At 53.0% G+C, this 144,179-nt stretch overlaps 2 protein-coding genes across 2 annotated transcripts in view; both read right to left on the reverse strand.

Moving 5' to 3' along the window:
• Positions 1 to 17,294: 17,294 nt before the first annotated feature.
• Positions 17,295 to 88,338, reverse strand: LOC139274677 (neuronal acetylcholine receptor subunit alpha-10-like). The gene is made up of 5 exons (XM_070891355.1): positions 88,251 to 88,338; positions 87,519 to 87,664; positions 29,459 to 29,613; positions 20,123 to 20,652; positions 17,295 to 18,489 (listed from the first exon to the last, which is right to left on the reverse strand). Exons 1-5 carry the CDS (start codon positions 88,336 to 88,338, stop codon positions 17,981 to 17,983), a joined length of 1,428 nt encoding a protein of 475 aa, XP_070747456.1. The 3' UTR covers positions 17,295 to 17,980.
• A 13,191-nt stretch (positions 88,339 to 101,529) lies between these two features.
• The window catches only part of nup98 (nucleoporin 98 and 96 precursor), a 131,632-nt gene continuing 88,982 nt past the window's right edge, over positions 101,530 to 144,179 (reverse strand). Inside the window, 14 exon segments of the mRNA XM_070892613.1 lie at positions 101,530 to 103,451; positions 106,468 to 106,579; positions 110,307 to 110,461; positions 115,202 to 115,443; positions 119,805 to 120,026; positions 120,661 to 120,812; positions 123,682 to 123,822; positions 125,525 to 125,682; positions 128,517 to 128,786; positions 130,244 to 130,473; positions 137,362 to 137,794; positions 139,626 to 139,773; positions 140,826 to 141,002; positions 141,929 to 142,078. Coding sequence (XP_070748714.1) covers positions 103,237 to 103,451; positions 106,468 to 106,579; positions 110,307 to 110,461; positions 115,202 to 115,443; positions 119,805 to 120,026; positions 120,661 to 120,812; positions 123,682 to 123,822; positions 125,525 to 125,682; positions 128,517 to 128,786; positions 130,244 to 130,473; positions 137,362 to 137,794; positions 139,626 to 139,773; positions 140,826 to 141,002; positions 141,929 to 142,078 — 2,805 coding nt within the window. The 3' untranslated portion in view covers positions 101,530 to 103,236.

Here is a 144,179-nt window from a genome sequence, read left to right on the forward strand (position 1 = left end):
TAAGATCATGCCCTCTAGTTCTAGTCTCCCCCATCAGTGGAAACATCCTCTCTGCATCCACCTTGTCAAGCTCCCTCATAATCTTATACGTTTCGATAAGATCACCTCTCATTCTTCTGTATTTCAATGAGTTGAGGCCCAACCTCCTCAACCTTTCCTTATAAGTTAAGCCCCTCATCTCCGGAATCAACCGAGTGAACCTTGTCTGAACCATTTAGAACGTGCCCTGTTCTATAGAGGGAGGTCCATATGTGAAGGGGGAGTTATACCTGATCCTTCCACATTGTAGTGTGCTCGTTTTCCACTCTGGATTCATAGACCTCTGGAATTACAGGAAGGACCGCACATGACGCAACATTTAGGCTTAAACTCAACTGTTGTTTTTTGTGTAATAAACGAACTAAAAATTACAGAACAAGACTTCTTCGAGATTGATGGAAGACATACAATTGCCCATCCAGGCAGTTGCTGCTGTTGTGGATTGTCGGCTCGGGGAGCGAGGGAAGGTGTTGGGTCCCCGCTGCTTGCTTCGTGGTCGTTAGTCCTTTGACCTGCTGTACTGAGGTGTTTCTTTGACCGGTCCCCCTTGTTATATATGCAGACTATAGATATACTCTCTGTGTAGTCACTGTATAGTTGCATATAGATGGAGACTTGTTACCTGATGTACTATCAGTAAGGTTTACACTGTGTATATACCACTAGAGGGTGCAACTGGTGGAGACCGGGGTTTCCTGTCCCTGTGGCAGGGGCTGTCCACCAGAGGGCACTGTGGTGGGAGACCTGAGAGTCACCTGCATAGGTGTGCAGGGCCCAGTATAAAAGGCTGCTTACCATGCTTGTGCCTCACTCTGGAGTTACGAATAAAGGACCGAGATCACTACAGTTTGAGTACAACACATTGTCGCGTGGAGTTATTTATAAGTGCATTACAGACGTAATATCTCTGAGCGGCTGTTCCTCTCTCTGATCTCTTGTTCTCTGCTCTTACAGATATCTCCATTTGAATACAAACATCTCCTGCCCGGTTGCTTTCCAACCATGTTGACTCTGCCTAATCTAAGTGCCCTTGTTACCACTTCCTTATTAATGTTCCAGCATTTTCCCTACAATTGATGCCAGGCTAACTGGCCTGTAGTTCCCTGTTTTCTCTCTCTCTCCCTCCCTTCTTGAACAGCAGGGTTACGTTTGCTACCTTCTTCGCTACAGGACCTTTCAGCTCCTCCCGAGAGCGCAGATCTGACAAATGCTTATCACAAATTCAGGTCAGTGTTATTGACCCAGATGCCAGGTCACTGATGTTCCCTATAATTTTGGGGGGGGCTGTGCAGCCCATTCAACAGTCCACGCTTGGTGTCTCGCCGGCTGGGCGGGACCCCAGGGAGCAGTTGGAGGTCGCCTGACATCGCGGGAGTTTGATAGCGGGCTGATATACCACCCCCCTCTCCTGTCTAGCCCCCGGGGGAGACACTGAGGGGCCTCGGGGAGATGTAGTTATTGGAAACGGATGGTCTCCCTGGGTACTAGCTCACGGCGGTGGTGGTTATGGGCTGGTTGCCGTGTGCTCTGCATTGGTCCTTCCAGTTCCCCATGCGCCTGTTCTGTCACGTTTAATAATAAATGTTTGACGGTGAGGACTGTTCCTGTCAAAGCTCGATAACGACACTCACCGTACTGTGGAATCCTCGGTGTGAAATCACAACAAGGGTGAAATCCTTTGACACCTCACTTACTACGAAGCAGAACCAGTTCAGTGTCTGTGAGGCTGCCCCCCAATCTCACACCACCCGAGCCCAGCCCCCTCCAAATCTTGCAGGACCCACAACTCCCCAGCTCTTCCAAAAGTGCCGCAATCATCATCATCATAGGCAGTCCCTCGGAATCGAGGAAGACTTGCTTCCACTCTAAAAGTGAGTTCTCAGGTGACTGAACAGTCCAATACGGGAATTACAGTCTCTGTCACAGGTGGGACAGACAGTGGTTGAAGGAAAGGGAGGGTGGGACTGGTTTGCCACACGCTCCTTTCGCTGCCTGCGCTTGATTTCTGCATGCTCTCGGCGACGAGACTCGAGGTGCTCAGCGCCCTCCCGGATGCACATCCTCCACTTAGGGCATTCTTTGGCCAGGGACTCCCAGGTGTCGGTGGGGATGTTGCATTTTATCATTGAGGCTTTGAGGGTGTCCGACAGTGCGGCACTCCCCCAGTACTGTCCCTCCGACAGTGCAGCGCTCCCTCATACTACCCCTCCGACAGTGCGGCACTCCCTCAGGACTGCCCCTCTGACAGTGTGGCACTCCCTCAGTACTGCCCGTCCGACAGTGCGGCGCTCCCTCAGTATCACCCCTCCGACAGTGCGGCGCTCCCTCAGTACTGCCTCTCCAACAGTGCAGCGCTCCCTCAGTACTGCCCCTCCGACAGTGCAGCGCTCCCTCAGTACTCCCCCTCCGACAGTGCGGCACTCCCTTAGTACTACCCCTCCGACAGTGCAGCACTCCCTCAGCACTGCCCCTCCTACAGTGCGGCACTCCCTTAGTACTACCCCTCCGACAGTGCAGCACTCCCTCAGCACTGCCCCTCCAACAGTGCGGCACTCCCTTAGTACTGCCCCTCTGACAGTGCAGCACTCCCTCAGTACTGCCCCTCCGACAACGCGGCACTCCCTCAGTACTGCCTCTCCGACAACGCGGCACTCCCTCAGTACTACACTGGGAGTGTCGGCTTGTGTTCCAGTCCCTGGAGTGGGACTGAAGACCCTCGACCTTCTGACCCAGAGGCGAGAGTGCTGCCCACTGAGCCAAAGCCAACACAATCTAATCTAATCACGTTCACAACTAGGATTGGTCCCGCTCCAGGCTGCCCTGTGTTGTTGATAATGTAATTGGGTCATTAAAATTAATGAGGATAATCGATCGCCGTGGACACAAGTCGCTGTGGCAGTCCCAGAACTTTAATTCAGATGTAACACAGGTTGGTACATGTAAGTAGGATTATCCATCGCCTCAAGGCCCAGTGAAGAGGAAATCTATCCTTCCTTGTAGGCTATCGGTTACTGCTCGAGTTTCTTACATTCATTCTCGGGATGTGGGAGTCGCTGGCAAGACCGGTATTTATTGCCCATCCCTAATTGCCCCTTGAGAAGGTGGTGGTGAGCCGCCTTCTTGAACCGCTGCAGTCCGTGTGGTGAAGGTGCTCCCACAGTGCTGTTAGGGAGGGAGTTCCAGGATTGTGACCCAGCGACGATGAAGGAACGGCCGATATATTTCCAAGATCTTATTGAAACGTATAAGATTATGAGGGAGCTTGACAAGGTGGATGCAGAGAGGATGTTCCCACTGATGGGGGAGACTAGAACTAGGGGGCATGATCTTAGAATAAGGAGCCGCCCATTTAAAACAGAGATGAGGAGAAATTTCTTCTCTCAGAGGGTTGTAAATCTGTGGAATTCGCTGCCTCAGAGAGCTGTGGAAGCCGGGACATTGAATAAATTTAAGACAGAGATAGACAGTTTCTTAACCGATAAGGGAATAAGGGGTTATGGGGAGCGGGCAGCGAAGTGGACCCGAGTCCATGATTGAGTCAGCCATGATTGTATTAAATGGTGGAGCAGGCTCGAGGGGCCGTATGGCCTTCTCCTGCTCCTATTTCCCAGTCAGGCTGGTATGTAACTCGGAGGGGAACGTGGAGGTGGAGGTGTTCCCATGCGCCTGCTGCCCTTGTCCTTCTAGGTGGTAGAGGTCGTGGGTTTGGGAGGTGCTGCCGAAGAAGCCTTGGCGAGTTGCTGCAGTGCATCTTGTAGATGGTGCACACTGCAGCCAGGGGGCGCCGGTGGTGGAGGGAGTGAGTGTTGAAGGTGGTGGATGGGGTGACCATCAAGTGGCTGCTTTGTCCTGGATGGTGTCGAGCTTCTCTCCCTCAAATCTGCCGTCATCACCCCTCTCCTCAAAAAAACAACCCTCAACCCCTCCGTCCTTGCAAACTACCACTCCATCTCCAACCTCCCTTTCCCCTCAAGTCCTTGAACGTATTGTCGCCTCCCAAATCCGTGCCCATTTTTCCCACAATTCCATGTTTGAATCTCCCCAATCAGGTTTCCGTCCCCGAAATGGCTCTCATCAAAGTCACAAATGACATCCTTTGTGAGTGTGACAAAGGTAAACTATCCCTCCTCGTCCTTCTCGACCTGTCTGCAGCCTTTGACACGTTGACCACTCTATCCTCCTCCAACACCTCTCCACCATTGTCCAGCTGGGTGGGACTGCACTCGCCTGGTTCCATTCTTATCCATCTCATCGTAGTCAGAGAATCTCCTGCAACAGCTTCTCTTCCCGCCCCCACATCGTTACCTCTGGATTCCCCAAGGATCTATCCTTGGCCCCCTCCTATTCCTCATCTACATGTTGCCCCTCGGCGACATCATCCGGAAACACAGCGTCAGTTTCCACATGTACGCTGAGACACCCAGCTCTACCTCACCCCCACTTCTCTCCACCCCTCCTCGGTCTCTCAATTGCCAGACTGCCTGTCCCACATCCAGTTCTGGATCAGCAGAAATGTTCTCCAATTAAATATTGGGAAGACTGAAGCCATTGTTTTCGGTCCCCACCACAAACTCCGTTCCCTGGCCACTGACTCCATCCCTCTCCCCAACTCCTGTCTGAGGCTGAACCAGACTGTTCCCAACCTTGGGGTCATATTTGACCCTGAAATGAGCTTCTGGCCACATATCCGCAGCATAACTAAGGCCGCCTATTTCCCCCTCCGTAACATCGTCCGTCTCCGCCCCTGCCTCAGCTCATCCGCTGCTGAAACCCTCATCCGTGCTTTTGTTACCTCCAGACTTGACTATTCCAACGCACTCCTGGCTGGCCTCCCACATTCTACCCGATGTAAACTAGCGGTGATCCAAAACTTGGCTGTCCCGTGTCCTAACTCGCACCGAGTCCCACTCACCCATCACCCCCTGTGCTCGCTGCCCCATGTCCTAACTCGCACCAAGTCCCGCTCACCCATCACCCCCTGTGCTCGCTGCCCCGTGTCCTAACTCGCACCGAGTCCCACTCACCCATCACCCTCTGTGCCCCGTGTCCTAACTCGCACTGAGTCCCACTCACCCATCACCCCCTGTGCTCACTGCCCCCGTGTCCTAACTCGCACCAAGTCCCACTCACCCATCACCCCCTGTGCTCGCTGCCCCCGTGTCCTAACTCACACCGAGTCCCGCTCACCCATCACCCTCTGTGCTCGCTGCCCCGTGTCCTAACTCACACCGAGTCCCACTCACCCATCACCCCCTGTGCTCGCTGCCCCGTGTCCTAACTCGCACCGAGTCCTGCTCACCCATCAGCCCCTGTGCTCACTGCCCCGTGTCCTAACTCGCACCGAGTCTCGCTCACCCATCACCCCCTGTGCTCACTGCCCCGTGTCCTAACTCGCACCGAGTCCCGCTCACCCATCACCCCCTGTGCTCGCTGACTTACATTGGCTCCCAGTTAAGCAATGCCTCGATTTCAAAATTCCCATCCTTGTTTACAAATCCCTCCATGGCCCTCGCCCCTCCCTATCTCTGTAATCTCCTCCAGCCCCACAACCCCCCGAGATGTCTGCGCTTCTCTAATTCTGCCCTCCTGAGCATCCCTGATAATCGCTCCACCATCGGTGGCCGTGCCTTCTGTTGCCTGGGCCCCAAGCTCTGGAACTCCCTCCCTAAACCTCTCCACCTCTCTCTCCTCCTTCAAGACGCTCCTTAAAACCGACCGCTTTAACCAAGCTTTTGGTCACCTGCCCTAATTTCTTGCAGCTTGGTGTCAAATCTTTTGTCTCATCACACTCCTGTGGAGCGCCCTGGGATGTTTCACTACGTTAAAGGTGCTATATAAATATAAGTTGTTGTTATTGTTGAAGCTGCACTCATCCAGACAAGTGGAGAGTATTCCATCACAGTCCCCACTTGTAGATGGTGGGAGGCTTTGGGGAGCAGATAGAATACACAGCCTGGGCAAGGTTTGTAATAAACATCTGTCTATAAGATCAGCTGTCAGATCCTTCCCAGGCTGATAACCCCAAGTGCCTCCAGACCTTCCCCATAACTCAGACCCTCGGGTCCGACACACGCTCCTCTCCACACTGCGTCCAGTGCTCAAATATCTCCTTCTGAACTCTGTCCCTTCCCCTCCTTTCCCGCTCTCTCTCTCTCTCTCCTCTCCCACCTACCCTGTCTCTCCCCCACCTGCCCTCTCTTTCCCTCCTTCTCTCCCTCCCCGCTCTCTGCCTCCTCTCTCTCCTCTACCCCTTTCTCTCCCTCTCTCTCACCTCTGCCTCCCTTGCTGCTCGGTTGCTGGTTCCCGGTGAGAGTTCTGTGGCAGGGAACGATTCTATCTCCCGCCCCCGGTGCTGGGGATTGGGGAATCTCCGGGTCCTGCCCGGGGAGATGTAGGTTTTCTCACGGAAGCAGAGCTGGGACACACGCCACAGGACCACGAGCTGCTCCCTGGAAAGAGATATTTGGCCTTGAATTATGTATCGGTGAAGCGACTCCTCTCGGGCCAGGAGCCATCAATGTTTCAAAGCTTCTTCCAACAGCCTTGATCCGATGCCTTGCTTCACATTAATCGGAGTACGGTGTGTGTAAGACACACTTTCCTTGTTAATTATAGAGACTCTGAATGACAGGATACCAATCACCCGTCTCGCAATCATTAATTAACGGCGGAAACCACAATGAAAAAATAATTCACTTGTTTCTCCTCCTCAGCCATGGCTCAGTGGGCAGCACTCTCACCTGAGTCAGAAGATTGTGGGTTCAAGTCCCACTCCAGGGACTCAAGCACATAAATCTAGGCTGACACTCCCAGTGCAGTACTGAGGGAGCGCCGCACTGTCGGAGGGGCAGTACTGAGGGAGCGCCGCACTGTCGGAGGGGCAGTGCTGAGGGAGCGCCGCACTGTCGGAGGGGCAGTACTGAGGGAGCGCCGCACTGTCGGAGGGGCAGTACTGAGGGAGCGCCGCACTGTCGGAGGGGCAGTACTGAGGAAGTTCTGCACTGTCGGAGGGGCAGTTCTGAGGGAGCACCGCACTGTCGGAAGGGCAGTACTGAGGAAGTTCTGCACTGTCGGAGGGGCAGTACTGAGGGAGCGCTGCACTGTCGGAGGGGCAGTACTGAGGAAGTTCTGCACTGTCGGAGGGGCAGTTCTGAGGGAGCGCCGCACTGTCGAAGGGGCAGTACTGAGGAAGTTCTGCACACACACAGTTACAGTACTCACACTCACACGTGTGTGTTGGAGCCCTGATCACACTATCTCTCCCCGACAGTGAGCAGCAATCACTCAGACACTGTGTATCAGAGTCTGTATTGGATGTTCGATACGATACAGGATGAACACTGGCAGATTAATGCAGTGGGGCCCAGCACTGAATTATATCAAAGGCTCAGTCCGTGTCCCTGAACATCGAGGCTTCACCTCCGGGGGCTCAGTGATCCACCTCTTCACCACATATCTTGGTGATACTTCCTCTCTCGGTGCTCTGCCTCGTTCCACGACTCTTGTGGGGTGGGGGGTGAGGTGGGAGTGTGAAGGAATGGAGGGGTGTGGATAGCGCCCAACGTTCCAATGGTCCTCTCCTACTGCCCCATCCAGCACTCGGGCACGAGGCACCACACTTTGCCGCCAGCCCGTGTTTGCGTACAAGATTGGTCAGAAGATTCCACACAGGAGACTATTTGCAAAAAGAGAAGCACGGGGAATTTGAGGTGGGGCTTGTGAGGTGGCTCGGTGATTGGCTGGGAGGTAGGAGGCGGAGACTAGGGAGAAAGGGACCCCTCTCCGAATGGCGGGATGGATGATTGGTGAGGTGTTCTGGGGCCTCAGCTTTTCACCATATTTATCAGGGACTTGGAGGAAGGAATCGCGCGTTGTCTGTCCAGGTTTGCCAGCGACCCCAGTTAGGAAGCAGTGTGAGCTGTGGGGCTGGAAAGAGGAAGTTACAAGGGGACAGAGAGGGGCTCTGTGAGACATAAGAACATAAGGAATAGGAGCAGGAGTCGGCCATACGGCCCCTCGAGCCTGCTCCGCCATTTAATACGATCATGGCTGATCTGATCATGGACTCAGCTCCACTTCCCCGCCCGCTCCCCATAACCCCTTATTCCCTTATCGGTTAAGAAACTGTCTAATTCTGTCTTAAATTTATTCAATGTCCCAGCTTCCACAGCTCTCTGAGGCAGCGAATTCCACAGATTTACAACCCTCTGAGAGAAGAAATTCCTCCTCATCTCAGTTTTAAATGGGCGGCCCCTTATTCTAAGATCATGCCCCCTAGTTCTAGTCTCCATCAGTGGAAACATCCTCTCTGCATCCACCTTGTCAAAGCCCCCTCATAATCTTATACGTTGCTGTACCTGCATACTATCCTTTTGTGTTTCATGAACAAGTACCCCCAGGTCCCACTGTCCTGCAGCACTTTGCAATTTTTCTCTATTTGAATAATAACTTTCTCTCATTTTTTCTGTCAAAGTGCATGACCTCACACTTTCCAACATTATACTCCATCTGCCAAATTTTTGCCCACTCACTTAGCCTGAGAGGACGTAACTGTGACAGACAGGGGAAGTGTGACATCACCCACTGTGGACCTACAGAAGATTGTTCAGAGAATTGTGTAAATATTGAGAGACCAGGAGCTGTGCACAGATCACTAAACGTCAGTGCACAGGTAAAAAGATAATTAACCAGGCTAATGGAACGTTGGCCTTTACCTTGGGGGGAACACAACGGGGAGGGAGTGATATTGCAGCTGTACAGAGCTCGGGTCAGACCCCGTCTGCAGTCACTGCGTCCAATCCCGGGCCCCGCCCCTCGGGGAGGGTATATTGCCCTCGGAGGGGGAGCAGCGCAGGTTCCCCAGAATGATATCGGGGCTGAAAGGGTTAAATTATGAGGACGGGTTCTGTAATGTCTGTACTGTACCTATGAATGACTCCACGAGGCAATGTGTTGTACTCAAACTGTAGTGACCTTGGTCCTTTATTCGTAACTCCAGACTGAGGCAGCCGCATGGTGGGCAGCCTTTTATACAGCCCCTGCCACCAGGGCAGGAAACCCCGGTCTCCACCAGTTGCACCCTCTAGTGATGCCAGCATAGTATATACACAGTGTCAACCTTAGTGACAGTACATCAGGTAAACAAGTCTCCATCTTATGCAACTATACAGTGACTACACGGAGAGTATATCTATAGTCTGCATATAGAACAGGCTGCACAGACTGGGCCTGTGTTCCCTCGAGTGTAGAAGATTGAGGGGCGATCTGATCGAGGGGTTTACGATGATTACAGGATTCGATCGGGTGGATCGAGAGAAACTGTTCCCTCTGGTGGGGGGATGTCCAGAACAAGGGGCAGGACCTTAAAATTAGAGCCCGGCCGTTCAGGGTGATGTCAGGGAGCACTTCTTCACACAAAGGGTGCTGGGAATCTGGAACTCTCTCCCCCCAAAAAGCTGCAGAGGCCGGGGGGCAATTGGAGCTTTCAAAACTGGGATTGATGGATGTTTGCTGGGTAAGGGGTACCGAGGGATATGGGGCCAAGGCGGGGAGATGGAGTTGAGGAACAGATCAGTCGTGATCTTATTCACATCAACGGCAAACAAAATTGTAAACCGGGCGATCGATTCTGTACTGCCTCTTTTACGATGCTGCCCCAGACCCATTTGACCCGCTGGTCATACCAAAATATCTGTCTCTCATTAACTTTAACATCTTCCGGAACCTTTATGTGACCGTTAACGGTGACTGACGCCAAAATAAGGTGAGCCCTTTCAACAGGTGCATCACCCAGATCGCTCGATTGAGCAGTAAGGGGAATTGAAGGCGGACAAGAGGGAGTTTATCCCAAAGCTGGGCAGATTCTCCTCGGCACCACGAGAATGAATTTTCTCTTTGTTAGTCGGAATATTCGCTTCATCTTCTCTTCTCCTAAGTAAGCTTGACCCCAGCAGATTCAGGTGGGAACCTTCACGTGTACAACGTTTACTCAGGCCAGAGTTAGCAGTTACGGACAAGCAGTTAGGTCAACAAGAGCAGACATTGATGACGGGGTTCAACACCGCCTCCAGTGCGCCAGTGCAGCCTTCGGCCACCTGAGGAAAAGAGTGTTTGAAGACCAGGCCCTCAAATCTGCCACCAAGCTCATGGTCTACAGGGCTGTAGTGATACCCGCCCTCCTGTATGGCTCAGAGACATGGACCATGTACAGTAGACACCTCAAGTCGCTGGAGAAATACCACCAACGATGTCTCCGCAAGATCCTACAAATCCCCTGGGAGGACAGACGGACCAACATTAGCATCCTCGACCAGACCAACATCCCCAGCATCGAAGCACTGACCACACTCGACCAGCTCCGCTGGGCGGGCCACATTGTCCGCATGCCCGACACGAGACTCCCAAAGCAAGCGCTCTACTCGGAACTCCTTCACGGCAAACGAGCCAAAGGTGGGCAGAGGAAACATTACAGGGACACCCTCAAAGCCTCCCTGATAAAGTGCAACATCCCCACCGACACCTGGGAGTCCCTGGCCAAAGACCGCCCTAAGTGGAGGAAGAGCATCCGGGAGGGCGCTGAGCACCTCGAGTCTCGTCGCCGAGAGCATGCAGAAACCAAGTGCAGGCAGCGGAAGGAGCGAGCGGCAAACCAGTCCCACCCTCCCTTTCCTTCAACCACTGTCTGTCCCACCTGTGACAGAGACTGTAATTCCCGTATTGGACTGTTCAGTCACCTGAGAACTCACTTTTAGAGTGGGAGCAAGTCTTCCTCGATTCCCAGGGACTGCCTGTGATGATGACGTCAAATTGTGCAGCTTCACCAGACAGGTGGAGAAAGGTTCCCTGTAACGGAGCCCGAGGGTGGTGAGAGTGAATGCATCGTGCTCAGGTACCATCACTCGCCGGTACAGAGGGTCACCAACTCCACATCCCAGCAGCGAATGCCGCCCAGCCAGGGGTGGGAGGTGAACCTGTTCGCACCGCGCGCCAGGACATGGCCGTGTAAGCTCTGGAAACATTGCTAACCACCTGCACAGAGAGACTTACAGCACAGGAGGGGGCTATTGGGCCCACCGTACCCGTGCCAGCTCTGTCCCACATCCCCCCTTGTCTCTAACCCTGTCAGTTCCCCAGCCTCCAATTCCCTTTTATAATTATTGACGGAATCCGCTCCCACCACCTTTTCAGGGAGTGTGTTCCAGACCCCCACAACTCTCTCCCAACCTCTCCTCCAGATCTGTTCCCAGTGATTTTGAATTTGTGACCTCTGGTTATATGGAATGGCGGAGCAGGCTCGAGGGGCTGAATGGCCGACTCCTGTTCCTAGTTATCGCCATTGGGAATAGCTTTCCTCTATCTATTCGATGAAAACCTCTCCTATTGAAAAGCCCTCTTCACCATCGCTGTTCCAAGGGGAACAGTAACTGAACCATCCCCAGTGACTCCACTCTGATCTGTTCAATGGCCGAGCTTGCCAGTGCTGAGTGTGCCAGTCCTGAGCTAATCTCCGCGGTTCAGTAATCCCAGACCCGGTCACTCGGTACCCAGCAATCCCCTTAATGGTAAACTCGAGTCAGTGAGCTGCCTTTCGCTGGCACTCTCACCGGAAAGTAACTCGATTCATTATTTGTTATTCCAGTTGTGAGATAACCTGTCTACAACCAGGTAACAGCGAAATACTGCGGGTGCTGGAAATCGGAGATAAAAACAGAAAATGCTGGAACTACTCAGCGGGTCGGGCAGCATCAGTGGAGAGAGAAACCGAGTTAACGTTTCAGGTCGCTGACCCTTCGTCAGAACTGGGAAAGATTAGAGATAGAAACATAGAGATTTACAGGGCAGGAGGAGGCCATTCCGGCCCATCGTGTCCACGCCGGCCGACAAAGAGCCGCACGGCCCTCGGTCAGCAGCCCTGAAGGTTACATATAAACCTGCGAACAATGACGGAAAGATAAAGAGCACCCAGCCCAACCAGTCCGCCCCACACAACTGCGACACCCCTTATACTGAAACATTCTACACTCTACCCCAACCAGAGCCATGTGATGTAACACAAGACAAGGGCTCATGGGATTGGGGGTAATATTAGCATGGATTGAGGATTGGTTAATGGACAGAAAACAGAGAGTCGGGATAAACAGGTCATTTTCAGGTTGGCAGGTTGTAACTAGTGGGGTGCTGCAGGGATCAGTGCTGGGGCCTCAGTTATTTAGAATCTATATTAACGACCTAGATGAAGAGACCGAGTGCAATATATCTACATTTGCTGACGATACAAAGCTCAGTGGTACAGTAAGCTGTGAGGGGAACACAAAGTGTCTGCAAAGGGATATAGATAGACTGAGTGAGTGGGCAGTGAGGTGGCAGATGGGGTATAATGTGGGGAAATGTGAGGTTCTTCACTTTGGTAGGAAGAATAGAAAAACAATATTTTTTAAATGCTGAGAAACTTTTAAATGTTGGCATTGCGAGATTTGGGGGTCATTGTGTAAGAAACACACAAAGCGAGCATGCAGGTACAGCAAGCAGTAAGGAAGGCAAAGGGTGTATTGGCCTTTATTGCCAGGGGGTTGGAGTATAAGAGTAAGGAAATCTTGCTACAATTGTACAGGGTCTTGGTGAGACCACACCTGGAGTACTGTGCACAGTTTGGGTCTCCTTATCTGAGGAAGGATATACTTACCTTGGAAGGAAGTGCAACAAAGGTTCACCAGACTGATCCCTGGGGTGAGAGGGTTGTCCTATGAGGAGAGATTGAGTAGAATGGGCCGATACTCTGGAGTTTCGAACAATGAGAGGTGATCTCATTGAAACATACATTGAGGGGGCTTGACAGGGTAGTTGCTGAGAGGATGTTTGCCCCGGGCTGGGGAGTCTAGAACCAGGGGTCACAGTCTCAGGATAAGGGGTCGGCCATTTAGGACTGAGATGAGGAGGAATTTCTTCACTCAGAGGAAGGTGACTCTTTGGAATTCTCTGCCCCAGAGGGCTGTGGGGGCTCAGTCGCTGAGTATATTCAAGGCTGAGATCGATAAATTTTTGGACTCTCGGGGAATCGGGGGATATGGGGATCGGGCGGGAAAGTGGAGTTGAGGTCAAAGATCAGCCATGAGCTTATTGAATGGCTGACTCCTGCTCCTAATTCTTATGTTCTCATGTGAACAGGTTTCTAAGCAAGTACAGGGGAAGGGAAAGGGAAAGGGGAAGGGAAAGGGAAAGGGGAAGGGGAAGGGGAAAGGGAAAGGGAAAGGGAAAGGGAGGAGGGGAGGAATGAACAAAAGGGACGGTCTGTGATTGGGGGTTGGTGGGGGGCAGGAGAGATTAACAGACAAAAGGGATGATTGTGTGAGGCAAAGGAGATGGTAATGGGATGAGTAGAGGAATAAACGATGGGTCTGGAGGGGGTGCAAGTGGGAATAGCTGAATAATCAACAACTGCCGTCCGAAAAATGGGCCGGAGATTGTGGCCTGAAATTGTTGAACTCAATGTTGAGTCCCGAAGATTGTAAACGGTTTTATCGAACGATGAGGTGTTGCTCCTTGAACTTGCATTAAGCTTCATTGGAACAGTGCAGGAGGCCAAGGACGGAGAGGTCAGAGTGGGAGCATCGTGGGGAATTATCTGTTTAGTGTTTAATTCCCCCCCAGGATGGCTCACCTTGAAAAAGTTCTGCTCTTCTCTCCAACGGGTTTCCGTTTGTCTCGTTTACCTTCTTCATCTTCATCGCTTCCGGTCTCCCTCCGCGCGCGCGTTGATCCAAGAGTTGGACAGATTCAACGGCGAAATCCGCAACGGTCCGGAGTCCGGGACGATCGGTGGCAGGGTGGTCCACAATCCTAAAATGGTCCAGAATCCAGACCCATCACAGCTGGCGACCTTGGACCTCATCTCACCTGCCCCCACCCTGCGACCTTCTCACCAGCCCCCCAAACACCCCTCACCGGGGCCTGCCCCCCCCAAACACCCCTTCCACGGGGCCCTCCCGCCCCCCAAACACCCCCTCCCTGGGGCGCTCCCGCCCCCCCCAAACACTCCCTCCCCGGGGCCCTCCCGCCCCCCCAAACACCCCCTCCCCGGGGCCCTCCCGCCCCCCAAACACCCCCTCCCTGGGGCTCGCCCCACTGAACACCCCCTCTCTGGGGCCCCCAGCCCCCCCTCCCCCAACACCCCCTCACCGGACCCCCCCCCCCCGCACACCACTCCCCGGGGCCCCCCCCCTGAACACCCCCTCCCCGGGGCCCCCCCCCTCCCGAGGCTCACCCCACCGAACACAGAACTCCCCGGGGCTCGCTCAACCGAACACAGAACTCCCCAGGGCTCGCCCCACCGAACACACCCTCCCCAGAGCCCTCCCGCCCCCCAAACACACCCTCCCCGGAGCCCCCCTTAAATACCCCCTCTCCGGGGCCCCCCCTGAACACCCCCTCCCCGAGGCCCCCCCCCCAAACATCCCCTCCCCGAGGCCCCCCCCAAACACCCCCTCCCCGAGGCCCCCCCCAAACACCCCCTCCCCGGGGTCCGCCCCCCGAACACCCCCTCCCCGAGGCCCCCCCCAAACACCCTCTCCCCGGGGTCTGCCCCCCGAACATCCCCTCCCCGAGGCCCCCCCAAACACCCCCTCCCCGAGGCCCGCCCCCCCCGAACACCCCCTCCCCGAGGCCCCCCCCCCAAACACCCCCTCCCCGAGGCCCCCCCCCCAAACACCCCCTCCCCGAGGCCCCCCCAAACACCCCCTCCCCGAGGCCCGCCCCCCCCGAACACCCCCTCCCCGGGGTCCGCCCCCCCGAACACCTCCTCAGTGGGAGACCCCCCCCCCCAGCTTTCTGATATTCCGAAATCCGGAAATTCCCAAACCTGGGCTCGGGCGTTTCTGGATTTGTGACGTCAGAAGCACGTTCCAAAGTCCGGAAAAGCCCAGAATGCGGAACGGCCTCGGTCCCAGATTTTAGGTGCTGCACCTGGACCTCTAACTTTTTCCAGTTCTGACCAAGGCCCATCGACCTGAAACGTTAACTCGGTTTCCCTCTCCACAGACGCTGCCCGACCCACTGAGAGTTCCAGCATTCTCGGCTTTTATTTTATATATTATTAATTTACGCAGTGATAATTGTGATTCTGTATCTCAATAAACAATTGTTAGCGCAAGAGTAATCTGACTTTATTGATGATGAAACAACAAAGGGTTCATTCATTCACTCGGCCCCTTGATGTTTCCCCCGGGCTGGGGAGTCTAGAACCAGGAGTCACAGTCTCAGGATAAGGGGTCAGCTATTTAGGACTGAGATGAGGAGGAATTTCTTCACTCAGAGGGTGGTGAATCTTTGGAATTCTCTGCCCCAGAGGGCTGTGGATGCTGGGTCATTGAGTATATTCAAGGCTGAGATCGATAGATTTTTGGACACTCGGGAAAAGCAAGGAAGTTATGATGAACCTGTATAAAACACAGGTTAGGTCCCAGTTGGAGTATTGTGGCCAATTCTGGGCACCACACTGTAGGAAGGATGTGAAGGCCTTAGAGAGGGAGCAGAAAAGATTTACGAGAATAGTTCCAGGGATGAGGGACTTCAGTGATGTGGATAGACTGGAGAGGTCTATCAGGGATAGACAGGGAGGTCCTGCTGCAACTGTATAGGGTATTGGTGAGGCCGCACCTGGAGTACTGCGTGCAGTTTTGGTCACCTTACTTAAGGAAGGATATACTAGCTTTGGAGGGGGTACAGAGACGATTCACTAGGCTGATTCCAGAGATGAGGGGGTTACCTTATGATGATAGATTGAGTAGACTGGGTCTTTACTCGTTGGAGTTCAGAAGGAGGAGAGGTGATCTTATAAAAATATTTAAAATAATGAAAGAGATAGACAAGATAGAGACAGAGAGGTTGTTTCCACTGGTCGGGGAGACTAGAACTAGGGGGCACAGCCTCAAAATACGGGGGAGCCAATTTAAAACCGAGTTGAGAAGGAATTTCTTCTCCCAGAGGGCTGTGAATCTGTGGAATTCTCTGCCCAGAGAAGCAGTTGAGGCTAGCTCATTGAATGTATTCAAGTCACAGAGAGATAGATTTTTAACCAATAAGGGAATTAAGGGTTACGGGGAGCGGGCGGGTAAGTGGCGCTGAGTCCACGGCCAGATCAGCCATGATCTTGTTGAATGGCGGAGCAGGCTCGAGGGGCTAGATGGCCTACTCCTGTTCCTAATTCTTATGTTCTTATGTAAGCTGGGTTGTTCTCCTTGGAGCAGAGAAGGTTGAGAGGAGATTTGATCGAGGTGTTCAAAATCATGAGGGGTCTGGACAGAGTAGATCGAGAGAGAAACTGTTCCCATTGGTGGAAGGGTCGGGAACCAGAGGGCACAGATTTAAGGCGATTGGCAGAAGAACCAAAGGCGACATGAGGACAAACATTATTTCTCAGCGAGTGGTTAGGATCTGGAATGCGCTGCCTGAGAGGGTGGGGGAGGTAGACTCAATCGTGGCTTTCAAAAGGGAGTTGGATAAGTACCTGAAGGGAAAACATTGCAGGGCTCCGGGGAAAGGGCGGGGGAGTGGCACTGGCTGAGAGCCGGCACGGGCTCGATCGGCCGAATGCCTCCTTCTGTGCCGTAACCGTTCTCTGATTTTATGATATGGGGATCGGGCGGGAAAGTGGAGTTGAGGTCGAAGATCAGCCGTGATCTCATTGAATGGCGGAGCAGGCTCGAGGGGCCGAATGGCCGACCACTGCTCCTAATCCTTATGTTAACGGGAAATTGGTAAAATAAACTGATATTTGATCTGAAGTGGGTAATGTAAAGCAGTTGAGTGAACCAAACATTAGCATCATTCACTCCTGGACATCAGATGGGGGATAAACCCCAGACAGCTCCTGAGTGAGAAGTTAAAGTGAGGGGGTTAAGGATTTGTCGTGATACGGGCAGAGAGAGAGAGAGAGAGAGAGAGAGAGAGAAAAACTAGAGAGAGACAGAGACAGAGAGAGAAATAGGGAGACATGGAGACACCCAAGCAGTGCGTGACACAGAGAGAGAGAGAGAGAGAGAGATTTTTACTTTTCTACACCGAATACATAGAGTGACATCGAATGTACATCACAGGAACAGGCCACTGGGCCTCACCGCTCCGTGCCGGGGTTTATGCTCCACACCAGCCCCCTCCCACCCCTCTCCATCTCACCCCATCCCCATATCCTTCTATTCCCTTCTCTCCCATGTGTTTAATCCAGCTTCCCCTTAAATGCATTGATACTATTCACCTCACTTTACAAGGACCATACCAGAAATGCGAGGGTATACATATCAGGAACGGATGAACAGGCTGGGTCTCTTTTCTCTTGAGGGGTGACCTAACAGGGGTCTTAAAAATGATGAAAGGTTTTGATCGAGTGGATAGAGAGAGAATGTTTCCACTTGTGGGGGAGACCAGAACTAGGGACCATCAATATCAGACAGTCACTAATAAACCCACTGGGGAATTCAGGAGAAACCTCTTTACCCAGAGAGCGGTGAGAATGTGGGACTCGCTGCCACAGGGAGGGGTTGAGGCGAATAGTATCGATGTATTTAAGGGGAAGCTGGATAAACACATGGGGGAGAAGGGAATAGAGGGATATGGTGATAGAGTTAGATGAGGAAAGACGGGAGGAGGCTCGAGTGGAGCATAAACACCGGCATGGACTGGTTGGGCCCAGTAGCCTGTTTCTGTGCCGTATATCCTGTGTAATCCTGTGGCAGCGAGTTCCACATTCTCAGCACTCTCTGGGTAAAGAAGTTTCTCCTGAATTCCCTGGTCAGGGGATGACCTGGGGCGGTGGTCTGGCAGAGCAGGTGACCAGTGGAATGTGAGTCAGGCGGGTTGTACACTGGACGGGGGGACCAGCTCGACCCGATTACCACCCCGGCGGGGAGAGTGAGATCGACCGCCAGAGAGAGGGCACGGGTGGGCCGGCCTACAGAGCTTTGGCCGCGAGGAGGGCGCTCGTGAAGACAACCATGACCACAAAGAGCCACATGAAGAGGCGGTCCATCACCTTGGCCACTTTCCGCCACTCAGCCGTACGGATCACAACCGCCCTGTGGTGTCGAAAGCAGCGAGTGATGAACAGGATGTTCTCGCTCAGCCGCCCCCGGTGATGGGGGCAGCCCCGCCCACTCCCCGGGCCCAACCGGACCTCCTGCTCCCGTCCCTCGCCACTGCTTTCCTCTTCACTCGCCTCCTCCTCCCCCTTTGGCCGATGACCGGTGGCGGCTGGACTGCCCGCGCCCAACGTCCGCCCCTTTGCGCAGTTTCCGCCCGCCTCGGAGGCGAAGAGAGCTCTGGCCAGGTGCTGGAGAATGGCCACCTTGGCCCACCGAGGGACGGGCTTGACCTCTGGCCCACAGTGATGAATGTTCATGATCAGGATCGACAAGGCCGTGGAGGCCGAAATCATCGTCATTGTAGCGATGTAGTATTTCCCTGTAACAACAACAATGTTATACAGCGCCCTTAATGTAGTAAAACGTCCCAAGGTTCATCACAGGAACGATTATCAGACACAAATTTGACACCGAGCCGCATGGGGAGATATTCGGACAGGTGACCAAAAGAACATAAGAAATAGGAGCAGGAGTCGGCCATTCGGCCCCTCGAGCCTGCTCCGCCATTCAATAAGATCGCGGCTGATCTGATCTTGGCCTCAGCTCCACTTCCCCGCCCGCTCCCCATAACCCTTTATTCCCTTATCGCTCAAAACTCTGTCTTATCTTCACCTTAAATATATTCAATGTCCCAGCCTCCACAGCTCTCTGGGGCAGCGAATTCCACAGATTTACAACCCTCAGAGAAGAAATTCCTCCTCATCTCAGTTTTAAATGGGCGGCTCCTTATTCTAAGATCATGCCCCCTAGTTCTAGTCTCCCCCATCAGTGGAAACATCCTCTCTGCATCCACCTTGTCAAGCCCCCTCATAATCTTATACGTTTCGATAAGATCACCTCTCATTCTTCTGAATTCCAATGAGTAGAGGCCCAACGTACCCAACCTTTCCTCATAAGTCAATCCCCTCATCCCCGGAATCAACCGAGTGAACCCTCTCTGAACTGCCTCCAAAGCAAGTATATCCTTTCTTGGTAGGTTTTAAGGAGCGTCTTAAAGGAGGAGAGAGAGGCGGAGAGGTTTAGGGAGGGAGTTCCAGAGCTTGGGGCCCAGGCAGCTGAAGGCACGGCCACCGATGGTGGAGCGTTTATAATCAGGGATGGTCAAAAGGCCAGAATTGGAGGAATTTTTTCCCCACAGCCCAAATTTGTCAAGTATTTATCGAATTCCCTTTTGAAAGTTACTATTGAAACTGCTCCCACCGCCCTTTCAGGCAGCGCGTTCCCGATCACAACAACTCGCTGCCTTCTGGAGCAGAGCCGAGGGCCCAGGGGCCCAGGGCCCAGCCCACACTGCGATATGTGAGCGCACTAGGTCCGTGCAGCAGAGCTGGTCTCCAGTCGTCCTGGTTAACCCTTGCCACTGGACCAAGACCTCGCTCTGTCAAGCCCGTGTGGTGGCTGGTGTGCAACAGTCACCCCACGGTGGGGCGGTACCGAGGGAGTGCCGTGCTGCCGGAGGGGCGGTACCGAGGGAGCGCCGCGCTGCCGGAGGAGCGGTACTTTTGGATGAGACGTTAAACCGAGGCCCCATCTCTGTTGGGTGGATGTAAAAGATCCCATGGCGCTATCTTGAAGAAGAGCAGGGGAGTTCTCCGCGGTGTCCTGGGGCCAATATTTATCACTCAATCAACATCACAAACAGATTATCCAGGTCATTATCACACTGCTGTGTGTGGGAGCTTGCTGTGCACAAATTGGCTGCTGCATTTCCCACATTACAACAGTGACCACCCTCCAAAATTTCATTCATTGGCTGTGACGTGCTTTGGGACGTCCGGTGATCGTGAAAAGTGCGAGGTTTTCTTGTGACCGTGTTGGGAGTCTCAGCTTGGAGTTTGTGCTCAAGTTGCTGGAGTGGGTCTTGAACCCGCAACCTTCTGACTCGGGGGGGTGGGGGGGGCGAGGGGTTCCCAGAGCCGAGGGCGAGACACTCGCAGACAGACGGGACTCACCGATGAGCGGCAGGTTCTCCGATGGCGGCATGATCTCGGCCACCAGCAGCTGGAAGACGGTAAAGGCGAGCAGCAGGGTGAGGCCCAGAGAAACCTTCTCCCCAGAGCCGGCGGGCAGGTGGAAGCTGAGCGGGGCCAGGGCGGACACCATGAGGCAGGGCAGGAGCAGGTTGTAGACGTAGAAGGAGGATCGGCGCTGCAAGAGGAGGGTGAAGGTCACGTCGGGGTAAGGGTCCGCGCAGCACCCGTACACCACCAGGTTCCTGCGGGCCGGCATGCCCAGCACCTCCCACTCCACGTGCCGCGGGAAGTTGCTGAGATCCCCCGCGGCCCGGCCACTCCGCAGCTCCAGCTCGCTCCCGCCGTGGGTCCTCGAGCCGAAGGTCAAGGGGCACCGCTGCCCGTCGAATGGGAAGGACGAGACGTCGATGCGGCAGGAGGTGCGGGCGATGGCCGGAGAGTCCCACGTGATCTGCCCGTCGTGTCTCAGCACCACGTTAGTTCCCTCGGAGTCGGAGAACTGGTCGACGCTGGTGGGGGCGGGGGTGGTGGGGGGGAGGGGAGAGAGGAGGGGAGTGGGAGAGTCGGGGAAGGGGGGGGGGGAGAAGAGGAGAGGGGAGAGGGGGAGGGAAGAGGGAGGGGGAGAGGGAGGGGGGGTGGGGATGGGAGTGCGTAGTGGGGGGTGGAGGGGGCAGGGAGAGGAGGGGGCAGGGAGAGGGGAGGGAGGAGACGGGAGGAGGAGGGAGAGGAGACAGGGGGGGGGGAGTGGGAAGTGAGGGAGGGGAAGGGGAGGGGGAGAAGGAAGTGGAGAGAATGAAAAGGACATGTGTTACGACCTAATCAACTCGAGGTCCACGGAATGAACTTGACCAATGGGATTGCTCCAGAACCTGTCCTGGCCCAACATCTGTCCCTTAGCTAACGTCTGCTCATTATCACATTGCTGTTTGTGGGAGCTTGCTGTGCACAAATTGGATACCGCGTTTCCCTGCACTGGAATATGACCACAGAGACATTAAACTGAGGCCCCATCTGCTCTCTCAGGTGGATGTAAAAGATCCCACGGCCACTATTTCGAAGAAAAGCAGGGGAGTCCTGGGACCAATATTTATCCCTCAACCAACATCACTGAAACAGATGATGTGGGCCATTATCACACTGCTGTGTGTGGGAGCTTGCTGTGCGCAAATTGGTCACTGCGTTTCCCACAATGCAGCAGTGACCGCACTCTGTAAGGCACTTTGGGACATCCCGGGGGGGGAAACGGGTGCGTAAACACTACGTGTTCTTCATTCCCCCATCCGTTGCTTTTGCCGATAGACCCAACATTGCGGGAGTACAACCCTGTGGGATTGACTGGGGTCTCCGGCAACGGAAGTTTAACCATCGAGCACGGGATGGGAGGAGGTGAACGAGAAGGACCGGGGTCTATTCTCCTCCCACATGGGAGACAACCGGAGCAGATTTGTAACGTCGCATGGTGAAGATATTGAGGAGTTTCTCCGGGGCATTGACTGGAGACATCATCATCATCACCATAGGCAGTTCCTCAAAATCGAGGAAGACTTGCTCCCACTCTAAAAGTGAGTTCTCAGGTGACTGAACAGTCCAATACGGGAATTACAGTCTCTGTCACAGGGAGGGTGGGGAGTCTGGTTTACCGCACGCTCCTTCCGCTGCCTGCACTTGCTTTCTGCATGCTCTCGGCGACGAGACTCAAGGTGCTCAGCGCCCTCCCGGATGCTCTTCCTCCACTTAGGGCGTGCGATATATTCACAGAGCACAGCACACACAGCTCCTAACATGGAGGCAGCTCTCTCGGAAGTCTCTGGAAATCTGCCTGTTTATTATTAACCCTGCACTTGCAGTACACAATACGTCCACATCCACAGTGTGGAGCTACAAACATTACAAGCTTACAGACATTACACTTCTCCCTCCTTAATGAAGAAGTTATTATAATAACCATCATACATAACCTTCATGTTTATACATAACACAGGATATAAACTTTTTTTTTCCCATATTTACAAATTTAACTTCACCACTTGTTTTCTGTTTCGAAGAGGATACCTTCGCTCTCGAACAGAACCTTCCAAACATTGTGTCGAATCTAAACTCATTCGAGGCTCATCCTGAGGAACGTTTTCCTCCACGGAATTTCCTTGATTTTCATTTGAACTCACTCTAACTTCAGGCTCTTTGTTTTCCTGACTTTCATTCTGATTCTCTCCTGGATTTGTTTCCAGAACATTGGATGTAGGATTTGCTACTGGTGTATCAAAACTATCTGATGAGTCAGAAATAATTGAATCATTCCCACCTTCAACTCCTTCCATGTCTGTAGGTAAAATATGATCAATATGAACAAACCTAACCTGTCCATTATCAAACATCTTGACCAAATATGTGCGAGGACCACATATCTTCACCACTCTTCCTGGTAACCACTTTAACCATTTATGGTGATGGTTCTTCACTCTCACCTTCTGGTTTAATTTCACACTTCTCCCTTTTACTCTACCTCTATCATGATTCTCTTTCTGTCTTAATTGTTTCTCTTCTACGGACTGTGCCAAATTTGGCTTTAACAACGAGAATCTGGTTCGTGGCTGTCGTTTGAGAAACAACTCTACTGGTGTTCTACCAGTAGTTATGTGAGGAGCATTTCGATATGTAATCAAAAAATTCGCCAATTTGTGATCCAATGACAACTGTCCTTGGATTTGGATCTAACATTTGTTTTATGAGAGCCGTTTGACAATTTGTACAGTGCGCTCTGCTGCACCATTCGAAGCAGGATGGTATGGTGGAACCTCGGTATGTTTCACACCATTTTTGCTTGTGAATTGTGCAAATTCTTCTGAACAAAATTGTGGTCCATTATCCAAAACAATTTCTTCAGGGAGGCCAAATGAAGAAAATAATTTTTGTAAAATGTCCAAATTTTTACTTGTTATTTTCCACATTGGAAACACCTCAACCCACTTCGAATGGCTATCAATCACAATGAACAATTGTCCTTCTAACTCAGCAAAATCAATATGTAGCTTTGCCACACCCTGGGAGGCCATTTCCATGGCTGTAATGGTACTGGTGGTGGTTGCTTGCTTATCGATTGACATGTCGTACACTGACTCACGATGTACTCTATATATTTATCAAGACCTGGCCACCATAAATAACTGCGTGCAAAACTCTTGGTCAAGCACATTCCCAGGTGCTGGTCATGGAGGTCTCCTAATAATTTGGACCTGAATTTATTTGGTATAACCACTCTTGCACCCACATGATACAATCTTTATCGACTGATAATTCATTCCTACGAATGAAGAATGGATGTGTATCTTTGTCTGTTACCTGGATTTGGCCATCCATTTGCAATATACTCATACACCTTTGACATCACTGGGTCACGTTTGGTTGCTCTACCAATCTCTTCAGCTGTGACTGGCAGTTCATCAATGTATGAAAAATAAAACACTTCTTCCCTATCGGGTGTAACTTGAGATGGGGAAGACAATCTAGACATTGCATCAGCATTACTGTGATCAGCTGATTGTCTGTATTCAATATCATATGTATATGCTGACAAAATCAAAGCCCATCTCTGCATTCGGGCTGCAGCTAATGTTGGAACTGGGGACTTTGGATGGAGGATTGCTGTTAGGGACTTATGGTTCGTAACGATGGTAAACTTACGACCATATAAGTATTTGTGAAACTTCTTGACCCCAAAAATTAATGCCAAAGCTTCCCTTTCAATTTGCGCATAATTACTCTCACTGACACTGAGAGCGCGTGAAGCAAAAGCAATTGGTCTCTCCTCCCCACTACTTGATACATGAGATTATTGCCCCAACTCCATACGGAGAGGCATCACATGCTAGCTTAATCTCCTTAGATATGTCATAGTGGACTAACATGGTGCTCTCTACCAATTTGCTTTTACACTCCTTGAATGCTGTATCGCATTCTTTTGACCACTTCCAATGGACCTGTTTTTTCAAAAGTTCATTCAGTGGATGTAATATTGTAGCCAAATTTGGTAGGAACTTCCCATAATAGTTCAAAAGACCCAAGAATGAACGAAGTTCAGTGACATTCCTGGGAGTGGGTGCATTTCTAATTGCATCCAGCTTTCCCATGGTTGGATGTAAACCATCTTTGTCTACTCTGTACCCTAAGTACTCCACTGAGTTTTTAAATAACTCACACTTACGAGCAGACACTTGTACTCTGTGCTTCTCTAGCCGTTTGAGGTCTTCATTCAATGTGTTATTATGAATTTGCCTATTTGGTGCTGAAATTAGTATGTCATCCAAATAACATACTACCCCTTCAATACCTTGCAAAATCTGGTTCATCACCCCTTGGAATATGGCAGGGGGGGAAGACAGTCCAAACGGTAGCCTATTAAATTGATATAGGCCTAGATGAGTATTTATAGTCAAACATGACTTGGACTCCTCATCTAGTTCAAGCTATAAGTAGGCATTCGTAAGATCCAGTTTTGAGAAAATCTGACCACCTGTCAGTGTTGTGAACAAATCTTCTATATTCGGCAATGTATTGGGGACATTACCCTCTAGAACCTGGTTTACGGTTACTTTATAATCACCACACAATCTTACCTTACCATCAGACATAGGTACAACAACAATGGGTGTAGCCCAATTACATCGATCTATCTTACAAATAATGTTCTCAGTCTCTAGTCTTTTGAGTTCTTGCTCAACTTTCTCCTTGAGTGCACATGGTACGGAACGTGGCTTGTAGTGAACCGATCTAGCGTACTTCTGTACCCTGACACTCGCCTTGAAGCCTTGGATCGGACTGCCCGTTTCACAGAACACCTTCAGATACTGCTTGATAACCTCATCCGTTGATGAAAATCTCACTTCCACACAGAAAATCTTACTCCAATCCAGCTTCAGTGAGCTCAACCAATTTCTTCCTAGTAAGGCAGGCTTGTCTCCTTTCACTACTATTAGAGGCAAGTTCTGAAATTGATCTTTATATTTCACCGGTACGGTGATATGACCTACCACAGGAATTTTCTCTCCCGAGTATCCTCACAGCTCTATCTTGGATTTCTCCAGTTGAAAATCACGCAATTTGTCGCGGTATAGTGACTCCGGTACTACACTCATGGATACACCCGTGTCAATTTCCATTGGTATCTTGAATCCCGCAACATCTATGTGGATTTTGATGCTTTCCGAATCGCTGTCCATTAACCTCGTGCTCCTGATGTCGTGTAACTTTAACATCTCTTCGTCCTGTTGTTGTTCTTCCATGCTATTTAGTCTCTTGGGATTTCTACTCATAGCTTTGAACACTGGACTCATAGCTTTAAAAGCTGGTTTACCCTTCAGTTCGCATGTCTTCGCAAGATGCCCAGTCTTTCTGCAGAAGAAACACTCTGCCTTCACGTATGGACAACTTTGAGCAATGTGTTGTCCCAGGCACCTATCGCACGACTTCGACGCTCTGGTAGAATTTCCAGTTTCTGAGACTTTAGGCCATGTCCGTCTTTTACTTTGAACCTGCAGGTGATTTACCTCGGTTAACTGATGACCGTAATTATTATTTAATTCTCGGGAATATTGTTCGGCCATGCCCATTGACCTCGCTGTCTGCCGAATCCCGAAACGATAGCTTTCAGCAATTTCTAACGGTTTGGGATTATAGTGCTGCTCCAGCTTCATTAAAATCTCTTTAAGCGTTGTGTCCTTTGGCTCGTCAGGCACAAGCAGATTTACAAGGGTTTCGTACAATGCCGGACCTGCCTCCGATAAGAAGATCGCTTTCTTACGTTCCAACGCAGCCCGGTTCTGGACTGCATTGTCTGGAACTTCGATTATGTTATTTGCAGTGAAATACATTTCTAGCTGATCGACATACGCTTTAAAATATTCCCGGTTTTGTCTATATTCACCCAAATGTCCCATTACACCTGCCATTTTAATCTCTCGCTGCTCACACCGTGTGCTGTATTTTACCTCGGATTTTGTAGCTTTTTTCCAAAGACAGAAACTTCCAAAGTCTCTCTGTCAGCTGGCTGAATCCTTCACCAACAAAATTTATGTTTTAAATCATCCGAAAAATCCCATCTTCCGTCGCCAAATGTGATATATTCACAGAGCACGGCACACACAGCTCCTAACAGAGCAGGCAGCTCTCTCGGAAGTCACCGGAACCTGCCTGGTTCTGTTTAATGATTAACTATGCACTTGCAGTACACAATACGTCCACATCCACAGTGTGGAGCTACAAACATTACAAGCTTACAGACATTACAGGGCAGTCTTTGGCCAGGGACCCCCAGGTGTCAGTGGGAATGTTGCACTTTATCAGGGAGGTGTTGAGGGTGTGCTTGAAACGTTTCCTCTGACCACCTGGGGCTCGCTTGCTGTGTAGGAGTTATATAGAAACATAGAAAATAGGTGCAGGAGTAGGCCATTCGGCCCTTCGAGCCTGCACCGCCATTCAATATGATCATGGCTGATCATGCAACTTCAGTAACCCATTCCTGCTTTCTCTCCATACTCCTTGATCCCTTTAGCCGTAAGGGACAAATCTAACTCTCTTTTGAATATATCTAACGAACTGGCCTCAACAAGTTTCTGTGGTAGAGAATTCCACAGGTTCACAATTCTCTGAGTGAAGAAGTTTCTCCTCATCTCGGTCCTAAATGGCTTACCCCTTATCCTTAGACTGTGACCCCTGGTTCTGGACTTCCCCAACATTGGGAACATTCTTCCTGCATCTAACCTGTCCAGTTCCGTCAGAATTTTATATGTTTCTATAAGATCCCCTCTCATGATTCTAAATTCCAGTGAATATAAGCCTAGTCAATCCAGTCTTTCTTCATATGTCAGTCCTGCCATCCCGGGAATCAGTCTGGTGAACCTTCGTTGCACTCCCTCAATAGCAAGAATGTCCTTCCTCAGATTAGGAGACCAAAACTGCACACAATATTCCAGGTGAGGCCTCACCAAGACCCTGTAACAACTGTAGTAAGACCTCCCTGCTCCTATACTCAAATCCCCTCGCTACGAAGGCCAACATGCCATTTGCCTTCTTCACCACCTGCTGTACCTGCATGCCAACTTTCAATGACTGATGTACCATGACACCCAGGTCTTGTTGCACCTCCCCTTTTCCTAATCTGCCACCATTCAGATAATATTCTGCCTTCCTGTTTTCGCCACCAAAGTGGATAACCTCACATTTATCTACATTAGTTCCCCTAGGAGGTCCGAGTAGAGCGCTTGCTTTGGGAGTCTCGTGTCGGGCATGTGAACAATGTGACCTGCCCAACGGAGCTGGTCGAGTGTGGTCAGTGCTTCAATACTGGGGATGTTGGCCTGATTGAGGACGCTAACGTTGGTTCGTCTGTCCTCCCAAGGGATTTGTAGGCTATGTCCAACTGACAGTGTGAAGTCCAGGCTGTGCCTCAAACCTAAACCCACTAACCAATGAATAAGGCGAGCCTTACAGAACAAAGCTCCCCGCTGAGTATCGAGTGACCAGGAACAGACATGGGGACCCCTTTCACCATCTTTACATTTCTCGAGAATTTTTACCTCCTCCTCTATCTCTCCTAATCATACTCCTACCCATTTTCTCATACCATCAATCCCTAATGGGCAGGGGGAAGGGGCATCAGTGGGAGAGCATTTAGGTGCAAGTGATCATAATTCAGTCAGATTTAGGGTAGTTATGGAAAAGGACAAAGACAGACCAGTTCTCAATTAGGGTAAAGCTAATTTTGCAAAGCTGAGATGTGATTTGGCCACAGTGGACTGGAAACAGCTACTTGAAGGTAAATCAGTGTCAGAGAAGTGGGAGGCATTCAAGGAGGAGATAGTGAGGGTCCCCTTAAAGAAAAAGGGTAGGGCTAACAAATCTAGAGCCCCCTGATGTCTAGGGACATACAGGGTAGAATAAAGAAAAAAAAGGGGTACTGAGGGAATGATCAGCCATGATCTTATTGAATGGTGGTGCAGGCTCGAAGGGCCGAATGGTCTACTCCTGCACCTATTTTCTATGTTTCTGTGTTATGTCAGATGTGTCAGGGCTCAATATTGCAGAAACCCTGGAGGTATATAGAACGTGCAGGGTGAAATTAAAAAGAAAATTAGGAAAGCAAAGAGAGAGCATGAAAAAATATTGGCAAGTAAAGTCAAGGAAAACCCAAAGATGTTTTATAAATACATTAAGAGCAAGAGGATAACTAGAGAAAGAGTGGGGCCTATTAGAGACCATAAAGGTAATCTGTGTATTGAGTTTGAAGACGTGGGTGTGGTTCTTAAATGAATACTTTGCCCCTGTTTTCACAAAAGGGAGGGGCGATGCAGACATTGCAATCAGGGAGGAGGAGTGTGAAATATTAAATGAAATAAACAATGAGAGAGAGGAAGTATTAAGGGGTTTAGCAGGTTTGAAAGTGGATAAATCCCCAGGCCCAGATGAAATGTATCCCAGGCTGTTAAGAGAAGCAAGGGAGGAAATAGCAGAGGCTCTGACCATCATTTTCTAATCCTCTCTGGCTACAGGTGTGGTGCTGGAGGACGTTGGCTAACGTTGTACCATTGTTTAAGAAGGGAGAAAGGGATAGGCCGAGTAATTACAGGTCAGTCAGTGGTGGGAAAATTATTGGAAACAATTCTGAGGGACAGGATAAATCTTAATTTGGAAAGACATGGATTAGCAAGGATGGTCAGCATGAATTTGTTAAGAGAAGGTCGTGTCTGACTGACTTTGTTGAATTTTTCGAGGAGGTAACCAGGAGGGTCGATGAGGGCAGTGTGTACGATGTAGTGTATATGGATTTTAGCAAAGCTTTTGATAAGGTCCCACATGGCAGACTGGTCTCGAAAGTAAAAGCCTATGGGATCCAGGGTAAAGTGACGTTGGATCCAAAATTGGCTCAGAGGCAGGAAGCAAAGGGTAATGGTTGATGGGTGTTTTTGTGACTGGAAGGCTGTTTCCAGTGGAGTTCCACAGGGCTCAGTACTGGGTCCCTTGCTTTTTGTGGTATATATCAATGACTTGGACTGAATGTTGGGGGTGTGATTAAGAAATTAGCAGATGATGCTAAAATAGACTGTGTGGTTGATAAAGAAGAAGAAAGCTGCGGACTGCAGGAAGATATCTGGAGAATTTTAGCCGTGAGGAAAGATTGGATTGGCTGGAGGGGTTATGGCACTTCAAGTACTTTTTAAATGCTATGACAGTTTTTGCCTCTTCGGCCCTTACAGGCAGTGAGATCTGGCTAGATTCCAGTGCATAAAAGGTGGCATTGAGCGTACCACTGGGAAGACCTACCTGTTGTACAGGACGATATCGGGCCTCCAGACAAATCGACTGGGTATGCGTATGGCATCAAGCCCACCATAGTCATCCTTATTCCAGCATCGGAATGCATCTGTCCACACTTGTCTGATCCACAGGTACGTCGTCAGGACCTGGTTCCTTTCATCCTGAAATATAATAAGACACGCAATTCTGTGGAGTGGTTGAGGTGAATAGTATCGATGCATTCAAGGGGATGTTGGATAAACACATGGGGGAGAAAGGATTAGAAGGATATGGTGATGGGGTGAGATGGATAGGGTGGGAGGGGGCTGGTGTGGAGCATAAACCCCGGCAGAGTGGTGGGCCCAATGGTGGCTCAACCGTGGCTAACAAGGGAAATTAAGGATAGTGTTAAATCCAAGGAAGAGGCATATAAATTGGCCAGAAAAAGCAGCAAACCTGAGGACTGGGAGAAATTTAGAATTTAGCAGGGGAGGACAAAGTGTTTAATTAAGAGGGGGAAATTAGAGTACGAGAAGAAGCTTGCCGGGAACATAAAAACTGACTGCAAAAGCTTCTATAGATATGTGAAGAGAAAAAGTTTAGTGAAGACAAATGTAGGTCCCTTGCAGTCCGATTCAGGTGAGTTTATAATAGGGAACAAAGAAATGGCGGACCAATTGAACAAATACTTTGATTCTGTCTTCACGAAGGAAGACACAAATAACCTTCCGGAAATACTAGGGGACCGAGGGTCTAGTGAGGAGGAGGAACTGAAGGATATCCTTATTAGGCGGGAAATTGATGGGATTAAAGGCCGATAAATCCCCGGGGCCTGATAGTCTGCATCTCAGAGTACTTAAGGAAGTGGCCCTAGAAATAATGGATGCATTGGTGATCATTTTCCAACAGTCTATCAACTCTGCATCAGTTCCTATGGGCTGGAGGGTAGCTAATGTAACATCACTTTTTAAAAAGGGAGGGAGAGAGAAAACGGGTAATTATAGACAGGAGTGGGGAAAATGTTGGAATCAATTATTAAGGATGAAATAGCAACGCATTTGGAAAGCAGTGACAGGATCGGTCCAAGTCAGCATGGATTTATGAAAGGGAAATCATGCTTGACAAATCTTCAAGAATTTTTTGAGGATGTAACGAGTAGAGTGGACAAGGGAGAACCACTAGATGTATGCATTTGGACTTTCAAAAGGTTTTTGACAAGGTCCCACACAAGAGATTGGTGTGCAAAATCAAAGCACATGGTATTGGGGGTAATGTACTGACGTGGATAGAGAACTGGTTGGCAGACAGGAAGCAGAGAGTTGGGATAAATGGCAGGGTGTGATTAGTGGGGTGCCGCAGGGCTCAGTGTTGGGACCCCAGCTCTTTACAATATACATTAATGATTTAGATGAAGGAATTGAGTGTAATATCTCCAAGTTTGCAGATGACACTAAACTGGGTGATGGTGTGAGCTGTGAGGAGGATGCTAAGAGGCTGCAGGATGACTTGGACAGGTTAGGTGAGTGGGCAAATACATGGCAGATGCAGTATAATGTGGATAAATGTGAGGTTATCCACAAGGTGGCAAAAACACGAAAGCAGAATATTATCTGAATGGTGACAGATTAGGAAAAGGAGAGGTGCAACGAGACCTGGGTGTCATGGTACATCAGTCATTGAAAGTTAGCATGCAGGTACAGCAGGCGGTGAAGAAGGCAAATGGTATGTTGGCCTTCATAGCTGGGGGATTTGAGTATAGGAGCAGGAAGGTCTTACTGCAGTTGTACAGGGGCCTTGGTGAGGCCTCACCTGGAATATTGTGTTCAGTTTTGGTCTCCTAATCTGAGGAAGGACATTCTTGCTATTGAGGGAGTGCAGCGAAGGTTCACCAGACTGATTCCCGGGATGGCTGGACTGACACGAGGAGAGACTGGATCAACTTGGCCTTTATACATTGGAGTTTAGAAGGATGAGAGGGGTCTCATAGAAACATACAAGATTCTGATGGGACGGGACAGGTTAGATGCAGGAAGAATATTCCCGATGTTGGGGCAGTCCAGAACCAGGGGACACAGTCTTAGGATAAAGGGTAGGCCATTTAGGACTGAGATGAGGAGAAACTTCTTCACTCAGAGAGTTGTTAACCTGTGGAATTCCCTGCCGCAGAGAGTTGTTGAGGCCAATTCATTGGATATATTCAAGAGGGAGTTAGATATGGCCCTTACGACTAAAGGGATCAAGGGGTATGGAGAGAAAGCAGGAAAGGGGTACTGAGGTGAATGATCAGCCATGATCTTATTCAATGGCGGTGCAGGCTCGAAGGGCTGAATGGCCTACTCCTGCACCTATTTTCTATGTTTCTATGACACTCGATGTAATGCAATATGTAACATTGGGTAAGAGTTAGACCTTATGGCCCAATTGGAGAACCTGGGCTCCTACCCTTGCTGAGGTGTGGTATCCTGTATAGTATGTTATTCCAGTGTCCTGGCCAATATTTATTCCTTATCGAACATTGTGAAAACTGTTTTATCTGAATCATCACCACATTGCTATTTGTGGAAGCTTGCTGTGCGCAAATTGGCTGCCACGTTTCGTACATTGCAACAGTGACTACACTTCAAGAAGTACTTCATTGGCTGTAAAGCGTTTGGGACACCCTGAGGTTGCTGGAGGCTCCAAAGGAAGAAGTTCCACCGTGCGAAGATTGCAGCCAAGCCTGCCCCTGTCCCGGGTCTCTGAGACCCGAGCCAGGGATGGATTGGATGGGTTGTGGAAGGGTCGGCAGGTCAGAGAGGTCACGGTGTGACGTGACACAGCGTGAGGTGACACAGCATTGGGAGCCCGTGCAGAGAGTCAGGGCTGAGGCGGGTCACGTGTGGGGGCAGAAGGTGGTCGTTTTAGCGATGGAGTCCATTGGGGGGTGGGGGCGGAGTGGGCCTCAGGCTCAAGCGAGATGCTGAGGAAATGCTCTTCCTCGTCGGGCTGAAGGTGGCAGCTGGGGAGTCGGCCGGAAGCGAGGCCGGAGGACAGAAGTCCCGGGGGTGCTGGCGTTCGACGGGCGGATGTTTACGCTCCTCCAGTTCCTGATGTCAGGCGGGCTGCTGTGGCCAGGACCATCGGGTCAATGGCACTGAGGGCCATCCCCCATACACAGCAAGACGTTGGCCGAGGAGCAGGAGAAGGCCATTCAGCCACTCAAGCATGTTCCACTGTTCAATTAGATCATGGCTGATCTGTTCCTCAACTCCATGTACCCAACCTGGTTCCCTAACCCTTGATACCCTGACCCAACAAAAATCCATCAATCACAGTTTTGAAAGCTTCAATTGACCCCCTGACCTCAACAGCTTTTTGGGGAGAGAGTTCCAGATTCCCAGCACCCTTTGTGTGAAGAAGTGCTCCCTGACATCACCCTGAACGACCGGGCTCTAATTTTAAGGTCCTGCCCCTTGTTCTGGACTCCCCCCACCAGAGGGAACAGTTTCTCTCGATCCACCCGATCGAATCCTGTAATCATCGTAAACCCCTCGATCAGATCATCCCTCAGTCTTCTACACTCGAGGGATACAGGCCCAGTCTGTGCAGCCTGCCCTCGGGATTTAACCCTTTCAGCCCCGGTATCATCCTGGGGAACCTGCTCTGCTACCCCTCCGAGGGCAATATACCCTCCTCGAGGGGTGGGGCCCGGGACTGAACAGAATACTCTAAAAAGGGTCTTAACCAGAGTTTATATAACGGCAGCATTACTTCCTATCATTATATTGCAGCCTTCTTGAGGCGAACAGGGGGATATAGAGGGGACACACTGGGGACCAGGGATATAGAGGGGACACACTGGGGACCAAGGATATAGAGGGAACACACTGGGGACCAGGGGGATATAGAGGGCACACTGGGGAACAGGGATATAGAGGGAACACACTGGGGACCAGGGTGATATAGAGGGGGCACACTGGGGAACAGGGATATAGAGGGGACACACTGGGAAACAGTGATATAGAGGGGACACACTGGGAAACAGTGATATAGAGGGGGCACACTGGGAAACAGGGATATAGAGGGGGCACACTGGGAAACAAGGATATAGAGGGGGCACACTGGGAAACAAGGATATAGAGGGGGCACACTGGGAAACAGGGATATAGAGGGGGCACACTGGGAAACAGGGATACAGAGGGGGCACACTGGGAAACAGGGATATAGAGGGGGCATACTGAGGAACAGGGATATAGAGGGGACACACTGGGGAACAGGGAGAAAGAGGGGACACACTGGGAAACAGGGATATAGAGGGGACACACTGGGAAACAGGGATATTGATGGGACACACTGGGAAACAGGGATATAGAGTGGACACACTGGGAAACAGGGATATAGAGAGGAAACACTGGGGAACAGGGATATAGAGGGGGCACACTGGGAAACAGGTTACAGAGGGGACACGCTGAGGAATAGGGTTATAGAGGGGGACACACTGGGGAACAGGGATATAGAGGGGACACACTGAGGAATAGTGATATAGAGGGGACACACTGGGGAACAGGGATAGAGAGGGGACACACTGGGGACCAAGGATATAGAGGGGACACACTGGGGACCAAGGATATAGAGGGAACACACTGGGGACCAAGGATATAGAGGGAACACACTGGGGACCAGAGGGATATAGAGGGGACACACTGGGGAACAGGGATATAGAGGACACACTGGGGAACATGGATATAGAGGGGACACACTGGGGAACAGGGATATAGAGGGGACACACTGGGGAACAGGGATATAGAGGGGACACACTGGGGACCAGGGGGATATAGAGGGGACACACTGGGGAACAGGGATATAGAGGGGGCACACAGGGAAACAGGGATATAGAGGGGGCACACTGGGAAACAGGGATATAGAGGGGGCACACTGAGGAACACGGATATAGAGGGGGCACACTGGGGAACAGGGCGCTATAGAGGGGGCACACTGGGGAACAGGGATATAGAGGGGGCACACTGGGGAATAGGGTTATAGAGGGGGCTCACTGGGAAACAGGGATATAGAGGGGGCACACTGGGAAACAGGGATATAGAGGGGGCACACTGGGAAACAGGGATATAGAGGGGGCACACTGGGAAACAGGGATATAGAGGGGGCACACTGGGGAACAGGGCGCTATACAGGGGGCACACTGGGGAACAGGGATATAGAGGGGGCACACTGGGGAATAGGGTTATAGAGGGGGCACACTGGGGAATAGGGTTATAGAGGGGGCACACTGGGGAACAGGGATATAGAGGGGGCACACTGGGGAACAGAGGGATATAGAGGGGACACACTGGGGAACAGGGATACAGAAGGGACACACTGGAGAACTGGGGGATATAGAGGGGGCACACTGGCGAACTGGGGGAAATAGAGGGGGCACACTGGGGAACAGTGATATATATAGAGGGGACGCACTGGGGAACAGGGGGATATAGAAGGGGCACACTGGGGAAGAGGGGGATACAGAGGGGGCACACTGGGGAACTGGGATATAGAGGGGACACACTGGAGAACAGAGGGATATATAGGGGACACATTGGGGAACAGGGATATAGAGGGGACACACTGGGGAAGAGAGAGATATAGAGGGGGACACACTGGGGAACAGGGGGATAGAGAGGGGGCACACTGGGGAACAGGGGGATATATAGGGGACACGCTGGGGAACAGGGGGATATATAGGGGGCACGCTGAGGAATAGGGTTATAGAGGGGGCACACTGGGAAACAGGGATATAGAAGGGACACACTGGGGAACAGGGATATAGAGGGGGCACACTGGGAAACAGGGATATAGAGGAGGCACACTGGGAAACAGGGATATAGAGGGGACACACTGAGGAATAGTGATATAGAGGGGACACACTGGGGAACAGGGATATAGAGGGGACACACTGAGGAATAGTGATATAGAGGGGACACACTGGGAAACAGGGATATAGAGGGGGCACACTGGGAAACAGGGATATAGAGGGGGCACACTGGGAAACAGGGATATAGAGGGGGCACACTGAGGAATAGTGATATAGAGGGGACACACTGGGGAACAGGGATATAGAGGGGACACACTGGGTAACAGGGATATAGAGGGGACTCACTGGGGAACAGGGATAGAGAGGGGACACACTGGGGACCAAGGATATAGAGGGGACACACTGGGGACCAAGGATATAGAGGGAACACACTGGGGACCAAGGATATAGAGGGAACACACTGGGGACCAGGGGGATATAGAGGGGACACACTGGGGAACAGGGAAAGAGAGGACACACTGAGGAACATGGATATAGAGGGGACACACTGGGGAACAGGGATATAGAGGGGACACACTGGGGAACAGGGATATAGAGGGGACACACTGGGGACCAGGGGGATATAGAGGGGACACACTGGGGAACAGGGATATAGAGGGGGCACACAGGGAAACAGGGATATAGAGGGGGCACACTGGGAAACAGGGATATAGAGGGGGCACACTGGGGAACAGGGCGCTATAGAAGGGGCACACTGGGGAACAGGGATATAGAGGGGGCACACTGGGGAATAGGGTTATAGAGGGGACACACTGGGGAATAGGGTTATAGAGGGGACACACTGGGGAATAGGGTTATAGAGGGGGCTCACTGGGAAACAGGGATAGAGAGGGGGCACACTGGGAAACAGGGATATAGAGGGGGCACACTGGGAAACAGGGATATAGAGGGGGCACACTGAGGAACAGGGATATAGAGGTAGCACACTGGGGAACAGGGCGCTATAGAGGGGGCACACTGGGGAACAGGGATATAGAGGGGGCACACTGGGGAATAGGGTTATAGAGGGGGCACACTGGGGAACAGGGATATAGAGGGGGCACACTGGGGAACAGAGGGATATAGTGGGGACACACTGGGGAACAGAGGGATATAGAGGGGACACACTGGGGAACAGGGATATAGAGGGGACACACTGGGGAACAGGGATATAGAGGGGACACACTGGGGACCAGAGGGATATAGAGGGGGACACACTGGGGAACAGGGATATAGAGGGGACACACTGGGGAACAGAGGGATATAGAGGGGACACACTGGGGAACAGGGATATCGAAGGGGACACACTGGGGAACAGGGATATAGAGGGGATACACTGGGGAATAGGGATATAGAGGGGACACACTGGAGAACAGGGATATAGAGGGGACTCACTGGGGAACAGGGATATAGAGGGGATACACTGGGGAATACGGATATAGAGGGGACACACTTGGGAACAGGGATATAGAGGGGACACACTGGAGAACAGGGATATCGAGGGGACTCACTGGGGAACAGGGATACAGAGTGGACACACTTGGGAACAGGGATACCGAGGGGATACACTGGGGAACATGGATATAGAGGGGACACACTGGGGAACAGGGATACAGAGGGGGCACACTGGGGAACTGGGGGAAATAGAGTGGGCACATTGGGGAACAGTGATATAGAGGGGACGCACTGGGGAACAGGGGGATATAGAAGGGGCACACTGGGGAAGAGGGGGATAGAGAGGGGGCACACTGGGGAACAGGGATATAGAGGGGACACACTGGGGAACAGAGGGATATAGAGGGGACACACTGGAGAACAGAGGGATATATAGGGGACACACTGGGGAAGAGAGAGATATAGAGGGGGACACACTGGGGAACAGGGGGATAGAGAGGGGGCACACTGGGGAATAGGGTTATAGAGGGGGCACACTGGGGAACAGGGATATAGAGGGGGCACACTGGGGAACAGAGGGATATAGAGGGGACACACTGGGGAACAGGGATATAGAGGGGACACACTGGGGAACAGGGATATAGAGGGGACACACTGGGGACCAGAGGGATATAGAGGGGGACACACTGGGGAACAGGGATATAGAGGGGACACACTGGGGAACAGAGGGATATAGAGGGGACACTCTGGGGAACAGGGATATAGAGGGGACACACTGGGGAACAGGGATATCGAGGGGGACACACTGGGGAACAGGGATATCGAGGGGATACACTGGGGAATAGGGATATAGAGGGGACACACTGGAGAACAGGGATATAGAGGGGACTCACTGGGGAACAGGGATATAGAGGGGATACACTGGGGAATAGGGATATAGAGGGGGCACACTGGGGAACAGGGATATAGAGGGGACTCACTGGGGAACAGGGATACAGAGGGGACACACTTGGGAACAGGGATACCGAGGGGATACACTGGGGAACATGGATATAGAGGGGACACACTGGGGAACAGGGATATAGAGGGGACGCACTGGCGAACTGGGGGATATAGAAGGGGCACACTGGGGAACTGGGATATAGAGGGGACACACTGGGAAACAGGGATATAGAGGGGGCACACTGAGGAACACGGATATAGAGGGGGCACACTGGGGAACAGGGCGCTATAGAGGGGGCACACTGGGGAACAGGTATATAGAGGGGGCACACTGGGGAACAGGGATATAGAGGGGGCACACTGGGGAATAGGGTTATAGAGGGGACACACTGGGGAATAGGGTTATTGAGGGGACACACTGGGGAATAGGGTTATAGAGGGGACACACTGGGAAACAGGGATATAGAGGGGGCACACTGGGAAATAGGGATATAGAGGGGGCACACTGGGAAACAGGGATATAGAGGGGGCACACTGAGGAACAGGGATATAGAGTGGGCACACTGGGGAACAGGGCGCTATCGAGGGGGCACACTTGTGAACAGGGATATAGAGGGGGCACACTGGGGAATAGGGTTATAGAGGGGACACACTGGGGAATAGAGTTATAGAGGGGACACACTGGGGAATAGGGTTATAGAGGGGGCACACTGGGGAACAGGGATATAGAGGGGGCACACTGGGGAACAGGGATATAGAGGGGACACACTGGGGACCAGAGGGATATAGAGGGGGACACACTGGGGAACAGGGATATAGAGGGGACACATTGGGGAACAGAGGGATATAGAGGGGACACACTGGGGAACAGGGATATAGAGGGGACACACTGGGGAACAGGGATATCGAGGGGGACACACTGGGGAACAGGGATATAGAGGGGATACACTGGGGAACAGGGATATTGAGGGGGCACACTGGGAAACAGGGATATAGAGAAGGCACACTGGGAAACAGGGATATAGAGGGGGCACACTGGGAATCAGCGATACAGAGGGGGCACACTTAGGAATAGTGATATAGAGGGGACACACTGGGGAACAGGGTTATAGAGGGGACACACTGGGGACCAAGGATATAGAGGGGACACACTGGGGAACAGGGATAGAGAGGGGACACACTGGGGACCAAGGATATAGAGGGATATAGAGAGGACACACTGGGGAACAGGGATATAGAGGGGACACACTGGGGAACAAGGATATAGAGGGGACACACTGGGGAACAGGGATACAGAGGGGACACACTGGGGAACAGGGATATAGAGGGGACACACTGGGGACCAGGGGATATAGAGGGGACACACTGGGGAACAGGGATATAGAGGGGGCACACTGGGAAACAGGGATATAGAGGGGGCACACTGGGAAACAGGGATATAGAGGGGGCACACTGGGAAACAGGGATATAGAGGGGGCACACTGAGGAACACGGATATAGAGGGGGCACACTGGGGAACAGGGCGCTATAGAGGGGGCACACTGGGGAACAGGGATATAGAGGGGGCACACTGGGGAACAGGGATATAGAGGGGGCACACTGGAGAATAGGGTTATAGAGGGGGCACACTGGGAAACAGGGATATCGAGGGGGCACACTGGGAAACAGGGATATAGAGGGGGCACACTGGGAAACAGGGATATAGAGGGGGCACACTGGGAAACGGGGATATAGAGGGGGCACACTGAGGAACAGGGATATAGAGGGGGCACACTGGGGAACAGGGAAAAAGAGGGGGCACACTGGGGAATAGGGTTATAGAGGGGACACACTGGGGAATAGGGTTATATAGGGGACACACTGGGGAACAGGGATATAGAGGGGGCACACTGGGGAACATGGATATAGAGGGGACACTCTGGGGAACAGGGATATAGAGGGGACACACTGGGGAATAGGGATATAGAGGGGACACACTGGGGACCAGGGGGATATAGAGGGGGCACACTGGGGAACAGGGATATAGAAGGGACACACTGGGGACCAGGGGGATATAGAGGGGGCACATTGGGAAACAGGGATATAGAGGGGGCACACTGGGAAACAGGGATATAGAGGGGACACACTGGGAAACAGGGATATAGAAGGGGCACACTGGGAAACAGGGATATAGAGGGGACACACTGGGGAACAGGGATATAGAGGGGACACACTCGGGAACAGGGATATAGAGGGGGCACACTGGGAAACAAGGATATAGAGGGGGCACACTGGGAAACAGGGATATAGAGGGGGCACACTGGGAAACAGGGATACAGAGGGGGCACACTGGGAAAAGGGATATAGAGGGGACACACTGGGAAATAGGGATATAGAGGGGACACACTGGGGAACAGGGATATAAAGGGGACACACTGGGGAACAGGGATATAGAGGGGACACACTGGGAAACAGGGATATAGAGTGGACACACTGGGAAACAGGGATATAGAGAGGACACACTGGGGTACAGGGATATAGAGGGGAAACAGGTTACAGAGGGGACACACTGGGAAACAGGGATATAGAGGGGACACACTGGGGACCAGGGGGATATAGAGGGGACACACTGGGGAACAGGGATATAGAGGGGGCACACTGGGAAACAGGGATATAGAGGGGGCACACTGGGGAACACGGATATAGAGGGGGCACACTGGGGAACAGGGCGCTATAGAGGGGGCACACTGGGGAACAGGGATATAGAGGGGGCACACTGGGGAACAGGGATATAGAGGGGGCACACTGGGGAATAGGGTTATAGAGGGGACACACTGGGGAATAGGGTTATAGAGGGGGCTCACTGGGAAACAGGGATATAGAAGGGGCACACTGGGAAACAGGGATATAGAGGGGGCACACTGGGAAACAGGGATATAGAGGGGGCACACTGAGGAACAGGGATATAGAGGGGGCACACTGGGAAACAGGGCGCTATAGAGGGGGCACACTGGGGAACAGGGATATAGAGGGGGCACACTGGGGAATAGGGTTATAGAGGGGACACACTGGGGAATAGGGTTATAGAGGGGGCACACTGGGGAACAGGGATATAGAGTGGGCACACTGGGGAACAGGGGGATATAGTGGGGACACTCTGGGGAACAGATGGATATAGAGGGGACACACTGGGGAATAGGGATATAGAGGGGGCACACTGGGGAACAGGGATATAGAGGGGACACAGTGGAGAACAGGGATATAGAGGGGACACACTGCGGAACAGCGATACAGAGGGGACACACTTGGGAACAGGGATACAGAGGGGATATACTGGGAAACATGGATATAGAGGGGACACACTGGGAAACCGGGATATAGAGGGTACACACTGGGGAACAGAGGGATATAGAGGGGACACACTGGGGAACAGGGATATAGAGGGGACACACTGGGGAACAGGGATATCGAGGGGGACACACTGGGGAACAGGGATATAGAGGGGATACACTGGGGAATAGGGATATAGAGGGGGCACACTGGGGAACAGGGATATAGAGGGGACACACTGGAGAACAGGGATATAGAGGGGACACACTGCGGAACAGGGATACAGAGGGGACACACTTGGGAACAGAGATAGAGAGGGGATATACTGGGAAACATGGATATATAGGGGACACACTGGGGAACAGGGATATAGAGGGGACACTCTGGGGAACAGGGATATAGAGGGGGCACACTGGGAAACAGGGATATAGAGGACGCACACTGGGAAACAGGGATATAGAGGGGGCACACTGGGAAACAGGGATATAGAGGGGGCACACTGAGGAATAGTGATATAGAGGGGACACACTGGGGAACAGGGATATAGAGGGGACACACTGGGGACCAAGGAGAAAGAGGGGACACACTGGGGACCAGGGATAGAGAGGGGACACACTGGGGACCAAGGATATAGAGGGGACACACTGGGGACCAACGATATAGAGGGAACACACTGGGGACCAGGGGGATATAGAGGGGACACACTGGGGAACAGGGATATAGAGAGGACACACTGGGGAACAGGGATATAGAGGGGACACACTGGGGAACAGGGATATAGAGGGGACACACTGGGGAATAGGGTTATAGAGGGGGCTCACTGGGAAACAGGGATATCGAGGGGGCACACTGGGAAACAGGGATATAGAGGGGGCACACTGGGAAACAGGGATATAGAGGGTGCACACTGGGGAACAGGGATATAGAGGGGGCACACTGGGAAACAGGGATATAGAGGGGGCACACTGGGAAACAGGGATATAGAGGGGGCACACTGAGGAACAGGGATATAGAGGGGGCACACTGGGGAACAGGGCGCTATAGAGGGGGCACACTGGGGAACAGGGATATAGAGGGGGCACACTGGGGAATAGGGTTATAGAGGGGACACACTGGGGAATAGGGTTATAGAGGGGGCACACTGGGGAACAGGGATATAGAGGGGGCACACTGGGGAACAGAGGGATATAGTGGGGACACTCTGGGGAACAGGGGGATATAGAGGGGGCACACTGGGGAACAGGGATATAGAGGGGGCACACTGGGAAACAGGGATATAGAGGGGGCACACTGGGAAACAGGGATATAGAGGGGGCACACTGGGAAACAGGGATATAGAGGGGGCACACTGAGGAACACGGATATAGAGGGGGCACACTGGGGAACAGGGCGCTATAGAGGGGGCACACTGGGGAACAGGGATATAGAGGGGGCACACTGGGGAACAGGGATATAGAGGGGGCACACTGGAGAATAGGGTTATAGAGGGGGCTCACTGGGAAACAGGGATATCGAGGGGGCACACTGGGAAACAGGGATATAGAGGGGGCACACTGGGAAACAGGGATATAGAGGGGGCACACTGGGAAACGGGGATATAGAGGGGGCACACTGAGGAACAGGGATATAGAGGGGGCACACTGGGGAACAGGGAAAAAGAGGGGGCACACTGGGGAATAGGGTTATAGAGGGGACACACTGGGGAATAGGGTTATATAGGGGACACACTGGGGAACAGGGATATAGAGGGGGCACACTGGGGAACATGGATATAGAGGGGACACTCTGGGGAACAGGGATATAGAGGGGACACACTGGGGAATAGGGATATAGAGGGGACACACTGGGGACCAGGGGGATATAGAGGGGGCACACTGGGGAACAGGGATATAGAAGGGACACACTGGGGACCAGGGGGATATAGAGGGGGCACATTGGGAAACAGGGATATAGAGGGGGCACACTGGGAAACAGGGATATAGAGGGGACACACTGGGAAACAGGGATATAGAGGGGACACACTGGGGACCAGGGGGATATAGAAGGGGCACACTGGGAAACAGGGATATAGAGGGGACACACTGGGGAACAGGGATATAGAGGGGACACACTCGGGAACAGGGATATAGAGGGGGCACACTGGGAAACAAGGATATAGAGGGGGCACACTGGGAAACAGGGATATAGAGGGGGCACACTGGGAAACAGGGATACAGAGGGGGCACACTGGGAAAAGGGATATAGAGGGGGCAAACTGAGGAACAGGGATATAGAGGGGACACACTGGGGAACAGGGATATAAAGGGGACACACTGGGGAATAGGGATATAGAGGGGACACACTGGGAAATAGGGATATAGAGGGGACACACTGGGGAACAGGGATATAAAGGGGACACACTGGGGAACAGGGATATAGAGGGGACACACTGGGAAACAGGGATATAGAGTGGACACACTGGGAAACAGGGATATAGAGAGGACACACTGGGGTACAGGGATATAGAGGGGAAACAGGTTACAGAGGGGACACACTGGGAAACAGGGATATAGAGGGGACACACTGGGGACCAGGGGGATATAGAGGGGACACACTGGGGAACAGGGATATAGAGGGGGCACACTGGGAAACAGGGATATAGAGGGGGCACACTGGGGAACACGGATATAGAGGGGGCACACTGGGGAACAGGGCGCTATAGAGGGGGCACACTGGGGAACAGGGATATAGAGGGGGCACACTGGGGAACAGGGATATAGAGGGGGCACACTGGGGAATAGGGTTATAGAGGGGACACACTGGGGAATAGGGTTATAGAGGGGGCTCACTGGGAAACAGGGATATAGAAGGGGCACACTGGGAAACAGGGATATAGAGGGGGCACACTGGGAAACAGGGATATAGAGGGGGCACACTGAGGAACAGGGATATAGAGGGGGCACACTGGGAAACAGGGCGCTATAGAGGGGGCACACTGGGGAACAGGGATATAGAGGGGGCACACTGGGGAATAGGGTTATAGAGGGGACACACTGGGGAATAGGGTTATAGAGGGGGCACACTGGGGAACAGGGATATAGAGTGGGCACACTGGGGAACAGGGGGATATAGTGGGGACACTCTGGGGAACAGATGGATATAGAGGGGACACACTGGGGAATAGGGATATAGAGGGGGCACACTGGGGAACAGGGATATAGAGGGGACACAGTGGAGAACAGGGATATAGAGGGGACACACTGCGGAACAGCGATACAGAGGGGACACACTTGGGAACAGGGATACAGAGGGGATATACTGGGAAACATGGATATAGAGGGGACACACTGGGAAACCGGGATATAGAGGGTACACACTGGGGAACAGAGGGATATAGAGGGGACACACTGGGGAACAGGGATATAGAGGGGACACACTGGGGAACAGGGATATCGAGGGGGACACACTGGGGAACAGGGATATAGAGGGGATACACTGGGGAATAGGGATATAGAGGGGGCACACTGGGAAACAGGGATATAGAGGGGACACACTGGAGAACAGGAATATAGAGGGGACACTCTGGGGAACAGGGATATAGAGGGGGCACACTGGGAAACAGGGATATAGAGGACGCACACTGGGAAACAGGGATATAGAGGGGGCACACTGGGAAACAGGGATATAGAGGGGGCACACTGAGGAATAGTGATATAGAGGGGACACACTGGGGAACAGGGATATAGAGGGGACACACTGGGGACCAAGGAGAAAGAGGGGACACACTGGGGACCAGGGATAGAGAGGGGACACACTGGGGACCAGGGGGATATAGAGGGGACACACTGGGGAACAGGGATATAGAGAGGACACACTGGGGAACAGGGATATAGAGGGGACACACTGGGGAACAGGGATATAGAGGGGACACACTGGGGAATAGGGTTATAGAGGGGGCTCACTGGGAAACAGGGATATCGAGGGGGCACACTGGGAAACAGGGATATAGAGGGGGCACACTGGGAAACAGGGATATAGAGGGGGCACACTGGGGAACAGGTATATAGAGGGGGCACACTGGGAAACAGGGATATAGAGGGGGCACACTGGGAAACAGGGATATAGAGGGGGCACACTGAGGAACAGGGATATAGAGGGGGCACACTGGGGAACAGGGCGCTATAGAGGGGGCACACTGGGGAACAGGGATATAGAGGGGGCACACTGGGGAATAGGGTTATAGAGGGGACACACTGGGGAATAGGGTTATAGAGGGGGCACACTGGGGAACAGGGATATAGAGGGGGCACACTGGGGAACAGAGGGATATAGTGGGGACACTCTGGGGAACAGGGGGATATAGAGGGGGCACACTGGGGAACAGGGGTATAGAGGGGACACAGTGGAGAACAGGGATATAGAGGGGACACACTGGGGAACATGGATATAGAGGGGACACACCGGGGAACAGGGATATAGAGGGGACACACTGGGGAATAGGGATATAGAGGGGACACACTGGGGACCAGGGGGATATAGAGGGGACACACTGGGAAACAGGGATATAGAGGGGGCACACTGGGAAACAGGGATATAGAGGGGGCACACTGGGAAACAGGGATACAGAGGGGGCACACTGGGAAAAGGGATATAGAGGGGGCAAACTGAGGAACAGGGATATAGAGGGGACACACTGGGGAACAGGGAGAAAAAGGGGACACACTGGGGAATAGGGATATAGAGGGGACACACTGGGAAACAGGGATATAGAGGGGACACACTGGGGAACAGGGATATAAAGGGGACACATTGGGGAACAGGGATATAGAGGGGACACACTGGGAAACAGGGATATAGAGTGGACACACTGGGAAACAGGGATATAGAGAGGACACACTGGGGTACAGGGATATAGAGGGGAAACAGGTTACAGAGGGGACACGCTGAGGAATAGGGTTATAGAGGGGGACACACTGGGGAACAGAGGGATATATAGGGGACACACTGGGGAACAGGGATATAGAGGGGACACTTTGGGGAACAGGGATATAGAGGGGGCACACTGGGAAACAGGGATATAGAGGAGGCACACTGGGAAACAGGGATATAGAGGGGGCACACTGGGAAACAGGGATATAGAGGGGGCACACTGGGGAACAGGGATAGAGAGGGGACACACTGGGGACCAAGGATATAGAGGGGACACACTGGGGACCAGGGGGATATAGAGGGGACACACTGGGGAACAGGGATATAGAGGGGACACACTGGGGAACAGGGATATAGAGGGGACACACTGGGGACCAGGGGGATATAGAGGGGACACACTGGGGAACAGGGATATAGAGGGGGCACACTGGGAAACAGGGATATAGAGGGGGCACACTGGGAAACAGGGATATAGAGGGGGCACACTGGGGAACAGGGCGCTATAGAGGGGGCACACTGGGGAACAGGGATATAGAGGGGGCACACTGGGGAACAGGGATATAGAGGGGGCACACTGGGGAATAGTGTTATAGAGGGGACACACTGGGGAATAGGGTTATAGAGGGGGCTCACTGGGAAACAGGGATATAGAAGGGGCACACTGGGAAACAGGGATATAGAGGGGGCACACTGAGGAACACGGATATAGAGGGGGCACACTGGGGAACAGAGCACTATAGAGGGGGCACACTGGGGAACAGGGATATAGAGGGGGCACACTGGGGAACAGGGATATAGAGGGGGCACACTGGGGAACAGGGTTATAGAGGGGACACACTGGGGAATAGGGTTATAGAGGGTGCTCACTGGGAAACAGGGATATAGAAGGGGCACACTGGGAAACAGGGATATAGAGGGGGCACACTGGGAAACAGGGAGATAGAGGGGGCACACTGAGGAACAGGGATATAGAGGGGCACACTGGGGAACAGGGCGCTATAGAGGGGGCACACTGGGGAACAGGGATATAGAGGGGGCACACTGGGGAACAGGGATATAGAGGGGGCACACTGGGGAATAGGGTTATAGAGGGGACACACTGGGGAATAGGGTTATAGAGGGGGCACACTGGGGAACAGGGATATAGAGGGGGCACACTGGGGAACAGAGGGATATAGTGGGGACACTCTGGGGAACAGAGGGATATAGAAGGGACACACTGGGGGACAGGGATATAGAGGGGACACACTGGGGAACAGGGATATAGAGAGGACACACTGGGGAACAGAGGAATATAGAGGGGGACACACTGGGGAACGGGGATATAGAGGGGACACACTGGGGAACAGAGGGATATAGAGGGGACACACTGGGGAACAGGGATATAGAGGGGACACACTGGGGAACAGGGATATAGAGGACGCACACTGGGAAACAGGTTACAGAGGGGACACGCTGAGCAATAGGGTTATAGAGGGGGACACACTGGGGAACAGAGGGATATATAGGGGACACACTGGGGAACAGGGATATAGAGGGGACACTCTGGGGAACAGGGATATAGAGGGGACACTCTGGGGAACAGGGATATAGAGGGGGCACACTGGGAAACAGGGATATAGAGGACGCACACTGGGAAACAGGGATATAGAGGGGACACACTGGGAAACATGGAGAGAGAGGGGGCACACAGAGGAATAGTGATATAGAGGGGACACACTGGGGAACAGGGATATAGAGGGGACACACTGGGGACCAAGGATATAGAGGGGACACACTGGGGAACAGGGATAAAGAGGGGACACACTGGGGACCAACGATATAGAGGGAACAAACTGGGGACCAGGGGGATATAGAGGGGACACACTGGGGAACAGGGATATAGAGAGGACACACTGGGGAACAGGGATATAGAGGGGACACACTGGGGAACAGGGATATAGAGGGGACACACTGGGGAATAGGGTTATAGAGGGGGCTCACTGGGAAACAGGGATATAGAGGGGGCACACTGGGAAACAGGGATATAGAGGGGGCACACTGGGAAACAGGGATATAGAGGGGGCACACTGAGGAACAGGGATATAGAGGGAGCACACTGGGAAACAGGGATATAGAGGGGGCACACTGGGAAACAGGGATATAGAGGGGGCACACTGGGAAACAGGGATATAGAGGGGGCACACTGGGAAACAGGGATATAGAGGGGGCACACTGGGGAACAGGGCGCTATAGAGGGGGCACACTGGGGAACAGGGATATAGAGGGGGCACACTGGGGAATAGGGTTATAGAGGGGACACACTGGGGAATAGGGTTATAGAGGGGGCACACTGCGGAACAGGGATATAGAGGGGGCACACTGGGGAACAGAGGGATATAGTGGGGACACTCTGGGGAACAGGGGGATAGAGGGGACACAGTGGAGAACAGGGATATAGAGGGGACACACTGGGGAACATGGATATAGAGGGGACACACTGGGGAACAGGGATATAGAGGGGACACACTGGGGAATAGGGATATAGAGGGGACACACTGGGGACCAGGGGGATATAGAGGGGGCACACTGGGGAACAGGGATACAGAAGGGACACACTGGGGACCAGGGGGATATAGAGGGGGCACATTGGGAAACAGGGATATAGAGGGGGCACACTGGGAAACAGGGATATAGAGGGGGCACACTGGGAAACAAGGATATAGAGGGGGCACACTGGGAAACTGGGATATAGAGGGGGCACACTGGGAAACAGGGATATAGAGGGGGCACACTGGGAAACAGGGATACAGAGGGGGCACACTGGGAAAAGGGATATAGAGGGGGCAAACTGAGGAACAGGGATATAGAGGGGACACACTGGGGAACAAGGATATAAAGGGGACACACTGGGGAATAGGGAGAAAGAGGGGACACACTGGGAAACAGGGATATAGAGGGGACACACTGGGGAACAGGGATATAAAGGGGACACACTGGGGAACAGGGATATAGAGGGGACACACTGGGAAACAGGGATATAGAGTGGACACACTGTGAAACAGGGATATAGAGAGGACACACTGGGAAACAGGGATATAGAGGGGAAACAGGTTACAGAGGGGACACGCTGAGGAATAGGGTTATAGAGGGGGACACAATGGGGAACAGAGGGATATATAGGGGACACACTGGGGAACAGGGATATAGAGGGGACACTCTGGGGAACAGGGATATAGAGGGGACACTGGGGAACAGGGATATAGAGGGGGCACACTGGGAAACAAGGATATAGAGGGGGCACACTGGGAAACTGGGATATAGAGGGGGCACACTGGGAAACAGGGATACAGAGGGGGCACACTGGGAAACAGGGATATAGAGGGGACACACTGGGGAACAGGGATATAGAGGGGGCACACTGGGAAACAAGGATATAGAGGGGGCACACTGGGAAACTGGGATATAGAGGGGGCACACTGGGAAACAGGGATACAGAGGGGGCACACTGGGAAAAGGGATATAGAGGGGGCAAACTGAGGAACAGGGATATAGAGGGGACACACTGGGGAACAAGGATATAAAGGGGACACACTGGGGAATAGGGAGAAAGAGGGGACACACTGGGAAACAGGGATATAGAGGGGACACACTGGGGAACAGGGATATAAAGGGGACACACTGGGGAACAGGGATATAGAGGGGACACACTGGGAAACAGGGATATAGAGTGGACACACTGTGAAACAGGGATATAGAGAGGACACACTGGGAAACAGGGATATAGAGGGGAAACAGGTTACAGAGGGGACACGCTGAGGAATAGGGTTATAGAGGGGGACACAATGGGGAACAGAGGGATATATAGTGGACACACTGGGGAACAGGGATATAGAGGGGACACTCTGGGGAACAGGGATATAGAGGGGGTCCACTGGGAAACAGGGATATAGAGGAGGCACACTGGGGAACAGGGGGATATAGAGGGGGCACACTGGGAAACAGGGATATCGAGAGGGCACACTGAGGAATAGTGATATAGAGGGGACACACTGGGGAACAGGGATATAGAGGGGACACACTGGGGACCAAGGAAAAAGAGGGGACACACTGGGGAACAGGGATAGATATCGGACACACTGGGGACCAAGGATATAGAGGGGACACACTGGGGACCAAGGATATAGAGGGAACACACTGGGGACCAGGGGGATATAGAGGGGACACACTGGGGAACAGGGATATAGAGGGGACACACTGGGGAACAGGGATATAGAGGGGACACACTGGGGACCAGGGGGATATAGAGGGGACACACTGGGGAACAGGGATATAGAGGGGGCACACTGGGAAACAGGGATATAGAGGGGGCACACTGGGAAACAGGGATATAGAGGGGGCACACTGGGAAACAGGGATATAGAGGGGGCACATTGAGGAACACGGATATAGAGGGGGCACACTGGGGAACAGGGCGCTGTAGAGGGGGCACACTGGGGAACAGGGATATAGAGGGGGCACACTGGGGAACAGGGATATAGAGGGGGCACACTGGGGAATAGGGTTATAGAGGGGACACACTGGGGAATAGGGTTATAGAGGGGGCACACTGGGAAACAGGGATATAGAGGGGGCACACTGAGGAACACGGATATAGAGGGGGCACACTGGGGAACAGGGCGCTATAGAGGGGGCACACTGGGGAACAGGGATATAGAGGGGGCACACTGGGGAACAGGGATATAGAGGGGGCACACTGGGGAATAGGGTTATAGAGGGGACACACTGGGGAATAGGGTTATAGAGGGGGCACACTGGGGAACAGGGATATAGAGGGGGCACACTGGGGAACAGAGGGATATAGTGGGGACACTCTGGGGAACAGAGGGATATAGAGGGGACACACTGGGGAACAGGGATATAGAGGGGACACACTGGGGAAAAGGGATATAGAGAGGACACACTGGGGAACAGAGGAATATAGAGGGGGACACACTGGGGAACAAGGATATAGAGGGGACACACTGGGGAACAGAGGGATATAGAGGTGACACACTGGGGAACAGGGATATAGAGGGGACACACTGGGGAACAGGGATATCGAGGGGGACACACTGGGGAACAGGGATATAGAGGGGATACACTGGGGAATAGGGATATAGAGGGGGCACACTGGGAAACAGGTTACAGAGGGGACACGCTGAGCAATAGGGTTATAGAGGGGGACACACTGGGGAACAGAGGGATATATTGGGGACACACTGGGGAACAGGGATATAGAGGGGACACTCTGGGGAACAGGGATATAGAGGGGGCACACTGGGAAACAGGGATATAGAGGACGCACACTGGGAAACAGGGATATAGAGGGGGCACACTGGGAAACAGGGATATAGAGGGGGCACACTGAGGAATAGTGATATAGAGGGGACACACTGGGGAACAGGGATATAGAGGGGACACACTGGGGACGAAGGATATAGAGGGGACACACTGGGGAACAGGGATAGAGAGGGTACACACTGGGGACCAAGGATATAGAGGGGACACACTGGGGACCAAGGATATAGAGGGAACACACTGGGGACCAGGGGGATATAGAGGGGACACACTGGGGAACAGGGATACAGAGAGGACACACTGGGGAACAGGGATATAGAGGGGACACACTGGGGAACAGGGATATAGAGGTGACACACTGGGGAACAGGGATATAGAGGGGACACACTGGGGACCAGGGGGATATAGAGGGGACACACTGGGGAATAGGGTTATAGAGGGGGCACACTGGGGAACAGGGATATAGAGGGGGCACACTGGGGAACAGAGGGATATAGTGGGGACACTCTGGGGAACAGGGGGATATAGAGGGGGCACACTGGGGAACAGGGGTATAGAGGGGACACAGTGGAGAACAGGGATATAGATGGGACACACTGGGGAACATGGATATAGAGGGGACACACTGGGGAACAGGGATATAGAGGGGACACACTGGGGAATAGGGATATCGAGGGGACACACTGGGGACCAGGGGGATATAGAGGGGGCACACTGGGGAACAGGGATAGAGAAGGGACACACTGGGGACCAGGGGGATATAGAGGGGGCACATTGGGAAACAGGGATATAGAGGGGGCACACTGGGAAACAGGGATATAGAGGGGGCACACTGGGAAACAGGGATATAGAGGGGACACACTGGGGAACAGGGATATAGAGGGGGCACACTGGGAAACAAGGATATAGAGGGGGCACATTGGAAACAGGGATATAGAGGGGGCACACTGGGAAACAGGGATACAGAGGGGGCACACTGAGGAACAGGGATATAGAGGGGACACACTGGGGAACAAGGATATAAAGGGGACACACTGGGGAATAGGGATATAGAGGGGACACACTGGGAAACAGGGATATAGAGGGGACACACTGGGGAACAGGGATATAAAGGGGACACACTGGGGAACAGGGATATAGAGGGGACACACTGGAAAACAGGGATATAGAGTGGACACACTGGGAAACAGGGATATAGAGAGGACACACTGGGGTACAGGGATATAGAGGGGAAACAGGTTACAGAGGGGACACGCTGAGGAATAGGGTTATAGAGGGGGACACAATGGGGAACAGAGGGATATATAGGGGACACATTGGGGAACAGGGATATAGAGGGGACACTCTGGGGAACAGGGATATAGAGGGGGCACACTGGGAAACGGATATAGAGGGGACACACTGGGGAACAGGGATATAGAGGGGGCACACTGGGGAACAGGAATTTTGAGGGGGCACACTGGGGAACAGGGATATAGAGGGGACACACTGGGGAATAGGGTTATAGAGGGGGCTCACTGGGGAACAGGGATATAGAGGGGACACACTGGGGAATAGGGATATAGAGGGGGCACACTGGGGAACAGGGATATAGAGGGGACACACTGGGGAATAGGGATATAGAGGGGACACACTGGGAAACAGGGATATAGAGGGGACACACTGGGGAACAGGGATATAAAGGGGACACACTGGGGAACAGGGATATAGAGAGGACACACTGGGAAACAGGGATATAGAGGGGACACACTGGGAAACAGGGATATAGAGTGGACACACTGGGAAACAGGGATATAGAGAGGACACACTGGGGAACAGGGATATAGAAGGGGTACACTGGGAAACAGGTTACAGAGGGGACACGCTGAGGAATAGGGGTATAGAGGGGGACACACTGGGGAACAGAGGGATATATAGGGGACACACTGGGGAACAGGGATATAGAGGGGACACTCTGGAGAACAGAGATATAGAGGGGGCACACTGGGAAACAGGGATATAGAGGAGGCACACTGGGAAACAGGGATATAGAGAGGGCACACTGGGAAACAGGGATATAGAGGGGGCACACTGGGAAACAGGGATAGAGAGGGGGCACACTGGGAAACAGGGATATAGAGGGGGCACACTGAGGAACACGGATATAGAGGGGGCACACTGGGGAACAGGGCGCTATCGAGGGGGCACACTGGGGAACAGGGATATAGAGGGGGCACACTGGGGAACAGGGATATAGAGGGGGCACACTGGGGAATAGGGTTATAGAGGGGACACACTGGGGAATCGGATTATAGAGGGGGCTCACTGGGAAACAGGGATACAGAGGGGGCACACTGGGAAACAGGTATATAGAGGGGGCACACTGGGAAACAGGGATATAGAGGGGACACACTGGGAAACAGGGTTATAGAGGGGGCACACTGGGGAACAGGGATATAGAGGGGGCACACTGGAGAACAGAGGGATATAGTGGGGACACACTGGGGAACAGGGATATAGAGGGGACACACTGGGGAACAGGGATATAGAGGGGACACACTGGGGAACAGAGGGATATAGAGGGGACACACTGGGGAACAGAGGGATATAGAGGGGGGGACACTGGGGAACAGGGGGATATAGAGGGGACACACTGGGGAACAGGGATATAGAGGGGACACACTGCGGAACAGGGATACAGAGGGGACACACTTGGGAACAGGGATACAGAGGGGATATACTGGGAAACATGGATATAGAGGGGACACACTGGGGAATAGGGATATAGAGGGGGCACACTGGGGAACAGGGCGCTATAGAGGGGGCACACTGGGGAACAGGGATATAGAGGGGGCACACTGGGGAACAGGGATATAGAAGGGGCACACTGGGGAATAGGGTTATAGAGGGGACACACTGGGGAACAGGGCGCTATAGAGGGGGCACACTGGGGAACAGGGATATAGAGGGGGCACACTGGGGAACAGGGATATAGAAGGGGCACACTGGGGAATAGGGTTATAGAGGGGGGACACTGGGGAACAGGGACATAGAGGGGGCACACTGGGAAACAAGGATATAGAGGGGGCACACTGGGAAACAGGGATATAGAGGGGGCACACTGGGAAACAGGGATACAGAGGGGGCACACTGGGAAAAGGGATATAGAGGGGGCAAACTGAGGAACAGGGATATAGAGGGGACACACTGGGGAACAGGGATATAAAGGGGACACACTGGGGAATAGGGATATAGAGGGGACACACTGGGAAACAGGGATATAGAGGGGACACACTGGGGAACAGGGATATAAAGGGGACACACTGGGGAACAGGGATATAGAGTGGACACACTGGGAAACAGGGATATAGAGTGGACACACTGGGAAACAGGGATATAGAGAGGACACACTGGGGTACAGGGAGAGAGAGGGGAAACGCTGAGGAATAGGGTTATAGAGGGGGACACACTGGGGAACAGAGGGATATATAGGGGACACACTGGGGAACAGGGATATAGAGGGGACACTCTGGGGAACAGGGATATAGAGGGGGCACACTGGGAAACAGGGATATCGAGGAGGCACACTGGGAAACAGGGATATAGAGGGGGCACACTGGGAAACAGGGATATGGAGAGGGCACACTGAGGAATAGTGATATAGAGGGGACACACTGGGGAACAGGGATATAGAGGGGACACACTGGGGACCAAGGATATAGAGGGGACACACTGGGGAACAGGGATAGAGAGAGGACACACTGGGGACCAAGGATATAGAGGGGACACACTGGGGACCAAGGATATAGAGGGAACACACTGGGGACCAGGGGGATATAGAGGGGACACACTGGGGAACAGGGATATAGAGGGGACACACTGGGGAACAGGGATATAGAGGGGACACACTGGGGACCAGGGGGATATAGAGGGTGCACACTGAGGAACACGGATATAGAGGGGGCTCACTGGGGAACAGGGCGCTACAGAGGGGGCACACTGGGGAACAGGGATATAGAGGGGGCACACTGGGGAACAGGGATATAGAGGGGGCACACTGGGGAACAGGGATATAGAGGGGACACACTGGGGAATAGGGTTATAGAGGGGGCTCACTGGGAAACAGGGATATAGAAGGGGCACACTGGGAAACAGGGATGTAGAGGGGGCACACTGAGGAACACGGATATAGAGGGGGCACACTGGGGAACACGGATATAGAGGGGGCACACTGGGGAACAGGGCGCTATAGAGGGGGCACACTGGGGAACAGGGATATAGAGGGGTCACACTGGCGAACAGAGGGATATAGTGTGGACACTCTGGGGAACAGAGGGATATAGAGGGGACATACTGGGGAACAGGGATATAGAGGGGACACACTGGGGAACAGGGATATAGAGGGGACACACTGGGGAACAGAGGGATATAGAGGGGACACACTGGGGAACAGGGATATAGATGGGACACACTGGGGAACAGGGATATCGAGGGGGTCACACTGGGGAACAGGGATATAGAGGGGATACACTGGGGAATAGGGATATAGAGGGGGCACACTGGGGAACAGCGATTTGGAGGGAACACACTGGAGAACAGGGATATAGAGGGGACACACTGGAGAACAGGGATATAGAGGGGACACACTGCGGAACAGGGATACAGAGGGGATATACTGGGAAACATGGATATAGAGGGGACACACTGGGGAATAGGGATATAGAGGGGGCACACTGGGAAACAGGTTACAGAGGGGACACGCTGAGCAATAGGGTTATAGAGGGGGACACACTGGGGAACAGAGGGATATATTGGGGACACACTGGGGAACAGGGATATAGAGGGGACACTCTGGGGACCAGGGATATAGAGGGGGCACACTGGGAAACAGGGATATAGAGGACGCACACTGGGAAACAGGGATATAGAGGGGGCACACTGGGAAACAGGGATATAGAGGGGGCACACTGAGGAATAGTGATATAGAGGGGACACACTGGGGAACAGGGATAGAGAGGGGACACACTGGGGACCAAGGATATAGAGGGGACACACTGGGGACCAAGGATATTGAGGGAACACACTGGGGACCAGGGGGATATAGAGGGGACACACTGGGGAACAGGGATATAGAGGGGACACACTGGGGAACAGGGATATAGAGGGGACACACTGGGGACCAGGGGGATATAGAGGGGACACACTGGGGAACAGGGCGCTATAGAGGGGGCACACTGGGGAACAGGGATATAGAGGGGACACACTGGGGAATAGGGATATCGAGGGTGCACACTGGGGAACAGGAATATAGAGGGGGCACACTGGGGAACAGGGATATAGAGGGGACACACTGGGGAATAGGGTTATAGAGGGGGCTCACTGGGAAACAGGGATATAGAGGGGGCACACTGGGAAACAGGGATATAGAGGGGGTACACAGGGGAACAGGGATATAGAGGGGGCACACTGGGGAATAGGGATATAGAAGGGGCACACTGGGGAATAGGGTTATAGAGGGGGGACACTGGGGAACAGGGACATAGAGGGGGCACACTGGGAAACAAGGATCTAGAGGGGGCACACTGGGAAACAGGGATATAGAGGGGGCACACTGGGAAACAGGGATACAGAGGGGGCACACTGGGAAAAGGGATATAGAGGGGGCAAACTGAGGAACAGGGATATAGAGGGGACACACTGGGGAACAGGGATATAAAGGGGACACACTGGGGAATAGGGATATAGAGGGGACACACTGGGAAACAGGGATATAGAGGGGACACACTGGGGAACAGGGATATAAAGGGGACACACTGGGGAACAGGGATATAGAGGGGACACACTGGGAAACAGGGATATAGAGTGGACACACTGGGAAACAGGGATATAGAGAGGACACACTGGGGTACAGGGAGAGAGAGGGGAAACGCTGAGGAATAGGGTTATAGAGGGGGACACACTGGGGAACAGAGGGATATATAGGGGACACACTGGGGAACAGGGATATAGAGGGGACACTCTGGGGAACAGGGATATAGAGGGGGCACACTGGGAAACAGGGATATCGAGGAGGCACACTGGGAAACAGGGATATAGAGGGGGCACACTGGGAAACAGGGATATAGAGAGGGCACACTGAGGAATAGTGATATAGAGGGGACACACTGGGGAACAGGGATATAGAGGGGACACACTGGGGACCAATGATATAGAGGGGACACACTGGGGAACAGGGATAGAGAGGGGACACACTGGGGAACAGGGATATAGAGGGGACACACTGGGGACCAAGGATATAGAGGGAACACACTGGGGACCAGGGGGATATAGAGGGGACACACTGGGGAACAGGGATATAGAGGGGACACACTGGGGAACAGGGATATAGAGGGGACACACTGGGGACCAGGGGGATATAGAGGGGACACACTGGGGAACAGGGATATAGAGGGGACACACTGGGGAACAGGGGGATATAGAGGGGGCACACTGGGAAACAGGGATATAGAGGGGGCACACTGAGGAACAGAGGGATATAGAGGGGACACACTGGGGAACAGAGGGATATAGAGGGGGACACACTGGGGAACAGGGGGATATAGAGGGGACACACTGGGGAACAGGGATATAGAGGGGACACACTGCGGAACAGGGATACAGAGGGGACACACTTGGGAACAGGGATACAGAGGGGATATACTGGGAAACATGGATATAGAGGGGACACACTGGGGAATAGGGATATAGAGGGGGCACACTGGGGAACAGGGCGCTATAGAGGGGGCACACTGGAGAACAGGGATATAGAGGGGGCACACTGGGGAACAGGGATATAGAAGGGGCACACTGGGGAATAGGGTTATAGAGGGGACACACTGGGGAACAGGGCGCTATAGAGGGGGCACACTGGGGAACAGGGATATAGAGGGGGCACACTGGGGAACAGGGATATAGAGGGGGCACACTGGGAAACAGGGATATAGAAGGGGCACACTGGGGAATAGGGTTATAGAGGGGGGACACTGGGGAACAGGGACATAGAGGGGGCACACTGGGAAACAAGGATATAGAGGGGGCACACTGGGAAACAGGGATATAGAGGGGGCACACTGGGAAACAGGGATACAGAGGGGGCACACTGGGAAAAGGGATATAGAGGGGGCAAACTGAGGAACAGGGATATAGAGGGGACACACTGGGAAACAGGGATATAGAGTGGACACACTGGGAAACAGGGATATAGAGAGGACACACTGGGGTACAGGGAGAGAGAGGGGAAACGCTGAGGAATAGGGTTATAGAGGGGGACACACTGGGGAACAGAGGGATATATAGGGGACACACTGGGGAACAGGGATATAGAGGGGACACTCTGGGGAACAGGGATATAGAGGGGGCACACTGGGAAACAGGGATATCGAGGAGGCACACTGGGAAACAGGGATATAGAGGGGGCACACTGGGAAACAGGGATATGGAGAGGGCACACTGAGGAATAGTGATATAGAGGGGACACACTGGGGACCAAGGATATAGAGGGGACACACTGGGGAACAGGGATAGAGAGGGGACACACTGGGGACCAAGGATATAGAGGGGACACACTGGGGACCAAGGATATAGAGGGAACACACTGGGGACCAGGGGGATATAGAGGGGACACACTGGGAAACAGGGATATAGAGAGGACACACTGGGGAACAGGGATATAGAAGGGGTACACTGGGAAACAGGTTACAGAGGGGACACGCTGAGGAATAGGGGTATAGAGGGGGACACACTGGGGAACAGAGGGATATATAGGGGACACACTGGGGAACAGGGATATAGAGGGGACACTCTGGAGAACAGAGATATAGAGGGGGCACACTGGGAAACAGGGATATAGAGGAGGCACACTGGGAAACAGGGATATAGAGAGGGCACACTGGGAAACAGGGATATAGAGGGGGCACACTGGGAAACAGGGATAGAGAGGGGGCACACTGGGAAACAGGGATATAGAGGGGGCACACTGAGGAACACGGATATAGAGGGGGCACACTGGGGAACAGGGCGCTATCGAGGGGGCACACTGGGGAACAGGGATATAGAGGGGGCACACTGGGGAACAGGGATATAGAGGGGGCACACTGGGGAATAGGGTTATAGAGGGGACACACTGGGGAATCGGATTATAGAGGGGGCTCACTGGGAAACAGGGATACAGAGGGGGCACACTGGGAAACAGGTATATAGAGGGGGCACACTGGGAAACAGGGATATAGAGGGGACACACTGGGAAACAGGGTTATAGAGGGGGCACACTGGGGAACAGGGATATAGAGGGGACACACTGGGGAACAGGGATATAGAGGGGACACACTGGGGAACAGGGATATAGAGGGGACACACTGGGGAACAGGGATATAGAGGGGACACACTGGGGAACAGAGGGATATAGAGGGGACACACTGGGGAACAGAGGGATATAGAGGGGGGGACACTGGGGAACAGGGGGATATAGAGGGGACACACTGGGGAACAGGGATATAGAGGGGACACACTGCGGAACAGGGATACAGAGGGGACACACTTGGGAACAGGGATACAGAGGGGATATACTGGGAAACATGGATATAGAGGGGACACACTGGGGAATAGGGATATAGAGGGGGCACACTGGGGAACAGGGCGCTATAGAGGGGGCACACTGGGGAACAGGGATATAGAGGGGGCACACTGGGGAACAGGGATATAGAAGGGGCACACTGGGGAATAGGGTTATAGAGGGGACACACTGGGGAACAGGGCGCTATAGAGGGGGCACACTGGGGAACAGGGATATAGAGGGGGCACACTGGGGAACAGGGATATAGAAGGGGCACACTGGGGAATAGGGTTATAGAGGGGGGACACTGGGGAACAGGGACATAGAGGGGGCACACTGGGAAACAAGGATATAGAGGGGGCACACTGGGAAACAGGGATATAGAGGGGGCACACTGGGAAACAGGGATACAGAGGGGGCACACTGGGAAAAGGGATATAGAGGGGGCAAACTGAGGAACAGGGATATAGAGGGGACACACTGGGGAACAGGGATATAAAGGGGACACACTGGGGAATAGGGATATAGAGGGGACACACTGGGAAACAGGGATATAGAGGGGACACACTGGGGAACAGGGATATAAAGGGGACACACTGGGGAACAGGGATATAGAGTGGACACACTGGGAAACAGGGATATAGAGTGGACACACTGGGAAACAGGGATATAGAGAGGACACACTGGGGTACAGGGAGAGAGAGGGGAAACGCTGAGGAATAGGGTTATAGAGGGGGACACACTGGGGAACAGAGGGATATATAGGGGACACACTGGGGAACAGGGATATAGAGGGGACACTCTGGGGAACAGGGATATAGAGGGGGCACACTGGGAAACAGGGATATCGAGGAGGCACACTGGGAAACAGGGATATAGAGGGGGCACACTGGAAAACAGGGATATGGAGAGGGCACACTGAGGAATAGTGATATAGAGGGGACACACTGGGGAACAGGGATATAGAGGGGACACACTGGGGACCAAGGATATAGAGGGGACACACTGGGGAACAGGGATAGAGAGAGGACACACTGGGGACCAAGGATATAGAGGGGACACACTGGGGACCAAGGATATAGAGGGAACACACTGGGGACCAGGGGGATATAGAGGGGACACACTGGGGAACAGGGATATAGAGGGGACACACTGGGGAACAGGGATATAGAGGGGACACACTGGGGACCAGGGGGATATAGAGGGTGCACACTGAGGAACACGGATATAGAGGGGGCTCACTGGGGAACAGGGCGCTACAGAGGGGGCACACTGGGGAACAGGGATATAGAGGGGGCACACTGGGGAACAGGGATATAGAGGGGGCACACTGGGGAACAGGGATATAGAGGGGACACACTGGGGAATAGGGTTATAGAGGGGGCTCACTGGGAAACAGGGATATAGAAGGGGCACACTGGGAAACAGGGATGTAGAGGGGGCACACTGAGGAACACGGATATAGAGGGGGCACACTGGGGAACACGGATATAGAGGGGGCACACTGGGGAACAGGGCGCTATAGAGGGGGCACACTGGGGAACAGGGATATAGAGGGGTCACACTGGCGAACAGAGGGATATAGTGTGGACACTCTGGGGAACAGAGGGATATAGAGGGGACATACTGGGGAACAGGGATATAGAGGGGACACACTGGGGAACAGGGATATAGAGGGGACACACTGGGGAACAGAGGGATATAGAGGGGACACACTGGGGAACAGGGATATAGATGGGACACACTGGGGAACAGGGATATCGAGGGGGTCACACTGGGGAACAGGGATATAGAGGGGATACACTGGGGAATAGGGATATAGAGGGGGCACACTGGGGAACAGCGATTTGGAGGGAACACACTGGAGAACAGGGATATAGAGGGGACACACTGGAGAACAGGGATATAGAGGGGACACACTGGAGAACAGGGATACAGAGGGGATATACTGGGAAACATGGATATAGAGGGGACACACTGGGGAATAGGGATATAGAGGGGGCACACTGGGAAACAGGTTACAGAGGGGACACGCTGAGCAATAGGGTTATAGAGGGGGACACACTGGGGAACAGAGGGATATATTGGGGACACACTGGGGAACAGGGATATAGAGGGGACACTCTGGGGACCAGGGATATAGAGGGGGCACACTGGGAAACAGGGATATAGAGGACGCACACTGGGAAACAGGGATATAGAGGGGGCACACTGGGAAACAGGGATATAGAGGGGGCACACTGAGGAATAGTGATATAGAGGGGACACACTGGGGAACAGGGATAGAGAGGGGACACACTGGGGACCAAGGATATAGAGGGGACACACTGGGGACCAAGGATATTGAGGGAACACACTGGGGACCAGGGGGATATAGAGGGGACACACTGGGGAACAGGGATATAGAGGGGACACACTGGGGAACAGGGATATAGAGGGGACACACTGGGGACCAGGGGGATATAGAGGGGACACACTGGGGAACAGGGCGCTATAGAGGGGGCACACTGGGGAACAGGGATATAGAGGGGACACACTGGGGAATAGGGATATCGAGGGTGCACACTGGGGAACAGGAATATAGAGGGGGCACACTGGGGAACAGGGATATAGAGGGGACACACTGGGGAATAGGGTTATAGAGGGGGCTCACTGGGAAACAGGGATATAGAGGGGGCACACTGGGAAACAGGGATATAGAGGGGGTACACAGGGGAACAGGGATATAGAGGGGGCACACTGGGGAATAGGGATATAGAAGGGGCACACTGGGGAATAGGGTTATAGAGGGGGGACACTGGGGAACAGGGACATAGAGGGGGCACACTGGGAAACAAGGATCTAGAGGGGGCACACTGGGAAACAGGGATATAGAGGGGGCACACTGGGAAACAGGGATACAGAGGGGGCACACTGGGAAAAGGGATATAGAGGGGGCAAACTGAGGAACAGGGATATAGAGGGGACACACTGGGGAACAGGGATATAAAGGGGACACACTGGGGAATAGGGATATAGAGGGGACACACTGGGAAACAGGGATATAGAGGGGACACACTGGGGAACAGGGATATAAAGGGGACACACTGGGGAACAGGGATATAGAGGGGACACACTGGGAAACAGGGATATAGAGTGGACACACTGGGAAACAGGGATATAGAGAGGACACACTGGGGTACAGGGAGAGAGAGGGGAAACGCTGAGGAATAGGGTTATAGAGGGGGACACACTGGGGAACAGAGGGATATATAGGGGACACACTGGGGAACAGGGATATAGAGGGGACACTCTGGGGAACAGGGATATAGAGGGGGCACACTGGGAAACAGGGATATCGAGGAGGCACACTGGGAAACAGGGATATAGAGGGGGCACACTGGGAAACAGGGATATAGAGAGGGCACACTGAGGAATAGTGATATAGAGGGGACACACTGGGGAACAGGGATATAGAGGGGACACACTGGGGACCAAGGATATAGAGGGGACACACTGGGGAACAGGGATAGAGAGGGGACACACTGGGGACCAAGGATATAGAGGGGACACACTGGGGACCAAGGATATAGAGGGAACACACTGGGGACCAGGGGGATATAGAGGGGACACACTGGGGAACAGGGATATAGAGGGGACACACTGGGGAACAGGGATATAGAGGGGACACACTGGGGACCAGGGGGATATAGAGGGGGCACACTGAGGAACACGGATATAGAGGGGGCTCACTGGGGAACAGGGCGCTACAGAGGGGGCACACTGGGGAACAGGGATATAGAGGGGGCACACTGGGGAACAGGGATATAGAGGGGGCACACTGGGGAATAGGGTTATAGAGGGGACACACTGGGGAATAGGGTTATAGAGGGGGCTCACTGGGAAACAGGGATATAGAAGGGGCACACTGGGAAACAGGGATGTAGAGGGGGCACACTGAGGAACACGGATATAGAGGGGGCACACTGGGGAACACGGATATAGAGGGGGCACACTGGGGAACAGGGCGCTATAGAGGGGGCACACTGGGGAACAGGGATATAGAGGGGTCACACTGGCGAACAGAGGGATATAGTGGGGACACTCTGGGGAACAGAGGGATATAGAGGGGACATACTGGGGAACAGGGATATAGAGGGGACACACTGGGGAACAGGGATATAGAGGGGACACACTGGGGAACAGAGGGATAGAGAGGGGACACACTGGGGAACAGGGATATAGATGGGACACACTGGGGAACAGGGATATCGAGGGGGTCACACTGGGGAACAGGGATATAGAGGGGATACACTGGGGAATAGGGATATAGAGGGGGCACACTGGGGAACAGGGATTTGGAGGGAACACACTGGAGAACAGGGATATAGAGGGGACACACTGGAGAACAGGGATATAGAGGGGACACACTGCGGAACAGGGATACAGAGGGGATATACTGGGAAACATGGATATAGAGGGGACACACTGGGGAATAGGGATATAGAGGGGGCACACTGGGAAACAGGTTACAGAGGGGACACGCTGAGCAATAGGGTTATAGAGGGGGACACACTGGGGAACAGAGGGATATATTGGGGACACACTGGGGAACAGGGATATAGAGGGGACACTCTGGGGACCAGGGATATAGAGGGGGCACACTGGGAAACAGGGATATAGAGGACGCACACTGGGAAACAGGGATATAGAGGGGGCACACTGGGAAACAGGGATATAGAGGGGGCACACTGAGGAATAGTGATATAGAGGGGACACACTGGGGAACAGGGATAGAGAGGGGACACACTGGGGACCAAGGATATAGAGGGGACACACTGGGGACCAAGGATATTGAGGGAACACACTGGGGACCAGGGGGATATAGAGGGGACACACTGGGGAACAGGGATATAGAGGGGACACACTGGGGAACAGGGATATAGAGGGGACACACTGGGGACCAGGGGGATATAGAGGGGACACACTGGGGAACAGGGATATAGAGGGGGCACACTGGGAAACAGGGATATAGAGGGGGCACACTGGGAAACAGGGATATAGAGGGGGCACACTGAGGAACACGGATATAGAGGGGGCACACTGGGGAACAGGGCGCTATAGAGGGGGCACACTGGGGAACAGGGATATAGAGGGGACACACTGGGGAATAGGGATATAGAGGGTGCACACTGGGGAACAGGAATATAGAGGGGGCACACTGGGGAACAGGGATATAGAGGGGACACACTGGGGAATAGGGTTATAGAGGGGGCTCACTGGGAAACAGGGATATAGAGGGGGCACACTGGGAAACAGGGATATAGAGGGGGTACACAGGGGAACAGGGATATAGAGGGGGCACACTGGGGAATAGGGATATAGAAGGGGCACACTGGGGAATAGGGTTATAGAGGGGGGACACTGGGGAACAGGGACATAGAGGGGGCACACTGGGAAACAAGGATCTAGAGGGGGCACACTGGGAAACAGGGATATAGAGGGGGCACACTGGGAAACAGGGATACAGAGGGGGCACACTGGGAAAAGGGATATAGAGGGGGCAAACTGAGGAACAGGGATATAGAGGGGACACACTGGGGAACAGGGATATAAAGGGGACACACTGGGAAACAGGGATATAGAGGGGACACACTGGGGAACAGGGATATAAAGGGGACACACTGGGGAACAGGGATATAGAGGGGACACACTGGGAAACAGGGATATAGAGTGGACACACTGGGAAACAGGGATATAGAGAGGACACACTGGGGTACAGGGAGAGAGAGGGGAAACGCTGAGGAATAGGGTTATAGAGGGGGACACACTGGGGAACAGAGGGATATATAGGGGACACACTGGGGAACAGGGATATAGAGGGGACACTCTGGGGAACAGGGATATAGAGGAGGCACACTGGGAAACAGGGATATCGAGGAGGCACACTGGGAAACAGGGATATAGAGGGGGCACACTGGGAAACAGGGATATAGAGAGGGCACACTGAGGAATAGTGATATAGAGGGGACACACTGGGGAACAGGGATATAGAGGGGACACACTGGGGACCAAGGATATAGAGGGGACACACTGGGGAACAGGGATAGAGAGGGGACACACTGGGGACCAAGGATATAGAGGGGACACACTGGGGACCAAGGATATAGAGGGAACACACTGAGGACCAGGGGGATATAGAGGGGACACACTGGGGAACAGGGATATAGAGGGGACACACTGGGGAACAGGGATATAGAGGGGACACACTGGGGACCAGGGGGATATAGAGGGGACACACTGGGGAACAGGGATATAGAGGGGACACACTGGGGACCAGGGGGATATAGAGGGGGCACACTGGGAAACAGGGATATAGAGGGGGCACACTGAGGAACACGGATATAGAGGGGGCTCACTGGGGAACAGGGCGCTATAGAGGGGGCACACTGGGGAACAGGGATATAGAGGGGGCACACTGGGGAACAGGGATATAGAGGGGGCACACTGGGGAACAGGGTTATAGAGGGGACACACTGGGGAATAGGGTTATAGAGGGGGCTCACTGGGAAACAGGGATATAGAAGGGGCACACTGGGAAACAGGGATGTAGAGGGGTCACACTGAGGAACACGGATATAGAGGGGGCACACTGGGGAACAGGGCGCTATAGAGGGGGCACACTGGGGAACAGGGATATAGAGGGGGCACACTGGGAAACAGAGGGATATAGTGGGGACACTCTGGGGAACAGAGGGATATAGAGGGGACATACTGGGGAACAGGGATATAGAGGGGACACACTGAGGAACAGGGATATAGAGGGGATACACTGGGGAATAGGGATATAGAGCGGGCACACTGGGGAACAGGGATTTGGAGGGAACACACTGGAGAACAGGGATATAGAGGGGACACACTGGAGAACAGGGATATAGAGGGGACACACTGCGGAACAGGGATACAGAGGGGATATACTGGGAAACATGGATATAGAGGGGACACACTGGGGAATAGGGATATAGAGGGGGCACACTGGGAAACAGGTTACAGAGGGGACACGCTGAGCAATAGGGTTATAGAGGGGGACACACTGGGGAACAGAGGGATATATTGGGGACACACTGGGGAACAGGGATATAGAGGGGACACTCTGGGGACCAGGGATATAGAGGGGGCACACTGGGAAACAGGGATATAGAGGACGCACACTGGGAAACAGGGATATAGAGGGGGCACACTGGGAAACAGGGATATAGAGGGGGCACACTGAGGAATAGTGATATAGAGGGGACACACTGGGGAACAGGGATAGAGAGGGGACACACTGGGGACCAAGGATATAGAGGGGACACACTGGGGACCAAGGATATTGAGGGAACACACTGGGGACCAGGGGGATATAGAGGGGACACACTGGGGAACAGGGATATAGAGGGGACACACTGGGGAACAGGGATATAGAGGGGACACACTGGGGACCAGGGGGATATAGAGGGGACACACTGGGGAACAGGGATATAGAGGGGGCACACTGGGAAACAGGGATATAGAGGGGGCACACTGGGAAACAGGGATATAGAGGGGGCACACTGAGGAACACGGATATAGAGGGGGCACACTGGGGAACAGGGCGCTATAGAGGGGGCACACTGGGGAACAGGGATATAGAGGGGACACACTGGGGAATAGGGATATAGAGGGTGCACACTGGGGAATAGGGTTATAGAGGGGGCTCACTGGGAAACAGGGATATAGAGGGGGCACACTGGGAAACAGGGATATAGAGGGGGTACACAGGGGAACAGGGATATAGAGGGGGCACACTGGGGAATAGGTATATAGAAGGGGCACACTGGGGAATAGGGTTATAGAGGGGGGACACTGGGGAACAGGGACATAGAGGGGGCACACTGGGAAACAAGGATCTAGAGGGGGCACACTGGGAAACAGGGATACAGAGGGGGCACACTGGGAAAAGGGATATAGAGGGGGCAAACTGAGGAACAGGGATATAGAGGGGACACACTGGGGAACAGGGATATAAAGGGGACACACTGGGGAATAGGGATATAGAGGGGACACACTGGGAAACAGGGATATAGAGGGGACACACTGGGGAACAGGGATATAAAGGGGACACACTGGGGAACAGGGATATAGAGGGGACACACTGGGGAACAGGGAGACAGAGGGGACACACTGGGGAGCAAGGATATAGAGGGGACACACTGGGGAACAGGGATAGAGAGGGGACACACTGGGGACCAAGGATATAGAGGGGACACACTGGGGACCAAGGATATAGAGGGAACACACTGGGGACCAGGGGGATATAGAGGGGACACACTGGGGAACAGGGATATAGAGGGGACACACTGGGGAACAGGGATATAGAGGGGACACACTGGGGACCAGGGGGATATAGAGGGGACACACTGGGGAACAGGGATATAGAGGGGACACACTGGGGAACAGGGATATAGAGGGGACACACTGGGGACCAGGGGGATATAGAGGGGGCACACTGGGAAACAGGGATATAGAGGGGGCACACTGAGGAACACGGATATAGAGGGGGCTCACTGGGGAACAGGGCGCTATAGAGGGGGCACACTGGGGAACAGGGATATAGAGGGGGCACACTGGGGAACAGGGATATAGAGGGGGCACACTGGGGAACAGGGTTATAGAGGGGACACACTGGGGAATAGGGTTATAGAGGGGGCTCACTGGGAAACAGGGATATAGAAGGGGCACACTGGGAAACAGGGATGTAGAGGGGGCACACTGAGGAACACGGATATAGAGGGGGCACACTGGGGAACAGGGCGCTATAGAGGGGGCACACTGGGGAACAGGGATATAGAGGGGGCACACTGGGGAACAGAGGGATATAGTGGGGACACTCTGGGGAACAGAGGGATATAGAGGGGACATACTGGGGAACAGGGATATAGAGGGGACACACTGGGGAACAGGGATATCGAGGGGGACACACTGAGGAACAGGGATATAGAGGGGATACACTGGGGAATAGGGATATAGAGCGGGCACACTGGGGAACAGGGATTTGGAGGGAACACACTGGAGAACAGGGATATAGAGGGGACACACTGGAGAACAGGGATATAGAGGGGACACACTGCGGAACAGGGATACAGAGGGGATATACTGGGAAACATGGATATAGAGGGGACACACTGGGGAATAGGGATATAGAGGGGGCACACTGGGAAACAGGTTACAGAGGGGACACGCTGAGCAATAGGGTTATAGAGGGGGACACACTGGGGAACAGAGGGATATATTGGGGACACACTGGGGAACAGGGATATAGAGGGGGCACACTGGGGAACAGGGATATAGAGGGGACACTCTGGGGAACAGGGATATAGAGGGGGCACACTGGGAAACAGGGATATAGAGGACGCACACTGGGAAACAGGGATATAGAGGGGGCACACTGGGAAACAGGGATATAGAGGGGGCACACTGAGGAATAGTGATATAGAGGGGACACACTGGGGAACAGGGATATAGAGGGGACACATTGGGGACCAAGGATATAGAGGGGACACACTGGGGAACAGGGATAGAGAGGGGACACACTGGGGACCAAGGATATAGAGGGGACACACTGGGGACCAAGGATATAGAGGGAACACACTGGGGACCAGGGGGATATAGAGGGGACACACTGGGGAACAGCGATATAGAGAGGACACACTGGGGAACAGGGATATAGAGTGGACACACTGGGGAACAGGGATATAGAGGGGACACACTGGGGACCAGGGGGATATAGAGGGGACACACTGGGGAACAGGGATATAGAGGGGGCACACTGGGAAACAGGGATATAGAGGGGGCACACTGGGAAACAGGGATATAGAGGGGGCACACTGAGGAACACGGATATAGAGGGGGCACACTGGGGAACAGGGCGCTATAGAGGGGGCACACTGGGGAACAGGGATATAGAGGGGGCACACTGGGGAACAGGGGGATATAGAGGGGACACACTGGGGAACAGGGATACAGAGGGGACACACTTGGGAACAGGGATACAGAGGGGATACACTGCGGAACATGGATATAGAGGGGACACACTGGGGAACATGGATATAGAGGGGACACACTGGAGAACTGGGGGATATAGAGGGGGCACACTGGGAAACAGGGATATAGAGGGGGCACACTGAGGAACACGGATATAGAGGGGGCACACTGAGGAACAGGGCGCTATAGAGGGGGCACACTGGGGAACAGGGATATAGAGGGGGCACACTGGGGAACAGGGATATAGAGGGGGCACACTGGGGAATACGGTTATAGAGGGGACACACTGGGGAATCGGGTTATAGAGGGGGCTCACTGGGAAACAGGGATATAGAGGGGGCACACTGGGAAACAGGGATATAGAGGGGGCACACTGGGAAACAGGGTTATAGAGGGGGCACACTGGGGAACAGGGATATAGAGGGGGCACACTGGGGAACAGAGGGATATAGTGGGGACACTCTGGGGAACAGAGGGATATAGAGGGGACACACTGGGGAACAGGGATATAGAGGGGACACACTGGGGAACAGGGATATTGAGGGGACACACTGGGGAACAGAGGGATATAGAGGGGGACACACTGGGGAACAGAGGGATATAGAGGGGACACACTGGGAAACAGAGGGATATAGAGGGGACACACTGGGGAACAGGGATATAGAGGGGACACACTGGGGAACAGGGATATAGAAGGGGCACACTGGGGAATAGGGTTATAGAGGGGACACACTGGGGAATAGGGTTATAGAGGGGGCACACTGGGGAACAGGGATATAGAGGGGGCACACTGGGGAACAGGGATATAGAGGGGGCACAGTGGGAAACAGGGATATAGAGGGGGCACACTGAGGAACAGGGATATAGAGGGGGCACACTGGGGAACAGGGCGCTATAGAGGGGGCACACTGGGGAACAGGGATATAGAGGGGGCACACTGGGGCATAGGGTTATAGAGGGGACACACTGGGGAATAGGGTTATAAAGGGTGCACACTGGGGAACAGGAATATAGAGGGGGCACACTGGGGAACAGAGGGATATAGTGGGGACACTATGGGGAACAGAGGGATATAGAGGGGACACACTGGGGAACAGGGATACAGAGGGGACACACTTGGGAACAGGGATACAGAGGGGATACACTGGGGAACATGGATATAGAGGGGACACACTGGAGAACAGGGATATAGAGGGGACACACTGGACAACAGGGATATAGAGGGGGCACACTGGGAAACAGTGGGATATAGATGGGACACACTGGGGAACAGGGATATAGAAGGGGCACACTGGGGAACAGGGATATAGAGGGGACACACTGGGGAACAGGGGGATATAGAGGGGATACAATGGGGAAAAGGGGGATATAGAGGGGACACACTGGGGAACAGGGGCATATAGAGGAGGCACACTGGGGAACCGGGGGATAGAGAGGGGGCACACTGGGGAACAGGGGGATATAGAGGGGACACACTGGGGAACAGGGATATAGAGGGGACACACTGGAGAACAGGGATATAGAGGGGACACACTGGAGAACAGGGATATAGAGGGGACACACTTGTGAACAGGGATACAGAGGGGATACACTGGGGAACATGGATATAGAGGGGACACACTGGGGAACATGGATATAGAGGGGACACACTGGAGAACTGGGGGATATAGAGGGGGCACACTGGCGAACTGGGGGAAATAGAGGGGGCACACTGTGGAACAGTGATATAGAGGGGACGCACTGGGGAACAGGGGGATATAGAGGGGGCACACTGGGGAACTGGGATATAGAGGGGACACACTGGGGAACAGGGGGATATAGAGGGGACACACTGGCGAACTGGGGGAAATAGAGGGGGCACACTGTGGAACAGTGATATAGAGGGGACGCACTGGGGAACAGGGGGATATAGAGGGGACACACTGGGGAACAGAGGGATATAGAGGGGACACAATGGGGAAAAGGGGGATATAGAGGGGACACACTGGGGAACAGGGGCATTTAGAGGAGGCACACTGGGGAACAGGGGGATAGAGAGGGGCACACTGGGGAACAGGGGGATAGAGAGGGGGCACACTGGGGAACAGAGGGATATAGAGGGGACACACTGGGGAACAGGGGGATATAGAGGGGGCACATTGGGGAACAGGGGGATAGAGAGGGGGCACACTGGGGAACAGGGGGATAGAGAGGGGGCACACTGGGGAACAGGGGGATATAGAGGGGGCACACTGGGGAACAGGGGTATAGAGGGGACACACTGGAGAACAGGGATATGGAGGGGACACACTGGGGAACATGGATATAGAGGGGGCACACTGGGGAACAGGGATACAGAGGAGACACACTGGGGAACAGGGGGTTATAGAGGGGGAACACTGGGGAACGGGGGTATAGAGGGGACACAATGGGGAACAGGGGGATATACAGGGGACACACTGGGGAACAGTGGGATATAGAGGGGGCACATTGGGGAACAGGGGGATAGAGAGGGGGCACACTGGGGAACAGGGGGATATAGAGGGGGCACACTGGGAAACGGTGGGATATAGAGGGGGCACACTGGGGAACAGGGGGATATATAGGGGACACACTGGGGAACAGGGGGATATAGAGGGGGCACACTGGGGAACAGGGATATAGAGGGGACACACTGGGGAACAGGGGGATATAGAGGGGGCACACTGGGGAACAGGGGTATAGAGGGGACACACTGGAGAACAGGGATATAGAGGGGACACACTGGGGAACATGGATATAGAGGGGACACACTGGGGAACAGGGATTATAGAGGGGACACACTGGAGAACAGGGATATAGAGGGGACACACTGGGGAACAGGGATATAGAGGGGACACACTTGGGAACAGGGATACAGAGGGGATACACTGGGGAACATGGATATAGAGGGGACACACTGGGGAACAGGGATATAGAGGGGACACACTGGGGAACAGGGATATAGAGGGGGCAAACTGGGGAACAGTGGGATATAGATGGGACACACTGGGGAACAGGGATATAGAGGGGGCACACTGGGGAACAGGGATATAGAGGGGTCACAGTGGGGAACAGGGGGATATAGAAGGGGAACACTGGGGAACAGGGGTATAGAGGGGACACACTGGAGAACAGGGATATAGAGGGGACACACTGGAGAACAGGGATATAGAGGGGACACACTGGAGAACAGGGATATAGAGGGGACACACTGGGGAACAGGGATACAGAGGGGACACACTTGGGAACAGGGATACACTGGGGAACATGGATATAGAGGGGACACACTGGGGAACAGGGATATAGAGGGGACACACTTGGGAACAGGGATACAGAGGGGATACACTGGGGAACATGGATATAGAGGGGACACACTGGGGAACAGGGATATAGAGGGGACACACTGGGGAACAGGGATATAGAGGGGGCACACTGGGGAACAGTGGGATATAGATGGGACACACTGGGGAACAGGGATATAGAGGGGGCACACTGGGGAACAGGGATATAGAGGGGACACAGTGGGGAACAGGGGGATATAGAGGGGGAACACTGGGGAACAGGGGTATAGAGGGGACACACTGGAGAACAGGGATATAGAGGGGACACACTGGGGAACATGGATATAGAGGGGACACACTGGGGAACAGGGATATAGAGGGGACACACTGGAGAACAGGGATATAGAGGGGACACACTGGGGAACAGGGATACAGAGGGGACACACTTGGGAACAGGGATACACTGGGGAACATGGATATAGAGGGGACACACTGGGGAACAGGGATATAGAAGGGGCACACTGGGGAATAGGGTTATAGAGGGGACACACTGGGGAATAGGGTTATAGAGGGGGCACACTGGGGAACAGGGATATAGAGGGGGCACACTGGGGAACAGGGATATAGAGGGGGCACAGTGGGAAACAGGGATATAGAGGGGGCACACTGAGGAACAGGGATATAGAGGGGGCACACTGGGGAACAGGGCGCTATAGAGGGGGCACACTGGGGAACAGGGATATAGAGGGGGCACACTGGGGCATAGGGTTATAGAGGGGACACACTGGGGAATAGGTTTATAAAGGGTGCACACTGGGGAACAGGAATATAGAGGGGGCACACTGGGGAACAGAGGGATATAGTGGGGACACTATGGGGAACAGAGGGATATAGAGGGGACACACTGGGGAACAGGGATACAGAGGGGACACACTTGGGAACAGGGATACAGAGGGGATACACTGGGGAACATGGATATAGAGGGGACACACTGGGGAACAGGGATATAGAGGGGACACACTGGACAACAGGGATATAGAGGGGGCACACTGGGGAACAGTGGGATATAGATGGGACACACTGGGGAACAGGGATATAGAAGGGGCACACTGGGGAACAGGGATATAGAGGGGACACACTGGGGAACAGGGGGATATAGAGGGGACACAATGGGGAAAAGGGGGATATAGAGGGGACACACTGGGGAACAGGGGCATATAGAGGAGGCACACTGGGGAACCGGGGGATAGAGAGGGGGCACACTGGGGAACAGGGGGATATAGAGGGGACACACTGGGGAACAGGGATATAGAGGGGACACACTGGAGAACAGGGATATAGAGGGGACACACTGGAGAACAGGGATATAGAGGGGACACACTTGGGAACAGGGATACAGAGGGGATACACTGGGGAACATGGATATGGAGGGGACACACTGGGGAACATGGATATAGAGGGGACACACTGGAGAACTGGGGGATATAGAGGGGGCACACTGGCGAACTGGGGGAAATAGAGGGGGCACACTGTGGAACAGTGATATAGAGGGGACGCACTGGGGAACAGGGGGATATAGAGGGGGCACACTGGGGAACTGGGATATAGAGGGGACACACTGGGGAACAGGGGGATATAGAGGGGACACACTGGCGAACTGGGGGAAATAGAGGGGGCACACTGTGGAACAGTGATATAGAGGGGACGCACTGGGGAACAGGGGGATATAGAGGGGACACACTGGGGAACAGAGGGATATAGAGGGGACACAATGGGGAAAAGGGGGATATAGAGGGTACACACTGGGGAACAGGGGCATTTAGAGGAGGCACACTGGGGAACAGGGGGATAGAGAGGGGCACACTGGGGAACAGGGGGATAGAGAGGGGGCACACTGGGGAACAGAGGGATATAGAGGGGACACACTGGGGAACAGGGGGATATAGAGGGGGCACACTGGGGAACAGGGGGATAGAGAGGGGGCACACTGGGGAACAGGGGGATATAGAGGGGGCACACTGGGGAACAGGGGTATAGAGGGGACACACTGGAGAACAGGGATATGGAGGGGACACACTGGGGAACATGGATATAGAGGGGGCACACTGGGGAACAGGGATACAGAGGAGACACACTGGGGAACAGGGGGTTATAGAGGGGGAACACTGGGGAACGGGGGTATAGAGGGGACACAATGGGGAACAGGGGGATATACAGGGGACACACTGGGGAACAGTGGGATATAGAGGGGGCACATTGGGGAACAGGGGGATATAGAGGGGGCACACTGGGGAACAGGGATATAGAGGGGACACACTGGGGAACAGGGGGATATAGAGGGGGCACACTGGGGAACAGGGGTATAGAGGGGACACACTGGAGAACAGGGATATAGAGGGGACACACTGGGGAACATGGATATAGAGGGGACACACTGGGGAACAGGGATATAGAGGGGACACACTGGAGAACAGGGATATAGAGGGGACACACTGGGGAACAGGGATATAGAGGGGACACACTTGGGAACAGGGATACAGAGGGGATACACTGGGGAACATGGATATAGAGGGGACACACTGGGGAACAGGGATATAGAGGGGACACACTGGGGAACAGGGATATAGAGGGGGCAAACTGGGGAACAGGGATATAGAGGGGTCACAGTGGGGAACAGGGGGATATAGAAGGGGAACACTGGGGAACAGGGGTATAGAGGGGACACACTGGAGAACAGGGATATAGAGGGGACACACTGGGGAAAATGGATATAGAGGGGACACACTGGGGAACAGGGATATAGAGGGGACACACTGGGGAACAGGGATACAGAGGGGACACACTGGGGAACAGGGATACAGAGGGGACACACTTGGGAACAGGGATACACTGGGGAACATGGATATAGAGGGGACACACTGGGGAACAGGGATATAGAGGGGACACACTGGGGAACAGAGATATAGAGGGGACACACTGGAGAACAGGGATATAGAGGGGACACACTGGGGAACAGGGATATAGAGGGGACACACTGGGGAACAGGGATATAGAGGGGACACACTGGAGAACAGGGATACAGAGGGGATACACTGGGGAACATGGATATAGAGGGGACACACTGGGGAACAGGGATATAGAGGGGACACACTGGGGAACAGGGATATAGAGGGGGCACACTGGGGAACAGTGGGATATAGATGGGACACACTGGGGAACAGGGATATAGAAGGGGCACACTGGGGAACAGGGATATAGAGGGGACACACTGGGGAACAGGGGGATATAGAGGGGACACAATGGGGAAAAGGGGGATATAGAGGGGACACACTGGGGAACAGGGGCATATAGAGGAGGCACACTGGGGAACCGGGGGATAGAGAGGGGGCACACTGGGGAACAGGGGGATATAGAGGGGACACACTGGGGAACAGGGATATAGAGGGGACACACTGGAGAACAGGGATATCGAGGGGACACACTGGGGAACAGGGATACAGAGGGGACACACTTGGGAACAGGGATACAGAGGGGATACACTGGGGAACATGGATATAGAGGGGACACACTGGGGAACATGGATATAGAGGGGACACACTGGAGAACTGGGGGATATAGAGGGGGCACACTGGCGAACTGGGGGAAATAGAGGGGGCACACTGTGGAACAGTGATATAGAGGGGACGCACTGGGGAACAGGGGGATATAGAGGGGGCACACTGGGGAACTGGGATATAGAGGGGACACACTGGGGAACAGAGGGATATAGAGGGGACACACTGGGGAACAGAGGGATATAGAGGGGACACAATGGGGAAAAGGGGGATATAGAGGGGACACACTGGGGAACAGGGGCATATAGAGGAGGCACACTGGGGAACAGGGGGATAGAGAGGGGCACACTGGGGAACAGGGGGATAGAGAGGGGGCACACTGGGGAACAGAGGGATATAGAGGGGACACACTGGGGAACAGAGGGATATAGAGGGGACACAATGGGGAACAGGGGGATATAGAAGGGACACACTGGGGAACAGGGGGATATAGAGGGGGCACATTGGGGAACAGGGGGATAGAGAGGGGGCACACTGGGGAACAGGGGGATAGAGAGGGGGCACACTGGGGAACAGGGGGATATAGAGGGGGCACACTGGGGAACAGGGGTATAGAGGGGACACACTGGAGAACAGGGATATAGAGGGGGCACACTGGGGAACAGGGATATAGAGGAGACACACTGGGGAACAGGGGGTTATAGAGGGGGAACACTGGGGAACGGGGGTATAGAGGGGACACAATGGGGAACAGGGGGATATAGAGGGGACAAACTGGGGAACAGTGGGATATAGAGGGGGCACATTGGGGAACAGGGGGATAGAGAGGGGGCACACTGGGGAACAGCGGGATAGAGAGGGGGCACACTGGAGAACAGGGATATAGAGGGGACACACTGGGGAACATGGATATAGAGGGGACACACTGGGGAACAGGGATATAGAGGGGACACACTGGAGAACAGGGATATAGAGGGGACACACTGGGGAACAGGGATATAGAGGGGACACACTTGGGAACAGGGATACAGAGGGGATACACTGGGGAACATGGATATAGAGGGGACACACTGGGGAACAGGGATATAGAGGGGACACACTGGGGAACAGGGATATAGAGGGGGCACACTGGGGAACAGTGGGATATAGATGGGACACACTGGGGAACAGGGATATAGAGGGGGCACACTGGGGAACAGGGATATAGAGGGGACACAGTGGGGAACAGGGGGATATAGAGGGGGAACACTGGGGAACAGGGGTATAGAGGGGACACACTGGAGAACAGGGATATAGAGGGGACACACTGGGGAACATGGATATAGAGGGGACACACTGGGGAACAGGGATATAGAGGGGACACACTGGGGAACAGGGATACAGAGGGGACACACTGGGGAACAGAGGGATATAGAGGGGGCACACTGGGGAACAGGGGGATAGAGAGGGGGCACACTGGGGAACAGGGGGATAGAGAGGGGGCACACTGGGGAACAGGGGGATAGAGAGGGGGGGAACAGAGGGATATAGAGGGGACACAATGGGGAACAGGGGGATATAGAGGGGACACACTGGGGAACAGGGGGATAGAGAGGGGGCACATTGGGGAACAGAGGGATATAGAGGGGACACACTGGGGAACAGAGGGATATAGAGGGGACACACTGGGGAACAGAGGGATATAGAGGGGACACACTGGGGAACAGAGGGATATAGAGGGGACACAATGGGGAAAAGGGGGATATAGAGGGGACACACTGGGGAACAGGGGGATATAGAGGAGGCACACTGGGGAACAGGGGGATAGAGATGGGGCACACTGGGGAACAGGGGGATAGAGAGGGGGCACACTGGGGAACAGAGGGATATAGAGGGGACACACTGGGGAACAGGGATATAGAGGGGACACACTGGGGAACAGAGGGATATAGAGGGGACATAATGGGGAACAGGGGGATATAGAGGGGACACACTGGGGAACAGGGGGATAGAGAGGGGGCACATTGGGGGATAGAGAGGGGGCACACTGGGGAACAGGGGAATAGAGAGGGGGCACACTGGGGAACAGGGGGATAGAGAGGGGGCACACTGGGGAACAGGGGGATAGAGAGGGGACACACTGGGGAACAGGGATATAGAGGGGACACACTGGGGAACAGGGATACAGAGGGGACACACTTGGGAACAGGGATACAGAGGGGATACACTGGGGAACATGGATATAGAGGGGACACACTGGGGAACAGGGATATAGAGGGGACACACTGGGGAACAGGGATATAGAGGGGGCACACTGGGGAACAGTGGGATATAGATGGGACACACTGAGGAACAGGGATATAGAAGGGGCACACTGGGGAACAGGGATATAGAGGGGACACACTGGGGAACAGGGGGATATAGAGGGGACACAATGGGGAAAAGGAGGATATAGAGGGGACACACTGGGGAACAGGGGCATATAGAGGAGGCACACTGGGGAACCGGGGGATAGAGAGGGGGCACACTGGGGAACAGGGGGATATAGAGGGGACACACTGGGGAACATGGATATAGAGGGGGCACACTGGGGAACAGTGATATAGAGGGGACGCACTGGGGAACAGGGGGATATAGAGGGGGCACACTGGGGAACTGGGATATAGAGGGGACACACTGGGGAACAGAGGGATATAGAGGGGACACACTGGGGAACAGAGGGATATAGAGGGGACACAATGGGGAAAATGGGGATATAGAGGGGACACACTGGGGAACAGGGGCATATAGAGGAGGCACACTGGGGAACAGGGGGATATAGAGGGGACACACTGGGGAACAGGGATACAGAGGGGACACACTGGGGAACAGGGATACAGAGGGGATACACTGGGGAACATGGATTATAGAGGGGACACACTGGGGAACAGAGGGATATTGATGGGACACAATGGGGGAAAAGGGGGATATAGAGGGGACACACTGGGGAACAGGGGGATATCGAGGAGGCACACTGGGGAACAGGGGGATAGAGACGGGGCACACTGGGGAACAGGGGGATAGAGAGGGGGCACACTGGGGAACAGAGGGATATAGAGGGGACACACTGGGGAACAGGGATATAGAGGGGACACACTGGGGAACAGAGGGATATAGAGGGGACACACTGGGGAACAGAGGGATATAGAGGGGACACAATGGGGAACAGAGGGATATAGAGGGGACACAATGGGGAACAGGGGGATATAGAGGGGACACACTGGGGAACAGGGGGATATAGAGGGGACACACTGGGGAACAGGGGGATATAGAGGGGACACACTGGGGAACAGGGGGATATAGAGGGGACACACTGGGGAACAGGGGGATATAGAGGGGACACACTGGGGAACAGGGGGATATCGAGGGGGCACATTGGGGAACAGGGGAATAGAGAGGGGGCACACTGGGGAACAGGGGGATAGAGAGGGGGCACACTGGGGAACAGGGGGATATAGAGGGGATACACTGGGGCACAGTGGGATATAGATGGGACACACTGGGCAACAGGGATATAGAGGGGGCACACTGGGGAACAGGGATATAGAGGGGACACACTGGGGAAGAGGGGGATATAGAGGGGGCACACTGGGGAACAGGGGTATAGAGGGGACACACTGGAGAACAGGGATATAGAGGGGGACACACTGGAGAACAGGGATATAGAGGGGACACACTGGGGAACAGGGATTATAGAGGGGACACACTGGGGAACAGGGATATAGAGGGGGACACACTGGAGAACAGGGATATAGAGGGGACACACTGGGGAACAGGGATACAGAGTGGACACACTGGGGAACAGGGATACAGAGGGGATACACTGGGGAACATGGATATAGAGGGGATACACTGGGGAACAGGGGGGTATAGAGGACACACACGGGAACAGGGATATAGAGGGGACACACTGGGGAACACGGGGATATAGAGGGGACACACTGGGGAACACGGGGATATAGAGGGGACACACTGGGGAACAGGGGGGTATAGAGGACACACACTGGGGAACTGGGATATAGAGGGGACACACTGGGGAACAGGAATATAGAGGGGACACACTGGGGAACAGGGATATAGAGGGGACACACTGGGGAACAGGGATACAGAGGGGACACACTGGGGAACAGGGATACAGAGGGGATACACTGGGGAACAGGGATATAGAGGGGACACACTGGGGAACAGAGGGATATTGATGGGACACAATGGGGAACAGAGGGATATAGAGGGGACACAATGGGGAACAGGGGGATATAGAGGGGACACACTGGGGAACAGGGGGATATAGAGGGGACACACTGGGGAACAGGGGGATATAGAGGGGACACACTGGGGAACAGGGGGATATAGAGGGGACACACTGGGGAACAGGGGGATATAGAGGGGGCACATTGGGGAACAGGGGAATAGAGAGGGGGCACACTGGGGAACAGGGGGATAGAGAGGGGGCACACTGGGGAACAGGGGGTTAGAGAGGGGGCACACTGGGGAACAGGGGGATAGAGAGGGGGCACACTGGGGAACAGGGGGATATAGAGGGGACACACTGGGGCACAGTGGGATATAGATGGGACACACTGGGGAACAGGGATATAGAGGGGGCACACTGGGGAACAGGGATATAGAGGGGACACACTGGGGAAGAGGGGGATATAGAGGGGGCACACTGGGGAACAGGGGTATAGAGGGGACACACTGGAGAACAGGGATATAGAGGGGGACACACTGGAGAACAGGGATATAGAGGGGACACACTGGGGAACAGGGGGATATAGAGGGGGCACACTGGGGAACAGGGGTATAGAGGGGACACACTGGAGAACAGGGATATAGAGGGGACACACTGGGGAACAGGGATTATAGAGGGGACACACTGGGGAACAGGGATATAGAGGGGGACACACTGGACAACAAGGATATAGATGGGACACACTGGGGAACAGGGATACAGAGTGGACACACTGGGGAACAGGGATACAGAGGGGATACACTGGGGAACATGGATATAGAGGGGATACACTGGGGAACAGGGGGGTATAGAGGACACACTGGGGAACAGGGATTATAGAGGGGACACACTGGGGAACAGGGATATAGAGGGGGACACACTGGAGAACAAGGATATAGAGGGGACACACTGGGGAACAGGGATACAGAGTGGACACACTGGGGAACAGGGATACAGAGGGGATACACTGGGGAACATGGATATAGAGGGGATACACTGGGGAACAGGGGGGTATAGAGGACACACTGGGGAACAGGGATATAGAGGGGACACACTGGGGAACAGGGATTTAGAGGGGACACACTGGGGAACAGGGGGGTATAGAGGGGACACACTGGGAAACAGGGATATAGAGGGGACACACTGGGGAACAAGGATATAGAGGGGACACACTGGGGAACAAGGATATAGAGGGGACACACTGGGGAACAAGGATATAGAGGGGACACACTGGGGAACAGGGATATAGAGGGGACACACTGGGGAACAAGGATATAGAGGGGACACACTGGGGAACAAGGATATAGAGGGGACACACTGGGGAACAGGAATATAGAGGGGACACACTGAGGAACAGGGATATAGAGGGGACACACTGGGGAACAGGGATATAGAGGGGACACACTGAGGAACTGGGATATAGAGGGGACACACTGAGGAACAGGGATATAGAGGGGACACACTGAGGAACAGGGATATAGAGGGGACACACTGAGGAACAGGGATATAGAGGGGGACACACTGGAGAACAAGGATATAGAGGGGACACACTGGGGAACAGGGATACAGAGTGGACACACTGGGGAACAGGGATACAGAGGGGATACACTGGGGAACATGGATATAGAGGGGATACACTGGGGAACAGGGGGGTATAGAGGACACACACGGGAACAGGGATATAGAGGGGACACACTGGGGAACAGGGATTTAGAGGGGACACACTGGGGAACAGGGATTTAGAGGGGACACACTGGGGAACAGGGGGGTATAGAGGACACACACTGGGGAACTGGGATATAGAGGGGACACACTGGGGAACAGGAATATAGAGGGGACACACTGGGGAACAGGGATATAGAGGGGACACACTGGGGAACAGGGATATAGAGGGGACACACTGGGGAACAAGGATATAGAGGGGACACACTGGGGAACAGGGATATAGAGGGGGCACACTGGGGAACAGGGATATAGAGGGGACACACTGGGGAACAGGGGAATATATAGGGGACACGCTGGGGAACAGGGATATAGAGGACACACACTGGGGAACAGGGGGATATATAGGGGACACACTGGGGAACAGGGGGATATATAGGGGACACGCTGAGGAATAGGGTTATAGAGGGGGCACACTGGGGAACAGGGGGATATAGAGGGGACACACTGGGGAACAGAGGGATATAGAGGGGACACACTGGGGAACAGAGGGATAGAGAGGGGACACACTGGGGAACAGAGGGATATAGAGGGGGCACACTGGAGAACTGGGATATAGAGGGGACACACTGGGGAACAGGGATACAGAGGGGACACACTGGGGAACAGGGATACAGAGGGGACACACTGGGGAATAGGGATATAGAGGGGGCACACTGGGGAACAGGGATATAGAGGGGACACACTGGGGAACAGGGATATAGAGGGGACACACTGGGGAACAGGGATACAGAGGGGACACACTGGGGAACAGGGATACAGAGGGGATACACTGGGGAACATGGATATAGAGGGGACACACTGGGGAACAGAGGGATATTGATGGGACACAATGGGGAAAAGGGGGATATAGAGGGGACACACTGGGGAACAGGGGGATATCGAGGAGGCACACTGGGGAACAGGGGGATAGAGACGGGGCACACTGGGGAACAGGGGGATAGAGAGGGGGCACACTGGGGAACAGAGGGATATAGAGGGGACACACTGGGGAACAGGGATATAGAGGGGACACACTGGGGAACAGAGGGATATAGAGGGGACACACTGGGGAACAGAGGGATATAGAGGGGACACAATGGGGAACAGAGGGATATAGAGGGGACACAATGGGGAACAGGGGGATATAGAGGGGACACAATGGGGAACAGGGGGATATAGAGGGGACACACTGGGGAACAGGGGGATATAGAGGGGACACACTGGGGAACAGGGGGATATAGAGGGGACACACTGGGGAACAGGGGGATATAGAGGGGACACACTGGGGCACAGTGGGATATAGATGGGACATACTGGGGAACAGGGATATAGAGGGGGCACACTGGGGAACAGGGATATAAAGGGGACACACTGGGGAAGAGGGGGATATAGAGGGGGCACACTGGGGAACAGGGGTATAGAGGGAACACACTGGAGAACAGGGATATAGAGGGGGACACACTGGAGAACAGGGATATAGAGGGGACACACTGGGGAACAGGGGGATATAGAGGGGGCACACTGGGAAACAGGGGTATAGAGGGGACACACTGGAGAACAGGGATATAGAGGGGACACACTGGGGAACAGGGATTATAGAGGGGACACACTGGGGAACAGGGATATAGAGGGGGACACACTGGAGAACATTGATATAGAGGGGACACACTGGGGAACAGGGATACAGAGTGGACACACTGGGGAACATGGATATAGAGGGGATACACTGGGGAACAGGGGGGTATAGAGGACACACACGGGAACAGGGATATAGAGGGGACACACTGGGGAACAGGGGGATATAGAGGGGACACACTGGGGAACAGGGGGATATAGAGGGGACACACTGGGGAACAGGGGGATATAGAGGGGACACACTGGGGAACAGGGATATAGAGGGGACACACTGGGGAACAGGGGGGTATAGAGGACACACACTGGGGCACTGGGATATAGAGGGGACACACTGGGGAACAGGAATATAGAGGGGACACACTGGGGAACAGGGATACAGAGGGGACACACTGGGGAACAGGGATACAGAGGGGATACACTGGGGAACAGGGATATAGAGGGGACACACTGGGGAACAGAGGGATATTGATGGGACACAATGGGGAAAAGGGGGATATAGAGGGGACACACTGGGGAACAGGGGGATATCGAGGAGGCACACTGGGGAACAGGGGAATAGAGAGGGGGCACACTGGGGAACAGGGGGATAGAGAGGGGGCACACTGGGGAACAGGGGGATAGAGAGGGGGCACACTGGGGAACAGAGGGATATAGAGGGGACACACTGGGGAACAGGGATATAGAGGGGACACACTGGGGAACAGAGGGATATAGAGGGGACACACTGGGGAACAGAGGGATATAGAGGGGACACAATGGGGAACAGAGGGATATAGAGGGGACACAATGGGGAACAGGGGGATATAGAGGGGACACACTGGGGAACAGGGGAATAGAGAGGGGGCACACTGGGGAACAGGGGGATAGAGAGGGGACACACTGGGGAACAGGGGGATAGAGAGGGGGCACACTGGGGAACAGGGGGATATAGAGGGGACACACTGGGGAACAGGGGTATAGAGGGGACACACTGGAGAACAGGGATATAGAGGGGGACACACTGGAGAACAGGGATATAGAGGGGACACACTGGGGAACAGGGGGATATAGAGGGGGCACACTGGGGAACAGGGGTATAGAGGGGACACACTGGAGAACAGGGATATAGAGGGGACACACTGGGGAACAGGGATTATAGAGGGGACACACTGGGGAACAGGGATATAGAGGGGGACACACTGGGGAACAAGGATATAGAGGGGACACAATGGGGAACAGGGATACAGAGGGGATACACTGGGGAACATGGATATAGAGGGGATACACTGGGGAGCAGGGGGGTATAGAGGACACACTGGGGAACAGGGATTATAGAGGGGCCACACTGGGGAACAGGGATATAGAGGGGGACACACTGGAGAACAAGGATATAGAGGGGACACACTGGGGAACAGGGATACAGAGTGGACACACTGGGGAACAGGGATACAGAGGGGATACACTGGGTAACATGGATATAGAGGTGATACACTGGGGAACAGGGGGGTATAGAGGACATACACTGGGGAACAGGGGGGTATAGAGGACACACTGGGGAACAGGGATATAGAGGGTACACACTGGGGAACAGGGATTTAGAGGGGACACACTGGGGAACAGGGGGGTATAGAGGACACACACTGGGGAACTGGGATATAGAGGGGACACACTGGGGAACAGGGATATAGAGGGGACACACTGGGGAACAAGGATATAGAGGGGACACACTGGGGAACAAGGATATAGAGGGGACGCACTGGGGAACAGGAATATAGAGGGGACACACTGAGGAACAGGGATATAGAGGGGACACACTGAGGAACAGGGATATAGAGGGGACACACTGAGGAACAGGGATATAGAGGGGACACACTGAGGAACAGGGATATAGAGGGGACATACTGGGGAACAGGAATATAGAGGGGACACACTGGGGAACAGGGATATAGAGGGGACACACTGGGGAACAAGGATATAGAGGGGACACACTGGGGAACAAGGATATAGAGGGGACACACTGGGGAACAGGAATATAGAGGGGACACACTGAGGAACAGGGATATAGAGGGGACACACTGGGGAACAGGGATATAGAGGGGACACACTGAGGAACTGGGATATAGAGGGGACACACTGAGGAACAGGGATATAGAGGGGACACACTGAGGAACAGGGATATAGAGGGGACACACTGGGGAACAGGGATATAGAGGGGACACACTGGGGAACAAGCATATAGAGGGGACACACTGGGGAACAGGAATATAGAGGGGACACACTGGGGAACAGGAATATAGAGGGGACACACTGAGGAACAGGAATATAGAGGGGACACACTGAGGAACAGGGATATAGAGGGGACACACTGAGGAACAGGGATATAGAGGGGACACACTGAGGAACAGGGATATAGAGGGGGACACACTGGAGAACAAGGATATAGAGGGGACACACTGGGGAACAGGGATACAGAGTGGACACACTGGGGAACAGGGATACAGAGGGGATACACTGGGGAACATGGATATGGAGGGGATACACTGGGGAACAGGGGGGTATAGAGGACACACACGGGAACAGGGATATAGAGGGGACACACTGGGGAACAGGGATATAGAGGGGACACACTGGGGAACAGGGATTTAGAGGGGACACACTGGGGAACAGGGGGGTATAGAGGGGACACACTGTGGAACAGGGGGGTATAGAGGGGACACATTGGGGAACAGGAATATAGAGGGGACACACTGGGGAACAGGGATATAGAGGGGACACACTGGGGAACAAGGATATAGAGGGGACACACTGGGGAACAAGGATATAGAGGGGACACACTGGGGAACAGGAATATAGAGGGGACACACTGAGGAACAGGGATATAGAGGGGACACACTGGGAAACAGGGATATAGAGGGGACACACTGGGGAACAGGGATATAGAGGGGACACACTGAGGAACAGGGATATAGAGGGGACACACTGAGGAACAGGGATATAGAGGGGACACACTGGGGAACAGGAATATAGAGGGGACACACTGGGGAACAGGGATATAGAGGGGACACACTGGGGAACAGGGATATAGAGGGGACACACTGGGGAACAAGGATATAGAGGGGACACACTGGGGAACAAGGATATAGAGGGGACACACTGGGGAACAGGGATATAGAGGGGACACACTGGGGAACAGGAATATAGAGGGGACACACTGAGGAACAGGGATATAGAGGGGACACACTGGGGAACAGGAATATAGAGGGGACACACTGAGGAACAGGGATATAGAGGGGACACACTGAGGAACAGGGATATAGAGGGGACACACTGGGGAACAGGATATAGAGGGGACACACTGGTTATGTTGCACCTTACCATGTCGATGATCTGGGACAGGGTGATTTGCAGAGTGACCGTCACTGCCTGCTCCGTGTTGTGTACTGGTCTCAGAGCGCTGGAGGAATTGGCGAATAAGTCGCGGAGGAGCCGGTGAGCGAGTGTGCCTTCGGCACAGAGTGAGCCTGGAGGGAGGGAGAGATGGAGAGACAGAATGTGGGTCAAAACCCCCCTCCCCACATGGGCAGGGAGCTGGTGGGACACAATAAATAATCGCAGCACAGGTTTAGTCTCATCTCATTTAGATCAGAATTCACAAAACAAATTCAGCATTTGAGGGATGTGCCAGGCGCTGTGCAGCGCAGTGAGAGCTGGTGGGTCTGTGCCTGGGAGCTTTCTCCTCTCGGGATCCAACTCGTCACCAAACTTCTCTCAATGGGATATTTGTAAACAGTTGAGGGAGAGGGAGATCAGAGGAGGGAAACACACCCAGGATAATGTGATTATCTCTCTCTCTATCTCTCTATATAGATAGAGAGTGGGTGGGAGCGGTATTGGAAGGATTGAGATCCAGAGACAATATCCGAGAGAAATAGATTGAGAGAAAGGATGGGACAGGGAGGGGAGGGAGAGAGAGGGAGAGAGAGGGAGGGAGCCGGGACCCAGTCACAGCCCGGGACGCAATGCAACAAATTCTATCCCGGAATCATTATCAGCAACACCACCCCCCCACACCCTGCAGTGCCAGCCCGGGGCGGGGGGTCCCGATACCTGGGTACAGCGACAGGCCGAGCAACAGCAACAGGCGGGCGGCTCCCATCCCCGGGACACACGGAGCCCGCGTCTGCCCGAGGCTCATGGTGCACGGAATCTGACGGTGGGATTGGGGAGTGACTCAATCCCAGACTCCCCCCCCCCCCCCCCGCAAAACCCGAGACTCCCCCTAACCCAGAGACCCCCTCAACCCCCCCAAACCCAGAGACCCCCCAAACCCAGAGACCCCCAAAGCCCAGAGATCCTCCAAATCCTGAGACCCCCTAAACCCCTCCAAATCCAGAGACCCCCTAAACCCCCCCAAACCCAGAGACCCCCCAAACCCCCCAAATCCAGAGACCCCCTAAACCCCCCCAAACCCAGAGACCCCCCAAACCCAGAGTCCCCCCAAACCCCTCAATCCCAGAGACCCTCCCAATCCCATTGACCCCCCAAACCCATTGACCCCTCAATCCCAGAAACTCCCCAACCCCAGAGACCCCTCCAACCCCAGAATCCGAGACCCCCTAATCCCAGAGTCCCCCCAACCCCAGAGTCCCCCCCAACCCCAGAGACCCCCCCAATCAAGAGATTCCCTAAAACCTCCAATCCCAGAAATCCCAAATCTGAGACCCCCCCAATCCAAGAGACCATGCTCTCCCCAATGCCAGATACCCCCCCAAATCCCCAAACCGAGAACCCCCCTCATTCCAGGAAACCCTCCATACCTCATTCCAGGAACATTGACTCCACGCTGAGAGACCCTGATCATTGGTCAGTCGGTCCAAACCTTTGAGCGAACGTCATCAGCTTAAGCCAACCTGGGGATTGGAGGCAGTTGTTTTCCGACTGACAAATGGGCTTAAAGGGTTAAATTATGAGGACCGGTTCCATCAACAGGGATTGTATTCCCTCAAGTCCAGACAATTAAGGTGTTCGAGGTGTTTAAAAGGGTAGAGAAAAGGGTAGACATTGTGAAAAGGGAGGGTGAACAGCCAGTTGTCATGGTACACATAGGTACCAACGATACAGGTAAAAAATGGGATGAGGTCCTATAAGCTGAATTTAGTGAGTTAGGAGCTAAATTAAAAAAATAGGACCTCAAAAGTAGTAATCTCAGGATTGCTACCAGTGCCACGTGCTAGTCAGAGTAGGAATCGCAGGATAGCTCAGATGAATACGTGGCTTGAGGAGTGGTGCAGAAGGGAGGGATTCAAATTCCTGGGACATTGGAACTGGTTCTGGGGGAGGTGGGACCAGTACAAACCGGACGGTCTGCACCTGGGCAGGACCGGAACCAATGTCCTAGGTGGAGTGTTTGCTAGTGCTGTTGGGGAGGAGTTAAACTGATATGGCAGGATGATGGGAACCTATGCAGGGAGACAGAGGGAAATAAAATGGAGGCAGAAGCAAAAGATAGAAAGGAGATGAGTAAAAGTGGAGGGCAGAGAATCCCAAGGCAAAAATCAAAAAGGGCCACATTACAGCAAAATTCTAAAGGGGCAAAGTGTGTTAAAAAGCCTGAAGGCTCTGTGCCTCAATGCGAGGAGTATTCGGAATAAGGTGGACGAATTAACTGCGTAGACAGCAGTTAACTGATACGATGTAATTGGCATCACGGAGACATGGCTCCAGGGTGACCAAGGCTGGGAACTCAACATCCAGGGGTATTCAACATTTAGGAAGGATAGGCAGAAAGGAAAAGGAGGCGGGGTGGCGTTGCTGGTTAAAGATGAAATTAACACAACAGTAAGGAAGGACATTAGCCTGGATGATGTGGAATCGGTATGGGTGGAGCTGCGGAATACCAAAGGGCAGAAAACGTTAGTGGGAGTTGTGTACAGACCACCAAACAGTAGTAGTGAGGTTGGGGACAGCATCAAACAAGAAATTAGGGATGTGTGCAATAAAGGTACAGCAGTTATCATGGGCGACTTTAATCTACATATAGATTGGGCTAACCAAACTGGTAGCAATGCGGTGGAGGAGGATTTCCTAGAGTGTATTAGGGATGGTTTTCTAGACCAATATGTCGAGGAACCAACGAGAGAGCTGGCCATCCTAGACTGGGTGATGTGTAATGAGAAGGAACTAATTAGCAATCTTGTGCGATGCCCCTTGGGGAAGAGTGACCATAATATGGTAGAATTCTTTATTAAGATGGAGAGTGACACAGTTAATTCAGAGATTAGGATCCTGAACTTGGGGAAAGGTAACTTCAATGGTGTGAGACGTGACTTGGCTAGAATAGACTGGCGAGTGATACTTAAAGGGTTGATGGTGGATAGGCAATGGCAAACATTTAAAAATCTTCTACAATTGTCCATCCCTGTCTGGAGTAATAATAAAACGGGGAAGGTAGCTCAACTGTGGCTAACAAGGGAAATTAAGGATAGTGTTAAATCCAAGGAAGAGGCATAAATTGGCCAGAAAAAGCAACAAACCTGAGAACTAGGAGAAATTTAGAATTCAACAGAGGAGGACTAAGGGTTTAATTAAGAAGGGGAAATAGAGTACGAGAGGAAGCTTGCAGGGAACATAAAAACTGACTGCAAAAGTTTCTATAAATATGTGAAGAGAAAAAGATTAGTGAAAACAAATGTAGGTCCCTTGCAGTCGGATTCAGGTGAATTTGTAATGGGGAACAAAGAAATGGCAGACTAATTGAACAAATACTTCGGTTCTGTCTTCACAAAGGAAGGTACAAATAACCTTTCGAATGTACTAGGGGACAGTGGGTCTAGTGAGAATGAGGAACTGAAAGATATCCTTATTAGGCGGGAAATTGTGTTCGGGAAATTGATGGGATTGAAGGCTGATAAATTCCCGGGGCCCGAGTCTGCATCCCAGAGTACATAACGAAGTGGCCCGAGAAATAGTGGATGCATTTGGTGATAATTTTCCAACAGTCTATCGACTCTGGATCAGTTCCTATAGACTGGAGGGTAGCTAATGTAACACCACTTTTTAAAAAAGGGAGAGAGAAAACGGGTAATTATAGACCGGTTAGCCTGACATCAGTAGTGGGGAAAATGTTGGAATCAATCATTAAGGATGAAATAGCAGTGCGTTTGGAAAGCAGTGACAGGATCGGTCCAAGTCAGCATGGATTTATGAAAGGGAAATCATGCTCGACGAATCTTCTGGAATTTTTTGAGGATGTAACTAGCAGAGTGGACAAGGGAGAACCAGTGGATGTGGTGTATTTGGACTTTCAAAAGGCTTTTGACAAGGTCCCACACAAGAGATTGGTGTGCAAAATCAAAGCGCATGGTATTGCGGGTAATGTACTGACGTGGATAGAGAACTGGTTGGCAGACAGGAAGCAGAGAGTCGGGATAAATGGGTCCTTTTCAGAATGGCAGGCAGTGACTAGTGGAGTGCCGCAGGGCTCAGTGCTGGGACCCCAGCTCTTTACAATATACATTAATGATTTGGATGAAGGAATTGAGTGTAATATCTCCAAATTTTCAGATGACACTAAACTGGGTGGCGGTGTGAGCTGTGAGGAGGATGCTAAGAGGCTGCAGGGTGACTTGGATAGGTTAGGTGAGTGGGCAAATGCATGGCAGATGCAGTATAATGTGGATAAATGTGAGGTTATCCATTTTGGGGGCAAGAACATGAAGGCAGAATATTATCTGAATGGCGGCAGATTAGGAAAAGGGGAGGTGCAACGAGACCTGGGTGTCATGGTTCATCAGTCATTGAAGGTTGGCATGCAGGTACAGCAGGCGGTGAAGAAGGCAAATGGTATGTTGGCCTCCATATCTAGGGGATTTGAGTATAGGAGCAGGGAGGTCTTATTGCAGTTGTGCAGGGCCTTAGTGAGACCTCACCTGGAATATTGTGTACAGTTTTGGTCTCCTAAGCTGAGGAAGGACGTTCTTGCTATTGAGGGAGTGCAGCGAAGGTTCACCAGACTTATTCCCGGAATGGCTGGACTGACATATGAGAAGAGACTGGATCAACTGGGCCTTTATTCACTGGAGTTTAGAAGGATGAGAGGGAATCTCATAGAAACATATGAGATTCTGACGGGACGGGACAGGTTAGATGCAGGAAGATTGTTCCTGATGTTGCAGAAGCCCAGAACCAGAGGACATAGTCTTAGGATAAGGGGTAAGCCATTTAGGACTGAGATGGGGAGAAACTTCTTCACTCAGAGAGTTGTTAACCTGTGGAATTCTCTACCACAGAAAGTTGTTGATGCCAATTCATTGGATATATTCAAGAGGGATATATTTACGGCTAAGAGGATCAAGGGGTACTGAGGGAATGATCAGCCCTGATCTTATAGAAGGGCCGAATGACCTACTCCTGCTCTTGGGGGGGGGGGGGGGGGGGGGGGGGGGGGAGTCCAGAACAAGGGGCCGTCACCTTAAAATTAGAGCCCGGCCGTTCAGGGGTGATGTCAGGGAGCTCTTCTTCACACAAAGGGTGCTGGGAATCTGGAACTCTCTCCCCCAAAAACTTTCAAGACTGAGATCAATCGAGTTTTGTTAGGTAAGGGTATCAAGGGATATGGAGCAAAGGCAGGTAAATGGAGTTAGGAGATCAGCCAGGATCCAATTCAATGTCAGAACAAGCTCGAGGGGCTGAATGGCTTCTGCGTGTTCCTATGGAAAGTCCATCCTTGGGTTGTTAAACTAAGGCCTGGTCTACCTGTTGATAAAGATCCCTTGCTACCATCTGCATGAAGAACGGAGTTCTCCATGTCCTGCCCATTATTTATCCCTCAAATTGACACCTAAAAACAGATTACCTGGAGATTTATCTCATTGTTGTTTGTGGGAGCTTGCTGTGTGCATATTAGCTGCCATGTTTCTTACATTACAACAGTGACTACACTTCAAAAGTTCTCTATTGGTTGGGGAAATGTAAGGTTATTCACTTTGGTCGGCAGACTAGAAAAACAATATTTTTTAATGGTGAGAAACTAATAAATATTGGTGTTGAGAGAGATTTAGGTGTCCCTTGTGCAAGAAACACAGAAAGCTAGCATGCAGGTACAGCAAGCAATTGGGAAGGCAAATGGCATGAGACAGCATTAATAAATGATCTTAGTAAAGGATCCTCTAGTCGGGAGTTCGGAGGCCGGGAGGGTGTTGAGGTGAGTTGGTAAGTCGCCCTCTTTTCTCTTTCCTTTTAAGTAGATTTTAACTTAAAAAGATAAGTCTAACTAGAGGGATGGCAGTGCAGCCCAGTCCCGTGGAGTGCATATCCTGCAGCATGTGGGAAGTCCTGGATGTGTGCAGGAGGTGTCTCCAGCTTCAACTGCTCGAGCTCCGCGTTTCGGAGCTGGAGCAGCGGGTGGAGTCAATACAGTGCATCCCCGAGGCCGAGAGCTACGTGGATAGCACGTTTCAGGAGGTGGTCACCCTGCAGCTGAAAGGCTTGCAGCCGGAGGGGAAGTGTGTGACCACCAGACGTAGTAAGTGTGCTGGGCAGGTAGTGCAGGAGACCCCCCCGTGAGTCCATCTCGCTTTCAAACCAATATTCACTTCTGAGTATCGGTGAGGACGATGGTGCCTCTGGGGAGTGCAGCCAGAGCCAATTCCAAGGCCCCACGGGTGGCTCAGCTGCACAGGGGGGAGGGATGAAGAACAAAAGGGCCCTAGTGATAGGGGATTCTATAGTTAGGGGAACAGACAGGTGTTTCTGCGGCCGCAGACCTGACCTGGTATGGTGCCTCCCTGGTGCCAGGGTCAAGGATGTCACAGAGCAGAGGCAGGGCTTCCTGGGGGGGGGGGGGGGGAGGGTAAACAGCTAGAGGTCCTGGTCCATATCGGGACCAACAACATAGATAAAATGAGGGATGAGGTCCCACAGGAAGAATTTAGAGAGCTAGGAAGAAAATTAAAGGGTAGGATCTCAAAGGCAGTAATCTCCGGGTTACTACCGGTGCCACGTGCTAATGGGTATAAGTATAGAAGGATAGAGAGGATGAACACGTGGCTGGAAAATTTGGTGTAGGAGGGAGGGCTTTAAATTCTTGAGGCATTGGGACCGTTTCTGGGGGAGATGGGACCTGTACAAACCGGATGAGTTGCACCTCAACAGCGCCGGGACCAATATCCTCACGGGGAGTTTTGCTCGTGCTGTTGGGGAGAGTTTAAACCAACTTGGCAGGGGGATGGGAACCTGAGAACAAATTTATCAGGGAAGGAAGTAAAGCAGAAATTGGATAGCAAGAATCTAGAAAGCAAATCTGTAAGACAGAGGAAACAGGACTTAATATGTGGTAAGCAAGGAGGTCTGCCTGTGCTGAATGGTATATACTTTAATGCAAGGAGTATTGCGAAGAAGGCGAATGAGCTAAGAGCACAGGTAGACACTTGGGAGTATGATATTATAGCCATTACAGAAACATGGCTGAAAGAGGGGCAGGTTTGGCAGATCAATATTCCTGGCTACAGGATTATTAGACAAGATAGAGAGGGGGGTAAGGGGAGGTTGTGGTACTAATTAAAGAAAATATTACAGCGGTGAGAAGGGATGATATGTTAGAGGGATCATTAACTGAGGCCATATGGGTCAAATTGAAAAATAAAAAAGGAGTGATCACACTGCTGGGCGTGTATTATAGACCCCCAAACAGTGGGAGGGAGATAGAGGAGCAAATATGTCGGCAAATTGCTGTGAAGTCCAAAAACCATAGGGCAGTAATAGTAGGGGATTTCAACTATCCAAATATTGATTGGGACAAATATAGTGTGAAGGGTATAGAGGGTGCGGAATTCCTAAAATGCATTCAAGAGAACTTTTTTAGTCAGTGTGTAACAAGCCCAACACGAGAGGGGGCGGTTCTGGATTTAGTTTTGGGGAATGAAGCTGGGCAGGTGAAAGGGGTATTAGTGGGAGAGCACTTGGGAGCCAGTGACTATAATTCAGCCAGATTCAAACTGGTTATGGATAAGGACAAGAATAGGCCTGGAATAAAAGTTACGAATTGGGGAAAAGCTAATTTTGCTAAGTTAAGGAGTGATTTGGCCACAGTGGACTGGAAACAGCTACTTGTGGGTAAATCAGTGTCAGAACAGTGGGAGGCATTTAAGGAGGAGATCCGGAAGGCTCAGGCCAAACATGTGCCCTTAAAGAAAAAGGCTGGGAAAAATAATTCTAGAGCCCCTTGGATGTCTAGGGACTTGCAGGGGAGGATTAAGAAAAAAAAGGGACACTTATGTCACATATCAAAGGCTAAATACTTGAGGAATATAGAAAGTTAAGAGGCAAAATTAAAAAGGATATTAGGAATGCTAAGAGAGAGCACGAGAAATTCTTGGCCAGTAAAATTAAGGAAAACCCTAAGATGTTCTATAAATATATTAAGAGTAAGTGGGTAACTAAAGAAAGGGTAGGGCCTATTAGTGACCATGAGGGTAATCTTTGTGTGGAAGCGGAAGATGTTGGAAGGGTTCTTAACAAATACTTTGCATCTGTTTTCACAAAGGAAAGGGGCAATGCAGATATTGCTATCGAGGAGGAGTGTGATATTCTGGATGAAATAAATATAGTGAGAGAAGTAGTATTAAGGGGCTTAGCAGCTTTGAAAGTAGATAAGTCCCCAGGCCTGGATGAAATACATCCCAGGTTGTTGAGCGAAGTAAAAGAGGAAATAGCAGAGGCCTTGACCATCATTTTCCAGTCCTCTTTGGATCTGGGCATGGTGCCGGAGGATTGGAGGACTGCTAATGTAGTACCCTTGTTTCAGAAGGGAGAAAGGGATAGGCCGAGTAATTACAGGCCTGTCAGCCTAACCTCAGTGGTGGGAAAATTATTGAAAAAAATCCTGAAAGACAGGATAAATCTGCATTTGGATAGGCAAGGATTAATTAGGGGCAATCAGCACGGATTTGTTGAGGGAAGATCGTGTTTGACTAACCTGACTGAATTTTTTGAGGCGGTAACTAAGAGGGTCGATGAGGGTAGTGCGTATGGACTTTAGCAAGGCTTTTGACAAGGTCCCACATGGTAGACTGGTCATGAAGGTTAAAGCCCATGGGATACAGGGCAAAGTGGCAAGTTAGATCCAAAATTGGCTTGGAGGTAGGAAGCAAAGGTTAATGGTTGATGGATGTTCTTGTGACTGGAAGGATGTTTCCAGTGGGGTTCCGCAGGCTCAGTACTGGGTCCCTTGCTTTTCATGGTATATATAAACGATTTAGATTTGAATATAGTGGGTATGATTAAGAAGTTTGCAGACGACACTAAAATTGGCCGTGTGGTTGATAATGAAGAGGAAAGTCATGGGCTGCAGGAGGATATCAATCTACTGGTCAGGTGGGCAGAGCAGTGGCAAATGGAATTTAGTTCAGAGAAGTTTGAGGTGATGCACTTTGGGAGGGCTAATAATGAAAGGGTATGCACATTAAGCGGTAGGTCACTTAATAATGTAGATGAACAAAGGAACCTTGGAGTGCTTGTCCACAGATTTCTGAAAGTAGCAGGCCAGGTGGATAAGATGGTTAAGAAGGCATACGGAATGCTTGCCTTTATTGGCCAAGGCATAGAATATAAGAGCAGGGAGATTATGCTTAAATTGTATAATACTTTGGTTAGGCCACAGCTGGAGTACTGCGTGCAGTTCTGGTCGCCATATTATAGGAAGGATGTGATTGCACTGGAGAGGGTGCAGAGGAGATTTACTAGGATGCTGCCTGGAATGGAGAATCTTAGTTATGAGGACAGATTGGATAGGCTGGGTTTGTTCTCATTGGAACAAAGGAAGTTGAGAGGAGACCTCATTGAGGTGTACAAAATATTGAGGGGTCTGGACATAGTGGATAGTAAGTGTCTATTTCCATTGGTGGAGGGGGCTATTACGAGAGGCGTAGTTTTAAGGTGGTTGGTGGAAGGTTTAGAGGGGATTTGAGGGGAGGCTTCTTTACGCAGAGGGCTGTGGGGATCTGGAACTCGCTGCCTGGAAGAGTGGTGGATGCAGAAACCCTCACCACTTTTAAGAGATGGTTGGGTGGGCATTTGAAGTGCAGTAACCTGCAGAGTTACGGACCTAGAGCTGGTAATTGGGATTAGACTGGATAACCTTTTGTTGACCGGCGTAGATATAATGGTAAGTACTGCAGGGAATAGAATATGGCCAGGGTGATCTCCTGGACTAGTTTTGATCACCTGGATGGGTTGGAGAGGAATTTTCCCAGATTTATTCTTCCTAAATTGGCCTGGGTTTTAATCTGGTTTTTGCCTCTCCCAGGAGATCACATGGCTCCGGTTGGGGTGGAGTGTAGAATGTTTCAGTGTAAGGGGTGTCACAGTTGTGTGGGGCGGACTGGTTGGGCTGGGTACTCTTTGCCTTTCCGTCATTGTTCATAGGCTCTTTGTCGGCCGGCGCGGACATGTTGGGCCGAAATGGCCGCCTCCTGACCTGTAAATTTCTATGCTATGTTATTGCAGGGGGGGGGGGGAAGGGGGCGGCAGGGCCAGGGTTGGAGTACAAGAGTAAGGAAATCTTGCTACAATTGTACAGGGCCTTGGTGAGACCACACCTGAAGTACTGTGCACAGTTTGGGTCCCCTTATCTGAGGAAGCACATACTTGCCTTAGAGATGGGTGCAACGAAGGTTCACTGGGCTGCCCTGAGGAGATTGAGTAGGTTAGGCCTATACTCTGAAGTTTAGAAAATTGAGGTGATCACATTGACACATAGTAAGTTTGAGGGGGATTGACAGGTTAGATACAGGATGTTACACCCGGGATGGGGAGTCTAGAACCAGGGGTCACAGTCTGAGTAAGGGGTCGGCCATTTAAGACTGAGATGAAGAGGAATTTCTTCACTGAGGGTCATGAATCTTTGGGATTCTCTGTCCCAGAGGGCTGTGGATGCTGAGTCTGAGTATATTCAAGGCTGAGATCGATTTTGGAGTCTCGGAGAATCGAGGGATATGGGGATTGGGCGGAAAAGTGGAGTTGAGGTCGATGATCAGCCATGATCTTATTGAATGGCAGAGCAGGTTCGAGGGGCCGAATGGCCTACTCCTGCTCCTAATTCTTATGTACAGCGCTTTGGAACGTCCTGAGGTTGTGAAAAGTGTTACATAAATGCAAGTCTTTCTATGCGAGACATGAAAGATTAATTAAACCGGAGTCCCTCGTTACAGAATCGGAGTTGAGGCAGAAGGGACGGGTACAGTCTGTGCCCAACAGGGCAAGCTCGATGGGCTGAATGGCTTTTCAATCCAATACATTCACAGAAGAAAAACTCAGGCACACACAAACACACTAACCTCGGTGGTGGGAAAATTATTGGAGAAAATTCTGATGGAAAAAAATCTTCATTTAGAAAGACACAGATTAATCAGGGATAGTCAGCACGGATTTGTTAAGCGAAGGCTGTGTCTGACGAACCTGATTGAATTTTTCGAGGACGTAACCAGGAGGGTCGATGAGGGCAGTGTGTACGATGTAGTGTATATGGACTTTAGCAAAGCTTTTCATAAGGTCCTACATGGCAGACTGGTCACAAAAGTAAAAACCCATGGGATCCAGGGCAAAGTGGCAAGTTGGATCCAAAATTGGCTCGGAGGCAGGAAGCAAAGGGTAATGGTTGATGGGTGTTTTTGTGACTGGAAGGATGTATACAGTGGGGTTCCACAGGGCTCAGTACTGGGACCCTTGCTTTTTGTCGTATATATCAATGATTTAGATTTGAATGTATGGGATATGATTAAGAAGTTTGCAGATGATACTAAAATAGGCTGTGTGGTTGATAATGAAGAAGAAAGCTGTAGACTGCAGGAAGATATCAATGAACTGGTCAGGTGGGCAGAACAGTGGTAAATGGAATTTAATCCAGAGAAGTGAGGGGTAATACATTTGGGGAGGGCTAACAAGGCAAGGGATTACACATTAAATGGTAGGACACTGAAGTGTAGAGGAACAAAGGGATCTTGGAGTGCAGATCCACAGATCCCTGAAGGTAGAACAGGACGATAAGGTGGTTAAGAAGGCATACGGAATGCTTGCCTTTATTGGTCGAGGCATAGAATACAAGAGCAGGGAGGTTATGCTTGAACTGTATAAAACACTGGTTAGGCCACAGCTGGAGTACTGCGTGCAGTTCTGGTCACCACATTACCGGAAGGACGTGATTGCACTGGAGTGGGTACAGAGGAGATCTATGAGGATGTTGCTGGGAGTGGAGAAACTTAGCTCTGAGGAAAGATTGGATAGACTGGGTTTGTTCTCTTTGGAACAGAGGAGGCTGAGGGGAGAGCTTATTGAGGTGTATAAAATTGTGAGGGGTCTGAGTGGATAGGAAGGACCTGTTTCCCTTGGCAGAGGGGTCAACAACCAGGGAGCACAGATTTAAAGTAATTGGGGTGAGGTTTAGAGAGGATTTGAGGGGAAATGTCTTCACCCCGAGGGTGGTGGGGGTCTGGAACTCACTGCCTGAAAGGGTGGTAGAGGCAGAAACCCTCACCACATTTAAACAGTACTTGGATGTGCTCCTGAAGTGCTGTAACCTACAGGGCTACGGACCCAGAGCTGGAAAGTGGGATTAGGCTGGGGAGCTGTGTCGGCCGGCGCGGACACGATGGGCCGAATGGCCTCCTTCTGTGCTGTAAATATCTGTGATTCACTCCCACACACACAAATAACTCCTCCAGCCTCCATTGAAATTTGCATTTATTTTTAAAAATAGTGCATGTCCCCCCCTCCCCCACACAACACAATTAAAAAGAAAAATACTCTACTCTATGAGAATTTACTTTATTCACAATTTCAATACACATCTTTTAAGTCACCTTGAAACCAGCCCCCCCCCCCCACCCAGAGACACCCTTGCCCCTCCTCCCTCCGCCATCGGAACAGGAGACACGAGGGGTGAAGGTGTCGTTGGGAAAATGGGAACGAAAGGCTAAAACCCAGAACTAATATTTGTACGGCCGTAGAAAATATCCGGGGACATTGTGATTCGCTGTCTTCTGTGGCTGAAGGATAACCTTCCCTCCCCCCCCACACACACACACACATCATCGAGATGCAAAGGAAGGGGTATCCTCTTATTAAAAAAAAATATATAAATTGGACTGACCTCTGACTAGGCCCCATCTCTGGGCTGCTGGGCAGCCCTTTGCTGGGGTACAACACCCCTGGGCCACACCTCCACCCAACCCAACACCCATCCCGGCCTCTGGTGAGGGGGGGTGACCAGATGCCTTGGCCCCATTCTCGCCTCGCCTCGCTCGCTCTCTCAAACCCCCTCCCCTCTCTGCCAACCAGAGCTGGAGCCGGGAACCTCTGGAATTATCACTGGAGAATACTACACTGGACAATCTCGACAAGTAGAAATGTGCCCCGTGGTAATTCCGGGGACGGGGGAGGGGGGGGGGGGGGGAAAGAGGACCCCCCCCCCCCCACTGAGAATCTGTCGCGATTTCGGGGCTAATTAACTCATTGCTGCCTCCCGCCACTAATTTCAAGAATTCAACCTCTATCTTTCCCCCCTTTTCTCTCTCTTCACCCCCCCCCCCCCGTTATTTCCCCAGTGCTGCCGTGTTATTTAAAGTGACACCGTCTCAGTTTATTTATGTGCCTCCCTCCCTTCCCCTTTAAGAGATCGTTGCGGACACGCCCGCCTTAGTTGCAGTCGTTCGCTAAGACGAGGATCCGGCGGCTGGGGATGTGTTTCTGGGGCATTTACAATGAGGGAGGACAGGAGGGAGGGAGGCAAAAAAAAAAAAAGCCCACACAAAAATAGTCTTAAAAAAAGTTCCCCCAAGGGCGTCACCATCCACACATCTTTAAAATATGTCGAGCGGCTGGTTTTATTTTATATTACAATTTAAAATACTTCATTTGGCCCGAATATTCCGGCACAGCCACGCACGGGCGCGATGCTCGACGACTCTGCTGACTGCCTCTCCCCCGAGGAGGCCGACACTCTTGGTCCCACAGGCGATCACCGCCCTCTGCCCAAGAGCCCGTCAGCAGGAAGGGGAGAGCGCCTCGCTCAAATCGCCCGCCAGCCATCAGGAGCAGGAAGCCCCCCCCCCCCCCCAAAACCAAGGGCTACTAAAGTCAGACTCCATCGCCACGCCGGGGTGGGGGGGGGGTGTAGCTTGGGGGCACCAGATGGAGGGTCCGGTGACCACTGTAATTCCGCCCCCCCCCCGCGAAAAGGGACCCCGCATCTAAAGATAATCCTTATTTGACAGGTTACTTACATTTCCATTTTCTTAAAAAGATTCATTTGGGTTGGCGTGAGGAGGATTATGAATCAGGAAAGTCTACACAGGTAGATCAAACTAACTCTATGCTCCACATGTTTAATTCCCCCCCCCCCCCCCCCCCCCGGTCTCACTAACATCCCCTGGGGTGGGGGAGATCAGTGTCCGACACCACTCGCTGGCTGCAGTGAGAGACACGGGGCGCTTGTGCAAACAGTTTAACACGCATTACTCAGAAGCTCACTTTCAAACCCGCGCTAGACCCAAAAAGGCTTCTGTGCACAAATGGTGTGGATTTAACTGGCCCTGGATTCCCTAAAGGTGCCCGGCACAAACTCCACTCTGCGCGCTGGAGAGGCGATTGATTCCTCCTGCCCCATAACACCCCGTGGTTCCATCCCAGTGCCCCCCCCCCCCCCCGCCCCAACTATCAACAGCCCACACAATCTCCCTCTCCCTCCCTGGGGGGAGACGTTCATACAAACGGTTTTAAAAAAAACTCCACATTCTTGTCTCAGACTCAATCACAGATACACCAGAGTGCCTTGCGTTCTGCCCCCTGGGGCAAACCACACAGGGGGCGGGGAGGGCAGAGAGGAGTTGAGCTTCCTGCACTCTGGGACTGCTGCTGCATTGTACGAGACACTGACTGGGGAATAGTTCAGGTTACGTCACCCCCACCTTCCCCCAACACATACTGCACTCAGGAGCCCACTGTGGTGCTGGGGAGCGAGCCCAGATTGGGAACCTCTCGATCCGATTGGGGCAGCGGGGCGGGAGGGAACCACCTTCGAGGCTGCACAAGAAATAATGATTTGTGTGTGTTACTTGTAAAGTGAAGCCCAGTAGGACAGCGGACTGGGGAATCGGTTCCTCTCGTCCTTGCCGGGGAAATTAGACCACGACGGTAAGGAATCGGAGGGAGCCGTGTTCAAACAGGACGACACAATTAGAACCTCCAGGTCGGCCCAAGTGCACACCACAGACATTCGTGAGCCAGCCAAGAGTGCCTCGCTGCTGAAACACGCACACACACACACAGACAGACACTACGCTGGCCGAACAGCTCCAAGGATCCGATCGGTGGGACTCCCATTTCGGGGGGGAAACTCCTAGGGCAGGGCTGCGATTTAAAACGAGCAAACCCAAGCCCCAAAGCAGCACATTTTCCCCCCTCCCACCCTGCCCTCGTTCCTGTGGGACCCACCAGGGGGCGCGGTCACTGCGCGGGCAGACAGCTCGCTAGCGCCACCTAGCCACGGACGCCGTCTAACAGAGGGATCCTCCATCTTGGCGTCACTGTGCGCCCACGTACAACACAGTCACATCTCGCACCAGCGCAAAAACACCATTTAAAAAACAGGTTTATTGTCAGTTTGACCCCCCCCTCTCTCGATCACCATCTTGTTTAACCGGGTGGATTTAAGCCAATCAGCCCCCAGTGTAGACAAGCTGGGAGGTCGGGGGTCACTGCTTGTCTTGTATAATCACTTAACTTAGAACAGAATTATTAAATTTAAAAAAAAGATAGGCAAGTCCCACCAAACATGCCTCACGGCACCTCGTAGCGTTCCATTAACCAGGATACATCCCCACTTGCTCCAAAGTTGCCTCGAGGTCTTTTTAGAAAAAAAAAAAGGTCTTTAAACAGCGGTTGCCGAAGAATCGGGATCTGGCGGGAGACTTCTCCACTCGGCGCTCCCAGGGGAGCTTTTTTGCTCGAAGGGGGAAGAGTTCTGGCGGAGCCGGACTGTGCGGAGAAGTGTTGCCCCCTCCCTCTTGGCGGGTCGGGGGGGGGGGGCGGGGGAGGGGGGCTACGGGCCAACAATCAGCTCCCGCAGGTAGGTCTGGGTCAGGCTGCGAAGCTCCTCCAGGGCGTAGTCCTCGGGCATGGGCAGCTTGCGGATGTAGGGGGCGAGCAGACGCAGAGGGACGTGCTGGAGGCTGGGGGCTCGGTCCCCGGGTGATTCCGCGCTGTGCTGCAGCCCCAGCACTGTGCGCAGCATGTTAGCGATCTGCTTGGCCATGTCTGGGGAGGGAGGGAGGGAGAGATCACAGGTCAGAAACAATGCGCTGAAGCAAGGGCGCCGAGACACCACAACTACAGTGACAATCACAGCCCATCCCTCTCCCCAGCCTTGTCCGCACAATGCCCGTCGCATTTAAAAAGGAAACAAGGAGGAATTTCTTCTCTCAGAGGGTTGTAAATCTGTGCAATTCTCTGCCCCAGAGAGCTGTGGAGACTGGGTCATTGAATATATTTAAGGCGGAGATAGACAGATTTTTGAGCGCTCAGGGAGTAAAGGGTTATGGGGAGCGGGCGGGGAAGTGGAGCTGAGTCCGTGAACAGCTCAGCCGTGATCTTATTGAATGGCGGAGCAGGCTTGAGGGGCCGTATGGCCGACTCCTGCTCCTATTTCTTATCTTATTTTCTTATGTCTCCATTCAAGAATGATTTGAGGGGAAATATCTTCACCAGAGGGTGGTGGGGGTCTGGAACCCTCACCACATTTAAACAGTACTTGGATGTGCTCCTCAAGTGCGGTAACCTACAGGGCTATAGACCGAAAGCTGGAAAGTGGGATTAGGCTGGGGAGCTCTTTGTCGGCCGGCACGGACACGATGGGCCGAATGGCCTCCTCCCGTGCTGTAGATTTCTCTGATTCTGTGGTACTAGAACGGAGGTGTTAGACCGAAAGGCTGAACTGACTGAGGCTTTTCTCTAGTGAGCTAATGGGCGTCTTTAAAATTAAGAGTTCGATCGGGTAAACGTAGAGAAGATGTTTCCACTTGTGGAGGAGACCAGAACTAGGGGCCATCAATATCAGACAGTCACTAATAAATCCACTGGGGAATTCAGGAGGAATCTCTTTACCCAGAGAGCGGTGAGAATGTGGAACTCGCTGCCACAGGGAGGGGTTGAGGCGAATAGTATCGATGCATTTAAGGGGAAGCTGGATAAACCCATGGGGGAGACAGGAATAGAGGGATATGGTGATGGGGGAGATGGAGAGGGTGGGAGGGGGCTGGTGTGGAGCATAGACCCCGGCACGGAGCGCTGGGGCCCAGTAGGATTAATTGGATGGTTCATTCAAAGAGTTGGGCCATGCAAGGTGGGCAGAATGTTTGGTCTCCTCCTGTGCCCTGTGGCACGGCGCTCAGATGCATACGACTGCGTGTAGGGTGGTGGAGCCTATGGTACAACGAAGCCCGTCGGGGCATCCACACAGCGCCGCCATCCCTTGGCAAACACACGCAAGTCTGCAGCTGCACACCCAAACGCCCACCCAAGTTTTGCGGGACTTGTGCACCCGCAGTGAGTAATTGGGAGAGAAGGGGGAACCATCTCCCTTTCCCAAAGAACACTGCTGTCAGACCCACGGCCAGTCTGACCCCAGTCTCCGCTCCCCACCCCGTTCATTCCAGCAACGAGTGCGCAGTTCCAGGAATCAACCCTCAGGAAAGACGTGTTGGATTCACTAGAATGATTGGGGGGGGGGGCGTAAAGGGTTAAATTATGAGGACAAATTGCATAAACTTGTATTCCCTCGAGTTTAGAAGATTAAAGGATGATCTAATCGAGGTGTTTAAGACGATTAAAGGAGTTGACTGGGTAGAGAGAGAAATTATTCCCTCCGGTGGGCGGGGGGGGAGGAGTCCAGAACAAGGGGGAGTCACCTTAAAATTAGAGCCAGGCTGTGGATGCTGGGGAGGGGGGTCAATGAACATTGACAGTAAGCGCGCACAATGCAGGCGATTAACATTTACAATTGAACAGAAAGACTGAATTTCCATTTTCACACATGGAATTACACTGGTAAAAATCCCAATTTGGACCCAATCAAACCATCGGCGACCGAGGACGAGGGGGTGATTGGGAACCTTCGATACCAGACTGTGATTGTCTTTGCTCAGTGGGCACCACTCTCTCCTCGAGTCAGAAGGTCGTGGGTTCAACTCCCTCCCCAGGGACATGAGCACAAACTAAAGATTAACATTTGCAGCACCGAGGGAGCGCCGCACTGTCGGAGGGGCGGTGCTGAGGGAGCGCCGCACTGTCGGAGGGGCGGTGCTGAGGGAGCGCCGCACTGTCGGAGGGGCGGTGCTGAGGGAGCGCCGCACTGTCGGAGGGGCGGTGCTGAGGGAGCGCCGCACTGTCGGAGGGGCGGTGCTGAGGGAGCGCCGCACTGTCGGAGGGGCAGTGCTGAGGGAGCGCCGCACTGTCGGAGGGGCAGTGCTGAGGGAGCGCCGCACTGTCGGAGGGGCAGTGCTGAGGGAGCGCCGCACTGTCGGAGGGGCAGTGCTGAGGGAGCGCCGCACTGTCGGAGGGGCAGTGCTGAGGGAGCGCCGCACTGTCGGAGGGGCAGTGCTGAGGGAGCGCCGCACTGTCGGAGGGGCAGTGCTGAGGGAGCGCCGCACTGTCGGAGGGGCAGTGCTGAGGGAGCGCCGCACTGTCGGAGGGGCAGTGCTGAGGGAGCGCCGCACTGTCGGAGGGGCAGTGCTGAGGGAGCGCCGCACTGTCGGAGGGGCAGTGCTGAGGGCGGTGCCGGTCTTTCAGCTGAGATGGTAGACCAAGTCTGCTCTCTCAGGTCGATGTAAAAGATCCCCTGGCACTACTTTGAAGAGCAGGGGAATTCTCCCCGGTGTCCTGGGACCAATATTTGTCCCTCAATCAACATCACTTAAAAAAAAATATTATCTGGTTATCACATTGCTGTTTGTGGGAGCTTGCTGTGTGCAAATTAACTGTCACTTTACAACAGTGACTACACTTCAAAAGTACTTCGTTGCCTGTAAAGTGCTTGGGGAGGCTGCGGAAATACAAGTCTCTCTTGGTTATGTTCTCATACAAGAATATTAACCGATAAGGGATTAAGGCATTTTGGGGAAGGGGCAGGGAAGTGGAGCTGAGTTAATGATTGGATCAGCCGCGATCGTATTAAATGGCGGAGGAGGCTCGAGGGGCCGTATGGCCTACTCCTGCTCCTATTTCTTATGTTCTTAATGAGAGCGGGAAAGGAGCCAGTAAAGATGTCAAGCTGTACCAGACTGAGCCAGGCGATCCTTGGCCGACAGACACTCAATGTGCTCGATGCGGCTGCACAGGGACATAACCTCGGTGTGTATTCTCTCCAGCTCGTAGGTCGGATTCTCCACCTGCAAAGCACACAATACATAATACAGTTAGCTCTCTGGCGCACCACGCTTGCTCACTGGGCCTGCCTGGAAACGGGCCCCATTCCCGGGGGTCTTCCTGGAGGATGCGATCGGGGGAGGGCACCGAGCCGGGCAGCGTCGGCAAGGATCTCTCCTGGATTGAGTGGGGACGGTAACCCGCCGGGGAGCTCAAACCGGCAAATGGCACAGACAGAACCCCTCCTGCCCATGCAGCGGTGATGTAACGGTCTCACTGACTGAAGTGGTGATATCAGAACACAAGAATTTGAAGCAGGAGTCGGCCATTCGGTCCCTCGAGCCTGCTCCGCCATTCAATAAGATCATGGCTGATCTTTGATCTCAACTCCACTTTCCCGCCCGATCCCCATTTCCCAAAGAGTCCAAAAATCTATCAATTCCAGCCTTGAATATACTCAACGACTGAGTATCCACAGCCCTCTGGGGCAGAGAATTCCAAAGATTCACCACCCTCTGAGTGAAGAAATTCCAACTCATCACAATGGCCGACCCCTTTTCCTGAGACTGTGACCCCTGGTTCTCGAGACTCCAGCCCGGGGGAAACATCCTCCCTGCATCTACCCTGTCAATCCCCCTCAGAATCTTGTTTGTTCAATGAGATCACCCCTCATTCTTCTACTGATTCCCAGGATGGCAGGACTGGATCGACTGGGCCTGTATTCACTGGAATTAAGAAGAATGAGAGGGGATCTCATAGAAACATATAAAATTCTGACAGGATTGGACAGGTTAGATGCGGGAAGAATGTTCCCGATGTTGGGGAAGTCCAGAACCAGGGGTCACAGTCTAAGGTTAAGGGGTAAGCCATTCAGGACTGAGATGAGGAGAAACTTCTTCACTCAGTTGTTAACCTGTGGAATTCCCTACCGCAGAGAGTTGTTGATGCCAGTTCAAGAGGGAGTTAGATGTGGCCCTTACGGCTAAAGGGATCAAGGGGTAATGGAGAGAAAGCAGGAAAAGGGTACTGAGGTGAATGATCAGCCATGATCTTATTGAATGGTGGTGCAGGCTCGAAGGGCCGAATGGCCTACTCCTGCACATATTTTCTATGTTTCGATGTAAACTCCAGTGAGTATCGGCCCAATCTACTCAATCTCTGCTCATAGGACAACCCTCTCATCCCAGGAATCAATCGAGTGAACCTTTGTTGCACCCCCTCCAAGGTAAGTATATCCTTCCTTAGATAAGACCACCAAAACTGTGCACAGTGCTGATGTAACCGTCTCAGTGATTGAAGAGATGATGCAACTCGTCTCACAACTGAAACAGTTCAGCTGGTGGACGAGGACACTGTGGATGAGGCCAAGAGGCGAGGAAGACCTGGTGACCCCGTGGGCCCTGTGCACTAAATTGAAATGCTCCCGTACATTTCCCACCACTGGGTGGAGGAGGCTCCAGAGTTTTTACAGCTCACACAGGCCCTTCCGTGATCACAAGCCCACCACAGCACTGCACCGAACCCATAGGTGTGAAATCTCTCTCTCTAGCACCTTGCTCAATTGGTTTTTGTACAAGCACAGGCAGGCGATTCAACTACAAGGAACAACAACTTGTATTTTTATAGCGCCTTTAACATAGTGAAACATCCCATGGCGCTTCACAGGAGTATTAGGAGATAAACTGAGCCACACAAGGAGAAATTAGGACAGGTGACCGAGAGCTTGGTCAAAGAGGTCAGTTTTATGGAGCGTCTTGAAGGAGGAAAGAGAGCTAGAGAGATGGAGAGGTTTAGCGAGGGCGTTCCAGAGCTTGGGGCCCAGGCAACAGAAGGCACGGCCACCGATGGTGGGGCGATTATAATCAGGGATGGTCAGGAAGGCAGAATTAGAGGAGTGCAGATATCTCGGGGGGTTGCGGGGCTGGAGGAGATTACAGAGATAGGGAGGGGCGAGGGCCATGGAGAGATCTGAAAATAAGGATGAGAATTTTGAAATCGAAGCATTGCTTAACCGGGAGCCAATGTAGGACACGGGGCACAGGGGGTGATGGGTGAATGGGACTCGGAGCGAGTTAGGACACGGGGCACAAGGGGTGATGGGTGAACGGGACTCGGTGCGAGTTAGGACACGGGGCAGTGAGCACAGGGGGTGATGGGTGAACGGGACTCGGTGCGCGTTAGGACACGGGGCACAGGGGGTGATGGGTGAACGGGACTCGGTGCGGGTTAGGACATGGGGCAGCCGAGTTTTGGATCACCTCTAGTTTACGTAGGGTAGAATGTGGGAGACCAGCCAGGAGTGAGTCGGAATAGTCAGGTCTAGAGGTAACAAAGGCACGGATGAGGATTTCAGCAGCGGATAAGCTGAGGCAGGGGCAGTGACGGGCGATGTTAGAGGTGGAAATAGGCGGTTTTAGCACATCGCAATCAAACCCCATCCCTGCCCTTCATACTGGAGCATTTTTGTTTTAAAGCAGGACTCTCTGGATTGGAAATCGGGTGTGGGAGCTTGCTGTGCGTAAACTGACCACCGCGTTTCCCACATTACAACAGTGACCACACTTCAAAAAATACTTCATTGGCTGTAAAGCGCTTTGGGACATCCCGAGGTCGTGAAAGTCGCTATATAAATGCAAGCCTTTCTTTTCTTTCTAACCATTAACTACCAACATCTCTTCTCTGCCCTTGAGCCCACTTTCTACCCCGAACGTTTCTAGTGATGTGTCAGAGGTGCCATATCTTCCCCAATGGATGTCGAACCGAGGGCCAGTTTGGATGGACATAAAGCCAGTTGGAGAATCTGGGAGGTCATCCGTCGTCTTGGCCAGTATTCACACTCCCACCACCACCCCACCAACTCCAAAAACACCGAGCCATTAATCTCGCTGGTGGGATCTTGCTGAGCGCAAAGTGACCGCTGCACTTGCTCAGACGGTGGGCTAATTAAGGACAGCCTGCACCGATTTGTTCACGTCAAATTTTCTGCTTACTGTCCAAACCAAATAAGCCTGCTTACCGTGACGATACCAGTCATACAGGGCAGTTCTCCCTGGTGTTCCGACCAATATTTATCCCTCAATCAAAATCACAGACAGATTATCTGGTCATTATCTGCTCCACCATCGGTGGCCGTGGCTTCAGCTGCCTGGGCCCCAAGCTCTAGAACTCCCTCCCTAAACCTCTCCGCCTCTCTGCCCTCCTTTAAGATGCTCCTTAAAACCAACCTCTTTGGCCAAGCTTTTGGTCATCTCATGTGGCTCGGTTCAAATTTTGTCTGATAACCGCTCCCGTGAAGCACATTTGGACGATTTACTATGTTAAAGGTGTTATATAAATGCCTCGTCGCCGAGAGCATGCAGAAATCAAGCGCAGGCAGCGGAAAGAGCGTGCGGCAAACCAGTCCCACCCACCCTTTCCCTCAACGGCTGTCTGTCCCACCTGTGACAAGGACTGTGGCTCTCGTATTGGACTGTTCAGCCACCTAAGGACTCATTCTAAGAGTGGAAGCAAGTCTTCCTCGATTCCGAGGGACTGTCTATGATGATGGATAAATGCAAGTTGTTAGTATCACATGGCTGTTTATAGGAGCTTGCGGTGCGCAAATTGGCTGCCTTGTTTCCTACATTACGACAGTGACTACACTTGAAAAAGGACTTCATTGGCTGTGAAGCGTTTTGGGATGTCCCGAGGTGGTGAAAAGCACTGTATAAGTCTTTCTTTCTTCATTGCCCCCCCACAGCCAGGGCTCACCTCGCCGATTCCCCGCACCGTCTCCATGACTCGGATGTAGTCGAAGAAGACTGCTCCTGCCGTGTCCCAGTCCTGGATCTGTAGGCTGTACTCTGGCTGGGCCAGCTTCCCCAGGAAGTGCTTCAGGTAGCTGTAATTCTCATTGATGATGGCGTCTGCCGGAGAGGGAGGGGGTTAAAGCAGAGAATCAGTAAAACAGATCATTATGTACTCAGTCAGACCACCAACCATTCATAGAAACAGACAATAGGTGCAGGAGTAGGCCATTCGAGCCTGCACCGCCATTCAATATCATGGCTGATCCTCTATCTCAGCACTATATTCCTGCTTTCTCTCCATACCCCTTGATGTCTTTTGTGTCTAGAAATCTATCTATCTACCTCTTAAATATATTCAGTGACTTGGCCTCCACAGCCTTCTGTGGTAGAGAATTCCACAGGTTCACCACCCTCTGAGTGAAAACATTTCTCCTCATCTCGGTTCTAAATTTCTTACCCCGTATCCTGAGACTGTGACCCCTTGTTCTAGACTTCCCAGCCCCGGGAAACACCCTCCCCGCATCCAGTCTATCCCTCGCTCTCCTGACACAGTTAGTCTGGTTATACTGGTTCTCGGGATGAGAGAGTTGCTGGCACAGCTGACAATTACTGTCTGCCCCCCAGTTACCCCAACAGCATTACGGGCCAACAGCGCCTTGCGAGACACGCAAGGCAGACAATGTTCCCTTCAAGCTGTGCGGTCACGTGGCGCTCTGCCGCCCTAGCACAGCCTGCTCACCGGCTTTTAAATAAGAAAAAACCCGCACGGGACAGAGAGCGGGCAGATTGGGCCGAATGAATGGGCCACACAGCCCCGTAAAGGGGCGGCTTACCCCCCCCAAAAAACTGTTACTGGAAGGGAAGAGAACCCACCACCTCAACCCAGTCAGGTCTACACATGACTCCAGTCCCACAGCAAGTAGTTCATCCGTCGGGCAAAATGTTCTCTCAGGTGGATGTGAAAGATCTTGCGGCCACTATGTCGAAGAGGAGCAGGGAGTTCACCCCGGTGTCCTGGGGCCAATATTTATCCCTCAACCAATATCACTTAAAAAACAAATTATCCGGTCATTATCACATTGCTGTGTGGGGGAGCTTGCTGTGCGCAGATTGGCTGCTGTGTTTCCTACATTACAACAGTGACTGCACTCCAAAAAGCACTTCATTGGCTGTAAAGCGCTTTGGGACGTCCTGAGGAAATGAAAGTCAGTTGGCTTTTTGCGACAATCCGGCAGTTTTTAAAAACGGTGATTTTAATCTGGTTCCAGCCCACAATTAGCAGATTTACTGGTCCTGAAATTCCAGCCTTGCTGGGTCCGTACGGAGTACGTAGGGACCCAACGAGGCCTTGCTAGCGCCAGTTTTAGGCACGTGATATGCACGCGCTGAAAACCGGCTTTTCTGATCTGTCAAGATACCTCTGGACAAATCCTGTGCACCCCCGCAGACAGGACACTTGTGCGGGTGAGATTGCGCTATTTGCCCAACTCTTGCTCAGCAAATGTCCTTGAAAATTTTACGTCGGTAAAAGCTGGTGCATAGCCTATTTTTACCAGTGTAAAAGTTTTAAAATATATAAAAATAACATTTAAATACATATTTTTATAGTTAAAAACCCTGTCCACTAAGACAAATTTATTTTAAACCCTATTAAAGTACACACAAAAAGTCCCCAAAATACATATTTTTTCTAAAACATTTAATTAACTTTCATTTCAATTAATTTTAAGTGTGTGTGGTATTTCTATTTTATTTATGATGTTGTGTTTGGGGTTATTCTCGTTGATAGTAATGGGAACTCGTAAAATCGGAGTTCCCATTACCATCAATGAGAATACTGCACCATGATTGGTTGTCCAGGTCCACGTGACTCCAGCTTCTCCGTCCATATCTAGAAGACGTGGGCGTCCTGCGAAGCGCGTGGAGAGAAGGCCTCCGATCGGAATCCATGGGCCTCCGGGCCATCAGGTACATTCCTAAAGAAATTTTGGGTTGGAGTTGTTGGTCTGAAGGAAACCTCCGAGCGGAATTTCAGGGCCACGATCTTCAATTTCACAATTTGCCCTGGTGGGGCAATTGGAACTCCCTACCTCTGGACTGCTTGTCCAATATCTGCCCACGTGTACAAACATGGGCATCAGGCAGTTAAAGACAGTCAGAGTTTCATTTATACAATGTCTTGAAAACTCTCCGGGGATCTTGCTTTGCACTCACTGGCTGCTGTGGTTAGCAACAAAACCACCCATCAGTGTGCTGGGACGTCTAAGGAGAGATTGGGCCGATACTCCCTGGAGTTTGGAACGACAAAAGGCGATCTCATTGAAACACACAAGATTCTGAGGGGGATTGACAGGGTAGATGCTGAGAGGCGGTTTCCCCCGGGCTGGGGAGTCTAGAACCAGGGGTCACAGTCTCAGGATAAGGGGTCAGCCATTTAGGACTGAGATGAGAGCATAAAAGCAGGGAAATCCTGCTACAACTGTACAGGGTATTGGTGAGGCCACACCTGGAGTACTGCGTGCAGTTTTGGTCTCCGTATTTAAGGATATACTTGCATTGGAGGCTGTTCAGAGAAGGTTCACTAGGTTGATTCCGGAGATTAGGGGCTTGACTTGAGGATAGGTTGAGTAGGTTAGGCCTATACTCATTGGAATGCAGAAGAATGAGAGGTGATCTTTTGAAACTTAAGATAATGAGGGGGCTTGACAAGGTGGATGCAGAGAGGATGTTTCCACTCACAGGGGAAAATAAAACTGGGGGCATAGTCTCAGAATAAGGAGCCGCCCATTTAAAACTGAGATGAGGAGGAATTTCTTCTCTCAGAGGGTTGTTAATCTGTGGAGGCTGGGTCATTGAATATATTTAAGGCGGAGATACAGATTTTTGAGCGATAAGGGAGTGAAGGGTTATGGGGAGCGGGCGGGGAAGTGGAGCTGAGTCTATGATCAGATCAGCCGTGATCGTACTAAATGGCGGAACAGGCTCGAGGGGCCATATGGCCGACTCCTGCTCCTATTTCTTATGTAATGCCCCAAGGACATGAATATAAACTCGGGTTGATTCAGTCTATTCAGCGAGTCACCGTGGAGGCGTGTACATGATCCGGGGGAAGGACGGGAACAAATCACTTCAGCAGCCCAGCGCCCCCTCCTCTCTCACACAAACCTGACGGATCAGTTATCTGTACTGCAGCACAACTCCGCACCAACCCCTGTGGCCTGAGAGATATTTTCGGGAAAGTAACCCCGGTTTAAGACTCCCATAAACGGGGCAGAACTCATTTAGCCCAGCGAGACATGATTGGTGATTTTGAGCCATGCCGAGATGTCACTGCTCAGGCAAGGTGACTGGCAGAGTCACGGACTGGCAGGAGGGCACGTGCAGTGGCAGTGCCCAGGTGACCCACGGAGAAAAGCAGTCGGTCCAGAGAGGAAGGTATAGAATGAACAGCACAGAAACAGGCCATTGGGCCCCACCGCTCCGTGCCAGGGTTTATGCTCCACACCAGCCCCCTCCCACCCTCTCCATCTCACCCCATCACCATATCCTTCTGTTACCTTCTCCCCCATGTGTTTATCCAGCTTCCCCTTAAATGCATCGATACTATTCACCTCAACCCCTCCCTGTGGCAGCGAGTTCCACATTCTCACCGCTCTCCGGGTGAAGAGGTTACTCCTGAATTCCCCAGTGGGTTTATTAGTGACTGTCTGATATTGATGGTCCCTAGTGCTGGTCTTCCCCACAAGTGGAAACATCTTCTCTCCGTCTACCCTATCCAACTCATTCTTAATTTTAAAGACCTCTGTCAGGTCGCCCCCTCATTTCTAGACAAAAGAGCCCTGCCTGTTCATCCTTCCCGGTTATAACCTCCATTCTGGTCTGACCTTTGTAAAAACAATTTTGCACCTTCTCCAGCGCCTCTAAATCCCATCTATAATAGGTCGGGTGTTGTGTCTGTTGGGTTGGAAACTTCACCTTCTCCAAACTTCAGTGCATCCAAACATCTGTGTCCTAACTCGCACCGAATCCCGCTCACCCATCACCCCCTATCCCAACTCGCACCGAGTCCTGCTCACCCATCACCCCCTGTCCTAACTCACACTCTGTCCCGCTCACCCATCACCCCCTGTGCTCGCTGCCCCGTGTCCCAACTCGCACCCAGTCCCGCTCACCCATCACCCCCTGTGCCCCGGGTCCCAACTCGCACCGAGTCCCGCTCACCCATCACCCCCCTGTGCCCCGTGAACTAACTCGCACCAAGTCCCGCTCACCTATCACCCCCTGTCCTAACTCACACCGAGTCCCACTCACGTATCACCCCCTGTCCTAACTCACACCGAGTCCCACTCACTCATCACCTCCTGTGCCCAGTGAACTAACTCGCACAGAGTCCTGCTCACCCATCACCCTCTGTGCTCACTGACCTACACTGGCTCCCGGTCCAGCAACACCTCGATTTCAAAATTCTTATCCTTAATTTCAAATCCCTCCATGGCCTCGCCCCTATCTCTGTAATCTCCTCCAGTCTCACAAGCCCCACCCGGAGATTTCTGCGTTCCTCCAATTCTGGCCTCTTGCACATCCCTGATTATAATCGCTTCACCATCGGTGACCGTGCCTTCAGCTGCCTGGGCCCCAAGCTCTGGAACTCCCTCCCTAAACCTGTCCACCTCTCTCTCCCCTGTAGGACACTGCTTAAAACCGACCTCTCACCTGCCCAAATATCTCCTGAAGTGGCCCGATGACAAATTTAGTTTGATAATTGCTCCTGTGAAGTGTATTCAGATGTTTTACTATGTTAAAGGCGCTATATGAATGCAAGCTGTTCTCAGACTGGCCGCTCGCGTTTGCCGTTACCTGATGCGAGGTGCCTGACCACCAGCTGGTGACACTCGTTCCAGTGGCCGGCCTCGATGAGGTGCAGTGCTTCCCTGTGGATGTCGCCGTCGCGGTGAGCTCGCAGGCTCTTGGCGTTGTGGATCCACCGCGGTGGGATGCCAAGCTGCTGCTGCAGGAACAACTCTCTCTCCTTCTGCTCAGCCGTCTCCTCCAGTGAGCAGTGTCGGTTCAGCAGCTCCCGCACCGCTCTCCCCCTCTGCCTGCGGGGACAGAACGGCCCATTAACCTGCCTCTCGGCTACAGGAGGAAGGCGCCCACACTCGCCCGGGACACACGCGGGAAAGTAGGAATCCTGCGATCCGTACCATCGAAACACCTTACCATCACACTCCCCGCCAACCTCCTCCCCACCCCCCGACCTACACTCTACCCAACCCCCCTCACACAACCTCCACACCCCCCCCCCCAACCACCCACACCACTCACCCCCCCTCAACCTCACACACCCCACCCCCCCCCCCCACCCCCACCACACACCCCCCCCACCCCAACCCCCCCAACCACACACCACTCCCCCTCAACCTCCACACCCCCCCCAACCTCACACACACCCCCCCCCCCCAACCTCCACACACTCACTCCCCCTCACCTCCCACCCCCCTAACCTACACACACTCACTCCCCTCAACCCCCACACCCCCCCCCCCCCAACCTACACACACTCACTCCCCCCTCACCCCACACCCACCCCCCCAACCTACACACACTCACTCCCCCCTCAACCTCCACACCCCCCCAAACACACACTCACTCCCCCCTCAACCTCCACACCCCCCCCCCAACCTACACACACTCACTCCCCCCTCAACCTCCACACCCCCCCCCCCCCCAACCTACACACACTCACTCCCCCCTCAACCTCCACACCCCCCCCAACCTCCACACCCCCCCCCAACCTACACACACTCACTCCCCCCTCAACCTCCACACCCCCCCCCAACCTCCACACCCCCACCCCCAACCTACACACACTCACTCCCCCCTCAACCTCCACACCCCCCCCAACCTACACACCCCCCCCCCAACCTACACGCACACACTCCCCCCTCAACCTCCACACCCCCCCCAACCTACACACACTCACTCCCCCTCAACCTACACACCCCCCCCCAACCTACACAACCCCCCCCCCAACCTACACGCACACTCCCCCCTCAACCTCCACACCCCCCCCCCCAACCTACACACACTCACTCCCCCCTCAACCTACACACCCCCCCCCAACCTACACAACCCCCCCCCCCAACCTACACGCACACACTCCCCCCTCAACCTCCACACCCCCCCCCCCAACCTACACAACCCCCCCCCCAACCTACATACCCCCAACCTACACACCCCCCACTCCCCCCCCAACCTACACACACTCACTCCCCCCTCAACCTCCACACACCCCCCCCCCCCAACCTACACACACTCACTCCCCCCTCAACCTCCACACCCCCCCCCACCCAACCTCCACACCCCCCCCCACCCAACCTCCACACCCCCCCCACCCAACCTCCACACCCCCCCCCACCCAACCTCCACACCCCCCCCCACCCAACCTCCACACCCCCCCCCACCCAACCTCCACACCCCCCCCACCCAACCTCCACACCCCCCCCCCCACCCAACCTCCACACCCCCCCCCACCCAACCTCCACACCCCCACCCCCCCCACCCAACCTCCACACCCCCACCCCCCCCACCCAACCTCCACACCCCCACCCCCCCCACCCAACCTCCACACCCCCACCCCCCCCACCCAACCTCCACACCCCCACCCCCCCCCACCCAACCTCCACACCCCCACCCCAACCTCCACACCCCCACTCCCCCCCAAAACCTACCCACCTCCCCCCCCCACTCAACCTCCACACACCCACTCCCCCCCCACTCTACACACCCCCCCACCCAACCTACACACCTCCACTTCCCCCTCCCACCCTACACACCCCCACTTCCCCCTCCCACCTCCACACCCCCACTTCCCCCCCCCCCTCCCTCCCCTCCCACCTCCACACCCCTCCCTTAGCGAGCTCCCTGCTGGCTGTGTGTATAACTGGGCCTGTGGTAAACTAAAAACTGAATGCTGGAAATCTCAGCGGGTCAGGCAGCATCAGTGGAGAAACAGAGTTAATGTTTTGGGTCGATGACCCTTCGTCAGAACTTAGTCACAGCCCTGAAACGTTAACTCTGTTTCTCCACAGACGCAGCCTGACCCGCTGAGATTTACAGCGTAGTCGGTTTTTATTTCAGATTACAACATCCGTAGTATTTTGCTTTCATACCGGTGCTAAACTAGTTGATTTCAGAGTGGGCAGTTGGGGTGCAAAGAGGGGGGAAGGAGATAGAGTATTCTAAGATGGAGCTGGACACCCCAGCTACTCAACTACCAGCAAGATGGTAATAGTGCAAAGGGCAGAGAGGGGGGAGAATTTCTGGCGTGTGTTCAGGAGAACTTGAGCAGTATGTTTCCGATCCGACGAGGGAGGAGGCATTGCTGGATCTGGTTCTGGGGAATGAGGTCGATCAAGTGGAGCAAGTGTCAGTAGGGGAACATTTAGGGAACAGCGATCATAATATCATAAGGTTTAGATTAGCTATGGAAAAGGACAGGGAGCAATCTCGAGTAAAAATGTTTAACTGGGGGAAGACCAATTTCAGAGGGATGAGAACAGATCTGGCCAGGGAAACTGGAATCAAAGATTGGCAGGAAACCTGTAATGGAACAATGGGCTGCCTTTAAAGAGGGAATAGTTTGGGTACAGTCGAGGTACATTCTCACTGGGGGGAAAGGCAGGGCAACTAAAGTCAGGGCCTCCTGGGTGATGAAAGAGATAGAGCGTATGATGAAGCAGAAAAAGATCGCGTATGACAGATGTCAGGTGCTAATATATCTGAGAATCGGGCTAAATACAGAAAGGTCAGAGGGGAAGTGAAAAAGAAAATAAGAGGGGCAGAGAGAGGGTATGAGAATAGAATGGCAGCCAACATAGAGAGTTATCAAAACTCCTCTACAGGCATATAAATAGTGAGAGGGTAGTAAGGGAGGTGTGGGGCCAATTAGGGACCAGAATGGAGACCAATGTGTGGAGACAGAGGGTACGGCTGAGGTACTAAACGAGTACTTTGCATCTGTCTTCACTAAGGAAGAGGATACTGCCACAGACAGAGTGAAGGAGGAGGTAGTGGAGACACTGGATGGGATAAAAATTGATAAAGACAAGGTATTAGAAAGGCTGACTGTATTTAAAGTAGATAAATCACCAGGAACGGACAGGATGCATCCTAGGATGCTGAGGGAATTGAGGGCGGAAATTGCGGAGGTACTGGCGATAATATTCCAACCCTCCATAGATACAGGGGTGGGGCCAGAGGGCTGGAGAATTGCAAATGTTACACCCTTGTTCAAAATAGGGTGTAAGGATAAACCCAGTAACTACAGGCCGCTCACCCATCACCCCCTGTGCCCACTGCCCCGTGTCCTAACTCGCACCAAGTCCCACTCACCCATCACCCGTGCTCACTGACCCATGTCCTAACTCGCACCGAGTCCCACTCACCCATCACCCCGTGCTCACTGCCCCGTGTCCTAACTCGGAACCAAGTCCCACTCACCCATCACCCCCTGTGCTCACTGACCCGTGTCCTAACTCGCACCAAGTCCCACTCACCCATCACCCCCTGTGCTCGTTGCCCCGTGTCCTAACTCGCACCGAGTCCCACTCACCCATCACCCCCTGTGCTCGTTATCCCGTGTCCTAACTCGCACCAAGTCCTGCTCACCCATCACCCCCTGTGCTCGCTGAGCTACATTGGCTCTGGTTAAGCAACACCTCGATTAAAAAAATTCTCATCCTCGTGTTCAAATCCCTCCATGGCCCTCGCCCCTCTCTATCGCTCTAATCTCCTCCAGCTCCCTCCTCGTAATTCTGCCCTCGAGCATCCCTGATTATAATCGCTCCACCATCGGTGTCCGTTCCTTCTGTTGCCTGGGCCCTAAGCTCTGGAACTCCCTCCCTAAACCTCTCTTTCCTCCTTCAAGATGCTCCTTAAAACCTCTCTCTTTGACCAAGCTTTTAATCACCTGCGCTAATTTCTACTTACACGGTTTGGTGTCAAATTTTAATCTTATATCACTCTTACATAGAAAATAGGTGCAGGAGTAGGCCATTCGGCCCTTCGAGCCTGCACCACCATTCAATAAGATCATGGCTGATCATGCAACCTCAATACCCCTTTCCTGCTTTCTCTGCATACCCCTTGATCCCTTTAGCCGTAAGGGCCACATCTAACTCCCTTTTGAATATATCCAATGAACTGGCATCAACAACTCCCTGCGGCAGGGAATTCCACAGGTTAACAACTCTGAGTGAAGAAGTTTCTCCTCATCTCGGTCCTAAATGGCTTACCCCTTATCCTTAGACTGTGACCCCTGATTCTGGACTTCCCCAACATCGGGAACATTCTTCCCACATCTAACCTGTCCCGTCCCCTTGTGAAGCACCTTGGGACGTTTCACGACAGTAAAGGCGCTATATAAATACAAGTTGTTGGGCTGCGGGAGCAAACTTACTGCGAGTCGGGAATGTGCAGCAGCACGAAGATGGCCCACTCCCAGGGGCCGGCGGCCTCCAGCTGAGCAGCGTAGCTGGTGTGCACCATGGCCTGGTGCTTGTCCGACAGGTGAGTGTAGTTCAGCGCCTGGAGCACCTGCCACAGGTGCCAGCTGAGCCGGTAATCCAGGTGGTCGGGGGTCACCGTGCGGGGATTCAGCAGCGGGTGCAGCTCGTGGTGTCTGTGGGAGAGGGGACACACAGAATCAAGTGAACCAGGGAACGTAAACACTGGAGATCTGGAGCGGAAACACACAGGTCAGTTGGACCCTGTCGGAGAGGAGGCAGCTTACTGGTTCAGGGCGAAAGCAAGCCTGTCTGCCCATATGCAGGGCTAGGGCCCAACTTAAATCGCTACCAATCAAATCTGTACAACTGCCCAAAAGAGCGGACACTGGGTGAGTGAAACACCTCAACGGAGACTGCAGTTAGAGGAAGTAACACCCACTATGGACAGACTCGACACCGGGTCTCAGGATCCAATGCCAACATAGGAACCAGGAGCAGGAGCAGGCCATCCGGCCTCTCGAGCCTGCCCCGCCATTTAATAATGGCTGATCTTGCACCTCAAATCCACCGTCCCAACAGATCCCTCGATTCCCTTAGTGCCCAAAAGATCTCAGCCTTGAATGTACTCAAAGACTGAGCCTCCACAGCTCTCTGGGGCAGAGAATTCCAAAGATTCACCTCCCTCTGAGTGAAGAAATCTCTCCTCATCTCCATCCTAAATGGACGACCCTTATCCTGAGCGCCTCACTGTCGCAGTGTCGGGTACTGGTGTGAGGATCGAACACTCACTGCGGACAGCTCCCGTACCTGTCGCTGTACAGCTTCAGTAAATGGTAACAGATGTCCTGATGAGGCATGCCTTCATCTTCATTCTCAGGAGCTCTGATCAGGTCAACGTTAGTATCTTCCAGGTAGGGAGGTAGCGGATAGCGTGCGTACATCAGGGTGTCTGCACTGCCCTGTAAAGTCAGACAGAACATTAGATGACACAAATTGCCCGTTTCTCACCCTGCCGCCACCCGCTCAAAGCCAAGGCAGGAAACATGGTCAGGTGCCCCGCCAACATTGACCCCACAACCACACCACACGGCGCAACAGTCTCAGTCAGCAGGTCGCGGATTTAAGTCCCATCCCAGAGACACAAGTCAATAATATAGGCAGTCACTCCCAGCGAAGCGCCGAGGGAGCAGCGCACCGCCCGAGGGGCACCGCCGAGGGAGCGCCACACCGCCCGAGGGGCAGCGCCGAGGGAGCGCCACACCGCCCGAGGGAGCGCCACACCGCCCGATGGGGCAGCGCCGAGGGAGCGCCACACCGCCCGAGGGGCACCGCCGAGGGAGCGCCACACCGCCCGAGGGGCACCGCTGAGGGAGCGCCACACCGCCCGAGGGAGCGCCACACCGCCCGAGGGGCACCGCCGAGGGAGCGCCACACCGCCCGAGGGGCACCGCTGAGGGAGCGCCCGAGGGGCACCGCCGAGGGAGCGCCACACCGCCCGAGGGGCACCGCTGAGGGAGTGCCACACCGCCCGAGGGGCAGCGCCACACCGCCCGAGGGAGCGCCACACGCCCGAGGGGCAGTGCCGAGGGAGCGCCACACCGCCCGAGGGGCAGCGCCACACCGCCCGAGGGAGCGCCACACCGCCCGAGGGGCAGCGCCACACCGCCCGAGGGGCAGCGCCGAGGGAGCGCCACACCGCCCGAGGGGCAGCGCCGAGGGAGCGCCACACCGCCCGAGGGGCAGCGCCACACCGCCCGAGGGAGCGCCACACCGCCCGAGGGGGCAGCGCCACACCGCCCGAGGGGCAGCGCCGAGGGAGCGCCACACCGCCCGAGGGGCAGCGCCACACCGCCCGAGGGGCAGCGCCGAGGGAGCGCCACACCGCCCGAGGGGGCAGCGCCACACCGCCCGAGGGGCAGCGCCGAGGGAGCGCCACACCGCCCGAGGGGCAGCGCCGAGGGAGTGCCACACCGCCCGAGGGGCAGCGCCACACCGCCTGAGGGGGCAGCGCCATACCGCCCGAGGGGCCGTTTTTTGGATAAGATGTTAAACCAAGGCCTGTCTACTTTTTCAGGTGATCCCACTATTTCCAATGGTGAAGACCGCCTCGGGGAGCGGTGCGGAGGCCTACTACTTCAGGGAGCAGTGCGAGCTGGTGCAGGAGGGCGACGGCAGCGAAGAGGAACATCAGCAAGGTCCAGGTCGGTGATTGGAGCGTGGGCAGGTACAGCAGGAGCGGCGAGGTCGGGGCGAAGGAGCAGCGAGAGAATGTAGAGGGACGTGATCGGGGCCCAGGAGAGGCGAGAGTTCGGGGCCAGGGGCCCAGCCCACACTGTGCGATATGTGAGCGCACTAGGTCCGTGCAGCAGAGCTGGTCTCCAGTCATCCTGGTTAACCCTTGCCACTGGACCAAGACCTCGCTCTGTCAAGCTCGTGTGGTGGCTGGTGTGCAACGGTCACCCCACGTTAAAAAAATCCACCCACAGGCATCGTCCACCCTTCAACATGTAGTTCAGGTCCTTCATGGAAACACCTGTGAAGTCATCCTTTTTTGAAGCAAGTCATCCTCATTTCGAGGGACCGCCTATGAGTGAGTGGTTTCCAAGAGCAGGGGAGCTATCCCTGGTCAATATTTATCCCTCTGGTGATTATTACATTGCTGTGTGCATATTGTCTGCCACGCTCCCTACATTACAACAGTGAATGCACTTCACAAAGTATTTCGCAGTCGTTAGACGCCCGGAAGCTGCAAAAGGAGTTTTAGAAATGGGACTCCAAATGCTGTCTGGCTCAGAGGCAGAAAGGAGCAAAGCACACTTGGATACAACAGTCTCATAAAACATAATGGGAGCAGGAGTCGGCCATTCGAGCCTGCTCCGCCATTCAATACGATCATGGCTGATCCAATCATGGACTCAGCTCCACTTCCCCGCCCGCTCCCCATAACCATTTAGATTACAGCCAATGCATCCAGTATCTCTGCAGCTGCTTCTGTTAAGACCCGAGGGTGTAAGCCATCAGGTCCAGGGGATTTGTCTGCCTTTAGTCCCAGTATTTTACCGAGTACTACTTCATTAGTGATAGTGATTTTGTATTCCTCCCTCCCCTATAGCCCCTTGATTATCAATTATTGGGATGTTTTTAGTGTCTTCTACCGTGAAGACTGATACAAAATATTTGTTCAATGTCTCTGCCATTTCCCTGTTCCCCATTATTAATTCCCCAGTCTCATCCTCCAGGGGACCAACATTTACTTTAGCCACTCTCTTCCTTTTTATATAGCTGTAGAAACTCTTACTTTCTGTTTTTATATTTCGTGCTAGTTTACTTTCATAATCTATCTTCCCTCTCTATCATTTTTTAGTCGCTCTCTGCTGCCTTGTTGTCTCAGACATTCCATGCTGCTCCATGGGATGGAACACCTCGATTTCAAAATTCTCGTCCTTGTTTTCAAATCACTCCATGGCCTCGCTCCTCCCTATCTCTGTAACCCCCTCCAGCCCCACAACCTCCCCCACCCCTACCCCCCGGGATGTTTGCGCTCCTCTAACCCGGAGCATCCCTGATTATAATCGATCCACCATCGGTGGCCGTGGCTTCTGTTGCCTGGGCGGCAAGCTCTGGAACCCCCTCCCCAAACCTCTCCACCTCTCTCTCCTCCTTCAAGACGCTCCTTAGAACCGACCTCTTTTACCAAGCTTTTGGTCGCCTGTGCTAATTTCAACTTATTTGGCTCGGTGTCAAATTTTTCTCTCATCATTCTCCTGTGAAGCACCTTGCATTGTATCACTACCTTAAAGACGCTATATAAATACAAGTTGTTGTTACCTGAAAGGCTTCCTCGTACATATTGAGTGCGTCGGCGATGGAGTCTTGAGGAGACAGCATGTACCACAGGTGCACAGCCAGACAGCGCTTCCAATCCAGCTGGGAGCAGACGTTAACGTAACCCTCCGATGATTGCCACACCTACACAATACACGGCGATTTACACAACTGATGCTGAAAGCACAGACCCTGGTGTGTCCCGCTCCACACTGCACTACCTCACCGCCACCCATCCCCCCCCGCATCCCTCGCCCCACCCGTATCCCTCCATGCCCCCTCGCCCCGCCTCCCCCCCCGCCTCCGTATCCCTCCCCCCGCCTTCCGTATCCCTAGCCCCCGTCCCCGTCCCCCGCCTCCGTATCCCTCCCCCCGCCTTCCGTATCCCTCGCCTCCGCCCCCCCCGCCTCCGTATCCCTCCGCCCCCCCCCACCCACCCCGCCTCCGTATCCCCCCCCCACGTATCCCTCGCCTCCGCCCCCCCCGCCTCCGTATCCCTCGCCCCCGTCCCCCGCCCCCCCCCTCCGTATCCCTCGCCTCCGCCCCCCCCCTCCGTATCCCTCGCCTCCGCCCCCCCGCCTCCGTATCCCTCCGCCCCCCCCCCCACCCACCCCGCCTCCGTATCCCCCCCCCACACCTCCGTATCCCTCCCCACCGCCCCCCCACCTCCGTATCCCTCGCCCCCTCCACCTCCGTATCCCTCGCCCCCCCACCTCCGTATCCCTCGCCCCCCCACCTCCGTATCCCTCGCCCCCCCACCTCCGTATCCCTCCCCCCCCACCTCCGTATCCCTCCCCCCCCACCTCCGTATCCCTCCCCCCCCACCTCCGTATCCCTCCCCCCCCACCTCCGTATCCCTCGCCCCCCCCCACCTCCGTATCCCTCGCCCCCCCCCACCTCCGTATCCCTCGCCCCCCCCCACCTCCGTATCCCTCGCCCCCCCCACCTCCGTATCCCTCGCCCCCCCCACCTCCGTATCCCTCGCCCCCCCACCTCCGTATCCCTCGCCCCCCCCACCTCCGTATCCCTCGCCCCCCCCCTCCGTATCCCTCGCCCCCCCCACCTCCGTATCCCTCGCCCCCCCCCACCTCCGTATCCCTCGCCCCCTCCCACCTCCGTATCCCTCGCCCCCCCCCCACCTCCGTATCCCTCGCCCCCCCCCCCCACCTCCGTATCCCTCGCCCCCCCCCACCTCCGTATCCCTCGCCCCCCCCCCCACCTCCGTATCCCTCGCCCCCCCCCCCCACCTCCGTATCCCTCGCCCCCCCCCCCACCTCCGTATCCCTCGCCCCCCCCCCCACCTCCGTATCCCTCGCCCCCCCCCCCACCTCCGTATCCCTCGCCCCCCCCACCTCCGTATCCCTCGCCCCCCCCCCCACCTCCGTATCCCTCGCCCCCCCCCCACCTCCGTATCCCTCGCCCCCCCCCCACCTCCGTATCCCTCGCCCCCCCCCCACCTCCGTATCCCTCGCCCCCGCCCCCCCACCATCTCAACTTCGCGCCGTCCCTCTACAGAAATATACCTACATCTCTCCAGCCCCCACTGACACGCTCTGCTTCAATGTCGCTCCAAGGGACCTTGTTTCGCAACTGGATTCCCCATTGGTTGGGAAATGTCACCTCCCCCATGACACCCTGCCCTCCCCCATATCTATCCTGCCCCCACCCCCACCACCCCCCCGCCCTGTTCCCCCCCACAAACATTGAACCCAAACTACAGGGAACAACTGATCAGTTTCTATCATCTCCCTGCAGAATCTACAAAAGATTTTCCCCTCCCTGCCGAAATTAGACAACCCCCCGATGGGGGCAAGGTGAGGACTCCTGACGCGGGGAGAACACTTACGGCTTTCCCAGCCAGGAGTGCGCAGATCTTCAGCCTCTCCTCCTGGATGAAGGGGTCAGCTACCAGCTCATTCCAGTCCACCAACTGCAGGCCGAGCAGCTCTCGGACGGGCTTGCCCCCAGCAGCCTGGGCCAGCAGCAAGGCCAGCCTGTGATCCCCTGCAACATACAAACCCACGTCAGCGCCAACGTTCCCGCCAAGTCGCGCAGCGCTCCAGAGGCCCCGCGCTCGCCGGCTCTACACGTGAAATAACCGCGCATGCGCGAGAAACTGAATGCACTGCGCACGACAATTATTTTTTTTTTTTAAAACAGAGAACATTGGTCAGCACCGAGAAATCACCCTCTGCCCCCAACTCGGGCCGTCTCCCCCTCCAATGATTCCACAGATGCCGACATCCTCCAGTACCAACCGACTCATCACATCCCTCAATCCACCCAAGTGTCTTACATAAACATTCGGAGCAGGAGTCGACCATTCGGCCCCTCGAGCCTGCTCCGCCATTCAATAAGATCATGATCTTGGCCTCAGCTCCACTTCCCTGCCCGCTCCCCATAACCCTCGACTCCCTTGTTGTTCAGAAATCTGCCTATCTCCATCTCATAGGGAGGGAGGAACTTAAGGCAATCACTGTCACTAATGAAGTGGCACTTGGAAAAATAATGGGACTAAAGGCGGTCAAGTCCCCTGGACCTGATGGCTAACATCCTAGGGTCTTAAAAGTGGCTGCAGAGATTGTGGATGCATCGGTTGTAATTTACCAAAATTCCCTGGATTCTGGGGAGGTCCCAGCAGAGTGGAAAACCGCAAATGTAACGCCCCTATTTAAAAAAGGAGGCAGACAAAAAGCAGGAAACTATAGACCAGTTAGCCTAACATCTGTCGTTGGGAAAATGCTGGAGTTCATTATTAAGGAAGCAGTAGTGGGACATTTGGAAAAGCATGATTCAATCAAGCAGAGTCAGCATGGATTTATGAAAGAGAAATCGTGTTTGACAAATTTGCTGGTGTTCTGAGGATGTAACGAGCAGGGTGGATAAGGGGGAACCAGTGGATGTGGTGTATTTGGATTTCCAGAAGGCATTCGATAAGGTGCCACATAAAAGGTTACTGCACAAAGATAAAAGTTCATGGGGTTGGGGGTAATTTATTAGCATGGAGAGAGGATTGGCTAACTAACAGAAAACAGAGAGTCGGGATAAACGGATCATATTCAGGTTGGTAAACAGTAACTAGTGGGGTGCTGCAGGGATCAGTGCTGGGGCCTCAACTATTTACAATCTATATTAATGATTTGGATGAAGGGACCGAGTGTAATGTTGCCAAGTTTACTGATGATACAAAAATGGGAGGAAAAGCAAATTGTGAGGACACAAAAAATCTGCAAAAGGATATAGACAGGCTAAGTGAGTGGGCAAACATTTGGCAGGTGGATTACAATGTGGGAAAATGTGAGGTTATCCACTTTGGCAGAGAAAATAGAAAAGCAAATTATAATTTAAATGGAGAAAAATTGCAACATGCTGCAGTACAGAGAGACCTGGGGGTCCTTGTGCATGAAACACAAAAGGTTAGTATGCAGGTACAGCAAGTGATCAGGAAGGCAAATGGAATGTTGGCCTTTATTGCAAGGGGGATAGAGTATAAAAGCAGAGAAGTCCTGCTACAACTGTACAGGGTATTGGTGAGGCCACACCTGGAGTACTGTGTACAGTTTTGGTTTCCATATTTACGGAGGGATATATTTACAATGGAGGCTGTTCAGAGAAGGTTCACTAGGTTGATTCCAGCGATGAGGGGGTTAACTTAAGATAGGTTGAGCCTATATACATTGGAGTTAAGAATGAGACGTGGTCTTAGCGAAACATAAAACAATGAGGGGGCTCGACAAGATTTTTTAAAAATTCAAATTCTCCACTGGTGCGATTTTTGACGATGTGTTCCCTGGTCCAGTATTATAACCACTAACCAACGTGCATCCACAGCGCTATCTCCCCAATCCCACCGTTCTAGATGTCGGATACTTTCCACCAGGGGTTTACTGACAGATATCATCGGAACATAGAAAATAGGAGCAGGAGTCGGCCATTCCGCCCCTCGAGCCTGCACCGCCATTCAAGATGATCATGGCTGATCCGATCATGGACTCAGCTCCACTTCCCTGCCCGCTCCCCATAACCCCTTATCGGTTAAAAACCTGTATCTCTGTCTTAAATTTATTCAATGTCCCAGCTTCCACAACTCAGGCAGAGAATTCCACAGATTTACCATTTCCATTTAAATAATAATTTGCTCTTTGATTTTTTTCTGGCAAAGTGCATAACCTCACACTTTCCAACATTATACTCCATTTGCCAAATTTTTGCCCAGTCACTTAGCCTGTCTGTGGTTTGCAGGTTTTTTGTGTCCTCCTCACACATTGCTTTACCTCCCATCTTTGTATCGTCAGCAAACTTGGCTACGTTACACTCAACCCCTTCATCCAGGTCGTTGATATAGATTGTAAATAGTTGGGGTCCCAGCACTGATCCCTGCGGCATCCCACTCGTTGCTGATTGCCAACCAGGGAATGAACCATTTATCCCTACTCTCTGTTTTCTGTTCATTAGCCAATCCTCTATCCATGCCAATATATTACCCTCAACCCCGTGAACTTTTATCTTGCGCAGTAACCTTTTATGTGGCATCTTGTCGAATGCCTTCTGGAAATCCAAATACACCATATCCACTGGTTCCCCCTTTATCCACCCTGCTCGTTACATCCTCAAAGAATTCCAGCAAGTGTGTCAAACATGACAATACGAGCAAGGGATTGTGGTCACGTTTACTCGCCCCGTTCTTGTATCCCTTCAACGTTGAGAGCAGGAGCCCCGACTTTCCTGTCCCAGGAAATCAGCAAAATTCGGGCCAACCCGGTCCGTCGACCCCAATAACCCGTAGCGCCAGCGGCGACAGGAGGAGCCGGCTGGTAGATGCTTTGAGCCGCCGTTACCTGACCGCTGGGCCAGTTTGCAGGCCTCGCTGATCCTCTTCCCCGTGAGGTAGCTGAAGACGGCGTCCACGTGGCTCTTGTGACGGGAGGCAGCCACCTCCTCCTCGATGCGCTTCTCGGCGGTGCGCGACAGCCAGCGGGAGAAGGCCCGTCGGCGCTCCAGCTGCTGCACGTACGCGCTGGGCGGGGAGAAGGTGGAGTCCAGTTCCTTCAGGTTGCCCCAGAGGGCCTCGCACAGCGTCCACGCCAAGGACCAGTTCCTCAAAATACCTGCAAGGCACAGTCACGCTTGGTCAATGGAAAGAAACACGCAAAAAAAAACTCCAAAAAACGGGTCCTCCCACACATCCACTGGAGCTAAACACCATGCACAATAAGGGAAGGAGGTCGTTCAGCTCACTCCTTCCGTGGAAACCTCCACAGGGAGCTCAAAGCCCAAACATCCAGAGCGAATGGCAGAGCAGCGCACTGTCTGTTCACCCCTCGGATCACGGCTGGAGTGGGTGCAGGATCAGGGAGACCCGGGGGTATATGGGCACAATTCGCTGGAGGTGGCAGGGCAGGTTGAGAAAGCAGTTTAAAAAAAAAACATACAGGACTTCATAAATAGAGGCATAGAGTACAAAAGTGTGGAAGTTATGATGAACCTGTATAAAACACTGGTTCGGCCCCAACTGGAGTATTGTGTCCAATTCTGGGCACCACACTTTAGGCAGGATGTGAAGGCCTTAGAGAGGGAGCTGAAACAATTGACCAGAATGGTTCCAGGGATGAGGGACTGCAGTGACGTGGGTAGACTGGAGAAGCTGGGGTTGTTCTCCTTGGAGCAGAGAAGGTTGAGAGGAGATTTGATCGAGGTGTTCAAAATCATGAGGGGTCTGGACCGAGTAGAGAGAGAGAGACTGTTCCCATTGGTGGAAGGGTCAGGAACCAGAGGGAGACAGATTTAAGGCGATTGGCAGAAGAACCAAAGTCAACATGAGGAAAAACGTTTTTACACAGCGAGTGGTTAGGATCTGGAATACGCTGCCTGAGGGGGTGGGGGAGGCAGACTCAATCGTGGCTTTCAAAAGGGAGTTGGATAAGTATCTGAAGGAGAAAAATGTGCAGGGCTACAGGGAAAGGGCAGGGGAGGGGGACTGGCTGAGGTGCTCTTGCAGAGAGCCGGCACGGGCTTGACGGGCCTGATGGCCTCAGAAGGACATTAACCATTGTAAACATTAACATAACATAAGAACATAAGAAATAGGAGCAGGAGTCGGCCATTTGGCCCTTCGAGCCTGCTCCACCATTCAATAAGATCACGGCTGATCTGATCATGGACTCAGCTCCACTTCCCTGCCCGCTCCCCATAACCCTTTATACTCTCTTATCGCTCAAAAATCTGTCTATCTCTGCCAAGGTGACCAAAACCTTGGTCAAAGAGGTAGGTTTTAAGGAGTGCCTTAAAAGTAGTAGAGAGGTGGAAGGGTTTAGGCAGGAAGTTCCAGAGCTTGGGGCCCAGGTAGCTGAAGACACGGCCACCAATGGTGGAGCGATTAAAATCAGGGATGGTTAAGAGGCCAGAATTGGAGGAGCGCAGACATCTCGAAGGGTTGTAGGAGCTGGAAGAGATTAGAGAGATAAGGAGGGGCGAGACCACGGAGGGATTTGAGAACGAGGATGAGAATTTTACAATTGAGGCAAGATTACCACGGTTCGAGCATAATGTCCCATGCTTCGATTACCTTCTGATTCCTCACTCTTTTCTTCAGCCTCTTGGACCCAGTCTGCATACTCGTGCAAAGCCTCCACTCCCTTCCGGGGCTGGATGAAGGGGTCCTGGTCCTCGGACTCCACAATGCTGTGTCGCAGAGCAATCTCCAGGGGTTCCCTGTACAGGGACACATCGCGCTTTGCGAGCTCTTCCTTCAGGGTTACCTTCTCCACGTGCACCTTGAACGGCAGCACTGAAACCCTGGAGAGTCCAAGCACACACACACACAATCAATAAGTACTTATATAGCACCTTTAAAATACTGAAACGCCCCAAGGCACTGTGCAGGAGTATCAGAGACAAAAAAAATAAAGTAACAAAATTTGAAGTCGTGCTGCATAAGGAGAAATTAGGGCAGGTGACCTGAAAGCTTGGTCAAAGAGGTCGGTTTTAAAGAGCAAGACGTCTTGAAGGAGGAGAGAAAGGGAGAGAGGTGGAGGGATTTAGGGAGGGAGTTCCAGAGCTTGGGGCCCAAGCAACAGAAGGCACGGCCACCGATGGTGGAGCGATTATAATCAGCGATGCTCAGGAGGGCAGAATTAGAGAAGCGCAGAGATCTCGGGGGGTTGTGGGGCTGGAGGAAACTACAGAGATAGGGAGGGATGAGGGGCTTGGAGGGATTTGTAAATAAGGATGAGAATTTTGAAATTGAGCATTTGCTTAACCGGGGGTCAATATAGGTCAGCGAGCACAGGGGGTGATGGGTGAGCAGGACTTGGCGCGAATTAGGACACGGGACAGCCGAGTTTTGGATGACCTCTAGTTTACATAGGGTAGAATGTGGGAGGCCAGCAATGAGGGCGCTGGAATAATCAAGTCTGGAGGTAACAAAGGCATGGATGAGGGTTTCAATGGATGAGCTGAGGCAAGGGTGGAGATGGGCGATGTTACGGAGGTAAAATAGGCGGTCTTAGTTATGCTGCGAATGTGTGGCCGGAAGCTCATTTCAGGGTCAAATATGACCCCAAGGCTGCGAACAGTCTGTTCAGCCTCAGACAGGAGTTGGGGAGAGGGATGGAGTCAGTGGCTCAGGAACTGAGTTTGTGGTGGGGACAGAAAATAATGACTTCAGTCTTCCCAATATTTAATTGAAGAAAATTTCTGCTGATCCAGAACTGGATGTGGGACAGGCAGTCTGGCAATTTAGAGACTGTGGAGGGGCTGAGAGAAGTGGTGGTGAGGTAGAGCTGGGTGTCTCAGCGTACGTGTGGAAACTGTCGCTGTGTTTCCGGATGATGTCGCCGAGGGGCAACATGTAGATGAGGAATAGGAGGGGGCCAAGGATAGATCCTTGAGGGAATCCAGAGGTAACGATGCGGGGGCGGGAAGAGAAGCCGTTGCAGGAGATTCTCTGACTACGATGAGATGGATAAGAATGGAACCAGGCGAGTGCAGTCCCACCCAGCTGGACGATGGTGGAGAGGTGTTGGAGGAGGATAGAGTGGTCAACGTGTCAAAGGCTGCAGACAGGTCGAGAAGGACGAGGAGGGATAGTTTACCTTTGTCACACTCACAAAGGATGTCATTTGTGACTTTGATGAGAGCCGTTTTGGGACTGTGGCAGGGACAGAAACTGGATTGCAGGGATTCAAACATGGAATTGTGGGAAAGATGGGCACGGATTTAGGAGGTGACAATACATTCAAGGACTTTGGAGAGGAACAGGAGGTTGGAGATGGGGCGGTAGTTTGCAAGGACGGAGGAGTCGAGGGTTGTTTCTTTGGTTCTCTCTCCTCAGGTACCGTCTCCCTCTCCCTCAAATCTGCCGCCATGACGGCAGATTTGAGGGAGAGGGAGACAGTACCCGAGGAGAGAGAACCATTAACAATGTCGGCTAACATGGGAGCCAGAAAAGGAAGTTGTGTGGTCAGCAGTCTGGGGTGGGAATAGGGTCAAGGGAGCAGGAAGTGGGTCTCATGGACAGGATGAGCTCAGAAAGGTCACGAGGGGAGATCGGAGGGAAATTGAAGACTCATAATTCAAACCCTGGCCAGGAATCATTTACTCATTACCCTGCCCTCACGAGCCTTTATTACAAAAGAATTAGGAGTACAAGAGCAAAGAAGTCTTACTGCGATTATATAGGGCCCTGGTGAGAGCACAACTGGAGTATTGTGCACAGGTTTGGTCTCCTTACCCAGGTAGATACATTTGCCTTGAAGGGAGTGCAAAAGTTCACCAGACTGATTCCTGGGATGGGGGGGGGGGATTGTTCTGCGAAGAGAGATCGAGTCGACTAGGCCGATATTCTCTCAAGTTTAGAAGAATGAGAGGTGATCTCATTGAAACATACAGGATTCTGAGGGGCATTGACAGGGTAGATGCTGAGAGGATGTTTCCCCCGGGCTAGAGGTCTAGAACCAGGGGTCACAGTATCAGGATAAGGGGTCATCCATTAAAGACTGAGATGAGGAGAAATTTCTTTAAGGGTGGTGAATCTTTGGAATTCTCTGCCCCAGAGGGCTGTGGAGGCTCAGTCGTTGAGTATATTCAAGGCTGAGATCGATAGATTTTTGGACTCTCAGGGAATCGAGGGATGTGGGGATCGGGCGGGAAAGTGTTGAGGTCGATGATCAGCCGTGATCTCACTGAATGGTGGAGCGGGATTGTCCGAGGAGAGATGGAGTAGATTGGGCCTATTCTCTCTCGGGTTTAGAAGGGAGGGAGGACAGCTCTTTGAAACGTACAAAATTCTTACAAGGATTGACAGGGTAGATGCAGGGAGGATGTTTCCCCCGGGCTGGGGAGTCTAGAACCAGGGTCACAGTCTCAGGATAAGGGGTCAGACGCCATTTGGGACTGCGATGAGAAATTGCCTCACTCAAAGGTTTGTGAATTGTTGGGATTCTCTACCCAGGCTCAGGCTTTGAGTATATTCAAGGCCCAGATCGATAGATTGAGGGAATCAAGGGGTCTTTGGGGGGGGGGGGGAAAATCAGCCGGGAAGGTGAAGTTGAGGTAGAAGATCAGCCATGATCTTGTTGAAGGGCCTACACTCATGTTCTCACGATTTACCTCCCTCATAGCCCGAAGGTGTGCACTCAGGTCCACAGACTCCGTGCTGACCAGTACAACCCAGCGACTTGGCAACACACAACCTGACCGTGGTGCAAAAATATTGAACATTTGGCTGCTCCCCAGTAAAAATACAATGCATGCAAGGGCATGCACACAGCTTCAACAGGGGCTGGGCAATGCTACCACGCAATCCCGGAGGGCACGAAGGGTCAATCATGCAGTGGAACTGGAGTCACGTGCAGCCCAGACCGGGTTGGCGTGCTGTAGAACTATGCAGGCTATGGCAACATAAGATGGGAAGACCCGAGAGCACGGTTAAGGTGCCTTGAACATAGAAATGAATTTCCAATTGAAACTGAAGTTTAGTCAATCCTTCCTTAGCATAAGTCAGTAACAATTATAAACTAATCATCAGGGCACAGACAAATGTGTAATCAAAGGAGACAGGACGGATTATAGAATAGTATAAACCAGGAGGGGAGACCCCATCTAGACAGCGAGAACCTAGGAGCCACCCTAGAGAGAAACTGGACCTTAATCTGGGAGCTTAAAGCAGGACAAGAGAGAAATCGGACCTTTAAGCTGGGAGCTTAGAGCAGGACACCAGTGGCAGAGATTGATCAGCTCTGTTAAGTAGTGAGGCTATTTTATACATTGTTTGTATTTTAATTTTATTATGGGAAATAAAGTTTATTTGGATTAAACGTAATGTTTGTCGATGACTTTCTATCAATACTCGAAGTGTCACCAAATTGTCGTGACTGTAATGGACCAAGTGCCCACCCAGTAAACGGTCTACAAACCTACAGTGAGCTTAGGGCAACACGAGGCAACTTCCCTTCCCCGATGGACATTACTGTACAACAATCTGGCAGTGTATGCTGATACTAGGCGCCCGTGCAGCATAAACGGTCAGGTGGGCCCCATGGCCTGTTTCTGTGCTGTAAATTCCACGTAACGTGACACGTGGAGGACAGAGATACCAAACACACTGCCTTGCAGTCACAAGGCAGCAGCCAAGCTCAAGAACGACCCACTTCCCACAAAAAGCAACGAGATTAATCGTCATCAGGTGTTTGTCTACGAGTGTGCAGCCACCTGCAGATTACATCAGATATATGGCACAGAAACAGGCCATGCGGCCCAACCAGTCCATGCCGGTGTTTATGCTCAACTCGAGCCTCCTCCCGTCTTTCCTCATCTAACTTCATCAGCGTAACTCTAAATCTGTGCTGCATCATTCTATGATCCTATGGCTTTTATTCTTCAAGTATTCTTGAAAACACATGCTAAACTTTTATAAACATAGAAACATAGAAAATAGGTGCAGGAGTAGGCCATTCGGCCCTTCGAGCCTGCACCACCATTCAATAAGATCATGGCTGATCATTCCCTCAGTACCCCTTTCCTGCTTTCTCTCCATACCCCTTGATCCCTTTAGCCGTAAGGGTCACATCTAACTCCCTTTGGAATATATCCAATGAACTGGCCTCAACAACTCTCTGCGGCAGGGAATTCCACATGCCCACAACTCTGAGTGAAGAAGTTTCTCCTCATCTAGTTCCTAAATGGCTTACCCCTTATCCTTAGACTGTGACCCCTGGTTCTGGACTTCAACATCGGGAACATTCTTCCTGCATCTAACCTGTCCAATCCCGTCAGAATTTTATGCTTCTATGAGATCCCCTCTCATTTTCCTAAATTCCAGTGAATGTAAGCCTAGTCGATCCAGTCTTTTTTCATGTCGGTCCTGCCATCCCGGGAATCAGCCTGATGAACCTTCGCTGCACTCCCTCAATAGCAAGAATGTTGTTCCTCAGATCAGGAGACCAAAACTGAACACAATATTCCAGATGTGGCCTCACCAAGGCCCTGTACAACTGCAGTAAGACCTCCCTGCTCGTATACTCAATTCCTCTCGCTATGAAGGCCAACATGCCATTTGCCGTCTTCACCGCCTGCTGTACCTGCATGTCAAACTTCAATGTCACCCAGGCCTTGTTGCACCTCCCCTTTTCCTAATCTGGTTAGGCCCCAGCTAGAAAATTGTGTCCAATTCTGGGCACCTTAGGAAGGATGTCAAGGCCTTAGAGAGGGTGCAGAGGGGATTTACCAGAATGGTTCCAGGGATGAGGGAGTTCAGTTACGTGGCGAGAGCAGAGAATCTGGGGTTGTACAGCAGAGAAAGTTAAGGGGAGATGATACAGGTGTTCAAAATGGTGAAGGGTTTTGATAAAGTAAGCAGAAACTGGGAGGAGGGTCAGTAACCAGGAAACAAATACAGAAGGTAATTGGCACCAGAGACAACATGAGGAAAGATTTTTTACACATATTTGGGAGAAAGTGTTTGAAGAGACTGTGAAGGGGGTTTCCCCACATTCTGTTTGAGGATGTGGGCAATGCTACCAGGCAACACTGACTGCAATCTCGGAGGGCATAGAAACATAGAAAATAGGTGCAGGAGTAGGTCATTCAGCCCTTCGAGCCTGCACCGCCATTCAATAAGATCATGGTAAGTCATTCACTTCAGTACCCCTTTCCTGCTTTCTCTCCATACCCCTTTAGCCGTAAGGGCCTTACGTAACTCCCTCTTGAACTGGCATCAACAACTCTCTGCGGTAGGGAATTCCACAGGTTCACAATTCTGAGTGAAGAAGTTTCTCATCTCAGTCCTAAATGGCCTACCCCTTATCCTTAGACTATGTCCCCTGGTTCTGGACTTCCCCAACATCGGGAACAATCTACCCGCATCTAACCTGTCCTGTCCCGTCCCGTCAGAATCTTATACGTTTCTATGAGATCCCCTCTCATCCTTCTAAACTCCAATGTATAAAGGCCCAGTTGATCCAGTCTCTCCTCATATGTCAGTCCAGCCATCCCGGGAATCAGTCTGGTGAACCTTCGCTGCACTCCCTCAATAGCAAGAATGTCCTTCCTCAGGTTAGGAGACCAAAACTGAATACAATATTCCAGGTGAGGCCTCACCAAGGCCCTGTACAACTGCATCAAGGGCCAATCACGCAGTGCTGAACTGGAGTCACGTGTAGGCCAGATCGGGTTTAAAGGCAGTAAGTCCCCTCGCCTGCAGGATTTTAATTAACAATCCGGCAGCTTTCCACCCTGGTATCAACCCACAAACCACCAGATTTATTCAATACGATTAAATCATAGACATTTAAAGACTTGGATTTATATAGCGCCTTTACAGCCAATGAAGTACTTTTTGGAGTGTGGTCACTGTTGTAATGTGGGAAACGTGGCAGCCAATTTGCGCACAGCAAGCTCCCACAATAATACAAAAGCAAAATACTGCGGATGCTGGAATCTGGATGACCCTTCAACCCAAAAGTTCTGACCAAGGGTCATCGACCCAAAACATTAACTCTGCTTCCTCTCCACAGATGCTGCCTGACCCTCTGAGAATTCCAGCATTTTCTGCTTTTATCCCACAATGATAATGATCAGATTCTGTTTTTGTTATGTTAACACAAGAACGTAAGAAACAGGAGCAGGAGTGGGCCATACGGACCCTCGAGCCTGCTCCACCATTTAATACGATCATGGCTGATCCGATCATGGACTCAGCTCCACTTCCCCACCCGCTCCCCATAACCCTTTATTCCCTTATCGGTTAAGAAACTGTCTATCTCCGCCTTAAATATATTCAATGTCCCGGCTTCCACAGCTCTCTGAGGCAGAGAATTCCACAGATTTAGAATCCTCTGGAAGAAGAAATTTCTCCTCATCTCAGTTTTAAATGGGCGGCCCCTTATTCTAAGATCATGCCCCCTAGTTCTAGTCTCCCCCATCAGTGGAAACATCCTCTCTGCATCCACCTTGTCAAGCCCCTCAATCTTAAACCTTTCGATAAGATCACCTCTCATGTTGATAAATATTTACAGCAGGGAAGGCCATTTCGGCCCATCGTGGATCTGAACTCATGACTACTCGCTCGCCCAGCAAAAAGGAAAGATGGGGCGCGACCATTAACTGTACGCCTGGGTGCGATCCACAGGCCCCACAGCCCCACAATCGCACTCGACCCAAAGCCTGCCCATCTCCAACACTTACTGTTTGATCTTGGCGGGCTTTGGAAAGAAGTTATACTCCACACTGCACGGGTCGGGGCCCTCCTCGGCAACAGCACAGCTCAGCTGATCCCCGCTGTGACACAGGGTCCTGTTGGGCGCCCAGCCCACCCGGAACGAGCGGCCGGTGAAGAGGGCCATGTCCATCAGCAGCCGGCCCCTGCCGCGGGTCACCGACTGCTCCATCGGTACTAGCCTCTGCTGGCGGCGTGCGCCCACCGTCTTCAGCTGTACCTCCGGGAGCTGGCTGGGCATGGCGAAGGAGGGCGGCAGTTGGCCTGGTATCGGCCAGGTGTGGAGCGACGGCGACGAGACCAGGGCCTCCAAGCCGGCAGAGGACCGGCCCGTCCTCGGCTCCTGCTGCCCGCCGCAAGGCAGGAAGGCTTTGCAGAAGCTGGAATGCAACAAGCCGCCACCTGGAACAGAGTCAACAAAGCAGAGAGTAAGTCAGCGATCCAGCCGGCGCACAACCTCACAGTAAAGCAGCTTCGAGAACGATGGGCTCAGCAGAGTAATGGTCCACATGCCCGACACGAGACTCCCAAAGCAAGCGCTCGACTCGGAACTCCTACACAGCAAGCGAGCCCCAGGTGGGCAGCGGAAACGTTACAAGGACACCTTCAAAGCCTCCCTGATAAAATGCAACATCCCCACCGACACCTGGGAGTCCCTGGCCAAAGACCGCCCTAAGTGGAGGAAGAGCATCCGGGAGGACGCTGAGCACCTCGAGTCTCGTCGCCGAGAGCATGCAGAAATCAAGCGCAGGCAGCGGAAGGAGCGTGCGGCAAACCAGTCCCACCCACCCCTTCCCTCAACCACTGTCTGATCCCACCTGTGACAGGGACTGTGGGTCTTGTATTGGACTGTTCAGTCACCTAAGGTCTCATTTTTAAAGAGTGGAAGCAAGTCTTCCTCGGTTCCGAGGGACTGCTTATGATGAGGATGGTGGTGGTGACAGTCAGTCTAGCCACCCAGATCCAACACCATTAGGGTCAGTTGTGAAATTGAATTCAATAACTTAATAAATCTGGTCGATTTCCGGGAAAACATAAGTGACTCACTGCTTTCCGTAGACGCACAGGTACAGCACGGGTTAGAGAGTAAAGCTCCCTCTACACTGTCCCATCAAACACTCCCAGGGCAGGTACAGCACAGGTTAGATACAGAGTAAGGCTCCCTCTACACTGTCCCATCAAACACTCCCAGGGCAGGTACAGCACGGGTTAGAGAGTAAAGCTCCCTCTATACTGTCCCATCAAACACTCCCAGGGCAGGTACAGCACAGGTTAGATACAGAGTAAGGCTCCCTCTACACTGTCCCATCAAACACTCCCAGGGCAGGTACAGCACGGGTTAGAGAGTAAAGCTCCCTCTACACTGTCCCATCAAACACTCCCGGGACAGGTACAGGGGATTAGATACAGAGTAAAGCTCCCTCTGCACTGTCCCCATCACACACTCCCGGGACAGGTACAGCACGGGGTTAGATGCAGAGTAAAGCTCCCTCTACACTGTCCCATCAAACACTCCCAGGGCAGGTACATGGGATTAGATACAGAGTAAAGCTCCCTCTACACTGTCCCAGCACACACTCCCGGGACAGGTACAGGGGGTTAGATACAGAGTAAAGCTCCCTCTACACTGTCCCCATCAAACACTCCCAGGGCAGGTACAGCATGGGGTTAGATACAGAGTAAAGCTCCCTCTACACTGTCCCATCAAACACTCCCAGGGCAGGTACAGCACAGGGTTAGATACAGAGTAAAGCTCCCTCTACACTGTCCCATCAAACACTCCCAGAGCAGGTACAGCACGGGGGTTAGATACAGAGTAAAGCTCCCTCCACACTGTCCCATCAAACACTCCCAGGGCAGGTACAGCACGGGGTTAGATACAGAGTAAAGCTCCCTCTACACTGTCCCATCACACACTCCCAGGGCAGGTACATGGGGTTAGATACAGAGTAAAGCTCCCTCCACACTGCCCCATCAAACACTCCCAGGGCAGGTACAGGGGGTTAGATACAGAGTAAAGCTCCCTCTACACTGTCCCAGCACACACTCCCGGGACAGGTACAGGGGGTTAGATACAGAGTAAAGCATTGCACGTGTTAGCTGATCCTCAGAGTACTCCTGGTGAACCCGTGAGAAAATACCAGGCACTCAGAGCGGGATTAGTGCCAGCCTGTGGCGCTGGCCCTGCCCAAGTCTAACAGTCTGAAACTCCCACCGCGAGAGCGGCATTTACCCAGGCTCCTCGGTCTCTGGCCCTGCGTTGGGTAGATACGCCGCACTGACCCGTCCTCACAATCCTCCGCGAGCGTGCCTCGTGTGAAGTGCTGGTCCAGTACTCCGTCCAGCTCCTCATCCTCGCAGAACAGGGAGGCCTTCATTATCTGGAGGGAGCAGAGAGGACAACTCATGTACAGGAAACAGGTTGATCACAAGCTGAACAGCTTCACGCAGGTGGCAACCGGTACGGCAGCAGTGCGGTGGATCAGTAATCCAGGGAGCGCCGGTTCAAATCCCACCAGGCAGTTTGAGAACTTGAATTCAGTTTGTTAAAAATATCTGGGGAAAAAATCTAAAGGGAGTGCATGAAGAGAGAGACCTGGGGGTATATGGGCACAAATCACTGAAGGTGGCAGGGCAGGTTGAGAAAACGGTTAAACAGCTTATGGGATCCTGGGCTTCATAAATAGAGGCACAGAGTACAAAAGCAAGGAAGTTATGATGAACCTGTATAAAACACTGGTCCGGCCCCAGCTGGAGTATTGTGTCCAATTCTGGGCACCGCACTTTAGGAAGGATGTGAAGGCCTTAGAGAGGGAGCAGAAAAGATTTACAAGAATGATTCCAGGGATGAGGGACTTCAGTGACGTGGATAGACTGGAGAAGCTGGGGTTGTTCTCCTTGGAGCAGAGAAGGTTGAGAGGAGATTTGATCGAGGTGTTCAAAATCATGAGGGGTCTGGACAGAGTCGATCGAGAGAAACTGTTCCCATTGGTGGAAGGGTCGAGGACCAGAGGACACAGATTTAAGGCGATTGGAAGAAGAACCAAAGGCGACATGAGGAAAAACGTTTTTACACAGCGAGGGGTTAGGATCTGGAATGCGCTGCTTGAGAGGGTGGGTGGGGGGGGCAGACTCAATCGTGGCTTTCAAAAGGGAGTTGGGCAAGTATCTGAAGGAAAAAATAGTTTGCAGGGCTCCGAGGAAAGGGGACTGGCTGAGGTGCTCCTGCAGAGAGCCGGCACGGGCTGAATGGTCTCCCTCTGTGCCGTGACCATGCCACGATTCTGGTCTGCACTACCCTGGATGATGGATTCTGCTCCCTGGACCATGTCCACGGTTCAGCTGCCCTCTGCTTCCGTGTGGCACATCTGACGTTGGCCACCTACGAGCGTCCCCAGCAGTGTGGGTTGCCCACGGGGAGAGCACACGTTACCTGCAGTGTGTGAGGGCTGATGCCCAAGCTGGACGCCATGTTGCTGGAAGCAGACACGGGATCCTGTTCCTCCGTCATATCCTCGTCCAGGAAGCCTTCGGGCACAGGCTCCTGGGTAATGTCGGCCATGTCGCTGTCTAGTTCGGCCACTCGCCCCATTTGCTGCATCATGGGGCTCTGGGGACAAAAGGCAGGCTCGGTCAGCACACCCCGTTAAACAGCGAGGAGTCGCACAAGCCCATTTCAAGCGGAGAGAAAGATTTGTGTTACTCTGAGCCCGACCGGGAGGGGCGAGGAATAGGGAAGAGCAAGAGGTTTTAAGCTTCCAATTCGTAAAGAAATAAATAGCTTGCAGTTATACCGCACCTCAGGACCTCCCAAATCACTTTACAGCCAATGAAGTACTTTGTTTTTTTTTTTTTTAAGTGTAGTCACTGTTGTAATGTAGGAAAGACGGCAGCCAACTTGCACACAGCAAGCTCCCACAACCAGCAATGTGATAAATGACCAGATCACATTTGGAATATGGGGGCAGGCTGTTCAGGTCTCCACACACTCTCTCCACACACTCTCTCCACACACTCTCTCCACACACTCTCTCCGGACAGTGGACCTCTCACTCCTCAAAAGGCTGTGGGATCAATTGGAGCGCGAGATCAATATATATTTTTGTTGGGAAAGGGCAGCGGGGGATACGGAGCTCAGGTGGGTAAATGGAGCGATGCAGAGGAGGTGTGGGATAATTGAGTAGAACAGGCTCTCGGGGTCAAATGGCCTCTTGCTGTCCACATGCGCAGAGAAACATCGACGCCCGCTGGAGGTGCCAATGTGACAGCTCTGGCACTCCCATGTCGGGGTGTTTTGTGTTTAGCTTGGAGAAGAGGGCGGGCATAGTAGCCTGGCAGAGCTGTGGGGGGCGGGGATTATGATGGGGTGTGTTGCGCAGTAGACCGTTGTGAGAAGGGGGGTTAGGTTGGAAAAGGGGGAACTGGGAGCCAGACAGTGCCGTTCTGGGGGATTATGCTCGGGATCGTTGCGCACAGTGCCAATATATGGGGGGGGGGGGGGAAAAGAGAGATGGAGCAGCGGCGGGCTGGAGTTACCTGCGAGAGCACGTTGACGGCCTTTCTGACCTGCGCTGCCTGCTGGTCCGGAAGAGCCGCTGTTTTCATCTTCTTGGTCTCGGCCTTCGAGGGCGGCTCACTCTCCTCCTCGTCCGAATCCTGGAGCCCGTACTTGGAGAAGTGCACCACCTGGAACAGGAGTTCAGGGATCAAAGGTTAGTGCGGAACGTTGCAAGGGACCAGCAGCCTTCGGCACGACACACCCAGCCAGGCGGCAAACTGTCGGCCATTGGTGGCACTGCCTCGGCTCCCCGACACGGAGCAGGAGCCCAGTCACTGGGGCTTCGGGTCACTGCAATGGCCGAGAGAGACACTCGCATTTCTATAGCGCCTTTCACAATCTCGGGACGTCCCAAAGTGCTTTACAGCCAATGAAGTGTAGTCACTGTTGTAATGTGGGAAACGGGGCAGCCAACGTGTGCACAGCAAGATCCCACAGGCAGCAATGTGATAAATGACCCAGATCATGTTTTCGGGATGTTGATTGAAGGATAAATAGTGGCCCCAGGACACCTGGGTAAACTCCCCTGCTCTTCTTCCATATAGTGGCCGTGGGATCTTTGACCAGAGATGGCAGACTGGGCCTGTTTAATGTCTCATTTGGAAGACGGCCCAGCCCCTCCGACAGTGCGGCGCTCCCTCAGTACTTCCCCTCCGGCAGTGCAGCACTCCCTCAGTACTGCCCCTCCGACAGTGCGGCGCTCCCTCAGTACCGCCCTTCCGACAGTGCGGCGCTCCCTCAGTACTGCCCCTCCCACAGTGCGGCGCCCCCTCTGTACTGCCCCTCCGACAGTGCGGCGCTCCCTCTGTACTGCCCCTGACAATGCAGCATTCCCTCAGTACTGCCCCTCCGACAGTGCGGCACTCCCTCTATACTGCCCCTCCGACAGTGCGGCGCTCCCTCTGTACTGCCCCTCCGACAGTGCGGCACTCCCTCAGTACTGCCCCTCCGACAGTGCGGCGCTCCCTCTGTACTGCCCCTCCGACTGCGGCGCTCCCTCTGTACTGCCCTTCCGACAGTGCGGCGCTCCCTCTGTACTGCCCCTCCGACAGTGAGGCGCTCCCTCTGTACTGCCCCTCCGACAGTGCAGCGCTCCCTCAGGACTGTTCTGGGAGTGTTAGCCTGGATTTTTGTGCTCAAGTCTCTGGAGTGGGACTTGAACCCACAACCTGCTGACCCAGAGGAGTGCGTGCTACTCACTGAGCCAAGGCTGACACCTTAGTGTTCAGAATGTGTCCACTATGAAAAAGGGACAAAGCCAGATTTCCACCCCCGTCCACTGCATTATAAGCTGTGGGTGAAGCAGAGCCTGTGGGAATATCTCGGGCTGGGTATCACATTATCTGCATTGGTTGTGAAGTGGAGGGCGATAAAGTGGGGGGAGACATGGAGACCGAGGAGGGGAGGAGTTGGAGAGTCAATAGCTAAACGAGGGAAGGAAGGGAGGCAGGCACAAGATGCACTGCGCTGGTCACAGTAACGCTGCGTCTCGTCACAACCCAGCTTGAGCCAGAGTGCAGTGAAACCTGTAAATCACAGAGACCTTGGGGATCGGCACCAGCTGGCTTCTCTTTAAACAGATCTCATTATTTTCTCTCAAAATGGTCCCTGCACGTCCTGCGAAAATTAAGCAGAAGTTCTTCAGCCAGTATCCCCAGCAGAAGAGGAACCCCTTCATCTCCGGGACAGAGCTGTGCAGCATTCCATCCCAGATAGAGCCCTTTCTCTGCCGCTGTGCATGTTGGGTAAAGAGGTCCCCATTCCACAAAAGCCGCTGCCGTCTCTCGCTGACATTTGACCGATGAAGTATAATGCGGGAAAGTGTGAGGTTATCCACTTTGGTCGGAAAAATAAAAAAAGCAAATCTCTTTAATGGAAAGAGATTACAAATTGGTGCGTTGCAGAAGGACCTGGGGGTCCTTGTGCATGAAAAACAAAAAGTTAGTATGCAGGTACAGCAAGTGATCAGGAAGGCAAATGGAATGTTGGCCTTTATTGCAAGGGGGATAGAGCATAAAAGCAGAGAAATCCTGCTACAACTGTACAGAGTATTGGTGAGGCCACACCTGGAGTACTGCGTACAGTTTTGGTCTCCGTATTTAAGGAGGGATATACTTGCATTGGAGGCTGTTCAGAGAAGGTTCACGAGGTTGATTCCGGAGATGAGGGGGTTGTCTTATGAAGAAAGGTTGAGCAGGTTGGGCCTCTACTCATTGGAGTTTAGAAGAA

The sequence above is a fragment of the Pristiophorus japonicus genome, chromosome 10, assembly GCF_044704955.1.
Source record: "Pristiophorus japonicus isolate sPriJap1 chromosome 10, sPriJap1.hap1, whole genome shotgun sequence".
NCBI classification, from domain to species: domain Eukaryota; kingdom Metazoa; phylum Chordata; class Chondrichthyes; family Pristiophoridae; genus Pristiophorus; species Pristiophorus japonicus.

Coding starts and splice junctions, on each gene's coding strand:
- LOC139274677 (XM_070891355.1), bottom strand. CDS start 88,338: ATGAGCCTCGGGCAGACGCGGGCTCCGTGTGTCCCGGGGATGGGAGCC. Junction 29,614..87,518: donor TGTCCCAGATCATCGACATG/GTAAGGTGCAAC, acceptor ATTATATTTCAG/GATGAAAGGAACCAGGTCCT. Junction 18,490..20,122: donor GGAGAACCTGCCGCTCATCG/GTGAGTCCCGTC, acceptor TTGTTGTTACAG/GGAAATACTACATCGCTACA.